Source organism: Salmo salar, chromosome ssa25 (assembly GCF_905237065.1).
Source record: "Salmo salar chromosome ssa25, Ssal_v3.1, whole genome shotgun sequence".
Lineage (NCBI taxonomy): Eukaryota > Metazoa > Chordata > Actinopteri > Salmoniformes > Salmonidae > Salmo > Salmo salar.
In genome coordinates, this window is record NC_059466.1 from 15,573,267 (window position 1) to 15,702,878 (window position 129,612).

The window sequence follows — 129,612 nt, forward strand, 5'->3', positions numbered from 1 at the left end:
GTTGGCACAAAGGAATATAGCCTACGATGTGGCACTCTGGCTTTCCAAGTAAAGTTCTGTGATACACTTCGACTCTAATTGTTTGCAGTCAGTGCATTACAGAACTTTGTTTTGGGAGTTAATGCTCCGGCCTGCGGGAAACAAACCTACCAGCTGGAGAGTGGAACCATTATTTCACATGCCACTTGCAGACTGCAAAAGGGAGAATAAAGTTTTTCTTTTGACAATGACTCATGAGTTTTCACCAACTTGTGTAGTATGTATCTGCTTATAAGTAAACACGCACTTGGTCTATTGGTATCAGAGTGAAATGTCTGAACTATTAATGAAAAATGGACTCCCAGAAAGCCATGGTAGTGTCACATAATTTCCAATAGGACGACACAGTGGGCCATATGGAGACTCCAGTCATACATCACTATCACTTGGTCATGTGACTCAATGGATGTGAGAAGGCAAGAAAAACAACAGCAGTTGAAATGTTTAAACTTCCTTTTCACTGTCCTGGGTCATACAATGTAGTGGTCAAACATCTCATAACCATATCAAACCCATAAACATGAATGTCTCAATTTTGGTACTTTTTTCTTGATCATTTTCTGTTGAGCATTGACATTGTGTCATGCGAATGCTGGATAATTGTCTGTTGTATCATTCATTGTTGGAATGTAAGTCTGAATAAAACTATTTCAGAGATGTACATTGAGTGGACAAAACATTATGAACACCTGCACTTTTTATGACATAGACAGACCATGTGAATCCAGGTGAAAGCTATGATCCCTTACTCATGTCACATGTTGAATCCACTTAAATCAGTGTAGATGAAGGGCAGGAGCCAGGTTAAAGATGGGGTTTTAAGCCTTGAGACAATTGAGTGTAGTTGGGTGTAGTAGTAGTAGTAGTATGTATCACGGTTCTTTCAATTAAAATCAAAGCTTTCAATACATCAACAAATAGAAGACAGAGAAGAAAATATTAAAATACCTTAAAGTGCAATAAAATCAATGGCTCCTTCAAAGGGCACATATTTGTTAGTCTTAAAGACACATGCATAGATTTAAACACTACACCAACATGGCATATTTGGGTTCCCATTAAATTAGATCACTGTCGTAAAATAAAACCAATTTCTTTCTGTGTTTTTAAAGTTTATTCATGGTCTAATATTTAGCGAGCTGGGGTGTATTCAATACGTCTTGCAACGGAAACAGTTTACCGTTTAAGAACCAAATGGAAGCGAATAGAGAAAACAGGGAGTGACCTACTTGAATTTGTCCAATAAAAACTAATTTTTGTTGCAATATGTTTTCAGTTTGGACTAAATGGTTCCTGTTGCAAAACTTTTTGCGACAGACAAAACATTTTGCAACAGAATCGGGGTAATGAATACACCCCTGGATTCTGTGGTAAACTATAAAGTCAAATCTGTTAAACAGAAAGGCATACATTTTCCATTAATTAAAGGCTCACTCTGTAATTTCTGTATCCAGCAACAGTCTGACCCTGCAACTTTGTAAGGCTGATGGGGCTGGGGAAATGTAACTACAGTCAAATTCATACCAGACTATGAATTCAACTGACAGTCCAGATCAATATGATTCTTTTTAACATATTTTGATTGTCGGTATATGCTACAATACTTACCATGGAGTAATACATTGCAACCTGGGAGGAGTTTGAATGTATTATTCCAATACAATTTGTTGGAATGACCGTTGCACAGCATTAAATCACAGATTGTGCCTTTCAAAAACACATTATTCTACACAACAGTGACTGTAGCTTTATAAGTAGCAATTCCATTGGTTACACTAACAGCATGAACTTTACAAAAATCATGTGATCAAAGGTCATGCAGTTTTGAGGAAGTCGCCTTCAGGTCGCTGCAGTTGCTTCTCTCCAGCTATCACCTGCATTGTGGGAGGCACTATTTGTCTACCAATCATTTGGGTGTTTTGTTTGACCCAAGTAAACGTGGCCAAATACCTGACTGAAACAGCAACCAACTTTGTGCAATTCTAAAGCTACAGGGGAAACAAATGAAAAGTGATATTTGACACCCCACTCGAACCAATGAATTGTACACACATTTTTCCAGTTGCGAGTGTCTGATATGGGGATATAGAAAAGTCTAGACAACAGACAAACTATTATAAACAATAGCAGCTATGTTGACACTGCATGTCGATCTGAGCCTTGCTATTGCAAAACCATTAAAGTGTCCGACTTGTGGCTGTTACAGATGCCCCTCCCCCGACTTCACTCTACAGTCGCCTTCGTTAGGCTTACCGCTCGAACACACCCATTCTTTCCCTGTGCTGACCTCTGACAGCTGCCTCTCCCTGCACAAACACGGAAGCAGCATGGCGTCAAACAGCAACAGCTCCGAGAGCCAACGAATTGCACAGCAAAGATTGAGGATAATTGCCGGGCATTTACAGAAACAGAAGGACGATGACTCGGGAATTATCGCAACTGAATGCAAAGCTGAAGCGAATAAAGGGACGGTGCCGAGAAAGAGGTAGGACTTGGCGGTGGTGATGCGATAGCAGTGGATGGAGGATGGCTATGCTGAAATGCTAGCTGGTAGCTAAAAGTGATTGTCATACAGTATGAAACAGCTGTCATACATTTCCTTGTTATTAAAACACAGCATTGGTGTCTTTTACAAACGGAGATGACCCCCTTGGCATATTATTATTCAGACATATCTGATTTCATTTAACTAAGGAAATTAGCCAGCTATATGTGCGCCAACGTTAATGGTCCTCAAACAAAGTGTTCATTCATCGAATAAGTGGGTGCGGCGGGACTGTATTCTATCCAACTCTTTTTTTACATTTTTATTGTAGGCTGCTTAGAATGTGTTAGGAATGTTTGATATTGAGTTGAGGTCAATCCTACATCATTTCCTGTACCATTTTGTCATAACTTGCCAACGTTATGTGACCACCACTAGCCACTCGCAGTGACAGTGGGCAGCTGGTGTTTATGTAAAACTACAAGATCAGCTTGCCAACATTTCAAACTATTTCAAGGTAGTCTATTCCATTTCACGTCTAATATTGTTAGCTATAGCTTAATAGGCTCCTGGCATTGTTTTGATACTGACACTATTCTGAACAACTAGGGAAATCTCAGCTCTGTTTGACTGACATGACCAGAATTAGACGCTACATTATTGGACAGAAAAAAAGTGGTCATTATAATGGTGAAAGTTATATATGTTGTCTTATAATCTATTTTTATCTAGAGGTTGTTTTTAGAGATTTTGTTGGGATTTCGGTGTGGGACACCCTCTCCCAGTCAAAATATTTGACAGAAGTCAGAATGGGATAAAGTTCACCAGTAAAACTTTCCGCCTAAAACTTGGATCTGATTGGCCAAGACCTGTGGTGGTCTGACTCTCAATTCCTTATGAGGCGAGTGGGCTGTTCAGCTTTCACAATCATGCTGTAGTGACATCTAGTGTCAGATATGTTTAAGCAACAAGGATGACTAGAGGACACTTTCATATTTATACAGAACAAAAATATAAACTCAACATGTAAAGTGTTGGTACCATGTTTCATGAGCTGAAATAAAAGATCCCAGAAATGTTCCATATGCACAAAACCTTATTTCTCTCAAATTCTTTGAACAAATTTGTTAGTGAGCATTTCTCCTTTGCCAAGGGTGCTGAGGAGTATTTCTGTCTGTAATAAAGCCCTTATGACGGGAAAAAAAACTCATTCTAATTGGCTGGACCTGACTCTACAATGGGTGCGCCTGTAGCTGCACCCCTGCCCAGTCATGTGAAATCCATAGATTAGGGCCTAATGCATTTATTTCAATTGACTGATTTCCTTCTATGAACTGTAACTCAGTCAAATCTTTGAAATTGTTGCATTTTATATTTTTGTTCAGTTTAAATTTCTAAGGCTGGGTTCACACAGGCAGCCCAATTCTGACCTTTTTTCTAGAGGTCGACCGATTATGATTTTTCAACGCCAATACCGACTATTGGAGGACCCAACATTTTTTCTTTGTAATAATGACAATTACAACAATACTGAATTAACACTTATTTTAACTTAATATAATACATTAATAAAATCAATTTAGCCTCAAATAAATAATGAAACATGTTCAATATGTGCCATGTAAAAAAGCTACGTTTAAGTTCCTTGCTCAGAACATGAGAACATATGAAAGCTGGTGGTTCCTTTTAACATGAGTATTCAATATTCCCAGGTAAGAAGTTTTAGTTTGTAGTTATTATAGGAATTATAGGACTATTTCTCTCTATACGATTTGTATTGCATATACCTTTGACTATTGGATTTTCTTATAGGCACTTTAGTATTGCCAGTGTAACAGTATAGCTTCCGTCCCTCTCCTCGCTCCTACCTGGGCTCGAACCAGGAACACATCGACAACAGCCACCCTCGAAGCAGCGTTACCCATGTAGAGCAAGGGGAAAAACTACTCCAAGTCTCAGAGCGAGTGACGTTTGAAACGCTATTAGCGCGCACCCGGCTAACTAGCTAGCCATTTCACATCGGTTACACCAGCCTAATCTTGGGAGTTGACAGGCTTGATGTCATAAACAGCGCAATGCATTGCGAAGGGCTGCTGGAAAATGCACGAAAGTGCTGTTTGAATGAACGCTTACAAGCCTGCTGCTGCCTACCATCGCTCAGTCAGACTGCTCTATCAAATCAAAGACTTAATTATAACATAATAACACACAGAAATACGAGCCTTAGGTCATTAATATGGTCGAATCCGGAAACTATCATCTCGAAAACAAAACGTTTTTCCTGTCAGTGAAATACGGAACCGTTACGTATTTTATCTAACGGGTGGCATCTCTAAGTCTAAATATTCCTGTTACATTGAAAGTTGTGCAATGTTATGTCATAATTACCTAAAATTCTGGCAAATTAGTTCGCAACGAGCCAGGCGGCCCAAACTGTTGCATATACCCTGACTCTGCGTGCAATGAACGCAAAATGACACAATTTCACCTGGTTAATATTGCCTGCTAACCTTGATTTCTTTTAGCTAAATACGCAGGTTTAAAAATCTATACTTCTGTGTATTGATTTTAAGAAAGGCATTGATGTTTATGGTTAGGTACAGTCGTGCAACGATTGTGCTTTTTTCGCAAATGCGCTTTTGTTAAATCATCCCCCATTTGGCGAAGTCGGCTGTCTTTGTTAGGAAGAAGTAGTCTTTACAGTTTGCAACGAGCCAGGCGGCCCAAACTGCTGCATATACCCTGACTCTGTTTGCAAGAGAAGTGACACATTTTCCCTAGTTAAAAGAAATTCATGTTAGCAGGCAATATTAACTAAATATGCAGGTTTAAAAATATATACTTGTGTATTGATTTTAAGAAAGGCATTGATGTTTATGGTTGGAGCAACGTGTACCTAAGCGATTATATGCAACGCAGGACAGGCTAGATAAACTAGTAATATCATCAACCATGTGTAGTTAACTAGTGATTATGATTGATTGATTGTTTTTTATAAGATAAGTTTAATGCTAGCTAGCAACTTACCGTGGCTTCTTACTGCATTCGCGTAACAGGCAGGCTTCTCGTGGAGTGCAATGTAAAGCAGGTGGTTAGAGCGTTGGACTAGTTAACCGTAAGGTTGCAAGATTGAATCCCCGAGCTGACAAGGTAAAAATCTGTCGTTCTGCCCCATTCAACCCACCGTTCCTAAGCCGCCATTGAAAATAAGAATGTGTTCTTAACTGACTTGCCTAGTTAAATAAAGGTCTAAAAAATAATACAAAAATTGGCCAAATCCGCATCCAAAAATACCGATTTCCGATTGTTATGAAAACTTGAAATCGGCCCTAATTAATCGGCTATTCCGATTAATCGGTCGACCTCTACTTTTTCCCACTAGCCTATTTGATTTTTTTGACCAATCATGTCAGATATTTTCACATCAGATCTTTTTCAGAGCTGATCTGATTGATCGAAAGAAAAAAATCTAAATTGGGTTGCCTGTCGAAACGCAGCCAAACAGACTGTTTTGTAAGAACCCGCCTATGTAACAATTTGTGCAATAGGGGAAGATTTCCAATGTGAGGAAATGCTCCTATGTTTCTACCACAAGAATTTTAAACTATTTGTTTTTGCATTATGTATGGCCCTTCATTATGTCATTGGAACATATTTGATTGAAATTAGTTATCCTATAGGAAGTGTTTGAGGCAGAGAAGTGCTGAGGTTTTTTTCAGATCAACCCTAACTGTAGGCCAGGTCAGTTATGCTACTGTTTTTGCATGGTGAGTTTGTCCCTCGGGAGTCAGATTTTCAGGTTTGGTGGAATCTTTCTCTCTATTACCCAATGGATGGTCATTTTAGTGCTGGTTTATGGACACTATTGTTTGAACTATGACAATAAATAAGACATAAGCTATGCCTATTTCCCTCGTTTGAGTGCCCCCCTTCCACCATTATCCAAATTAGAAATAATATTGTGGACCAGTTGCATTATTATCAGTACACAAATGTAACCTCAATAAATGTCCATACATTTTCTGAAATTGCACTTGGGTCGTTCCATGTCATTTCAGCAAGTAATTACACCCACCATCTCAGATTGTTTTGAAATGGTTTCTGCAGTTAGAAACATATAAAGATAAGCATTCCTGTAACATTACTATGTTGAAATATAATTTGACCTCTGGTAAATTTAAGCTAGATGGCCCTTTTTTAATTTATAGGATTCAGACAATATGCAATAAATATGGCTGTATACGGCCATATCGTAGGAATGGCGTGGGAGGGGATGTATGCCGTTTTACAGGCTCCTAACCAATTGTTCTATTTTGTGTTTTTTCCGCATTGTTTGTTACTTAGTTTGTACATAATGTTGATACTACTGTCTCTTATGACCGAAAAGAGCTTCTATTAGAACAGCGGTTACTGACCTTGAACTGGACGAAGACTTTTTCTTTAATGAGTCAGACTCAAAGGATATAATGTTGCTCCCAGATAAGGCCCAAATCCCCGTCATTCACATAAAGAAAAGAAGGAAATACAGGGGGCGGAGATCAAGGTGCGTTGTTTGAATTTGTTGGCAAGTGGGTAACCCGCCTCTACCATCCGTTCTATTAGCCAACGTGCATTCACTGGAGAATAAACTGGATGAGCTCGGTTCAAGACAATCCTACCAACGACACGGATTATATACAGTTGGCTGAGTTTTCTGTGCATCGACAGAACAGCTACATCCGGTAAGACGAGGGGTGGGGGTGTGTATCTATTTGTCAATAATAGATGGTGCGTGATGTCTAATATTAAGGTATTCTCGAGGTATTGCTTGCCTGAGGTAGAGTAGCTCATGATAAGCTGCAGACCACATTATCTACCAAGAGAGATCTCATCTATATTTTTCGTAGCCATCTATTTACCACTACAAACCGACGCTGGCACTAAGACCGCACTCAACAAGCTGTATAAGGCCATAAGTAAACAAGAAAATGCTCATCTAGAAGTGGCACTCCTAGTGGCCAGGGAATTTAATGCAGGCAAACTTAAATCCGTTTTTCCTCATTTCTACCAGAATGTCACGTGCAACCAGGGGGGGGGGACTCTAGACTACCTTTACTCCACACACAGAGACGTGTACGAAGCTCTCCCTCGCCCTCCATTTGGAAAATCTTGACGATAACTCTATCCTCCTGATTACAAGCAGGAAGTACAACTGACTAGCTCAATACAGAAGTGGTCAGATGATGTAGATGCTATGCTACAGGACTGTTTTGCTAGCACAGACTGGAATAGGTTCTGGGATTCATACAAATGCCATTGAGGAGTATACCACCTCAGTCACCTGCTTCATCAATAAGTGCATCAATGACATTGTCCCCACAGTGACTGTACGTACATATCCCAACTAGAAGCCATGGATTACTGGTGACATCCACACCAAGCTAAAGGCTAGAGCTGCCGCTTTTAAGGAGCGGGACACTAATCCGGACGCTTATAAGAAATAACGCTATGCCCTCAGATGAACAATCAAACAGGTAAAGTGTCAATACAGGACTGAGATTGAATCCTACCACACCGGCTCTGACACTCGTCGGATGTGTCAGGGCTTGCAAACTATTACAGACTACAAAGAGAAACCCAGCTGTGAGCTGCTCAGTGATCACGCTCTCCTTAGCCGATGTGAGCAAGACCTTTAAACAGGTCAACATTCACATAGCCGCGGGGCCAGACGGATTACCAGGATGTGTACTCAGAGCATGCGCGGACCAACTGGCAAGTGTAATTTTCAACCTCTCCCTGATCGGATTTGTAATACCTACATGTTTCAAGCAGACAACCATAGTCCCTGTGACAAGAAAACAAAGGTAACCTGCCTAAATGACTACCGCCCCATAGCACTCACGTCAGTAGCCATGAAGTGCTTTGAAAGTCTGCTCATGGCTCACAACACTATCATCCCGGAAACCCTAGACCCACTCCAATTCACATACCACCCCAACAGATCCACAGATGACACAATCTCAATTGCACTCCACACTGCCCTTTGCCACCTGGACAAAAGGAACACCTATGTGAGAATGCTGTTCATTCACTACAGCTCAGCATTCAACACCATAGTGCCCACAAAGCTCATCACTAAACTAAGGACCCTGGAACTAAACACCTCCCTCTGTAACTGGATCATGGGACGCCACCAGGTATTGTTGCGTACCCTTACCCCATCTGCCACACTGATCCTCAACACAGGGGCCCCTCAGGGGTGTGTGCTTAGTCCCCTCCTGTACACCCTGTTCACCTCACGACTGCGTGGCCAAGCACGGCTCCAACACCATCATTAAGTTTGCTGATGACACAACAGTGGTAGGCCTAATCACGGACAACAATGAGACAGCCTATAGGGAGGAGGTCAGAGACCTGGCAGTGTGCTGCCAGGATAACAACCTCTCCCTCAACATGAGCAAGACAAAGATGATCATGGATGACAGGAAAAGGAGGGCCGAACACTCTCCCATTCACATCAACGGGACTGTAGTGGAGCTGGTCGAGAGTTTCAAGTTCATTGGTGTCCACATCACCAACAAACTCATGGTCCAAACACACCAAGAAAGTCCTGAAGAGGGCCACGACAACGCCTTTTCCCCCTCAGGAGACTGAAAAGATTTGGCATGGGTCCCCAGATCTTTAAAAAGTTCTACAGCTGCACCATCGAGAGCATCCTGCCCGGTTGCATCACCGTCTGGTATGGCAACTGCTCGGCATCTGACCTTAAGGCACTACAGAGGGTAGTGCGTACAGCCCAGTACATCACTGGGGTCAAGCTTCCTGCCATTCAGGACCTATATACTAGGCGGTGTCAAAGGAAGGCCCAAAAAATGGTTAGACTCCAGTCCCCCAAGTCACTGTTCTCTCTGCTACTGCACGGCAAGCGGTACCAGAGTGCCAAGTCTAGGTCCAAAAAGCTCATTATCAGCTTCTACCCCCAAGCCTGTATATTGCCTCATTATTGTTATTTTATTGTTACTTTATTTTTGTATTTAAAAAAAAAAAACTATTAAAATATTTATTAAATTAACGAGACTGAGAATTTTCAACAAATAGCAGAAACAGCACCACCTTGTGGTCATAACCTAGTAATATCAACCAAACAACTTAAATAAAGAACAAATTCAGAACAGGGCAAAATAACCATCACCAAATTCACTGAGAATCCATTACATGGTGTGAAGAAACAATACTCCTAGCTGCAGCTTCATAGTACTTGTCAGACATAGAGAACTGATACTGTATACTGGCCGTTGGGGTGTGCTTGGTTTGTGTGGTCCGTGGGTGTCGTTTGACTTCACATCTTAATCCTTGTTAAGAGGTTTGGTCCAAACTGGATATTGGTTACTAAATTTATAGAATTTTATATGAATCCTATAAATTGAAATTGCCAATTTGGGTGCAATCAATTAGCGTAGTTCCTTAGAGTTCAAATAGTTTTTCAACAAAACAATGTTGCAGGAATGCAATCTGAGATGGTGGGTGTCATTTCTCTTTCTTGTGCTTTTCACTGGAGTGTAGGAATGTTGGACACTTCAAAGCGGGGCTACTGGTTTTTGTACTGCTGGAATGTCATTCTGGAGTTGACTTACAACATATACCTTTGGGCACATTGTTTCAAAAGGCATTTTAAGACCAGTCCTTTTAAATAACAGTCAGACATTTTTGTCTCTTTCTGTTGCAATAACTTGAGTGCAGACACAAAATGAAGCTACCAATTTAATAAGGTGTTGAACTAGCCTAATATTTTCGGTGATCAGCATTTTCTTATGCTGTGTGTAATATTTATTACAGTACTTTCAAAAGATTCCCCCAGCTCTCTTAGGATTAATGTTAGCTAAGGGACAGAGACCAGACCACTGTTGCTTCCATTTAATTGCACAATAAATTCATTAACCTCTGGACAGCCGTATTCGGCTGCTTGTTGATGCGTGGAGTTGTGTCATCGTCCAGTGTGATGACAGGAGATCACACAGGCTGGCATGGAGAGTATGTCTGTCTCATTTCTCAGGCTCCTCATAATTTACACCGCCTGGCTGTTTTGGCAGGCATTCATCATGGTTTTACTCCACTACGTTAGCATCCCATCACGTGTACCAACGTGATTCATGGGTCCCTTCTAGGAGTAGTGGGCCTATTTCATCTGTCTGCTGGAGGAAATCTTGAATCATGTCGTATTATAACTTAGTGATTTCTGAAAAGCATTCCCTTAGGATGAGCATAGTGATTTAACACAGATGAAGAAGCACATTACTGAACTGTCAGAGCTCAATTATGTTGTAGATATTGAGATACAATTCTGCCTGATGTTTGAGTTCAGTGCTCAACCCTGTTTCTTGTGTCCTCTTCCATGATTATCATTAGGCCTATGCCGACAATGTTCTTTTCCTTAGAAAATCATTTTAGGAGAATATCCGGTTGTTGGACACGCCTTTTTTTGGTAATGCCCTTCTATGATATGCTTCTCCATGGAGTAGTACTTAACGACCTGAGATCTAAGCCACACCCTGTCTGGTTTCTGTTGATCATAGTGATAGAGATGAATAGGTTTTCTTCCCCAAATGTACTTTGCCACCGGCTTTTCACTGTTACCCCTATATGCATTTAGTAGTGGCGCACCACCGCTGCTAAATTATGGCTGTCACCCACCCACCGCTAACTCTGCCACCGCTGCTGATAAAACAAATCCTAGGGGGAAACACTGCCTGTGGTTGGCTGTGTGCAGTACACATGGGAAGGTCATCTGTCAGGGGTTACGCCTAGGTGTGACTGCAGCCTCCCGTACTGCAAATATGCTTTCTGATAGGCATGTGGAAAGCCCATTGAATAACTGATAGCAAAATGAGAGAACTACAACATTTCCCCATTGCAACAGTTTGATAAGTGGCAAATAAACCACTTTTTCAACTACTACTGTTTGCAACAGGATGTCGCGTATGGACTTTCTGACGTTTTCATGAGGTGCAAGGCCATGGCCTTCTAAAAGTGCTTCCTTGTATTGTCTTTCTGCCTTGAGATGTTTGTTCTGTGTCCTCCTTTGACCTCAGACAGCATTAGTACAGTATTAGCTGCTGCTACTATAACAATGAAACTTACTTCAACTGTTTGTTTCCCAAGGCAGGAGATTATGAAGTGGAATGGCTGGGGGTACAGTGACTCCAAATTCCTCTTCAATAAGAAGGGGCATGCAGAATTCACAGGCAAAAGGTACAGTATACGGTCCCAACATTTTCAACCAATTTTTTTTATTCTCATGAAGAACATTATGTATTATGATCTGTAAATACGAATGTATCCATTATTCAGTGATAGAATTCTCAATCTGGATTGTACACATTCTCAATCTGGATTGTACACATTCTCAATCTGGATTGCACTCTCCACTCCACTACATACCACCTACAGTTAAAGTCAGAAGTTTACATACATTTAGGATGGAGTCATTAAAACTTGTTTTTCTACCACTCCACAAATTTCTTGTTAACAAACTATAGTTTTGGCAAGTCGGTTAGGACATCTACTTTGTGCATGACACAAGTAATTTTCCAACAATTGTTTACAGACAGATTATTTCACTGTATCACAATTCCAGTGGGTCAGAAGTTTACATACACTAAGTTGACTGTGCCTTTAAACAGCTTGGAAAATTCCAGAAAATTATGTCATGGCTTTAGAAGCTTCAGATAGGCTAATTGACATCATTTGAGTCAATTGGAGGTGTAGCTGTGGATGTATTTCAAGGCCTACCTTCAATCTCAGTATCTCTTTGCTTGACATCATGGGAAAATCAAACAAAATCAGCCAAGACCTCAGAAAAAAAGATTGTAGACCTCCACAAGTCTGGTTCATCCTTGGGATCTAGTGCCAACAATAGTACGCAAGTATAAACACCATGGGACCACGCAGCCGTCATACTGCTCAGGAAGGAGACACGTTCTGTCTCCTAGAGATGAACGTACTTTGGTGCGAAAAGTGCAAATCAATCCCAGAACAACAGCAAAGGACCTTGTGAAGATGCTGGAGGAAACAGGAACAAAAGTATCTATATCCACAGTAAAACAAGTCCAATATCGGCAAAACCTGAAAGGCCGCTCAGCAAGGAAGAAGCCACTGCTCCAAAACTGCCATAAAAAAGCCAGACTACGGTTTGCAACTGCACATGGGGACAAAGATCGTACTTTTTGGAGAAATGTCCTCTGGTCTGATGAAACAAAAATAGAACTGTTTGGCCATAAGGACCATCGTTATGTTTAGAGGAAAAAGGGGGATGCTTGCAAGCTGAAGAACACCATCGCAACCGTGAAGTAAATAAATAAAGTGGTGATCCTAACTGGCCTAAGACAAGGAATTTTTACTAGGATTAAATATCAGAAATTGTGAAAAACTGAGTTTAAATGTATTTGCCTAGGCTGTATGTAAACTTCCGACTTCAACTGTAAAACCTCCCCCTCTTGGGTCGTCACTAGTTGCCACAAATTCATAAACCCTGCCTATTTCTACAATTTCTCTTCTGAAAATGATTTTTAACCCTAACATTAACCACACTGCTAACCTTATGCCTAACCTTAAATTAAGACCCAAAAGTACATTTGTGTGGTCATGAATTTTTACGATATAGACAAGTTTGATTTTGTGGCTGTGCTATCTAGTGGAAACCCCCTCTCGATCCTAATTTAGAGTGGGGTGCTAGTGCCATCTTGTGGATGGTATCTGTATCCTGCAGATCTTCCCTCAATTCAGTCCCAGACATAAGAGGTGAATTAGTGTGATTATCGGTGGTTTGAAATTCCCCATTGGAAACTCAGATCATTACCTTGCATGGAATGTTTATACTTCTTCCCAACGACCGTTGATAGGCTAACTGGGATTTTTTTTGTTCTGTGTATGCCAACAGTTCTCGTGGTTGAATGTGTGCAATATAACATTTGAGGAAATATGCTGAGTGCTGTCGGAAATGATTACTTTGAATCTCAGTGGATGTAGAGAAGCCTTTGATCGCCACTCTGTCTCCTGCGACTGAGGATGTGTTCAGTACACACCGACAGCAGAATGGATCGCTCTTTTCTTTGGCATTTTTTTTAACATCTTTTATCTATCGCATTATAGAGGCAGAGATGGGCCATATTGTTTTGTACTTGTGATGTATAGTTTTAAGAACAAAGCCTTGCCTGTCAGACTCTCAAATCAAAGGGATCTTGTGGACTGCGTGCTGTACTGTATGTGAAGCTGTGTTTGTGTAGGGGGGGGGAATTATACAGGATGCTGTGCAGGAAATGGTTCCCCTGTTATTCTAGGTTCTAAATTGTCAACTACCTCTTTCCATTCCGTGCATTCTCTTTTGAATTATTTCTGGGTGCTACATATGCGTGGCAGGGTGGAAGAAATGAAAGTCAAAAGAGAGATTTCTCCTCTCCTCCTCCAGAGAGAATTCTCCTCGGTGACAGAGGCTTTTTCATTAAGGAGTGTGTTTTCACGGTCTGCTGGACAAAGGCAGACTACAGTCCCCTGACGTGCTGGCCTCTGCTGTGCCAGCGGTTCAATTATGCAGCGGCTGGCGTGACAGGGACTGCACGGACAGCGCTGTCATTGGTCTCGCCTAATAACTTCATTCGGCTCCAACCACCACACACTGACGTCACATCAATGACGGTCGGACAGGGTTTTCTGTGTATATTTCACCAGTTCCCAGCATGACGCCTAGGTCTGAGGGGTTATGTTTACAGATTGGGTCAGAGGTCAATTGCGAGGTAACTTCCTTTCTCCTAAGCCTGTGTGTTTCTGTTCATTGCAGGTATAGGCTAAGCGGGATGGTCCTGCCCAGTTTGCAGGACTGGTTTGAAAACACCTTTGGCGCCAGTGTGAACCATAAAAGCCCCGCGACAGTAAGTGTCGTTGTTTTCAACCCTCGTCACCTGTTGGTTTAAATTCCAATGACCGCAGCAGTCCGTTAATGGCTCCTCCTCCCATGTCTTTGTCCCAGCCCACTCTGAATGCCAGCGCTGTACCACCGGCCAGTCTGAACGAGGCGTTCGTTGAGGACCTGAAGACCACGGGCATCCCCTTCTCCCATGAGGCTGAGGACAGGGTGTTCCGTGCCCACGGTGAGGCATGCTGGGAAGGCTGTGGTCCTCCAGGGCGACGGGAGTAGTGTGGAGGGGTCTCACACAGACACTGAATGTTGTGATCATAACGTCACATTTGGTTTTTATGTAGGACAAAAGCAGCCTGACTCAGACGAAGCTGTCAATATCACAGTAATTATACTGATCCTACAACCATAATTGCTTTTTTCCGTAGTATACTAAGTATATAACATGTTTTTTTCTCTCTCTTATGTTAACAGGTCATTGCTTACATGAAATCTTTGCTCTCAGAGAAGGGAAGAAATTTGAGCGTGTTCCGGACATGGTGGTGTGGCCAAGTGAGTTTTTGCGACACTACTATTGTCAACGCTCCTTGTTTTCGTTCTTCTTCTTTCCCTCCCACATTGCATTGCTTCTTTCCATCCTGGCTTAGATGATTTAAAGGGTTAATCTCTGCAGAGGCGTAGGGATATTAATATGTATGAGCGGAGGCTTAAGAAGCGTCAGGGGGAGGGAGTTTGATATCCAATACACCACGGCTGGGCCCAGCACAGTACCCGCATGAATTACGTCACTGAGATTGGTTCACTGCAGGTATGGCCGGCACTATTTTATAATGTAAATGAGTGTTGACTTATGGCTGCAACTTGATTAGCCCGGCTCCCAAATGGCCAGCAAATCACAAAGCTCCTGTAGCAGCATTCAAATTGGAACATCCCCTGAATTTTAAACTCTCCAAATCCACACAAAATTGCACTCCCTCTAGCCTCAGTGATGTAAAACATGAATTCCAGTGTAGTTACTTTAGTATGGTTGTATATTTAAGTGGAACGTTGTTAGTCTTGTGAACTCTTATACCCACACCAAAGCCCTTTGTTTAATTGGGCGGCAGAGTGTGTCGGAGCGGAGACATTTCTCATTGGCCAGCGAGGGAGGGCTTGAGCCCAGTGAAGCTGATCCATATAGGTGGATTTTTCTGCTCTGTCTCCTCACCCTCAGTCGCTCAGCCAGGGGACCAGTGGGATTGGACGTGGGATTGGCCAGAGCACCTTGTCCGCATTGATCCCCCACACCCCACCCCAGAGACCCGGGCTTCATGCTCTCTGGCTCCATCTCAGGAATGCCCCTAGCCAAATCAGAGACATCTTTCCCCGGAAGCCCCCCCCTGCCTATCCCTGGCCTATCCCTGTCTCACCCTGTCTCTCTGCTCTAATAGCCCAGGGCTTATGTGAATGTTTGTTTTCCAGAGGCTGATGGTTTATGTGGCATTTCTTAGTCCCTTTGCCACATGAGTACTCTTGTTATCGCCCTAACACTAATTTATGGCTGTGTGTTATATAATGACATGGGATAAAATGTCCATCCAAATATTGTTTTGGTGTTCTTTGCCTCCGCAGACTGCCACAACGACGTGGTGAAAATTGTGGAGCTGGCATGCAAGCACAATGTTTGTCTGATACCGTACGGCGGTGAGTATTTTAAAATATTTGTGAACTCAATAGTACAATTCATTCTAATTATATCTGCTTTTTTAAAAATCTTTCCCATATGTAATAACTGATTTTTAGACCAGATTGATTATGATACAGTTATGCCATGCCTTCAATCATATGACCTGAACAGGAAAAGGTCTGCTCCGGGCCCTAACCCCTCTCCTGTCCTCCTCCAGGAGGGACCAGTGTGACCAGTGCTCTAGAGTGCCCCCCGGAGGAGACTCGCTGCATCGTCTCTCTGGATACTTCACAGATGGTGGGGAATCAGAGCTCCATACAGCAGCAATCTGCTCAGCTCAGCATTTTGTCTCAACACAACTTACAGTTTGACTCATTTTATATGACAGTATAATGTCTTGCATAGTAAGATCAACCGACTATTTATTTTAGTAGGGACAGTAAGCCAGGGTTTCTTTCTTTTGGATGTTAGAAGCTCCTACTGCTGTGAATGTTGGAGTCTAGAACTAACTAGGTGTGCAGACAGGAAAGGTAGCAGTCAGCAGAGGATGTTCCTATATCCACATCAAAGCTCATTCAGACTTCCAGCCGAGACTCACTCTCTCATTATCCAGCTTTGGGAGAATCCTGTAGCAATAATTTGCCAAGCTATTCTCAGAGAAATTACTGTTAGTGAAGGATACCCAGTAGGAAACAGCATTTAATAGCAGTACTGTATCATGGCGCTGTTGGACAACTCTCTGCCCAGGTGATATATTGGCAGTCTGGACAGCGCTAGTCCAGCAGTCACTGAGGGGGTGACGTAAATACTAGTGGCCAGTGCGCTGGGTCAAGGGTCACGGGGCGTTGCGGGTCTGAGGGGAGGCACATGAAAGGCTGTGTATGACAGCAGCAGACACTTTTACTACCACTGGAGAATGATTGATGGCACTGGGAGGGGAGCTCAAGCTGGGCAAGGAGGTTCCTGGAGAGGCTGAAACGAGAGGGGGATTTGCTGGATTGAATGTTTTAAAAGGAGGTTAACCTTTTGGAATCTGTCTGACTGATGCTGTCTACTCCCCACGGGCCAGTCCTCTGGTCATGCCAGCCACATGTGTGCTTCACCTCGCTGTTGGGAATTGCTACTGAAATACTCCCCCCGCATCTTCAACAAGCGACAAGAGGTTGGCGGTTATTGCCTTTCTCATTGGTAGATGTTGTGGTCACCACAGAATCTGTCTTCTTCTCACAGTCGTTACAAAATGCTGCACGCCGACCTGTTTGGGCTTTAGAAGTAAGACATCGACAAGTGGAATGTATTTTAAGGCAATGATTCAATGGGTGAAGGCAGACTTGGGAGTACAGTGAGGACAGCCATGAGTATTTGCTGTCAATGCAACTGCATTTGAATTAAAATCCTCTCTCTAACATGTATCAGATACAGAGCCTGCTTTTCCTTTGGGCTCAACTCATAAGGCATTGAACCAAGAGCTTATTTTGGTTGTTCTAGTGGTATAAGCAGTGACATTTTCTGACCTCCTGAGTTTTTGTCTTTGCATCTGCAGAACCGCATTTTGTGGATCGACGAGAAGAATTTAGTCGCCCACGTTGAAGCTGGCATCATCGGTCAGGATTTGGAGAGATTAGTAAGTGTTTTGCCTTTGTCAGAGCTCAAGTTTCTAAACCATTTCATACCCAATCATTTCCCATGAAAGGCTCATGTCACTAAGATGGTAAGATGGCCACGAAATAAACTCCCATCCTTTCACCTGTAGGAAGCCATGCCACTTCACCCTGGGTTAGTTGTTTACTGGGAGTACAGAGAGACCATGCTAGGCAGGTCTGAATGGGAGAAGAAGGGGTAACTATGTTCCACAGCGGAGCAGTGAAGGGTAGAGGCTCGGGCGATGAGCAGATGGCACCATGAAGCTAATTCAGAAGAAAAAAAATTGGAGAAGGAGCCAGTGTTTGATGTGGAGGAATGCGTGTGCTGCATCTCAAACAGGCGCCACTTTTGCATATAGAGAGAGGCCATTTTGACTGAGCAGATGGCTCAGTATTGAAAGCTGCCTGTCGGGGAGAGCAGTGCCATAAAACACACAGGGCCTGACTCTCCTCACGTCACCCGGAAGAGAGGAGCCATTAGAGCAGACCAGGGGCATGCCTGCCTGCCGCAGGGGCCCAGCACTCAGACAGGGCTCTACAGCTTTATTACCTCAAATATCTTTCATTGTGCTCCTAAATGGCTTTGTGTGAGCACACGTGCTCCTTTTTAAAAAAAGGTCAGCATAGAGCCTTGTCAGACCAGGGGCCCCAGCCCACCATCCAAAACTATCTTTTTACTACTTTTCTTTATTTTTCTGCTCCTCCACTTTATTTTGGTCGGTTTATTTTAGACCGTTGTAAAAATGTATGTCGCCAAGCCAAGAATTTGAACACAAAAAGCCCCATAACGATCCCACGATTTGAATCCAACAACGGAAGAGGAGTTTTGTTTGTTTCATGCTGTTTTGGTTTCATAACCAAATCCTTGTGGTTTTAGTGGTTTGAGTTTGTTTAACCAGCTACGGTATGTGCTCCTATGAATCCGGATGAGTGTACCTCTCTGTTGTGTTTCCTCCGCAGCTCAACGAGAGCGGCTACTGTACGGGGCATGAGCCCGACTCCATGGAGTTCAGTTCTCTAGGAGGCTGGGTGGCCACGAGGGCATCGGGCATGAAGAAGAACGTATACGGCAACATCGAGGACCTGGTACGTGCCCGCCCTCTTCTCTCTAACGAGCTCTGATCTTACTAGGAGACTGAACAGGCAGCAGGTTTTAAAGCGAGAGGCACTAATTAGCGACTTGCACGGGAAGTTGCTGGTGCGGGCCATCAAAAACCATCTGTATAGGAACCATTCTATTTGTTTTTCCTGGGAAGAAGCCTGCTTGCTTTGGTTAAGGTCTGTCAATGGTTGACAGAATGTAGCCTTGAATATGACCTCAGCAGCCCAGGTAGCTCTTGTTTTTTAACATTTTAACCTGGATATTCCACTCCTCTCTGCGGCTATTAAAGTCAAACGTAGTGACTTGAGCTGCCATCTTGTTTGTCCTGTGTGCAGGTGATCCACATAAAGGTGGTGACCCCTCGAGGGGTGATAGAGAAGAGCTGCCAGGGGCCACGCATGTCCACTGGGCCAGACATCCACCACTTCATCCTGGGCTCAGAAGGTAAGACTCGCCTCTCCTCTCATGGCGCATGACTGCAACATGGTAAAAGTTCACCGTGTGTGTGTATAATGTGATGGGGGTGTAGTAGTAACGCGGTACTTCTCACATAGCGGCTCAGGTTAACCTGAACCACAGCGGGAGAAGAGATCTAGCCATGAGAGAGGGCTATTGGTTTCGGGGCCTCTGTGCTTCATGCCTGCCCCCACCCCTTCTGCCCCCCTGTCCTTGTGAGAGAGCCCAGTGAGAATAGTGCCATATGCCAGCCCCCCCCCCCACACACACACTCACACATAAAGAGGAGGTGCAGGGACTCCTGGCACTGCAGTGTTCAACAGCTGTGGGTACACACGCCCAACAAAGCACTGCAAGCTGCTCACTGACTACACACTGGGGCTGGGCAGACATCTCCATTTGTACTCATTAGAATGGGTTTTTGTGGATACTTAACGCACATCTGCGAATGAAAGCCTAACAACATGTATTTCATTTAGTCCAATCATCTCTTTTTAAATTACCTTCTATTCAGGGACGCAGAGTTTGAAATAAAGACTATCGGGATTGTTGAAAGGGGAGAATGGGTTGGCTCAGATGTGCCTCGTCTAAATGGTATTAGGCTTGAGTTTTGGGTCCTTTTTTTTTGTTGTTGATCCTGCTGCCTACTGTGAAGCCAGCCCCTGTTAGGTAGGAGAGGAGACAGGACCACCTTGTCCCCAGTCTCAGACACCGTGTGGGCTCCTGGCTGGGCGGCCGGCTCTGCTGCTGGAGCTGAGAGGGAGAGAGAGGGAGAGAGGTCATACCTCTGCTTGGTCTCATTACAATATCTCCCCTTACACACGCATCCCACACGCTGACACCTGGTCACACAACAGAGCCCCTAGCACTGGAATCCAAACACTGCTCTGCATGTTAAGTGGCCAGGCGTCCATTTCATTAAAAATGACTAAGAACCCTCTTCCTCTTCTCATTCAACACACAGTATCTTGCCTCTCGCTAATCTCCCTGACCTTGAAGTGGCCTGAATACCAAAGTATTTCCCTCTGTCCTTCTCTAAGCAGCGTAAAAAGGGATTGATTGGAATAATCAATAATAATCAGCTTTCTGTTTCTAAGCCATTGCCAACGTTATGCAGGTGTGTGAAGCAGACCATCACTAATCTCATGTTGTGTGGAATTAATGTGATGTGAAACTGCCTCCTTTGACTCCTAACGAGTGGCCTCAGGTTTCAGCTGCATGGCATCTCCCACGTCAGGCTTGTTCACTGCCGCTTTTGACAGGAAGTGCTTTTTTCCCCTCACTGTGGGATAACAGAACATAGGAACTGGATACTGCATGTTGCTGACTCCTCTGTTGGAAGGGACATCTCCTCTAAACAACCCTGGTTATAGCAAGGTTAGAGAGGGCATGTTTACAGAGAGGATTGCCGTAAAATGGCTCCTGCTGTCCCACTCGCATGCGATACAGTCTCCCCCTCTGCACTCAGTGTGTTAGTTGACCTTGCTGAGCGCGTTCTGCTGGTCCAACCCTGCCTCCTCTTTCTCGCGCTCTCTCTCTGTCTCGCGCGCTCTCTCTCTGTCTCGCGCGCTCTCTCTCTGTCTCGCGCGCTCTCTCTCTGTCTCGCGCGCTCTCTCTCTGTCTCGCGCGCTCTCTCTCTCTGTCTCGCGCGCTCTCTCTCTCTCTGTCTCGCGCGCTCTCTCTCTCTCTGTCTCGCGCGCTCTCTCTCTCTCTGTCTCGCGCGCTCTCTCTCTCTCTGTCTCGCGCGCTCTCTCTCTCTCTGTCTCGCGCTCTCTCTGTCTCGCGCGCTCTCTCTGTCTCGCGCGCTCTCTCTCTCTCTGTCTCGCGCGCTCTCTCTCTCTCTGTCTCGCGCGCTCTCTCTCTCTCTGTCTCGCGCTCTCTCTCTCTCTGTCTCGCGCGCTCTCTCTCTCTCTGTCTCGCGCGCTCTCTCTCTCTCTGTCTCGCGCGCTCTCTCTGTCTCGCGCGCTCTCTCTCTGTCTCGCGCACTCTCTCTCTGTCTCGCGCACTCTCTCTCTGTCTCGCGCGCTCTCTGTCTCGCACGCTCTCTCTCTCTGGGGCTCGCTCGCTCTCTCTCTCTGGGGCTCGCTCGCTCTCTCTCTCTGGGGCTCGCTCGCTCTCTCTCTCTGGGGCTCGCTCGCTCTCTCTCTCTGGGGCTCGCTCGCTCTCTCTCTCTGGGGCTCGCTCGCTCTCTCTCTCTGGGGCTCGCTCTCTCTGGGGCTCGCTCTCTCTCTGGGGCTCGCTCGCTCGCTCTCTCTCTGGGGCTCGCTCGCTCGCTCTCTCTGGGGCTCGCTCGCTCTCTCTGGGGCTCGCTCGCTCGCTCTCTCTGGGGCTCGCTCGCTCGCTCTCTCTGGGGCTCGCTCGCTCGCTCTCTCTGGGGCTCGCTCGCTCGCTCTCTCTGGGGCTCGCTCGCTCGCTCGCTCTCTCTGGGGCTCGCTCGCTCTCTCTGGGGCTCGCTCTCTCTCTGTCTGTCGCTCTCTCTGTCTGTCTGTCGCTCGCTCTGTCTCTCTGGGGCTCGCTCTCTCTGTCTCTCTCTCTCTCTCTCTGTCGCTCTCGCGCTCTCTCTGTCTGGCTCGCTCTCTGTCTGGCTCGCTTGCTCGCTCTCTCTGTCTGGCTCGCTTGCTCGCTCTCTCTGTCTGGCTCGCTTGCTCGCTCTCTCTGTCTGGCTCGCTCGCTCTCTGTCTGTCTGGCTTGCTCTCTGTCTGGCTCGCTCTCTGTCTGGCTCGCTTGCTCGCTCTCTCTCTCTGTCTGGCTCGCTTGCTCGCTCTCTCTCTGTCTGGCTCGCTCGCTCGCTCTCTCTGTCTGGCTCGCTCTCTCTCTGTCTCGCTCGCTCGCTCTCTCTCTGTCTCGCTCGCTCGCTCTCTCTCTGTCTCGCTCGCTCGCTCTCTCTCTGTCTCGCTCGCTCGCCGCTCTCTCTCTGTCTCGCTCGCTCGCTCTCTCTCTGTCTCGCTCGCTCGCTCTCTCTCTGTCTGGCTCGCTCGCTCTCTCTCTGTCTGGCTCGCTCGCTCTCTCTCTGTCTGGCTCGCTCGCTCTCTCTCTGTCTGGCTCGCTCGCTCTCTCTCTGTCTGGCTCGCTCGCTCGCTCTCTCTCTCTCTCTCTGTCTGGCTCGCTCGCTCGCTCTCTCTCTCTCTCTGTCTGGCTCGCTCGCTCGCTTCTCTCTCTCTGTCTGGCTCGCTCGCTTCTCTCTTGTCTGGCTCGCTCGCTCTCTCTCTGTCTGGCTCGCTCGCTCTCTCTCTGTCTGGCTCGCCTCGCTCTCTCTCTGTCTCGCTCGCTCGCTCGCTCGCTCTCTCTCTGTCTCGCTCGCTCGCTCGCTCTCTCTCTGTCTAGCTCGCTCGCTCGCTCTCTCTCTGTCTCGCTCGCTCGCTCGCTCTCTCTCTGTCTGGCTCTTCGCTCGCTCGCTCGCTTCTCTCTGTCTGGCTCGCTCGCTCGCTTTCTCTCTGTCTGGCTCGCTCGCTCGCTCTCTGTCTGTCTGGCTCGCTCGCTCGCTCTCTGTCTGGCTCTCTCTCTCTCTCTCTCTCTCTGTCTGGCTCGCTCGCTCGCTCTCTCTCTCTGTCTGGCTCGCTCTCTCTGTCTGGCTCGCTCGCTCTCTCTGTCTGGCTCGCTCGCTCTCTCTCTGTCTGGCTCGCTCGCTCGCTGTCTGTCTGGCTCGCTCGCTCGCTCTCTGTCTGTCTGGCTCGCTCGCTCTCTGTCTGGCTCGTTCGCTCTCTGTCTGTCTGGCTCGCTCGCTCTCTGTCTGTCTGGCTCGCTCGCTCGCTCGCTCTCTGTCTGTCTGGCTCGCTGTCTGTCTGGCTCGCTCGCTCTCTGTCTGTCTGTCTGGCTCGCTCGCTCGCTCTCTGTCTGTCTGTCTGGCTCGCTCTCTGTCTGGCTCTCTCGCTCGCTCTCTGTCTGGCTCTCTCGCTCGCTCTCTGTCTGTCTGGCTCGCTCGCTCTCTCTCTGTCTGGCTCGCTCGCTCTCTCTCTGTCTGTCTGGCTCGCTCGCTCGCTCTCTCTCTCTCTCTCTCTGTCTGGCTCGCTCGCTCGCTCTCTCTCTCTCTCTGTCTGGCTCGCTCGCTCGCTCTCTCTCTCTCTCTGTCTGGCTCGCTCGCTCTCTCTCTGTCTGGCTCGCTCGCTCTCTCTCTGTCTGGCTCGCTCTCTCTCTGTCTGGCTCGCTCGCTCGCTCTCTCTCTGTCTGGCTCGCTTCGCTCGCTCGCTCTCTGTCTGGCTCGCCGCTTTCGCTCGCTTCTCTCTGTCTGGCTCGCTCGCTCGCTCTCTCTCTGTCTGTCTCGCTCGCTCGCTCTCTCTCTGTCTGGCTCGCTCGCTCTCTCTCTGTCTGGCTCTCTCTCTCTCTCTCTCTCTCTGTCTGGCTCGCTCGCTCTCTCTCTCTCTGTCTGGCTCGCTCTCTCTGTCTGGCTCGCTCGCTCTCTCTGTCTGGCTCGCTCGCTCTCTCTCTGTCTGGCTCGCTCGCTCGCTCGCTGTCTGTCTGGCTCGCTCGCTCTCTGTCTGTCTGGCTCGCTCGCTCGCTCTCTGTCTGGCTCGCTCGCTCTCTGTCTGTCTGGCTCGCTCGCTCTCTGTCTGTCTGGCTCGCTCGCTCGCTCTCTGTCTGTCTGGCTCGCTGTCTGTCTGGCTCGCTCGCTCTCTGTCTGTCTGTCTGGCTCGCTCGCTCGCTCTCTGTCTGTCTGTCTGGCTCGCTCTCTGTCTGGCTCTCTCGCTCGCTCTCTGTCTGGCTCTCTCGCTCGCTCTCTGTCTGTCTGGCTCGCTCGCTCTCTGTCTGTCTGGCTCCCTCGCTCTCTGGCTCGCTCTCTGTCTGGCTCGCTCGCTCTCTGTCTGGCTCGCTCGCTCTCTGTCTGTCTGTCTGGCTCGCTCGCTCGCTCGCTCTCTGTCTGGCTCCCTCGCTCTCTGTCTGTCTGGCTCGCTCGCTCGCTCTCTGTCTGTCTGTCTGGCTCGCTCGCTCTCTGTCTGTCTGGCTCGCTCGCTCGCTCTCTGTCTGTCTGTCTGTCTGTCTGGCTCGCTCGCTCGCTCTCTGTCTGTCTGTCTGTCTGGCTCGCTCTCTGTCTGTCTGTCTGTCTGGCTCGCTCGCTCGCTCTCTCGCTCGCTCTCTGTCTGTCTGGCTCCCTCGCTCTCTGGCTCGCTCTCTGTCTGGCTCGCTCGCTCGCTCTCTGTCTGGCTCGCTCTCTGTCTGTCTGTCTGGCTCGCTCGCTCGCTCTCTGTCTGGCTCGCTCGCTCTCTGTCTGGCTCGCTCGCTCTCTGTCTGGCTCGCTCGCTCTCTGTCTGGCTCGCTCGCTCTCTGTCTGGCTCGCTCGCTCGCTCTCTGTCTGGCTCGCTCTCTGTCTGTCTGTCTGGCTCGCTCGCTCGCTCTCTGTCTGGCTCGCTCGCTCTCTGTCTGGCTCGCTCGCTCTCTGTCTGGCTCGCTCTCTCTCTGTCTGGCTCGCTCGCTCGCTCTCTCTCTGTCTGGCTCTCTCTCTCTCTCTCTCTCTCTGTCTGGCTCGCTCGCTCTCTCTCTCTGTCTGGCTCCCTCGCTCTCTGTCTGTCTGGCTCCCTCGCTCTCTGTCTGTCTGGCTCCCTCGCTCTCTGTCTGTCTGGCTCTCTGTCTGTCTGGCTCCCTCGCTCTCTGTCTGTCTGGCTCCCTCGCTCTCTGTCTGTCTGGCTCGCTCTCTGTCTGGCTCGCTCGCTCTCTGGCTCGCTCGCTCTCTGTCTGGCTCGCTCGCTCTCTGTCTGGCTCGCTCGCTCTCTGTCTGGCTCGCTCGCTCTCTGTCTGGCGCGCTCGCTCTCTGTCTGGCTGGCTCGCTCGCTCTCTGGCTGGCTCGCTCGCTCTCTGGCTGGCTCGCTCGCTCTCTGGCTGGCTCGCTCGCTCTCTGGCTGGCTCGCTCGCTCTCTGGCTGGCTCTCTGGCTGGCTCGCTCGCTCTCTGTCTGGCTGGCTGGCTGGCTCGCTCGCTCTCTGTCTGGCTCTCTGGCTGGCTGGCTCGCTCGCTCTCTGGCTGGCTGGCTCGCTCGCTCTGGCTGGCTGGCTCGCTCGCTCGCTCTCTGGCTGGCTGGCTCGCTCGCTCTCTGGCTGGCTGGCTCGCTCGCTCTCTGGCTGGCTGGCTCGCTCGCTCTCTGGCTGGCTGGCTCGCTCGCTCTCTGTCTGGCTCGCTCTCTGGCTGGCTGGCTCGCTCGCTCTCTGGCTGGCTGGCTCGCTCGCTCGCTCTCTGGCTGGCTGGCTCGCTCGCTCGCTCTCTGGCTGGCTGGCTCGCTCGCTCGCTCTCTGGCTGGCTGGCTCGCTCGCTCGCTCTCTGGCTGGCTGGCTCGCTCGCTCTCTGGCTGGCTCGCTCGCTCGCTCTCTGGCTGGCTGGCTCGCTCGCTCTCTGGCTGGCTGGCTCGCTCGCTCTCTGGCTGGCTGGCTCGCTCGCTCTCTGGCTGGCTGGCTCACTCGCACTCTGTCTGGGTGGCTCGCTCGCTCGCTCCGTCTCTCGCTCGCTCGCTCCGTCTCTCGCTCGCTCGCTCCGTCTCTCGCTCGCTCGCTCCGTCTCTCGCTCGCTCTCTCGCTCGCTCCGTCTCTCGCTCGCTTGCTCCGTCACTCTCTGATGATGGAGTCACGTTCTCAGTTGGCCAACTAGAGAGCAGCATGTAGTGTCACATTAAAGGGCTCATTAACGGCCCTGGCATGCACAGGACAGCCCCTAATGGATCTGGCTGTACAGACTACATGTCATCTCAATGGGACAACACTAATGCACATTACATCAGTCAAGTACACATTTACTGAATTACAGATTCATCTGAAGGAAAAGGTTCTGTGTTTGAGATTTCTAAGATGTTATTAGAAGTGTTATTGCTGATTTTTATTTTGAGGAAACATTATTGTGTGTATTCAGAGCCCAGAATAGACCAAGACAATCTATGGTTCAACTTGACCTGACAGTATGTAATTATTGTGAATATTTTCTCAAATATGCCAACGTTCATAAACACTCATTAAGCCGTTATCAAGACATCTGTGTTTTTTTAATGGAAATAGTAATTAAAGACAATATATTAAATGAAAAATCACGTTTTGATTTCCTCCCGCAGAATTATTAACTGGTGCCTCTCTGAGGTTATCACTGTTTACGGTGTGATCTCATTAAGATAAAGTCTTTGTTACAATCCTTTCCACCGTTCAGGTTTTATAGAGCCAGTTACTGCATCTATACTCTCCATGGGATTTGTAAACAGAGCTAAGCAAAACAGGATTCCTTTATTGGTGTGTTTACCACGTAGTTTGACCCATTAGTTGTCCATAGTTTACCATTTGGGAGTCCGTTCATGTCAATAACATGCATCTGCATTCAAATTGTCATCCTTTTTCTTCAACCTCTTGTTAGTTTTTCTGAAACACGGGAAATGGCGTTGTCTGTTTTGATAGAGAACATTCCTTAAGGGACGAGTGCGTCCCAAATGGCACCCTATTCCTTCAATAGTGCACTACTTTTTTTTTACCAGAGCCCTATGGGCACTGATAAGAAATAGTGCTCTATAAAGGGAATAGGGGTCCATTTTGGACATAGACATTCTTGCGGCAGGGAAAATTCTACATGGAACGTGGAACATGACACGTAAAGCTACAGACAGTGGATACTTTGTGGGGTCAGAGGTTAGCTGGGAACCCTGTGCGACATGTCATGGGCTCCTGGTGTTGGCCTTCCTTTGATATGGACCTGTTTTATTTCCTCAATAAATCTCATTGGTCTCCTGTGAGCAGCATGAAACCAGATCACAGAGGTGAAAGGTGACACAGGTCACCACCAGTGATGTGGTGGTAAAGAAACTAGGTCGGTAAACGCTTGCGCGGAAACGGCGGGTTTACATGTGGTTACCCTCCACTACACCACTGTTCATCAACAACCCACTTATTAAACCAGGCATTAACGCTTCAATTATCAATCAAACCTAACTCCAACCAATGTCAGGCTATTGTCTTGAAATCATTAGTGTGAGAACCTCGGTTTCTATAGTATGTTCCCTTGTGTTTCCCCCTAGGAACTCTTGGCGTGGTTACCGAGGTAACGATGAAGATCCGGCCAATCCCAGAGTACCAGAAGTACGGCTCGGTGGTCTTCCCAAACTTTGAGGCGGGAGTGGCCTGCTTACGAGAGGTAGCCAAGCAGGTAAAGACCATTACCATCTTGTGTTGAGCGTTTGTACAATGTACCTATAGGTTACATTATAATAACAGTGAGAACAGTAGCTAAACTATGCAGGTATTGAACAGTGCAGATCAATGCTATATTGTAGTGTACAAAGTGGTCAGTTAATGATTGGCAGATCTCCAATTCTGGGAAGGAATTCATTTGAATGATAATGAAGACCATAATAAGGAATAAGCTACCTCTTTTCACTCTTCCTGGGTAGTGCTGATGCAACCGTTATTGATGACTACAAGCATATGATTTGTGCAGCTCCGTTGGTTACAGAAATGAGTTGAGTCGGTACACTAGTATAGCACACAATTAAGGTATCGACCGTTGAGCTGTGGATTTTCATGGACGTATCCACACACTACCAGGAATGTCTTCTCATGTCTCCAGGTTGTGTAATATGGTGTAACAAATGTTATTTCAAAGTCATTTGAAAGGTTTTTCTCTAAATTACAAAATGTAATGCAGGTTCAACTTTCACTAGGAAAATGACTAGGATAATGTGTGGGATGGGGAAATGTTTACAAAATAAAATTAAACACGCTCCTAAATTATACATATATTTTTATTTTATTTTCTCCAAGAGGTGTGCACCTGCATCTATCCGGCTCATGGATAACGAACAGTTTCAGTTCGGTAAGTCAACATCATTCAAAACCCTGCCATTTCATCTCTGCAAAGGAACCTACATTGAGTGTATAAAACATTAGAACACCTTAATATTGAGTTGACCCCAATGCTTCCCACCGTTGTGTTAAGTTGGACGGATGTCCTTTGGGTGGTGGACCATTCTCAATAACCACAGGAAACTGTTGAGCGTGAAAAACCCAGCAGCGTTGCAGTTCTTGCCTCAAACCGGTGCGCCTTGCACCTGCTACCACACCCCGTTCAAAGGCACTTCAATATTTTTTTTGTCTTGCCCATTCACCTTCTGAATGGCACACATACACAATCCACATCTCAATTGTCTCAAGGCTTAACAATTCCTTCTTTTAACCTCTGTCCTCCACTTCATCTACTCTGATTGAAGTGGATTTAACAGCAATAAGCGATCATAGCGTTCACCTGGCCAGCTGGTCATGGAAAGACCTCATAATGTTTTGTACACTCAGTGTGTCTTTGTTTAACACGGGAGCTCAAAGTGAAGTAGTAGTCCATGCTCTCTGGCTCCACACGCTGCCTGTGCTGTGTGGCTGACCTGGTTTCCATTTCTAAGTTATTCCCTCTAGTTCCCTCCACAGTTCACCCCCCTCTGTAGCCTTTCTCAGACAAGGCTGGAATCTGAGGAACGTGCTAGTACCTTCTAGTGATGGGGGGGATCGATATACATATCGGGATATTAATTTTCATGATATATTGCATCGTTTTGACAATAAAGCAATATTATTTTTGCGCTAGTTGGCTGTACCTGCACCAAAACTCCAGTATTTTCCTTCATAGCTTGTTCTCCTTCATAGCTTGTTCTCCATCTTTTTAAATAGGGAGACAGTTTGTTTTCAGCGCTTTGATTTCCATGACTGATCAAAACTCGTTTTCTCATGGCTCTCTCTGTCCCTCTGCAGCAGACATATGGTGAGGAATATGTTTGGAACATCGAATCGCAATAAAATCACAGTATCGAATCGCAATGCATGTAGAATCACAATATATATCGTATCGGCATCTAAGTATCGTGATAATATCATATCGTGAGGTCCCTGGCAATTCCCAGCTTGAGTACCTTCATATGCCACGTCTTTCTGCTCAATCATTGTATTTTGGAAAATAGTCTAATTCCTTGAATCTGACAATATTTTTAATTGCCATTTGGCCTGGTTTTGTGTGAGCCCCCCCCCCAACTGTAATCCATTTGAGAAAAGAATAAAGCATTGACAACGTTTCTTCATGTCTGCTTTTGCCTCTCTTTGCTGCGTTGCATTAAGTTAAATGTAGCGTTATTTTAGCAGAGTATCTAGCTGCACACACACACACACACACACACACACACACACACACACACACACACGACTTGTGGATTGAAGCCCAATGAAAAATGACCTTGGCAACAATTAAGCAGTTGTTATATTGAAGTTTTACATTCCACCAGAACTCAAGAAAAATATTGTTTCAGGCGTTGGTGCCAGACATCTTTGTAAAGTTCTTCAGTCTCCTGGGATCTCATTAGTCTCCCTATATTCCCACTTTTCACCGAGTGAGCACTTCTTAGCATTAAGCGGGCAAGATGAAGCGACCAGGTTTCCCACTAATAACTGAACCTCAGTCTGGACTGATAGGATACCTTCTTGGACTTATTAGTGCCTTCCCAGCAAACCGGGAACATTCCCTGGATATTAGCGAACATTCTCATTAAGTTCTAGTTAGGATTTTATCTAACATTACCATGATAACATTCAAATGTTTTTGGTTAAAAAAAAAATACAAATGTATTTTAATGTTTTAAATGAAATATTCTTGGAATGTTCTAGCATCCACTAAAATGTTGTGCACAACATCTGTAACAACCACCACATAACATTCCCCACAGGTCCCGTGTGGCTCAGTTGGTAGAGCACGGTGTTTGCAACGCCAGGGTTGTGGGTTCGATTCCCACGGGGGACCAGTACGGATAAAAAAAAAAAATATGAAATGTATGCATTCACTACTGTAAGTCGCTCTGGATAAGAGTGTCTGCTAAATGTAAAATGGTTTTTATTAGGTTTCCAGGTAATGTAACAGAATGTGTTCTGTGAATGTTCTTGCAACATCAGGCAAATGTTTTATACAAACACTGTATAATCATCAGCATACCTGGACAGTTTTGGTGTTATTAGAACTTTTGGGGCAATCTAATGAATGTTCTGGGAATGTTCGCAGAACCAATTTTTGTTTGCTGGGTTGCCTTCCCTTTTAATCACCCTGGCTGCTGAGTGAAGGGATCTGATGTATTCAATGGGCCTGCTCATTTCCAAATTGTACAAAGTAAAATATAAAATATAGTGGCCACTTATCTCAATACGCTAGTAAGATGAAAATGGCAAGTGGTATGTTAGCCATTGACATGCATTAAATGCAAATGAACAAAAGGCAGACTGGGGGAAATGACACACTGTATGTATAAAACCCCTCCTCTCTGGTCGTTGAGTATTTAATTAATGAGCGTGATGGCTGCGGGAGACCTAAAGACCCACAATCAAATTTGGAATGGAAACAATTGGGACACTAAGTGATGAAGAGACTGAGACGGAGGGGAAAGAAATGAAGTGTTAAGTCTCCACAGAGTCACCCAGGACTCTACCCCACTGTGATTGATAACCATCCCATCGGCTCCAGACCCTCATTTTAGCTTGTCCACAGGCGCTTTGTGTGTCCGATCACGAATAAATCAAAACGTGCGGTGGCTGAGGAAGACGGATATGGCCGTGTCAAGCCCACTTCCCCTCGGAAACCCACTGATTTATTGTCCCTGTCGCAGGCACTTGTAAAGTTATTCAAATGTTACCATTTATTTTCCTCCTTTTGTTTCCACACCCAAATAAATGTGACTTAGTTGCCATGTTAGTCCTGGAGGAAACAGGCAGGAGATGGGTGGGCTAAGTGTGACCAAATGTGTGAATAAACGATATCGGTAGTTCCTTTAAACTGTATTGTCCAAAAAGAGAAAAGACAGAGGTCCACTTGGCTATTGAGTTAAGGGACTTGGCCCTTCTGTTTCTACAGGTCATGCCCTGAAACCTCAAGTGTCGTCCATTTTCACAAATTTTGTGGAAGGGTTAAAGAAATTCTACATCACCAAGGTAATTCTTAATGATTTGGCAGAAATACTACTCCTCATTTCTCTCTTGTATGTCATCTGTGCTTTCTGGAAAGGGCTAAACAAATTTTACTTCCCTGTTTTTCCCAGTTCAAAGGTTTTGACCCCCACCAGTTGGTTGTTGCCACCCTGCTGTTCGAAGGGGACCGTGAGAGGGTCTTGCAGCACGAAAAACAAGTTTACGACATTGCTGCAACATTTGGGTAAGTAGCCCCCATTTCCTTCTTTCAGGTCAGTAGATGTTACCCAACATGCATCCTAAATTTGTGAGGGTTAAATTCCCCCCTTTTATTCTGGGAGACTGTCTTCAGCGCACAGGTGACATACACATGATGGTACCTGGTACACTCCTCACTGTGAGAAATCTGCCTCAGGCCTTGCTTGGAGGCATTCCATTGCCGTAGTGGAGGAGCTTGGCCCCTCAGGCTGGAGGTGGTGTCTTTGAACCAATCTAAGACCAAGTATAAAGAGCAGTGTGATGGATCACCTGTGGCTGTCCTCCTGTCAGACATACTTTGGTGATGGGGGATGGGGGGGATGGAGGGCCCTGGCTATTCTGATTGATTGTGAGGCAGATCAATAGAGGCCCTGGTGGAAATAAGTGATCTATCAGCCTGAAAGGGATGCTATCTCTCTCCATTCTGTATGTCTGCTCCTTAACTACAACAGCAACAAACCTGGGTTCCTCATAGTTCCCCTACATGTTCAATTCAACTACACTTGTGGAATTCTGGAAACATTCCTTCGCTCTTCTAACAACCCTGTATACAACTGCAAGGCCCAAAATAATCAATTATATATACAAAAGTGTGTTGTCGTGTAGTGCCATAGAGGTCAGCGAGTAGGGACTTGGTGATGAAGCCGTGCTGTAAGGCCCATGTCTGAGGTGCCTGAGGGCCTCCGCTGGGCTGGGGGTCCCACCCTGCCCGGAACCACACTGTTCCACACCATTAGAGGAATTAGAACATACTGTAGCAAATAACTCACTTCTTTATCCCCTTGAACACACCTCATCCGCTCTGCACCTAGTCATCATAAACAAACCCTTCATAAAAACACTGGCCCCGTTATTGTCTTGGTGGCCCTATGGATTGTGTATTAGTGTTGCTCCTTGGCCCAGTGCACAGCTTCCAGTCCATTCCTCAGGTCACTGGCTTTGTGCCCTCAGGTAATATCCTGACCAATTCACAAGTTTAATCATTGAAAAGGCCTCACCTACCAGGCAGAGTGTTGTGTTTTTAGTTTTTCCATCATTTCATCGCTTGTCGAGAGCCTGTGATCGATTGGGTGGGTCTGTAAGGGATGGTGTCTTCTGGTTTTAAGAAATGAGTGGAGAAAAGTACAGGTAAATCAATTTAGTGATTTCTTAATGAGTGCATCCTGATTTTAATTTGGGTTGTTGGTTGAAAATGTTATTACCCGCGGCGGGTGATGGATGTGTGGTTGACCCGCAGGGAGGCACAGAGCGGCAATCATTGATTTGAACATTGTGGCAGTGACGGGTACTGACTGGCATCACAGGCAGCTGTGGTCAGGGAGAGATGACAGGGCCAGAAAGGAACCTGTTAAATATTAACTTATCTTTTTCCAGGGGCCTGGCAGCTGGAGAGGACAATGGACAGAGAGGCTACATTCTGACCTTCGTCATCGCTTACCTCCGGGTGGGTCACTTCTCCCCCTCTTCTCCTCTATTCTGCCACGCTCTCCCAGTGTCCAGAGACAGCTCGGGGAGGGAGGAGGCACTGCTCACAGGGGCAGATAGAGACCTCTGTCAGCTGATAGGATAGAAGGAACATGCACACAAAGGCTGCAGAATGTGACCTCTGAGATATCTGGCCTCTCTGTTCAGTCAGGGATGTCATGTTGTCATTGGAGGAATCTTGGCATGAGCAAATGACAGTGAAAAGCGCAGATCTTTTCCTTACGCAAGTTGTGAAACGCTAGCTATGTTGTGTGCCTCTTTATTTGACTTCCAATAATAGTTATTTTATTTGATCAGATATTGTCCCCCTTCTCAAATCCAAGCCACGTACTGTTATGTTTTACATGAGTATGTTTCTTGCGGTTTATTAACAGGACTTGGGGATGGACTACTATGTGGTCGCGGAATCATTTGAGACGTCGGTGCCTTGGGACAGGTAAAGACAAAGATGGCAACATGTTTAACCTCTGTGTGAACGAGTGTCTCTGAACTGGTGTGACAATTCCACATCACTCTCTTCCCACACAGTCAGTTTGAAGAGCCCCAAAGACAAGTAGCTCAACCCCCACTCCCTCTCTGACATTCACCTTCATGCCTGCCTTCTCCCTCCATTAACTGTCTGTGCGTGGGAGGGAAGACTGCCTCTTCAGCCCCAGTCTGACTCTGTGCAGGGGGGAGCGAGAGGGGAAGAGAGAGACATGGCCAGTGTGATGCATTCATGTGTGCTGCTGGGTGTGAGATTGAACATGAATTTCCAACATACAGTGTTGGAAATTCAGTGTAAAAAAAACTTTCCATTATGAAACCACACAGTTCTTCCCACACAAGAACAAAAATGACTGACTCCCTTGCACCTTAAAGCGATATCTCAGGAGAGTACACCCCCCCCCCCCCACCCCCTCTTTGTCACAGACACACGGGCAGACACACACACACACACACGAACACCAACACACACGCGTGCTCAGCACCCCACTGTGTAGACTGCCTGATGGGGGTTAGCAGGCGAGCATATGTTCAGGGCTCATTACCCCTCTTCCTCCTCCATCTCTCCACACTAGGCTGCACATGCCTGGGAGTGACGGCCATTAGAGAACAGAGTGAGCCAGTCTCTCCCAGCTACAAATACCTAGCACTGCAGTCTCCATAATGGCGTGAGGTTCTCCATTTTGTCTGTCTCTCTGTCTGTGTACCCCACAGTTCAGGGCCAGAGGCCTTCTCTTCACATAACTCCCGACAGCTCAGCTCCACCTGTCGTACTAGGTTAAATCACGGGGCTGTGCACCCTATTCCCTATATAGTGCATTACTGGGTCTCAGACAGGGCTTTCATCATGTCCTAACATTCAGCTAGTCTTCAGGAGAACATGCTAGTCTTTATGTTTCTTCCTCCTGTTGTCTTTCTTCAGGGTGTTGGACCTTTGCCGGAATGTCAAAGAGCGTATTAACCGAGAGTGTAAAGAGCGAGGGGTCCAGTTTCAACCCTTGACCTCGTGCAGGTACGTTTAGGAAGAGACCTTTAGCCGTTTTGGTTCCGAGCGACAACACACTTGCTGACATTGTGGCGATCGTGTTAAAAACCTCGACATGACCTCTGCATCTCTATCTCCCTGATTCAACTTGTGTACGTATTTGACCGGTGTGGTTGATCATATCCTATGATTATATCTTCTAAAACGTGTTCCCTGCTATGAGTGAGCCAGTAGTGTGTGCGCGCGCAGGCAAGAGAGGTGTCCTGTGTGACCTTCCCTGTGTGACCTGGCCACACACGCACAGACCGCCTGCTCCTTGCTCACTGTGGACAGATTAGGGCCCAACTTGATTAGGCTTCAGCCATTTATTTCCCGCCTGCAGTCTGTCACATGATTGATTTGCCCATTTAACCTCTAGAAGCCAGCACACCCTCCGAGCGATGGGCCACGTCACAGGAACAACAGCTCTTCCCACAACTCCTCAAAGGAGACAGGGGCTAGAGAAAAACAACACAGTAAAGAGACAGGGGCTAGAGAAAAACAACACAGTAAAGAGACTGGGGCTAGAGCAAAACAACACAGTAAAGAGACGGGGGCTAGAGCAAAACAACACAGTAAAGAGACGGGGGCTAGGGAGAAAAACAACACAGTAAAGAGACTGGGGCTAGAGCAAAACAACACAGTAAAGAGACTGGGGCTAGAGCAAAACAACACAGTAAAGAGACTGGGGCTAGAGCAAAACAACACAGTAAAGAGACTGGGGCTAGGGAGAAAAACAACACAGTAAAGAGACTGGGGCTAGGGAGAAAAACAACACAGTAAAGAGACTGGGGCTAGAGCAAAACAACACAGTAAAGAGACGGGGGCTAGAGCAAAACAACACAGTAAAGAGACGGGGGCTAGAGCAAAACAACACAGTAAAGAGACGGGGGCTAGAGCAAAACAACACAGTAAAGAGACGGGGGCTAGAGCAAAACAACACAGTAAAGAGACGGGGGCTAGGGAGAAAAACAACACAGTAAAGAGACTGGGGCTAGAGCAAAACAACACAGTAAAGAGACTGGGGCTAGAGCAAAACAACACAGTAAAGAGACTGGGGCTAGAGAAAAACAACACAGTAAAGAGACTGGGGCTAGAGAAAAACAACACAGTAAAGAGACGGGGGCTAGGGAGAAAAACAACACAGTAAAGAGACTGGGGCTAGGGAGAAAAACAACACAGTAAAGAGACTGGGGCTAGGGAGAAAAACAACACAGTAAAGAGACTGGGGCTAGAGAAAAACAACACAGTAAAGAGACTGGGGCTAGAGAGAAACAACACAGTAAAGAGACTGGGGCTAGGGAGAAAAACAACACATTAAAGAGACTGGGGCTAGGGAGAAAAACAACACAGTAAAGAGACGGGGGCTAGGGAGAAACAACACAGTAAAGAGACTGGGGCTAGGGAGAAAAACAACACAGTAAAGAGACTGGGGCTAGAGAAAAACAACACAGTAAAGAGACGGGGGCTAGAGAAAAACAACACAGTAAAGAGACTGGGGCTAGAGAGAAACAACACAGTAAAGAGACGGGGGCTAGGGAGAAAAACAACACAGTAAAGAGACGGGGGCTAGGGAGAAAAACAACACAGTAAAGAGACGGGGGCTAGGGAGAAAAACAACACAGTAAAGAGACGGGGGCTAGGGAGAAAAACAACACAGTAAAGAGACGGGGGCTAGGGAGAAAAACAACACAGTAAAGAGACGGGGGCTAGGGAGAAACAACACAGTAAAGAGACGGGGGCTAGGGAGAAAAACAACACAGTAAAGAGACGGGGGCTAGGGAGAAAAACAACACAGTAAAGAGACGGGGGCTAGGGAGAAAAACAACACAGTAAAGAGACGGGGGCTAGGGAGAAAAACAACACAGCAAAGAGACGGGGGCTAGGGAGAAAAACAACACAGTAAAGAGACTGGGGCTAGGGAGAAAAACAACACAGTAAAGAGACGGGGGCTAGGGAGAAAAACAACACAGTAAAGAGACGGGGGCTAGGGAGAAACAACACAGTAAAGAGACTGGGGCTAGAGAGAAACAACACAGTAAAGAGACGGGGGCTAGAGAAAAACAACACAGTAAAGAGACGGGGGCTAGGGAGAAAAACAACACAGTAAAGAGACTGGGGCTAGAGAAAAACAACACAGTAAAGAGACGGGGGCTAGGGAGAAAAACAACACAGTAAAGAGACGGGGGCTAGGGAGAAAAACAACACAGTAAAGAGACGGGGGCTAGGGAGAAACAACACCGTAAAGAGACGGGGGCTAGGGAGAAAAACAACACCGTAAAGAGACGGGGGCTAGGGAGAAAAACAACACCGTAAAGAGACGGGGGCTAGGGAGAAACAACACCGTAAAGAGACGGGGGCTAGGGAGAAAAACAACACAGTAAAGAGACGGGGGCTAGGGAGAAAAACAACACAGTAAAGAGACGGGGGCTAGGGAGAAACAACACAGTAAAGAGACGGGGGCTAGGGAGAAAAACAACACAGTAAAGAGACGGGGCTAGGGAGAAAAACAACACAGTAAAGAGACGGGGGCTAGGGAGAAAAACAACACAGTAAAGAGACGGGGGCTAGGGAGAAAAACAACACAGTAAAGAGACTGGGGCTAGAGAAAAACAACACAGTAAAGAGACGGGGGGCTAGGGAGAAACAACACAGTAAAGAGACGGGGGCTAGGGAGAAAAACAACACAGTAAAGAGACTGGGGCTAGAGAAAAACAACACAGTAAAGAGACGGGGGCTAGGGAGAAACAACACAGTAAAGAGACGGGGGCTAGGGAGAAACAACACAGTAAAGAGACTGGGGCTAGAGAAAAACAACACAGTAAAGAGACGGGGGCTAGGGAGAAACAACACAGTAAAGAGACTGGGGCTAGAGAGAAAAACAACACAGTAAAGAGACTGGGGCTAGAGAAAAACAACACAGTAAAGAGACGGGGGGCTAGGGAGAAACAACACAGTAAAGAGACGGGGGCTAGGGAGAAAAACAACACAGTAAAGAGACTGGGGCTAGAGAAAAACAACACAGTAAAGAGACGGGGGCTAGGGAGAAACAACACAGTAAAGAGACGGGGGCTAGGGAGAAAAACAACACAGTAAAGAGACGGGGGCTAGGGAGAAAAACAACACAGTAAAGAGACGGGGGCTAGGGAGAAAAACAACACAGTAAAGAGACGGGGGCTAGGGAGAAAAACAACACAGTAAAGAGACGGGGGCTAGGGAGAAACAACACAGTAAAGAGACGGGGCTAGGGAGAAAAACAACACAGTAAAGAGACGGGGGCTAGGGAGAAACAACACAGTAAAGAGACGGGGGCTGGGGAGAAAAACAACACAGTAAAGAGACGGGGGCTAGGGAGAAAAACAACACAGTAAAGAGACGGGGGCTAGGGAGAAAAACAACACAGCAAAGAGACGGGGGCTAGGGAGAAAAACAACACAGTAAAGAGACTGGGGCTAGGGAGAAAAACAACACAGTAAAGAGACGGGGGCTAGAGAGAAAAACAACACAGTAAAGAGACGGGGGCTAGGGAGAAACAACACAGTAAAGAGACTGGGGCTAGAGAGAAACAACACAGTAAAGAGACGGGGGCTAGAGAAAAACAACACAGTAAAGAGACGGGGGCTAGGGAGAAAAACAACACAGTAAAGAGACTGGGGCTAGAGAAAAACAACACAGTAAAGAGACGGGGGCTAGGGAGAAAAACAACACAGTAAAGAGACGGGGGCTAGGGAGAAAAACAACACAGTAAAGAGACGGGGGCTAGGGAGAAAAACAACACCGTAAAGAGACGGGGGCTAGGGAGAAAAACAACACCGTAAAGAGACGGGGGCTAGGGAGAAACAACACCGTAAAGAGACGGGGGCTAGGGAGAAAAACAACACAGTAAAGAGACGGGGGCTAGGGAGAAAAACAACACAGTAAAGAGACGGGGGCTAGGGAGAAACAACACAGTAAAGAGACGGGGGCTAGGGAGAAAAACAACACAGTAAAGAGACGGGGGCTAGGGAGAAAAACAACACAGTAAAGAGACGGGGGCTAGGGAGAAAAACAACACAGTAAAGAGACTGGGGCTAGAGAAAAACAACACAGTAAAGAGACGGGGGGCTAGGGAGAAACAACACAGTAAAGAGACGGGGGCTAGGGAGAAAAACAACACAGTAAAGAGACTGGGGCTAGAGAAAAACAACACAGTAAAGAGACGGGGGCTAGGGAGAAACAACACAGTAAAGAGACGGGGGCTAGGGAGAAACAACACAGTAAAGAGACTGGGGCTAGAGAAAAACAACACAGTAAAGAGACGGGGGCTAGGGAGAAACAACACAGTAAAGAGACTGGGGCTAGAGAGAAAAACAACACAGTAAAGAGACTGGGGCTAGAGAAAAACAACACAGTAAAGAGACGGGGGGCTAGGGAGAAACAACACAGTAAAGAGACGGGGGCTAGGGAGAAAAACAACACAGTAAAGAGACTGGGGCTAGAGAAAAACAACACAGTAAAGAGACGGGGGCTAGGGAGAAACAACACAGTAAAGAGACGGGGGCTAGGGAGAAAAACAACACAGCAAAGAGACGGGGGCTAGGGAGAAAAACAACACAGCAAAGAGACGGGGGCTAGGGAGAAAAACAACACAGTAAAGAGACTGGGGCTAGGGAGAAAAACAACACAGTAAAGAGACGGGGGCTAGAGAGAAAAACAACACAGTAAAGAGACGGGGGCTAGGGAGAAACAACACAGTAAAGAGACTGGGGCTAGGGAGAAACAACACAGTAAAGAGACGGGGGCTAGGGAGAAACAACACAGTAAAGAGACTGGGGCTAGAGAAAAACAACACAGTAAAGAGACTGGGGCTAGAGCAAAACAACACAGTAAAGAGACTGGGGCTAGAGAGAAACAACACAGTAAAGAGACGGGGGCTAGAGAAAAACAACACAGTAAAGAGACGGGGGCTAGGGAGAAAAACAACACAGTAAAGAGACGGGGGCTAGGGAGAAAAACAACACAGTAAAGAGACGGGGGCTAGGGAGAAAAACAACACAGTAAAGAGACGGGGGCTAGGGAGAAAAACAACACAGTAAAGAGACGGGGGCTAGGGAGAAAAACAACACAGTAAAGAGACGGGGGCTAGGGAGAAAAACAACACAGTAAAGAGACGGGGGCTAGGGAGAAAAACAACACAGCAAAGAGACGGGGGCTAGGGAGAAAAACAACACAGTAAAGAGACTGGGGCTAGGGAGAAAAACAACACAGTAAAGAGACGGGGCTAGAGAGAAAAACAACACAGTAAAGAGACGGGGGCTAGGGAGAAACAACACAGTAAAGAGACTGGGGCTAGGGAGAAACAACACAGTAAAGAGACGGGGGCTAGGGAGAAACAACACAGTAAAGAGACTGGGGCTAGAGAAAAACAACACAGTAAAGAGACTGGGGCTAGAGCAAAACAACACAGTAAAGAGACTGGGGCTAGAGAGAAACAACACAGTAAAGAGACGGGGGCTAGGGAGAAAAACAACACAGTAAAGAGACGGGGGCTAGGGAGAAAAACAACACAGTAAAGAGACGGGGGCTAGGGAGAAAAACAACACAGTAAAGAGACGGGGCTAGGGAGAAAAACAACACAGTAAAGAGACGGGGGCTAGGGAGAAAAACAACACAGTAAAGAGACGGGGGCTAGGGAGAAAAACAACACAGTAAAGAGACGGGGGCTAGGGAGAAAAACAACACAGTAAAGAGACGGGGGCTAGGGAGAAAAACAACACAGTAAAGAGACGGGGGCTAGGGAGAAAAACAACACAGTAAAGAGACGGGGGCTAGGGAGAAAAACAACACAGTAAAGAGACGGGGGCTAGGGAGAAAAACAACACAGTAAAGAGACTGGGGCTAGGGAGAAAAACAACACAGTAAAGAGACTGGGGCTAGGGAGAAAAACAACACAGTAAAGAGACGGGGGCTAGGGAGAAAAACAACACAGTAAAGAGACGGGGGCTAGGGAGAAAAACAACACAGTAAAGAGACGGGGGCTAGAGAAAAACAACACAGTAAAGAGACGGGGGCTAGGGAGAAAAACAACACAGTAAAGAGACTGGGGCTAGGGAGAAAAACAACACAGTAAAGAGACTGGGGCTAGAGAAAAACAACACAGTAAAGAGACGGGGGCTAGAGAAAAACAACACAGTAAAGAGACTGGGGCTAGGGAGAAACAACACAGTAAAGAGACTGGGGCTAGGGAGAAACAACACAGTAAAGAGACGGGGCTAGAGAAAAACAACACAGTAAAGAGACGGGGGCTAGGGAGAAACAACACAGTAAAGAGACGGGGCTAGAGAAAAACAACACAGTAAAGAGACGGGGGCTAGGGAGAAAAACAACACAGTAAAGAGACTGGGGCTAGAGAAAAACAACACAGTAAAGAGACGGGGGGCTAGGGAGAAACAACACAGTAAAGAGACGGGGGCTAGGGAGAAAAACAACACAGTAAAGAGACTGGGGCTAGAGAAAAACAACACAGTAAAGAGACGGGGGCTAGGGAGAAACAACACAGTAAAGAGACGGGGCTAGGGAGAAACAACACAGTAAAGAGACTGGGGCTAGAGAAAAACAACACAGTAAAGAGACGGGGGCTAGGGAGAAACAACACAGTAAAGTTACTGGGGCTAGAGAGAAAAACAACACAGTAAAGAGACTGGGGCTAGAGAAAAACAACACAGTAAAGAGACGGGGGGCTAGGGAGAAACAACACAGTAAAGAGACGGGGGCTAGGGAGAAAAACAACACAGTAAAGAGACTGGGGCTAGAGAAAAACAACACAGTAAAGAGACGGGGGCTAGGGAGAAACAACACAGTAAAGAGACGGGGGCTAGGGAGAAAAACAACACAGTAAAGAGACGGGGGCTAGGGAGAAAAACAACACAGTAAAGAGACGGGGGCTAGGGAGAAAAACAACACAGTAAAGAGACGGGGGCTAGGGAGAAACAACACAGTAAAGAGACGGGGGCTAGGGAGAAAAACAACACAGTAAAGAGACGGGGGCTAGGGAGAAACAACACAGTAAAGAGACGGGGGCTAGGGAGAAAAACAACACAGTAAAGAGACGGGGGCTAGGGAGAAAAACAACACAGTAAAGAGACGGGGGCTAGGGAGAAAAACAACACAGCAAAGAGACGGGGGCTAGGGAGAAAAACAACACAGTAAAGAGACTGGGGCTAGGGAGAAAAACAACACAGTAAAGAGACGGGGGCTAGAGAGAAAAACAACACAGTAAAGAGACGGGGGCTAGGGAGAAACAACACAGTAAAGAGACTGGGGCTAGAGAGAAACAACACAGTAAAGAGACGGGGGCTAGAGAAAAACAACACAGTAAAGAGACGGGGGCTAGGGAGAAAAACAACACAGTAAAGAGACTGGGGCTAGAGAAAAACAACACAGTAAAGAGACGGGGGCTAGGGAGAAAAACAACACAGTAAAGAGACGGGGGCTAGGGAGAAAAACAACACAGTAAAGAGACGGGGGCTAGGGAGAAACAACACCGTAAAGAGACGGGGGCTAGGGAGAAAAACAACACCGTAAAGAGACGGGGGCTAGGGAGAAAAACAACACCGTAAAGAGACGGGGGCTAGGGAGAAACAACACCGTAAAGAGACGGGGGCTAGGGAGAAAAACAACACAGTAAAGAGACGGGGGCTAGGGAGAAAAACAACACAGTAAAGAGACGGGGGCTAGGGAGAAACAACACAGTAAAGAGACGGGGGCTAGGGAGAAAAACAACACAGTAAAGAGACGGGGGCTAGGGAGAAAAACAACACAGTAAAGAGACGGGGGCTAGGGAGAAAAACAACACAGTAAAGAGACTGGGGCTAGAGAAAAACAACACAGTAAAGAGACGGGGGGCTAGGGAGAAACAACACAGTAAAGAGACGGGGGCTAGGGAGAAAAACAACACAGTAAAGAGACTGGGGCTAGAGAAAAACAACACAGTAAAGAGACGGGGGCTAGGGAGAAACAACACAGTAAAGAGACGGGGGCTAGGGAGAAACAACACAGTAAAGAGACTGGGGCTAGAGAAAAACAACACAGTAAAGAGACGGGGGCTAGGGAGAAACAACACAGTAAAGAGACTGGGGCTAGAGAGAAAAACAACACAGTAAAGAGACTGGGGCTAGAGAAAAACAACACAGTAAAGAGACGGGGGCTAGGGAGAAACAACACAGTAAAGAGACGGGGGCTAGGGAGAAAAACAACACAGTAAAGAGACTGGGGCTAGAGAAAAACAACACAGTAAAGAGACGGGGGCTAGGGAGAAACAACACAGTAAAGAGACGGGGGCTAGGGAGAAAAACAACACAGCAAAGAGACGGGGGCTAGGGAGAAAAACAACACAGCAAAGAGACGGGGGCTAGGGAGAAAAACAACACAGTAAAGAGACTGGGGCTAGGGAGAAAAACAACACAGTAAAGAGACGGGGGCTAGAGAGAAAAACAACACAGTAAAGAGACGGGGGCTAGGGAGAAACAACACAGTAAAGAGACTGGGGCTAGGGAGAAACAACACAGTAAAGAGACGGGGGCTAGGGAGAAACAACACAGTAAAGAGACTGGGGCTAGAGAAAAACAACACAGTAAAGAGACTGGGGCTAGAGCAAAACAACACAGTAAAGAGACTGGGGCTAGAGAGAAACAACACAGTAAAGAGACGGGGGCTAGAGAAAAACAACACAGTAAAGAGACGGGGGCTAGGGAGAAAAACAACACAGTAAAGAGACGGGGGCTAGGGAGAAAAACAACACAGTAAAGAGACGGGGGCTAGGGAGAAAAACAACACAGTAAAGAGACGGGGGCTAGGGAGAAAAACAACACAGTAAAGAGACGGGGCTAGGGAGAAAAACAACACAGTAAAGAGACGGGGGCTAGGGAGAAAAACAACACAGTAAAGAGACGGGGGCTAGGGAGAAAAACAACACAGTAAAGAGACGGGGCTAGGGAGAAAAACAACACAGTAAAGAGACGGGGGCTAGGGAGAAAAACAACACAGTAAAGAGACTGGGGCTAGGGAGAAAAACAACACAGTAAAGAGACGGGGGCTAGGGAGAAAAACAACACAGTAAAGAGACGGGGGCTAGGGAGAAAAACAACACAGTAAAGAGACGGGGGCTAGAGAAAAACAACACAGTAAAGAGACGGGGGCTAGGGAGAAAAACAACACAGTAAAGAGACTGGGGCTAGGGAGAAAAACAACACAGTAAAGAGACTGGGGCTAGAGAAAAACAACACAGTAAAGAGACGGGGGCTAGAGAAAAACAACACAGTAAAGAGACTGGGGCTAGGGAGAAACAACACAGTAAAGAGACTGGGGCTAGGGAGAAACAACACAGTAAAGAGACGGGGCTAGAGAAAAACAACACAGTAAAGAGACGGGGGCTAGGGAGAAACAACACAGTAAAGAGACGGGGCTAGAGAAAAACAACACAGTAAAGAGACGGGGGCTAGGGAGAAAAACAACACAGTAAAGAGACGGGGGCTAGGGAGAAACAACACAGTAAAGAGACTGGGGCTAGGGAGAAACAACACAGTAAAGAGACGGGGCTAGAGAAAAACAACACAGTAAAGAGACGGGGGCTAGAGAAAAACAACACAGTAAAGAGACGGGGGCTAGAGCAAAACAACACAGTAAAGAGACGGGGGCTAGGGAGAAAAACAACACAGTAAAGAGACGGGGGCTAGGGAGAAAAACAACACAGTAAAGAGACGGGGGCTAGAGAAAAACAACACAGTAAAGAGACGGGGGCTAGGGAGAAACAACACAGTAAAGAGACGGGGGCTAGGGCGAAAAAACAACACAGTAAAGAGACGGGGGCTAGAGAAAAACAACACAGTAAAGAGACGGGGCTAGAGAAAAACAACACAGTAAAGAGACGGGCTAGGGAAAACAACACAGTAAAGAGACTGGGGCTAGGGAGAAACAACACAGTAAAGAGACTGGGGCTAGGGAGAAACAACACAGTAAAGAGACGGGGGCTAGGGAGAAAAACAACACAGTAAAGAGACTGGGGCTAGGGAGAAAAACAACACAGTAAAGAGACTGGGGCTAGGGAGAAAAACAACACAGTAAAGAGACTGGGGCTAGGGAGAAACAACACAGTAAAGAGACGGGGCTAGAGAAAAACAACACAGTAAAGAGACGGGGCTAGGGAGAAAAACAACACAGTAAAGAGACGGGGGCTAGGGAGAAACAACACAGTAAAGAGACTGGGGCTAGGGAGAAACAACACAGTAAAGAGACGGGGCTAGAGAAAAACAACACAGTAAAGAGACGGGGGCTAGAGAAAAACAACACAGTAAAGAGACGGGGGCTAGAGCAAAACAACACAGTAAAGAGACGGGGGCTAGGGAGAAAAACAACACAGTAAAGAGACGGGGGCTAGGGAGAAAAACAACACAGTAAAGAGACGGGGGCTAGAGAAAAACAACACAGTAAAGAGACGGGGGCTAGGGAGAAAAACAACACAGTAAAGAGACTGGGGCTAGGGAGAAAAACAACACAGTAAAGAGACGGGGCTAGAGAAAAACAACACAGTAAAGAGACGGGCTAGGGAAAACAACACAGTAAAGAGACTGGGGCTAGGGAGAAACAACACAGTAAAGAGACTGGGGCTAGGGAGAAACAACACAGTAAAGAGACGGGGGCTAGGGAGAAAAACAACACAGTAAAGAGACTGGGGCTAGGGAGAAAAACAACACAGTAAAGAGACTGGGGCTAGGGAGAAAAACAACACAGTAAAGAGACTGGGGCTAGGGAGAAACAACACAGTAAAGAGACGGGGCTAGAGAAAAACAACACAGTAAAGAGACGGGGGCTAGGGAGAAAAACAACACAGTAAAGAGACGGGGGCTAGGGAGAAAAACAACACAGTAAAGAGACTGGGGCTAGGGAGAAACAACACAGTAAAGAGACGGGGCTAGAGAAAAACAACACAGTAAAGAGACGGGGGCTAGGGAGAAAAACAACACAGTAAAGAGACGGGGGCTAGGGAGAAACAACACAGTAAAGAGACTGGGGCTAGGGAGAAACAACACAGTAAAGAGACGGGGCTAGGGAGAAAAACAACACAGTAAAGAGACGGGGGCTAGAGAAAAACAACACAGTAAAGAGACGGGGGCTAGAGCAAAACAACACAGTAAAGAGACGGGGGCTAGGGAGAAAAACAACACAGTAAAGAGACGGGGGCTAGGGAGAAAAACAACACAGTAAAGAGACGGGGGCTAGAGAAAAACAACACAGTAAAGAGACGGGGGCTAGGGAGAAACAACACAGTAAAGAGACGGGGGCTAGGGCGAAAAAACAACACAGTAAAGAGACGGGGGCTAGAGAAAAACAACACAGTAAAGAGACGGGGCTAGAGAAAAACAACACAGTAAAGAGACGGGCTAGGGAAAACAACACAGTAAAGAGACTGGGGCTAGGGAGAAACAACACAGTAAAGAGACTGGGGCTAGGGAGAAACAACACAGTAAAGAGACGGGGGCTAGGGAGAAACAACACAGTAAAGAGACTGGGGCTAGAGAAAAACAACACAGTAAAGAGACGGGGGCTAGAGAAAAACAACACAGTAAAGAGACTCATGTACTGGTGTTTCCTTTCCCTGAGGCACATTGTTACATTGATAAGGGTTTAGTTTAATTTTCAATGCAGATATTTTTGCCCTGGTTAGAGAGTTATAGTATATATGCACATGCCTTCTCAGATGGTTAATATCCAATAAATGCTTAATGATCAGGGAATCAAGCATCCTTTTATCATATTAGCCCTGCGCTTCTTAAAAGGAAGCACATAAAGTTTTCAAATAGTATTCATCTTTTGAACTGTGCAAAATGTCAGTCATTATTATAATTTCGTGTTGCGTATTCATGTGAAAGCACAATCTTTTAGCCAGTTGCGGACAGCCAGTGTTGAAGCATATTGTGTCCTGAACCATTGTAAATGTAGCTCAGATAATCCAATCAAAGTGTGCTGATGGCCATTCAATGTCCTGATAATGGGATGTTATTAAAGGTGACTGATCCAGCGCATCTCCTCCGCGTCTCAGAAAACACGAGGGAGAATTGGGGTCAGAGGTTCACGAGAAAACGCCAGCCTCTCGGCTCCATCTGTCTGCTCTCCGATTCCAATGAGAGAGAGAGAGGGAAAAAAATAACAGCATTTATTGTTACAAAATGGATTTTGGTGCTACTAAACGATGCTCTCTTTGGATTCATGTGGAGATAAATTACAGTGGGACAAGTGTGGACGAAAGCATTTAAGAACATAACCCTGCCTTTATTCTCTGCTGTGAACATTATCATGTTGAAACCCTTTCCTCTTGCCTTGCAGAGTGACTCAGACCTATGACGCTGGCGCGTGTGTTTACTTCTACTTTGCCTTCAACTACAGAGGACTGGCAGATCCAGTACACACATACGAACAAGTGGAGGTAAATCTACGGCGCACTCCAAATATGCACTAGCTACCCACTCACAGACATGCATCATTTCTGACCTGAACCTCTAACCGTTACCACTCAGGAGGATGTATACCGCCATAGTTAAGGGTGATGATAGTCATTGTGGAAATGAGTTCATTGATTGATGCATTGATTGACGTGTGTCGTCTTGTCCGTTCCTAGCACGCTGCTCGAGAGGAGATCCTAGCCAATGGAGGAAGCCTCTCGCACCACCATGGAGGTACAGTCAAGTGAACATCCCTACATCTAGAAGGAGCCCTACATCTAACCATTTCAGCACGCTTTGGCACCGTTTCTTCGGCTCAAAACCCGACAAATTCGTAATACTGACCTGCCTCCTCACTTAAACCACTGCCCTGCCACCCATCTCTTTAAAGTCACATTAGGGTAGCCTGACAGGCTCTTTCGGTATGCTGCTCTATGTAAGACAGCAGGCACAGAGTCTTTTGAAAACCTCTGTTTTGGCTAGGAGGAGACCTTTCGTTGCTTCCTTGGCGCGTCCAAACTTTCCCACAGTGCAGACAAGTGAGTCTGCCATGGCTCTTTGTTCATTTCAACACAGGCCAAATGAAACGTGAGCAGGGGAGCGAGGGGGGAAAAACGACTCTGTGGTGCCCTATCAGGGCTAACCAAAATGGCTACCTTACCTTATCTATATTGCCATCCGCCTGGCTGTTTTCATACATCACTTCAGGCTATTCATCATGCCTGTCAAAAACAGCATGCAGTGAATCAGCTGCGATATTAAATCACAATTTCTCCTGAAGGCGGGGGAAGGTTAAAAATTAAAAGATTGCTAATACTAGAAGGCAATGGGCCAGGGTAAATGATGCCGGTGTTATCGCCCGGTATTTACTGACCTCCAATCGGTGGGCCAGCCGGCCACCCGGGGCTGAGCAGGGGGGCTGAGCAGGGGGGCTGAGCAGGGGGGTGTGGGGCCAGGGGGGGGGAGAGAGGGGATATTGATGCAGCTTCTCGGTGCGAGGCCCACTCTGTAATTGTGATTAATAACAGCTGGGTCTGCTATCTGAGCGAGGACAGGCCGGTTTGTCTGCCCACAATCACCGCGTGACAAATGGAGCTAGTTTCACTGGGTTTTGTGTATCAAACAAAACAGATGTAGTCTGGGAGGACGAGGTGGGAGGCCACCGCAGGAAATATACATTTTTCTAACCTGTGTTTACACCAGGTCAGGGTGCGTGGCTGCGCGTGCGCGTAGTGGCTCTGGGTGAGTGTTTTGTTTGTTGGTGTGTGTGTGTGGAACCCTCTATCTCCACTTCTCCACTATCCATCCCTGCAGCTCAATACACTCTTGCTACAACACAACTACATTTTTACACAAATATATGTGGACTGGATTTGACGGGTCGGTTTAAGTACATTTTAGAAGTAGTCACATACCATCCATTCATGACAAAATATTCTATTGTTTTGTTGTTCTATGCCCAATGTTTAGCTCTAAGGTGGTCACTGTTGCGTCCGAGTAGAATGTAAAAGGAAACGTAATGTTTTAGCAGGAACAGAGCTGTTGGCACACCAGTCAGGTTGAGGGTCATCCGTCACAGTGTAAACACAGAAACAGCCCCGGTCCTTCAGACAAGTTTACTCACTCCACTGGACTTGTCCCTGTTCATATCAGAGAGACACAGGCCCACTACACTATCCTCTCTTTCATGTCCTGGTCTCCATTTGTCAAAACAGGCCAGTACACACAGAGAGACTGAGTGGCAAGGCTCTCAGCTCAGTCCTATACTCCATATGGGAAGTGCTCCAGAAGAGGAAGGCAGCTCCTGCTGACCGTGTGACTCTATAGAATGTCGGCCTAAATGCCGCCGGTCAACTGCACTACTACACAGGTCACCGAGTAGCGCGGCTGGAAACCAAGAAAAATGAGTTGAATTAGCTTATTTTCCGTTCATTAGCCGTAGCTCTCGTTGTTGGGCCGTCTCCCAGAGGTACACAGAAATATCCGCTGTTTCTAGACCTCAGTGTTTCTCTTTCTCATTCATTTCCAAAACAAGTGCCTGCCTGCCTTCTCCTCTTTGCATGTCTCAGCTGTATGGCTAAACCCAGGGTAGATTGATTGCAATAGCAGGCGAAAAGGAGGGAAAATGACAAGATAGATGTGTAAATTATCACTGTGATGGAGGCAATGATGCAGTCCCAACACCTTCTGTTTTCTCTCCTTCCTGAGTGGAGGGAGGGATGGAGGTGGGACGAGGGAGGGGAGAAGGAGGGAGGAGGAGGAGAGCAGGCCACTTTGTTAGTTATTGGGTAGCAGCGGATTGGGTGACTGACTGGTCCCACTGTCACCATCTGGGTGTGCGTGGCGTGGCCCCCCTGTTTGTCTTGTCAGGAGACGGCCCTCTGTGGCCCCATGGCTGATTTCCATCTGTATCCCTGGCTGCTCCGCCTCGGCGTCACTGATAGCATGGCGCCCTCCCATCTCCCCAAGCCTCCCCCATGCTCCAGGTCTCAGTCACCCCCTTTCCCTCAACTCCCCCCATTTAACATGGGAGGCTGGGCTGCCTCTCTTCAATGTCAGTGACGTAGAGACGGGGTGGGTCAGTTCAGTTACGGGGGAAGGGATGGTATGTGAGCGCCCCTTTTCTATCTTGCTTTGTTAAATTTGTTGGCGTACTCTTATCTAATCTCTGATGGTTATATCCGCGCATTACCTGCAGGAGCTTGAGCTCCCAAAGCATGTACTCGTTTCAATGGCACCTGTTTAAGATCATTCCATTCTCAGGGCTGTTTTTAGACTAGTGGAAAAAAAGATAGCGGCGTGTGCTTTTCCAAGAAAGTGCGACCTTACGCTTGATGTTTACCCAGAACAAACAGACTGCCTGGTTCCCCCTCTTCAAAGACACAATGTCGCTTTCAGATTGACTCTGATCTCGGCACAGGTTCCTCAACTTTTTGTTTTGTTATTTACTTTCTAAATGAATTGTGTGTTATCAGACAAAAGGAGTGAGGTTGCTGTGACCTGTTGTCACAATTGAGGACATGTGGGAGTTTGTCATTCTAAAACTGATAGTGGATCGAACGCTTCTGTAGCAGTTTCAATGTGGAGGCAGTCCCATGAATGCTCCGGGTTTCCAGCCATGCTCTGGTCAGTGTTAGGACCTTGATGTTGACTGTGTGCCAGGGACCAGTGAGAACCTGTCCTTCTCCCAGAGGCTCCAGACTCCCTGCTGAGGTCCTGCTGCTGAGGTCCTGGCAGGACTGAGGGGACTCTGGAGTGTGTCTGGCCAGCTGGCAGAGCGCTGGTCTCGGCTCTCTGGCCAGGCCTGGCCCACGCTGTGCCAGCTCCTCAACAGGCCCCTCCCTCACAGTGGGCCTGCGGCCAGAGCCATGACAGAGGACCATTGTGTCCCCACGCCACCGGCACAGTCAGTGGCCAGGGTCAGAAGTATGGCGGTGTGTGTGTGTGGAGCGGGTGAGCATGGCACGCTGGGACTTCAGGGCTGTGCTGGTCAGCCTGAGGAGAACACCCACCCCACACACCGTGGTGGCGTGTGTGGGGGGAGGAGGAGAATGATAAGGTAGTGGAAGCCTGCTCAGGGAATGCGGGAGGGAGAGGCAGGGCGTGCATGCGGCGGCCAGCCGGCACCTCCTCAGGGAACACACAGGGCCTAATGAGTTTGATAGGCTGCTGGGCTCCATAAATCACGCCATGCAAAACATTTCTCCTCTCTGAATAAAAGCATTTATCACCTTCTGTTTATTCACTCACTCTCACAAGATTGATTGGCTCCCAGCAGCCTGCTGCGCAATCAGGCGTGCCGATTTCTCCTTTCTTTGTGTTTATTTTTTTCTTCTCTCTCTCTCCCTCTCTCCAGTTGGGAAACTTCGGAAGGAGTGGATGAAGGAGAGCATCTCCAGCTTGGGTGTCGGGATGCTCCAGTCCGTCAAGGATTATGTGGACCCAGATAACATTTTCGGCAACCGAAACCTCCTCTAATTTACTCCTTGCTTTGTTTTCCACCTTTTATCTTCACACTTTTTCTAACAGCATCTCGTGCAATTGGCTTTAACAGTTACTAAAATGTGAAATTGACTTTAAAAGAAATGAAACGTTTTTTCCCCCCCCTCCTTCTGTATGACTTGAGTTGAGCCGTCTGTGGGTGCGTGTCTGGTTCTTGAGGAAAGCAATACGCTGGTCACCTTTCACTTTCCTCGCGTTACATTCTGTTGCACGCGGCAAAAATAATCGTCTATGATTCATTTTTGAAGATCATTGCAACAAGGCCTCAGTCCTTTCCAGAGTGTATATCATACTAACTATAGTACTGTAAATGTGTACTGTTGCTCGTTTCAGTCACGTGTACAACACGGCATAGGGAATGGTCTTTCATACTGTACATGATGCGAGCTAACTTTTGGGATGCCATGTTTGCCATGTATTAATTCATGAATAGTTTCCTACGATTTATGCCATCTTCACTAACTTAATTTGTATTTGTACACATTGTTTATTCACCTGTGTTTGGCACTACTTTAACAGTAAGTTTGAGATGAACGCGCTCTCTAAATCCCTGTGCCTTTCTGAAGACGTCTCCCTTTCCTCCTCATATACTCCAGGCGCAAAGGTTACCGACTGGAAGCTTGACTGGTTTGTCTTTTTTATGGCATCCCGTTTCTTCCCTAATAATGACCATGCCCTTCATTACAGATTTCTCTGTTTCCAATTGGTCTTTGTTTCTCAACTCAAGCACTCATGCCTTTTAGTTATTACTTAGAATGATGAATTATTGCCACAGGAGATGTGTATTTTGTTTGGATCTAAACATGTACCTACCTAGGAGTATTTACATTATGCTTCAGTGGTGCCTACTGAAAATTGACCTCAGGGTTCAAATGTCCCTACCCTAAAACCTTAACTATTACGTTAAACTGTCATTGAAGAAACTATGACAAGGTTAGATGATGCATCTAACAACTCATATCATTGTTCTTTTTGTGTTGATTTTTCTGAATTAGATTTTAACCTCGCATGGTCTTTGCTTGTCATATAGACAGTTCAGTTTGTGGACAAAGCCAATATACTTGGATCGTACATGCTTTAGTGTGAACAGGTTAGAGACAACTGAATCCCAATGCCCATGTTTGTACCAAAGACTTTTCACACAACCCTCTCACCATGCAAACACATACTGGATGTATATGTTTGTACATGTTGTATAGTTAAATACATTTAGTATACATTAACATTTATATATCCTGATAATACTTTTTTTTATTATTCATATATGCAAATACCCAGACACCGTCTCTATAAATATCCAAAAATGTATAACTGTTACTGTAAGTATTACATGTACAGTACTTATTCCTGTTCATATCAGAGAGAACTTCATTAAAATGTCATTACAATTGTCACTACTTCAAAATAAGTTGCTTGTATTTAGATGTATTTACACACAAATACAACAGAATTCATTGCTAGTCTGGTGAGCGTCCCAGTATTGTGGTTTTGTTGGAAAGGATACATTCGAGTCAAACAAAATTGTACCTTTGTCACTTACCTATTATTGTGTAGCTAAGTTTGGCCTTTCTTTTGGAGGCATGTGTTGATGTTGTGGCCAATCCTGAACTCGCAGACATGGATTCTACTGTGCGGTGCTAGAGAAGGATACATGAAATGTTGTGCGACCATTTTCCTGTCACTACTGTATGACTTTGTTCCTCCTGTTCCCAAGCTAGCCTCACAGCTTTCCCACAGTGCATTGTCACCCCATGCCACCTTCCTTCCCAAGTGTCTCATCTCCAGCTCCAATGAACATTTTGCCTCAATGAAACGTCAATGAAGGAAATGGTGGGGCCCCAGCCAGTATTTTCTGATCAGTTTCATGCTTTTACTTCTTGTGATGGTATCGAAAGATAACTTTAATGAGAGCTTGAAATTTGAATGTTTGTTATTTTCCACTTGATAGTATTAACATTCAAGTACATTTTGTTAATGCTGTTTGTGCAATAAATTCACATAAAACAAGCAGTTGTCTTGTAGATTGACACATCAGTTTTCATTCAGTTTAATGGAAATACTGTATCCAATTGGCAGGAAATGTCACTGCCTGTCTCTCACATACAGGTGATGTCAGAACACACATTCTCACTCACACACACAGAGAGGGCTTGACGGTCAGCAGAGCAAAGGGCCCAGTCCTCATAAAGATACAGGCATTGTTCGGCCGCCTACTCGTCCTCTTAAGACACGCAATTGACTCTACCTTCTTCAAGCTCAAGGTAATCCAGAACGGAGGAGTTGCTGTAACACACATCCTTTCTGTGCTTCCAGTCAAAGGTATCTCCAGCAGCTCCCCTGAGATTCATCCTCCCACTCACCCACCCACACACTGCTGCTGACGTCAACATGAACACAGCATTTATCTGGGGAACAGCTATGTAGCAATCCCAATCTTTCAGAGAGATTGTAATTACAAATGATAATCCATGTTGATTTATATGCCACCACCATCACCCTGATTTTACACTGAGTGTACAAAACATTAGGAACACCTTTCCATGACAGACTGACCAGGTCAAAGCTATGATCCCTTATATCACTTGTTAAATCCACTTCAGTCATTGTACTTGCCCATCATCAAGGGGAGGAGACTGGTTGAAGAAGGATTTTTAATCCTTGAGACATGGATTGTGGATGTGTGCCATTCAGAGGGTGAATGAACAAGACAAAAGATTGAAGTGCCTTTGAACAGGGTATGGTAGTAGGTGCCTGGTGCACCGGTTTGAGTGTCAAAAACTGCAACGCTGTTGGGTTTTTCACCCTCAACAGTTTCCCATGTGTATCAAGAACGGTCCAACACCCAAAGGACATCCAGTCAACTTGACCAACTGTGGGATTCATTGGAGTCAACATGGGAAAACACTTTGTAGAGTCCATGTCCAGATGAATTGAGGCTGTCCTGAGGGCAAACGGGGTGCAACTCAATATTAGGAAGGTGTTACTAATACACACTTACTTTGGAATGTATGCCACCAGGTATGAATATTTCTCAGTTATTTCTACAGTAGGTCTTGTGCGGACACATTTCCAACTTAGTCCTGATTTTAATCACTGCTCAGCAGGTAATCAGACACTCGATAAGGAGATGGTGCTGGAATTCTCCAATGCGACTGTTCAGATTGCATCCATCCTCTTTATTCCTATATACCCATTTGTCCACATGGGGTCAGTATGGTAACAGGAAACAATTGTGCATGTGTACTCTTCACTAGAGAATGGAATCCCTAACACAGCCTTACAAAATAATGAAGGCACAGACAACTAGCAGCACATTTTTATTTCAACTTAACAAAAACATTGCACATTTTCCAGTAACATGCCTGTATAGGTCCATCAAGTTCACCTCGCTTAATGAGAAAAGAGTAGTAACCAATGACGTATATAAACCCTGAATTGCAATGCTATGTATTGGCCAATGAGAGGCTTGAAGCCGCTGGTCGGCCATATTGGCACTCCCCAGTGGGAGCAGTCCTCCATAGGAATGAATGGAATTCTACAGTATTTCAATGAAATGTTTCAAGGACAGTATTTCAATTCAAATGTTTCAAGGACAAAATTACATGTATTTGAATATTTTCTTTGTACTTAAAAATGATACTTTAAGGAAAATGTTTTTATGTTTTATTTACTTAAAATGTGTACGTTTAGCTGACATAATATACTTTAAAAGTATGCATTAAGGTGTCTGTAATAGAATAAACTTGTCTAAATCAAAGGTAAACATTAATAAATGCATTTCCATACAATCCAAAATGTCTTTTACATCGGTGGGGGAGTGCCAAGATGGAGGTGAGTTGGCTTCAAAACAGTGCCCCCTGTCAGTCTTCTAGTGTATATATAAACCATTGGTAGTAACAGAGGGAAAATATGAAGAAATACAATAAGCTGTTTCCAAATGCTAAAGAAGACAGTACCAAGTAAAAATTGGCCACATTTGAAACCAAATGTAATAAAAATATTACAGCAATGTTAATACTTCACCAAACATGATGCAATTGTATAATCCATGCAATTAAATTAAATAGTCATATGCATATTAATAATAAAGTTCAAAATACGAGGTATTTGTTGGCTCACATTTTTGTTTGCTACATCCATAGCAGTTTGATTTCAATACTGTAGTCACACCTCATGCAATTCAATTTCCCATTGTCAATTTGTTTCAACCCAAATACAGTAGCACAAAGATCCATGCCACACAATGCACACAGCTACATTTTTAAACTCCAATTAACAAAGCTACAACAATTCATACCCCAAATAAAACGTCAACATGGAACCTAATGCAGCTACCGCATGGACACGTTCTGTTCTAAAGGGATCCAAAAGTGTTCATAGTTTAGGACAATTGTACGTTTAGATTTTTTGTCTGAATAGCTAGTTCTGTTATGTACTGACATGATATTCTGAGGTACACTAGTAAGGAATGAGCTGCCATTACACTATTTGTGTGACATTCCCGATGCACCTTTCCCTCAGCTGAAATAGCTTCATCAGAATATATAGCCATTCTCTGTTGAATCAACCTGCAGCAGCCATCTAAAGGCCATAGACTAAAAACAAGCACATCGTTGAAATTAGTAAACCAATGGGATGGGAGCCTAATTGTAAACTGGCAAATTATTCATAAAATGTGAAATGATCAGAACAATTTTGCAAAGGCACATTTGTCTATGTGTGTGATTGATCCCTTTTCCTATCATGTGGCTTATAAAACAACTCTTCTGGTTCAGTAATACTTCTAATGTAACGTTACATATATGAAATACTCTCTAACTGAGACAGGGGATCAGGACCAAACGAAGAACGGTCAAATAGAATCTCTCAAACTATAGAAGAATCTCAGTGTGTGAAGACGCCATGCATTTTTCATAAGGAGTTTCAAACAAGGCACAAGGAGCGGAGTGGAGCGAACGATTTGCATTGCAAGCATAGCCACGGGCCCTGCTGGTTCCCAACATCTTGACCCTCAACCCTAGCTAACTCCAGGACTCCGAATCAGCCAAGCATCCAAATCAACAACTGCACTTGCATGTACCATCTCTTCAAATGTCATATGTACAAAATGAAAAAAAAAGAGTAACCACCCTCCCCAAGAAGAATATTCTAGCAACAGATATCGAAAGCAACGTAAGGGATGACATAATGACGGTACAGAAAACAACAGTTAGGTCCTCTCTACATACTCTCCATGCACCTTGTAGTGAGGTTGCAGCTTTCTCCTAAACCGGCCTTATCACTGGTTGCCATTCTGACACAGAGGTCTGAAGTTTCCTCACACTTGCAATGGTCAGAGGAATAACTAGCTGCGCTGCTCTGACTAACATGTCAGACACAGCTCTCTCTGTTTCCCACACAGGAAGTAGCTGTGGAAGGAGCAGGAAACACCTTGACCGTGGCGACAGTCTAAAGCCCATCTCTAGTGGCAAAAGCAAGCAGAGCCCAAGAATCTCTGCACTGCACTGCACTGCCTATTCTGCAGGCTGCATTAAAGAGTAAAGAAGCTAAGAGGCGGAGGAAATATTGCCTGGAGAGGTCAGCAGGAGCTAGCTTGCCGGTTTGGGAGGGTCACCTGCACAGCAAGGTGTGTTGCAAGGTGTGTCGCCCAAAGAACGAGTTCTTGTTTCTGTGGTGTCACTGCTGCAATGGCTTGTGGGTTTGGACTCACTCTGGCTGCGTTGTCTCTCTTTGTTCAGCTCCTCCCACTTGGCCCTGTTAGCCTGGATCAAGTCAACCATTGGCTGGAGCTTGGGGTTTATTTTCACCAATGTCTGGAGAGAGGGAGAAGAGAGAGAGAGAGGGAGAAGAGAGAGAGACAGGGTGTTATAAAGTGAGATAAATGAAGACCATCTTTCACTTAGTACATTATTCATCATACAAGAAATATGCATCTGACTGCTAAGCTACCTGCCACCCCGATATGTACAGTAGGCTACAGTAGAGCACATTGCCATGCAGTACAGTTTAGTGCAGTAGAGTACAGTAGGGTACAGTACAGTAACATACAGAACATTATACTGTACTCAACTTGTTACTAAACGTATGTGTACTGTGTGCTCTGCTTTACTGTAATGTACTGTCCTCTACTGCAGTGGTTCCCAAACTTTTTATAGTCCCGTACCCCTTCAAACATTCAACCTCCAGCTGCATACCCCCTCTAGCACCAGGGTCAGCGCACTCTCAAATGTTGTTTTTTGCCATCATTGTAAGCCTGCCACACACACACTATACGATACACTCATTCTTATGTTTAATAAATGTCCGTTTTTGTCACAACCCGTCTCGTGGGAAGTGACAAAGAACTCTTATAGGACCCAGGGCACAAATAATAATATAATAATAAATAATTTTGCTCTATTTAACCATCTTACATATAAAACCTTATTTGTTCATTGAAAATTGTGAATAACCACAGGTTAATGAGAAGAGTGTGCTTGAAAGGATGCACATAACTCTGCAATGTTGAGTTGTATTGGAGAGAGTCTCAGTCTTAAATCATTTTCCAAACACAGTCTGTGCCTGTATTTAGTTTTCATGCTAGTGAGGGCAGAGAATCCACTCTCACATAGGTACGTGGTTGCAAAGGGCATCAGTGTCTTAACAGCGTGATTTGCCAAGGCAAGAAACTCTGAGCACAGCCCAATCCAGAAATCTGTCAGTGGCTTCTGATTAAATTCAATTTTCACAGAACCGATGGTTGCAATTTCGATGAGGCTCTCTTGTTCAGATATCGGTAAGTGGACTGGAGGCAGGGCATGAAAGGGATAACGAATCCAGTTGTTTGTGTCATCCGTTTCAGAAAAGTACCTGCGTAATTGCGCACCCAACTCACTCAGGTGCTTCGCTACATCACATTTGACATTGTCCGTAAGCTTGAGTTCATTTGCACATAAAAAATCATACAATAATGGAAAGACCTGTGTGTTGTCCTTGTTAATGCAGACAGAGAAGAGCTCCAACTCCTTAATCATAGTCTCAATTTTGTCCCGCACATTGAATATAGTTGCGGAGAGTCCCTGTAATCCTAGATTCATATCATTCAGGAGAGAAAAAACATCACCCAGATAGGCCAGTCGTGTGAGAAACTCGTCATCATGCAAGCGTCATCATGCAAGCGGTCAGACAAGTGAAAATGATGGTCAGTAAAGAAAACTTTAAGCTCGTCTCTCAATTAAAATAAACGTGTCAATACTTTGCTCCTTGATAACCAGTGCACTTCTGTATGTTGTAAAAGTGTTACATGGTCGCTGCCCGTATCATTGCATAATGCAGAAAATACATGAGAGTTCAGGGGGCTTGCTTTAACAAAGTTAACCATTTTCACTGTAGTATCCAAAACGTCTTTCAGGCTGTCAGGCCTTTCCTTGGCAGCAAGAGCCTCTCGACGCCACCCAAGTGGCGTCGAGAGCAACTGCTTGCAAGCTCGTTACCACTCCACTATGTCTCCCTGTCATGGCTTTTGCGCCATCAGTACAGATACCAACACATCTTGACCACCAAAGTCCATTTGATGTCACAAAGCTGTCCAGTACTTTAAAAATATCCTCTCCTGTTGTCCTGGTTGTCAGAAGAGGATGTCTTCATTAATTGACCCCCCATAAACGTAACGGACATATACCAGGAGCTGTGCCAGGACCGCCATGTCTGTTGACTCTTCCAGTTGTAACGCATATAATTCAATGGCTTGTATGCGAAGCAGTAATTGTTTCACAACATCTCCTGCCATGTCACTGATGCGTCATGAAACAGTGTTGTTTGATGAAGTTTTTTTGGCCTTTTCCCCCAGCATTGTCCCAGCCATATCCGCAGCAACAGGAAGAATTAAGTCCTCCACAATAGTATAGGGCTTGCCTGTCCTAGCCTCTCGGTAGCTCACCATATAAGACACTTCTAGCCCCTTCTTATTAATGGTATCTGTTGCTTTCATACATGTCTTACTACTCAAAAGTCATCTTTATTTTTGCTCAGAAAACTTTAGTGGCTTATTTTTCAAATGGTCATGTTTTGTTTCTAAATGTCTGTGCAAGAGTGAAGGTTTCCCGCGAGAGACTAACGGTTAATGTGATTGGATGTTAATTATTTGACTAGGCTACCTGTATTTGACATTGTCTTGTTATTTCGCTGAACACTAGATTTTATTTTTGGCAGTGAAACGAGGCTACTCAGGCGAGAAAAAACCTCACCCAAATATATAGCCCCGTTGGAAAATATAAATGTAATTTGAAAATGTGAAGAATTTTTATTTGGCATACCCCCGACGGTATTACACGTACCCCAGTTTGGGAATACATGCTCTACTGTACTGTCAAAACTTGGACCATATCGCTTTAATTACTTGTTACTTTTATTTCTTATTCTTATTTTTTATATTACTTTTTTAACTGCATTGTTGGTTAGGGGCTGGTAAGTTAGTATTTCACTGTAAGGTCTACACCTGTTGTATTCGGCGCATGTGACTAATAACATTTCATTTGATTTGATCTGAATATAGACGTCTTTTTTTGGGGCCAAATCAAGAACGGTCCGGAACAAATCTCAACCAGTCATAGACGTCTATGTTTAGGCTGAATCAAGTCCGGTCTAGACCGGACATCTGTGGACGGACCAAATTTCAGCATCTTTTCTACGTCCATGGATGTCAGCGTTGGACGGTGCTCACTGGGTTAATATGAAGAAAAAATGACTTACTGGACTGTAATTAGTTACTAGTGTCATTCTTGCTGTGGAATTGTAAACGACAATTCAGTCACTGTGACACATTGCCTTTCATACAGCCTTTAATGAATTACCTCAGAGACGTGGGGGGTTCTCTTCTCTTTACACTGCATTTAGCCTCCTTTGAATGTTATCTAAATCACTTGGCTTTCCATTGCACACTAATTAACCCATGTTTCATATGAAAACACAAACACTTTCCACAACAGACACAAAACACAAAGCCGCCATTTAGGAAGAGATACTGTACACGTTGCCACGACAACAGGGGATCATTTAATTTATGCTATCAATTCAATTCACATAACTTTTATATCCGGATAGGGAACTTTATATGTGGTGATGGGCTGGGGCATGCAAGACACATAGCAACATAGGACACAATATACGGTATTAATATATATGAGTGGAATAACTCACAATGTTATAAAACGCTACAAGAATTGTCTATGAGTATGTGCTCAGTATCTCATCATCCCGCCAGTGTGCAGTTATGGCTGGCCCATGGAGCGTCTCCATACATGTTTTATGAGTCAAATCAGTACAATCTCATGCCAGAAAATGATCTACGGAACTGCCTGTTGCCTGAAACTGTCAAACCTGAAACTGTCAAACCTGTTACAACAGCTAGGGGGATTTGAAAAGCATGTGTATTCAGAGGGTGCACTCACTAACTCACACAACAATTGAGGTGGTACACTTAAGTTATGTTTTCTAATTGGGTGCAGTTCAGAAGTCAAGACTACATTTACATGATCAAAAGATTCCACATGGCCTCTCATTCATATGCTATGCATAATCATTTCCAGAGAGGGCTTTTAGTTTGCACTTCTAACTAGAACCTAGTGACCGTATGTCCACAACATTCCATAGTGAATATGAAATATTCCAAATGGTGCGTTTCCACTGCGAATTTTGGAGAGCTCCATGCACATTGATTCATACAGCTCTACCATTACCAGACCACTAGGGTACGTCCCAAATGGTACCTTATTCCCGATATAGTGCACTACTATTTGACCAAAGTCATATGGAATAGGGTGCCATTTGGGACTCGGCCAGAAAACACTACACAGGACCAGCTCCCTTCTAGTCGCCATGGCAGGTTGTTGTTAGAGCACTCGGTCTCCACATCCACAGATGGTGAGGGTTCAGTAAAGACTGACTCCTGTTAGGGAGTTGCCATAACACCCTGTGTGTGGTGCTGTAATAGCGACACGTTCCTTGGACGGACAAACCCACTCTGTGATCAACTTAATCTCTCTGAGTTGTACAGCTGGAGAATAGAGGAGGATTTCCAACTAGGATCCTGCCAATGTCTCTGTTCTCTTTCCTCCTTCCTTCTAAAAACCCCTCTATCTTGTTCCCGGCATCAGTATTCCAGTGCAGTAGACGGAACGAGTGGGGATAAAGACGGAGAGCCTTGGTTATCTGGTGGGCTTTGAAGACGGGAGGTTACATAACGCAGGATTAATATTCCACACAGTAGCACTAGGAGAAGGAGATCAGTGAGATGCTCTTCCTCCCACAGACACAAACCCCTGGCGCCTCTGATCTTCCTCCTGCTCCCCTCTCTCTCTCTCTCCTCTAATTGGTGGCGGTATGGTCGTGAGCTGTGTATCTGCATTCTCTAAACATTAGCATGTGCAGGCCACTGTGTGAGTCTGCGTCTAAAGACACACAGAAAGCAAATCTCTTTGTTCTAATAATGTAGTTTTCAAAGCCATAGGGGAAAAACGGCAGTCTACCATCACTTTTAACACAAGTTGCTCCTGAATTAATCCAACGTTTGAAAGCATATTTGTCCGAATCTTACAATATAGTAGGCCTATGTTTGTCAATCAAAATATATGTGTATGTGAAAACATATTTACAGTTTTTTAATCTGGCAGTGTTTATCTGGAAAAAATCATGTCTGCAACTGTATGTACTGTATGGCATTCCCTGTATTTATCACTTGTTTGCCCTGTGCTCTCGGCCTCTAACTCTCCTTGTCTTTATCAGTGGCCTTGATCTTCCCTGGAAGTCAGTCATCCAGTCTTCCTCGGTCTCCCACACACACTCACTGCCGCAGACGTCATGACCTGGCTCATCCGCACCCACCCACCCACGCACGCATGCACACAATGAGAGCACAGAGCTGACTCTCCCTATTCATTCCCTCTTTCAGTGCTGTGCAGTTGAGGCACACTATACCTGCATTAAAGGGAGTTAAGCATGTCATATACTGTATCATCATCACTAACGTCAATGCTTCCCTCATTCATTAGTTTGCTTTGCATTCTCAAGATCCGGAAACGAGGTCTCATTCTAGTGCAGTATTCTCAAATAGATAGTATACGTCCTTGGAGTTATTTCAGAGATAAAAAAAATACCTTATTTTTCTAAGAGGTATCTCTAAAGGGAAAGAATGTTTACTGCAGTGACATTTCCACTGCTGGCGTCATTAGAGACAATGGCAGGCGAAGGACGGCCTCCTCTGTAGAGGGGGCTATTCGGCTAGTGGTGCTTGGTGGTAGTGAGAGCAGTAGATTGAGTCCCTTAGGGTTTGGGGAGGCTGTGGAGGCATTACGGAGGATTACCTCATAAAGCGGAGCACAGATCCCATCGATCCACTCCAGCTGCAGCCCCGGCAACTCGTCCTTCCGGTTTCGATCAAAAATGGCCTGGAACACAAACATACGCTTTAGCCTCATGATTCCTTCACTGTCTGTTCCACTTCCTTCCTACACACACACAGTAGCCCTGGATCATGATTCTCAGTTCCATTACATTACACATAAGAGCCCAGATACTCGGTCTGAACATTAACACGCACCGCTTGCGGTACGCTTTTGGAAGCATAAGGACTTTATCTTTCATATCAGCAAGAAATCATTTCCAAAAAAGAAAAGGTTAAATTGCTACACCTTTATAGGGTTAGTGTTCCCAAACGGCCATATCTTCATGTTACAGCGAGTGTTTCCGGAAGAGAGATAGAAGATCGAGGGACCACCTGTCCTAACTAGCTATCTAGCATGCTCCAGTAAATGTATATTTTGGATTTGTGAATTTATTTTAATGTGATATAAAAGTAAAGGGCTTTATGTTTATAGAACCGTATTGCAATTGAGAATCGATTCACGTTTAGACTTATTTTTTGTCTGTTTAGGCTGCCAGAGCCAGTCTACCTTTGAGAATAACATATATGACTCTATTTCTGGCGTTAAGGCGGCGCTAGTGTCAAATGCACGTTAGTTTCCAATTTCATCATGTAAAAACTGTCGCACTGGCATTTTCCAGCCCTAACGCCAGGTTCGGCAATTTACCTGTCTAACATCAGCATGCTTGCACTCAGAAGAGAGGGGTGGATATATTTAAGGTGTGTCCTTAAAAACATGATCCAAAATGCTAATTTCAGGCAGCGCTGACAGGGATATTTAAGACCAACCAAAAGCTGGTTTTAGCGGTAACGCAGTTGGTTATGGCATGAATTTTGACAGCGGAAACGCAGCCTATCCAGCCGTGACACACAATGCCCATATGCACATGGGACAAGATGTGCTTTTGGTGCCTGTGTGCTGTATATTTTATTAAAAACCAAGCATACCCTCTCCTCCTCTTAATGAGAGGGGGAGTGTATGCTGGGGGGCTCCCGAGTGGCGCAGTGGTATAAGACACTGCATCTCAGTGCAAGAGGTGTCATTGCAGTACTGCAGTGGTTCAAATCCAGACTGTATCACATCCGGCCGTGATTGGGAGTCCCATTGGGCCCAGCGTCGTCCGGGTTTGGCCGTCATTGTAAATAAGAATTTGTTCTTAACTGACTTGCCTAGGTTAAATAATTTTAAAAAATGAAGGCTGTTTTCTTTTTGTCCTGCCCAATTTAATCAAGTAGGCTAGTCAAGACCATTGATATAGTGTTTGGCTCGTGAGACCGGTTGGAAATCATTCTTAATCAACTTAAAACATTACGTTTGCGAGGAGTAAAACAGTGAGCTGACATTCCCTTTTTATCTATGTATTGTAGGCAGACCTACATTATTTTAGCCGTGCTTTGGACGTGTGTAAAACCCCCTCCATGATGTAGGCTACATGTGTCCATGCCCATGAAACGAGAGATGAAAGCCTCTGTGACTACCAGTGACCCTCCTATTTGTTTGTTTTCCGTTTCCTATTTTTTAAACCCAAGCCCTCCGTAGGCTACCCTTACCCTAGACCTACTACAGCGAAGGCTGGTTCAACAGCAATGTGTTGTTCCTTTTTTTATGCTAGCGATTTTAGAATGCATTTATTGTTGTTGAAAAAATAAAACGGATTGCTTGTTTTTCGTAGAATTGTATTAAAACCAAATTTATTACAAAGATTCACTGTCCTGGTTTTATGGTGAGAACGTCCATGGCATGCAACTTCTGGAGAAGTGTGAATGCGATCTGTAAGATGGTTCCAATATGTCTATAAAACATTATGTTTGGGAGCAGTACAACGGTGAGTGGACATTCTCCCTTTCACTTTATATTGGATCGTTGTCCAGCTATTATAAAAGGGTTAGATGTGTGTAAAACTCTCCACAGTCTGTGTTGTTTTAATATTATATGGGTATGGGAAGCAATTATGGAGCCTGTAAGTGTACTTGGATATAGCCTAAAAACAAGTTGTTTTGTTTTGTTAAGAATTTAATTCAAATCTATTTTTAGGCCTTATCAATAATGAATTTAATCTTACTTATTGAAAACCTTTGGCATGTCCATGCTCAGCCATAATGTAATTTACAGCAGGCCTAGCCTCTATATCACTATATTTCTACATTGAAGCTATGCAATTTCTTAGAACAATGTGGTCTCCAAACAGGTTCACGTTAACATATTTAGAATAGATGGGATAGGTCTACATTTTGTTATTTTGTTTCTGTAAGCTGTTTAACTTCTTTGGGAACGGGGGGCAGTATTGAGTAGCTTGGATGAATAAGGTGCCCAGCGTAAACTGCCTGCTACTCAGGCCCAGAAGCTAGAATATGCATATAATTAGTAGATTTTGATAAAAAAAAACACTTTAAAGTTTCCAAAACTGTTAAAATAACGTTTGTGAGTATAACAGAACTCATATGGCAAGCAAAAACCTGAAAAAAATCTAACCAGGAAGTGGGAAATCTGAGGTTTGTAGTTTTTTTAAGTGATTGCCTATCCAGTATACTGTGTCTATGGGGTCAGATTGCACTTCCTAAGGCTTTCACTAGATGTCAGCAGTCTTTAGAACGTTGTTTCAGGCTTCTACTGTGAAAGGGGAACGAATAAGAGCTGTTTGAACCAGGGGTCTGGCTGAAAGCCTTGAGCTATTTATCACGCACGGCCGTGAGCACGAGCTCCGTTCCCTTTCCTTTCTAAAGACAAAGGAATTGTCCAGTTGGAATATTATTAAAGATTTATGATAAAAACATCCTAAAGATTGATTCTATACATCGTTTGACATGTTTCTACAAACTGTAATGGAACTTTTTAGACTTTTCGTCTGGACTTAGTGCCCGCGCCTTGTGCATTCGGATTAGTGAACTAAACGCGCAAACAAAAAGGAGGTATTTGGACATAAAGATTAACTTTATCGAACAAAACAAACATTTATTGTGGAACTGGGATTCCTGGGAGTGCATTCTGATGAAGATCATCAAAGGTAAGTGAATATTTATAACACTATTTCTGACTTTTGTTGACTCCACAACATGGCGGGTATTTGTATGGCTTGTTTTGGTGACTGAGCGCTGTACTCAGATTATCGCATCGTGTGCTTTCACCGTAAAGCTTTTTTGAAATCTGACACAGCGGTTGTATTAAGGAGAAGTTTATCTATAATCCTATCTATCCATAACACTTGTATCTTTCATCAAAGTTTATGATGAGTATTTCTGTAAATTGATGTGGCTCTTTGCAAACTCACCGGATGTTTTGTAGGCAAAACATTACTGAACATAACGCGCCAATGTAAACAGATTTTTGGATATAAATATGAACTTTATTGAACAAAACATACATGTATTGTGTAACATGAAGTCCTATGAGTGCCATCTGATGAAGATCATCAAAGGTTAGTGATTCATTTTATCTCTATTTCTGCTTTTTGTGACTCCTCTCTTTGGCTGGAAAATGGCTGTATGTTTTTTTTGTGACTAGGCGCTGACCTAAAATAAAAGGAATAAAAGTATGAGAAAAAGGGCGAATGGCTCCTAGTCCTAGAACACAAATGTACACTTCAGTACTGCAATAGAACTGTTGTAGAACTGAATGTATAAAATGCACCCTTTACCATTATGCCAAACAAGTTAATTCCAGTTCCTATTTTCCATTCTGCCTCAGTCTCCTCTCTTGCTGCATGAACTTCTGAGGCTCCAGAGAGAGAGAGAGAGAAGCTGCACTTCACAGATAGTTACTGGGCTAGGCTTGAATATTGAGTTGAATATTTAATTCACAACACCCACACACACGCTCAGCGCTAAAGGGTTTGACACAGGCTGCAAAGCAACCTGAGGCTAGTGCATTAGCTAGCTACTTCAGAGGGGAACCAATGTGGCCGGGCGTGATTAGTCAACCGGCAGTAATTACAGACGGACGCTACTCTGCTCTCCTCCCTAAGAACCTGCAGCACCGTTTGGACTTCAAAGCTCCAAAATAAAACACCAGCAATTCTTCTATTTTAGTGCATTGGCTTTGAATACAGTACTTATACATGTAGAATATACACTGAGTGTACAAAACATTAAGAACACCTGCTCTTTCCATGACATAGGCTGACCAGGTGAATCCAGGTGAAATCTATGATCCGTTATTGATGTCACCTGTTAAATCCACTTCAATCAGTGTAGATGAAGGGTTTTTAAGCCTTGAGACAATTGAGACATGGATTGTGTATGTGTGCCATTCGGAGGGTGAATGGGCCAGACAAAATATTACAGTGCCTTTGAACAGGGTATGGTAGTAGGTGCCAGGCGCACCAGTTTGAGTATGTCAACAACTGCAACGCCGCTGGGTTTTTCACTGTCAACAGTTTCCTGTGTGTATCAAGAATGGTCCACCATCCTCCAGTTGTGTCAAACTTGACACAACTGTGGGAAGCATTGGAGTCAACATTGAGGCTGTTCTGAGGGCAAAAAGGGATGCAACTCAATATTGGGAAGGTGTTCCTAATGTTTTGTACACTCAATGTAGAACGATGAGTTGCCTCATGTCAAGGCTGACTAAAGTAAGACACTGAATCTATATTTATCTAGGATTATCTTGCAGGATTTAAAAAAAATCCTTCATAGAAGAATTCTGATACATTTTATGGCCCCTGTTGTCTACAGGTTAGAAGGACACAGCAGCCAATGGGATTAGAGGAAGGTGTGCAAGAGTGCAAGAGCATTATTCACAGAGCATTATTCACAGGCTTGTGCAAGAGCATTATTCTAGGACATACAGAGCCACCTGATTAAAAACCTAGTCCAAATACTGCTTAAGGTACTGTAGAGCTGGGATCATCAACTAGATTATTTTTCTTGAGCGGATGGTCAGGGGGACGGAATATAATTACAAATAATTTTAGACCATAAGAAGCTCAAACAGATATAATATTTGATTAAAACATAATCATTTCAAACCTTGCCTACATTTGTTTACGATCACATACAGTATATCTCTCTATTATGCGTGGGAATACTTTGGAACAGTATTCAAATCACTTGGAGCTGATTTGCTGGTGTTTTTTGACAGTCTTTTATGTCCAACAATTAAACAATTTTGCTCCGAAAACTTGGTGGGCCGCCAGTTAGGGAACCCTACTGTGTACGAGCTGACAACTCTCCTCTCTCACACAGTGTGATGCAAGCTCTATGTAACAAGTGAACCATGTCTGGACTATAAATCCTATGGCCAGGGGTGAGAGTAGATTGAATTTCTTTCCCGGTGCAGAACCTCTTATGTGTGCACAAGCTTCTTGTCGAACCACATCGCATTTTGGAGCATAAGGCTATACCACCGGTTTTCAAGGCCATGCGTTCATTTTTCATGCCTCTGGCATGCAGTAATGATAAATAATGGTGTAAAAGCCTACAGTTTTCTTGATATTTTTTGTATTTATTATTGTGATAGCCCAAGTCCCCCTCCGCTTCTCCATCACCCAAATCCAGACAGCTGAGGTTCTGAAAGAGCTGCAAAATCTGGACCCCTACAAATCAGCTGGGCTAGACAATCTGGACCCTCTCTTCCTAAAATGATCCGCCGCCATTGTTGCAACCCTTATTACCAGCCTGTTCAACCTCTCTTTCGTATCGTCTGAGATTCCTAAAGATTTGAAAGCGGCCGAGGTCATCCCCCTCTTCAAAGGGGGAGACACTCTAGACCCAAACTGTTACAGACCTATATCCATCCTGTTCTGCCTTTCTAAAGTCTTCGAAAGCCAAGTGAACAAACAGATCACTGACCATTTCGAATCCCACCGTACCTTCTCCGCTGTGCAATCTGGTTTCCGAGCTGGTCACGGGTGCACCTCAGCCACGCTCAAGGTCCTAAACGATATCATAACCGCCATTGATAAAAGACAGTACTGTGCAGCCGTTTTCATCGACCTGGCCAAGGCTTTCGACTCTGTCAATCACCACGTTCTTATAGGAAGCCGTCGTTTCTCTAATGACTGCCTCGCCTGGTTCACTAACTACTTCTGAGATAGAGTTCAGTGTGTCAAATCGGAGGGCCTGTTGTCCAGACCTCTGGCAGTCTCTATGGGGGTGCCACAGGGTTCAATTCTCTGGCTGACACTTTTCTCTGTATATATCAATGATGTCGCTCTTGCTGCGGGTGATTCTCTGATCCACCTCTACGCAGATGACACCATTCTGTATACATCTGGCCCTTCTTTGGACACGGTGTTAACAAACCTCCAAACGAGCTTCAACGCCATACAACACTCCTTCTGTGGCCTTCAGCTGTTCTTAAATGCTATTAAAACTAAATGCATGCTCTTCTACCGATCGCTGCCCGCACCCGGTGGGCCCCGTCCAGGATCACTACTCTGGACGGTTCTGACTTCGAATATGTGGACAACTATAAATACCTAGGTGTCTGGCTAGACTGTAAACTCTCCTTCCAGACTCATATTAAGCATCTCCAATCCAAAGTGAAATCTAGAATCGGCTTCCTATTTCGCAACAAAGCCTCCCTCACTCATGCTGCCAAACATACCCTCCTAAAACTGACCATCCTACTGATCCTCGACTTCGGCGATGTCATTTACAAAATAGCCTCCAACACTCTACTCAACAAACTGGATGCAGTCTATCACAGTGCCATCTGTTTTGTCACCAAAGCCCCATATACTACCCACCACTGCGACCTGTATGCTCTCGTTGGCTGGTCCTCGCTACATATTCGTCGTCAAACCCACTGGCTCAGGTCATCTATAAGTCTTTGCTAGGTAAAGCTCCGCCTTATGTCAGCTCACTGGTCACCATAGCAACAACCACCCGAAGCACGCGCTCCAGCAGGTATATTTCACTGGTCATCCCCAAAGCCAACACCTACTTTGGCCGCCTTTCCTTCCAGTTCTCTGCTGCCAATGACTGGAACGAATTGCAAAAATCACTGAAGTTCGAGACTTGTATCTCCCTCACTAAGTTTAAGCGTCAGCTGTCAGAGCAGCTTACCGATCACTGCAGCTGTACACAGCCCATCTGTAAATAGCCCATCCAACCAACTACCTACCTCATCCCCATATTTGTTTTAGTTTTTCTGCTCTTTTGCACACCTTTATTTCTACTTGCACATCCTCATCTGCACATATATCACTCCAGTGTAAATTGCTAAATTGTAATTACTTTGCCACTATTGGCCTATTTACTGCCTTACCTCCTTACTTCATTTGCAGACACTGTATACAGATTTTTCTATCGTGTTATTGACTGTACATTTGTTTATCCCATGTGTAACTCTGTGTTGTTGTTTTTGTCGCACTGCTTTGCTTTATCTTGGCCAGGTCGCAGTTGTAAATGAGAACTTGTTCTCAACTGGCCTACCTGGTTAAATAAAGGTGAAATATATATAGAATATTTTTTTATTAGACTCATGTTTTACCTGTACAGTGTACCCCCACTATTCATTTTGCCGGGACGCCGTACCGGACCGTACAGCCTTACTTTCACCACTGCCTATGTCATAGGCTTTATATAGCCCAAAAACAACAGTGAGATTTGCTCATATGATGATGTACTCACAGATGGGGTGAGCTTCAGTTCAGATCTCTCTCTGTCCCCCTGCTCAAAAAACTCACTGGTGACCAGTTCTGCCACCTAACAGGAAAACATCAGAACAACTATTAGCATGAGAGAACACAAGGATTTTTACAGGAATACAGTGAAATGCCAGGCCTGAGAGTATTCACAATATCCTAATATACACTTTTCCGGTGTGCGTGAATGAAAAAGCCTGTCCTTTTTACCTTGCGTGATATTTCCCAGGGTTTGGTGACGGCCCCCAAGTCACACGCTGTCATCAACATGGACCTGTGAAAGTTCAGTCAGACATTCGTAATCTCAGTTGAAACACCCACAATGCCCTCAAAAAAATAAAAAAGCAGTTTTCTACATCACTATGATTTACTTACCTACACATGTCTCTGTGGCCTTTCACGTTCCAGTTGTATTCGCCTTTGTTGACCAGCTCAAAAAATGTGTTTCTGTTCCTAAAAGAGAGGAAGGATGAATTCTAGGCCATTTTGTTCACTCTAGTGTGAGTGATATACAATCCACAAGGAGGCAGTACAGACTAGAATATTTGTTATCTAACCAAGAGCTGTGAGCATGAGAATACAAACAATGCATTCTTACCTGTACATCAAGTTGGTATGTAAAAAAATAATAAGATAGACAAAACAACTAAACTGACTGCACTACGCTTTATGCTGTATGAGACGATATCGTCAAATATGTTTATTTCAAATCCCATCTGCCGGATACAATAAAGTACATACTCGAAGTATAGAGTGAGGTCAGTGGCCAGGATGGACTGTTTCAACAGCTGCATGAGGTCACCGTACTCTCTGGACGACAGGTTGGAGAAGATGTTGTGTCCCTGCACACACAGAAGAAGAGGCTCAGAAAACATTTCATCAATCACTGTCTAATTCAGCCTGAGTGCCAGTCTGTTTGTGCTATTATGCTCCCTGCAACTCCCTGTCACTCTTGGCTCAACAACGACAGCATTTACGTTGGCAAGAGCACAACCCGATCTGGTACCAGGCTTTGTCTACTTCATCAACGTGAACACAATAGTTCTTATGGATTTCTTTAACCCGGTACAGGTGAATAAATAACCTAAACAGTGTTTTGTGGCAAAATCTAGTCCAATCTGTACATGAGCAAAATAAAGGTGTCATGATCTGACTAGCAACTCCAGCATGACGTTGTGGCTGTCAGCACATTCAGTCTGTATCTTGAGAGGGATTCCTCAAGTGTCACATCTTTATGTGTAGTGCTGATAAAGGGGATGGTGTGAGCGTGACACTCACTGTGTGTGTGTGTGCGTGTGCGTGTGTGTGTGTGTGTGTGTGTGTGTGTGCCTGGAGTCAAAGGCAATCCTGCCAGAGGCAGGAAGACGAACCATCAGGGATCAGTGGGAAAGCTCTTAAGAAGTAAGTGCCACTTCTCACTCTCTCTCCTTTTCATATCATTCCAACAGATCTCTCTCCATCATATATATATAATATATCCCAGTCCCACTTAGAGTGCCCATCACCAGGGGAATGCCCAAGAAGAGAGAGATGGTGAGATATGGGGAAGGAGAGAGGGGCTTCTTGAACCGGGTGACCCCTGATTCTCTCTGTTCACGCTCGAGCTGAGACTGAGGTTTTCTCCAGCACTGCAAGACCAGCCTCTATCCTCAGTTCATTGGTTCCCATGAAATATTGAATACCATAACGTCAGAGACGTAGAGTTCTTTTTTCCTTCACTCTATCTTAATGAGAGGAAAAGAGAGAGCGAGAGAGAGAGAAAGGGAAAGACTGATAGCGGAGGGAGTGGCGTTCGTTCGTCGAGACGTTCCGTTTTAATGAATGGTTCCTGCTGGTTGGTGGACTGAATCCGTGCGCTCGTTCTTTTCCCCTTCAATTAGACGCACTGCTCAATGATATGCTAATGACCATGGCAGTAATTCAGCCACTGTATCAACAGAAACCATTATGCTAGTCACAGCAAACATTTGTCAGCTTACTGTGTCGTCAGCGTCGTGATAACGAGTCTATTGGAGCCCTGCTGGCTAGCTCTTGTTTCAGCAGACACCATGAAAACACAGCTAATTACCGACTGTCTGTCTGACCACACAAAACCAGTCGCTTGCTTAAAACATCTCTCTCAACCAATCATTGTTTTTGTAATGACATTGATTTTTTTTTGGGGGGGCGAGGAGTAGCGTGATGTTTGTCTATTCTGATCGCTTCTCGCGCTGAGAACGTGGCTTTTTGTAATCCTGCACAAAATGATGTTTGTAGTCTGTCAGTAGCGACACAGTGATGTACCTCACCTCACTCTGCAGGATCATAACAGCGTGGTTGAAGTGGTGATGCTCGAGAGTAGCTGAGGTTCCATACAACAGAGACAGGGCTGAACCTGTCCTGTGAAAGTCAAAGAGAGAACGACAAAGAGAGAAAGGGGGATACATGGAGAGAGAGAGAGAGAGAGAGAGAGAGAGAGAGAGAGAGAGACGTTAAACAGGCAAAGCACAACACAAACACTGGAAGAGAGAGGATCCTCCATTGAGACCTCGCTAAGTCTCTTCACTAAATCACTCCACAGTCCACTGTCAACATGTTCTCACAGCTCAATATTGCAGCAAGTGAAGCTAATATCAGAGTCTGTGGAGGGAAAACCTTCAGTGTTCACCATCTGGAATCATTCTGGGCCAATGGGTCAAAATGACACATGGGCTCCTGATGGTGACTGCGGCGTGTGGGCAGATCCACTAGATTCAACAGTTGTTTTTCCTGCGGCTCTAATTGTGCTCTCCACCCCAGCCGCGTTTAAACTCTCTCTCTCTCCTCTCTCTCTCTCTCTCTCCCTCAAACAGACTCCTATGTACATCTTATGCAATTTGTTTCTCCACTCTAGTTGAGCTGGGCTGGATTATAACAGATTGTTGCAGGTGGGCTAGCAGTGCACAGAGTGTGTGTGTGTTAGTGATGGGTGGGTTGACTCATAGAGAGAAAACAATGCATAAAAGATCCATGAATGTATAATTATTGTGCAATTAATACTGATAGACTACATTGAGTTTTTTTCTTTCATTATTTTTATCTGGCGTTAGTGCGTAAGCCTAAGCTTTAAGGTCTAACTGTACGCACGCCAAATACACAACAATTACCAAATGCTTTTGGAAACTTGGGTAGAAAAGTTAACGCCGATCCACTGAGGCAAAAAGGTTGGAGATGAATTCAGTTTGAGAAAAGTTGCGAAATGGAGAGTTGAAAATAAAGACAAGGGAGGGCCAGAACAGTAGCCTAATGTTTGAGAAAGATCTTATGTGCGATGACTGTGAGGCGCTGTACAAATTTGACAGTCACAAAACTGGGACTTCAACTATTGAACGTCAAGGGAACTGTACTGTCTATAACAGTGGAGGCTCCTCAGAGGAGGAGGAGGAAAGGGACCATCCTCCTCAGTGAATTTCATAAACATTTTAATAGTGAAACACTTAAAAAGTTAGATAATAACTATACAAAATATATTCACGTCACCAAATAATTGATTAAAACACACTGTTTTGTAATGAAGATCTACAGTAGCCTCAACAGCACTCTGTAGGGTAGCACCATGGTGTAGCTGGAGGACAGCTAGCTTCTGTCCTCCTCTGGGTACATTGACTTCAATACAAAACCTCGGAGGCTCATGGTTCTCACCCCCTTCCATAGACTTACACTGTAATTATGACAACTTCCAGGGGACATCCTCCAACCTATCAGTGCTCTTGCAGCATGAACTGAGATGTTGTCCACCCAATCAAAGGATCAGAGAATGAATCTAGTACTGAAAGCATAAGCTACAGCCAGCTAGCACTGCAGTGCATAAAATGTGGAGAGAGATTTCGTATTTTATTTTCACTTTCACTTACTAAGCTATCAAATGCAGCTAGCTAGTTTAGCCTACTCAAATACCCAGCTGAAACAGAGGGATGCTATGTTAGCTAGCTGGCTATGACTATCCAACACTGGAACTCTTCCGTCAAGGTAATTTATTGCCACTGGAGCCCGCCGGTGTAACTACTAAACTGCATGCTGGCTGTATACTGTACTGCATGATTGAAGAAGGTGTACTAACATGTTAGTTCTACTAGCTATGTTGACAATGACGCTACTTTAGCTAATATGGTGACAACGATGTAGGCTGTGTGTAAAGTTTTTTTTGCCTGGTCACCGACAGCTGCGTTGTGCACTGAAGTCCACAAGCGAGGGGAAAAGGTGAGAGGAGGAGAGAGCATAGATGAGAGAAGGAATACAACGTTTGCGTGTGATCAGGGATGTATTCATTCCGCCAATTCTGTTGAAAAAACGTTTCTAAACGGAAGCAAACAGAACGAAACTGGGATAAACATACCTGAATTTGTCCAATATAAACTCTTGTTTGCAACTGTTGGACTAATGATTACACCCTAGATCAGCTAGATGCAGGCAAGAGTGTGCAACAGCACCGACCTCCAATGGTCTATAACCTCTCACATAGCCTAACATAATATAAACTCCTGCTGAATTAAGCAGTTTTTACATTCAAATTATACACCAAATATACATTTTTACTAGGGAACAGGAGTGGAGAAATATGATTTATTTCTTTCAGCATCTTGAGATAATGAATACGTGGTTAGGGACCGTCTGTAAAGGTGCTATCTTTATCAGCGTCATAAACTCTGATAGTATTTACACCACATAAAATATGCATCCAAGCCGAACTGAAATCGTATCAGAAACATGTTGGGTTGGTTTCACAGCTTGTAATTCCCTTTAAACCGGTAAAACTGATGTCATTTGGAAATGTAGTCTTCTTCTAGGGCAACAAGTAATGACAGAAGAGATGTATCTAATTATAGACAAGTTGACTACCAAATGTCAGAAAATATAGGCAGAAATATAAGCCGATGTAAATTAAGCTTAAAAAAAGAAATCCTACAGCCCACGTAACAAAAACATTCTGGCATCTCTGACTGCACAGCGCTTTTTCTGTTTTTGTGGGTTATATATATAGCTTGCCGGTTGCGGATGGATTATTAGCAATTACGGGTGGGGTGAATAAACAACTGACCCACGCATCACTAGTGTGCATGTGTGCCTGCAAGCGTGCGTGTGTCTACGGACAGGGTCACCCACTTGGCCTGGAAGGCGTTGTTGGTTCCTCTGTGGTCCAGGTCGTGACAGACACAGCCCACTATAAGAGCCAGGATCTCAATCTCCGTCAGGGTCTCTTGGAAGCCTGCCGTCTATAGGGACACAGCAGGGACAGGATGTCACTCAGGGGCCACACACACAAGTAAACATAAACCCACACACACACAAACATAAACTAAAACACACACACTGTAGGTAGGATGAGCATGGCGATGAAGTAAACAACATGTGTAAATTGGAGTTAGGTCGCTATGGGGTTAACAGTTAGTAGTAGTGTACTGTAGGTCTGGGTTACTTATTAAAACACAGCACTCCTGGGCTCTAAACGGCTTACACACAACTATTTCATCTCCCTCTTGGCATAATCAATTCAGATGGGACATGCATAAATGCTGTGCTTGATGACATAAAAAAAGATTGAGAAGGAGCGGGAGGAAGATGGAGAACAATGGACAGAAGATGAAGCAGTTGGTGCGCATTAGTCAGTGTCCACATGTGTTGGGGCACGTGTGGTGTATTTGAACGGTCTCTGTTTAGGCTAATGATAGGCTAATGCTAGACTCCCTGTGTGTTCTCCATATTCACCGTTAGAATGGCGAACATGCACTGGCAGACGTTGAAGGCGTGCCTCCAGTTGTGGTACAGCACCATGCGGTAGTTCTTCCTGACCGTCAGCAGCCATCTGCACAGAGTCTGTAGAGAGTCAGGGGCACAAGAGGGATGGACAGAACAGGGTCCGTCAGCAGACAGTAGGCTGGTGCGTCAGCTCTCACACTCAGGCCGGGATTCAATCCGATCGCCCTTTGTCCGCAATGTACGTTTTAAGGACATCATTTACGCTGCATATGTAGGCTCAATCGGAAATGTCTTTAATGGTGCATTGTCCAAATCCGCAATCGTATTGAATCCCGGCCTCAATCTAACCTGCCATAGCAGTGTTTCCACCGCTGTTGTTAACAAACACACACTTCCTATTGTGAAGCTACAGGTAACTGCCAAAATAATGGAAACACTTGAGTAAATGAGGGATACAAAGTGTATTGAAAGCAGGTGCTTCCACACATCCCATCATGCTTAGGGTCATGTATAAAAATGCTGGGCACGCTATTATTTTGGCTACCATGGCTATGCCCCCATAGAATGACAATGCCCCCATCCACGGGGCACTAGTGGTCACTGAGTGATTAGATGAGCATGAAAACGATGTAATCCGTATGCCATGGCCGTCTCAGTCACCAGATCTCAACCCAATTGAACAGATTCTGGGGCGGCGCCTGAGACAGCGTTTTCTACCACCATCAACAAAACACCAAATTATGGAATTTCTCGTGGAAGAATGGTGTCGCATTCCTCCAATAGAGTTCCAGACACTTGTAGAATCTATGCCAACCAAAGTGCATTTGTTTCCTTTATTTTGTCAGTTACCTGTGTGTGGCAGCAGTAGCAGTAGTAGTAGTAGTAGTAGTAGTAGTAGGTCTTTCCTGTTGAAAACCATTCAGTAATTGTACTTTACCATGTGGAAAAAGCTACTGTGTAAATACCACACTGCATATTTGATTGAATAGCGGGCTCTGTCAGAGCATTGGGTCAGAGCCGCTCTCACCTCGTAGTCGATCTTGAACTTCTGCACCATGCCCAGCTCCATAAACATCCTGAGGGCTGCGGTTATCATGGCGTCCACATCCAGAGAGAAATCATCAAAGGAAAGCTTATCGATGCCAAGCTCGCAAACAAGGGGGATGTTAGCAGCCTGGGTTATGGAAAGAAGAGAGAGAGAGGTCGTGCCATTTTGAGACACTGAAAATTCAACATATGGAGAGTTGCTAATGAAGACTCTGAGAGCTCGTGTTTAGAAAGGGTTGAAAATTAATGAGAAAGTATCACCAGTGGAATTCATTGTTGTTAACTTCCTGTGAGCTCATTAACAAATCGTGGTAGTATTCTATATTTAACCTATAATACTAACACAGAAACACCACTAAACCAATTTAATCATCCCAAGACTTCAATCCACAGAGAGCTCTCTAATGAAAACCAAAGCATAATTGTTCAGAAAGACTGAGAATTTAAGTTGTTGTCTTATTGGATTACATGTGCCATTGGTCTTTCTTTCTAAGGGGGATTTGGTAACATCTCAGAATATGAATGCTTTGCTGTTCTCCTTCCCCAATCCCTGGGGCTGCGGGTAGAGGATACAGCAGAAGTACCATCCAGCCTCACTTCCACCAAGAGAAAACAGCAGAGCAGAGCAGCCAGGAAAGCCCACCTTTTCTAGGAACCGTTTGTCTTTCAGGTCAGCAGGTGCGTCGGGCTAATTCAACGCCTTAGGTTATGAATTGTAGCCAAGTTTTTATTTGCCGGTGACATTTACAATTCTCTGGAATCTGGGGTAGAGTGTGTTTACTGAGGTTCTGTATGTAGGCCAGTTATGAAACGGGTAAAGGCAGGGTGGGTGCTGCTGAGCACTGTGCTGTGCCTGCATGTGGTGAGGGGGCTGGAGATCTGACAGATGTCACATTGCACGGCTGATGCTCAGTGCTAATGGCCACCGGGACAAGCCCCATATCAAAGAGCAAGAAAGACATTTAAGACATCACACAGGTCTGAGAATGTTTTTTTTCTCGGATTGGTTCCAGAAGCACGCTCTATTATTGTCTAAATAATGCAATGAAAGTGATTGGCTATTGATTGACTAATTCATTCCAAATACCACAATTAGTTGTTTTCATGTGGGACTTGAAGGAGTACTGCCCCGACCTGTATAAACAGTACGCTGCCTTGCACCACACTGCAGTCCAGGGAAGCAATTGGAAAATGAGTCAGGAGAAGCCATCAATCTAGTCCTATCATGTAGTACCATTAACGATTTCTCATTTTACCTTGGAAGGTAATGCGTGCCAAAGCTTCATTCCGAAAGTTATCTCTTAATTGAAAAAAACATATTACTCTGGGTGATGATCTACAAATGGGGTTTTCCCCACAATTCATGTTCTTTTGTTCAGTATATATACTATTATTATTATTCTGCAAAATATATGTATTTAGCCTCAGTATAGGCCAGAAATGAAGAATGTTTGTTTGCTTTACTTAAGCTTTAATAGATAATGCATCACAAACATCTCAACCAGCCGGTTGAGTTGCCCAATTATAGTCAAATAATTCAAGCAATAGCAACACACAAAGTTTTTTTGTATTATAACTGGATTATAGCTCCTGTACCATTGTTGTGAATGATATATATATATTTGACTGGTGTTGACTGGTGACTTTGACATGAATATATATTCATGTCAAAGTCACCAGTCAACTCCATTACACTCAAAAGTTACTTCAACCAGTGAATGCTAGCGATGGCTATAGCGATGCTAGCTATTCTACCAGTCTGTCTCAATGAGTGTTAGCACGCTAATAGCACACCATGCACACAAAAACCTCTATTTTTAAGGGGTATGCAGTAGGTTTATGATGATATCACCAAAGTATGTTGTATTAGACATTTCAAACAACATTCCCAGTTAATGAGAAAACAGTCATGGTATTTAAGAGAATGAACAAGATTTAACAAGGCAACCTTGGGCTAATTTGAATAGGCGCTAACAGCGGATTTTGAGGAAATTTTACATCCGTAGCCCAGTACGGCCCACGTGATCGCAGTGAAACGTCACTCCGTGAGGGGCTATAATGTTCTAGGGACCAAACAATGCTCTCTCTCGCTATCTCTCTCTCTCTCTCTCTCTCTCTCTCTCTCTCACACACACACGCACGCATGCATGCATGCACGCACACACACACACACGCACACACGCACACTTTCTCTCTCATATAAGAATAAGACCTAATACCTTGAATTTGTCGACCTCCGTCTTGGAACAGGTTGCATGGTATGACAGAACCTGCAAAAGAATACAGAACACAGTGGTGAAAAAAGTACCCGATTGTCATACTTGAGTAAAAGTAAAGATACCTTAATAGAAAATGACTCGAGTAAAAGTGAAAGTCACCTAGTAAAATATTACTTGAGTAAAAGTCTAAAAGTATTTAGTTTTAGTATCAAGTCAATTTAATTGCTAAAATATACTTAAGTATCAAAAGTAAAAGTATTCATAATTTCTAATTACTTAAATTAAGCAAACCAGACAACACAATTTTCTTATTTGTATTTATTTATTGATAGCCAGGGGCACACTCCAACACATCATTTATGAACGAAACATTTGTGTTTAGTGAGTCCAGATCAGAGGCAGTAGGGATGCCCAGGGATGTTCCCTTGATACGTGCATGAATTGGACCACTTTCCTGTCCTGCTAAGCATTCAAAATGTAAGTACTTTTGGGTGCCATGGAAAATGTATGGAGTAAAAAGTACAGTTCTTTAGGAATGTAGGAAAGTAAAAGTTGTCAAAAATATAAATAGTAAAGATACCACAAAAAAAAAGACTTAAGTAGTACTTTACACCACTGGAAGCACATACAGTATATTTTACATACAGTATTTCATTTTCATAACACTGGCTAGAGATATCAAGTCATGCTCACTACACTTAGGACAGTCATAGTCAGTAATACTTAATAGGTCTTAAAAGGACTTTAACAACAGTTATTTATGGAACCCTACTGCTAAACTATGCCTGTGGACCAAATAAGAAAAACCTTTGGTGTCAGTGACCGACCACCTCAATCTGCTCTAAAGGTTATGTGAGGGAAAATGTTATTGTCTGATGAGCTAAGTCTTGAATTGTAAACAGCATCTCCTCTCACTCTATCTTGGTTTGTGCAGGTGACTGTTACTTCCTCCTCAGACCAATTGGCAGCACGCCCAGAACACTGTTCTGGGAACCAAAAAGAGTATCTCAGTTTCAAGTTCCCAGCATTGAGAGAAGAAGCCTTGTGAGGTGTCAGTCAGTCACGTGCAGGAACCAACGTTAATGATGAATAATGAATAATGTAAATCATGCTTATATGACTTGTTTGTGTAGCAGTAGAAGAGGACTGAAAGGGAACGGCCTCTTCAGAGTTTTGATCAATCTTGGATTGAGTTTGTATTATAACTGGATTATAGCTCTCCGGCCGTGATACTAAAGATTGATTCATTTACATTGAGTTTGAGTCCTTAGTGGGGAATTTCCACAACAGTTACTACAAGCTTCACGCCGTGGATCTATGTGCCTGCGTGCGAGTGGGTGGAGTGGGATTTTTGGAGTAGCAGACACCTTTTGGTAACATGATATCCTCGCCGGTCCCACTCCCATTCACAAAGGGGTGATAGCAAAATATTTTATTTTTGTCTTTTCATTTTGTGAAAACAACGAAGAGTCGCCTTCCATTGCTACTAGTAGCATAGATAGAACAATGAAGCAGATGTTTCACCGGAAGAATAAACCTGAAGCATCCAGTTGGCATTTCCACTCACCACCAAATATGGTGATGAGAGGAAGCCCAGTGGCTGGAAGTGGGAGAAGACGAAGGGTGATGGATTTTGGTCAACATTCTGCTAAGTTTCTCATCGATGAAACATTTGACAAAGAGGCACTGGAGATAGGTGTGAGAACAGGTGGGTCTGGGCAGGTGTGATGTCATTGATGATTTGATTGTGTTCGTCTGTATGTTGTCTTTTGTATGTTTTGTATTGTTTAAAACACCCACAAAATATCACAAAAAAAGAAACATTTGATCCCAATATCGTTTTCTGTTCCCTCAACTAGAATCAGTTATGAACATAGTGGACTACGTTTTGTAGACTTCACAGAGTAGGGATTCCCTAACAGAAATATGCAAATACATGCTAGAACGCGCCAGTAGGATCTCGGCTCTGCCCACCTCCTTGCTTGTTCTGCCCACTATGATTAATTTGCTCCCATTGGAAACAACAGGCTGTGGTCAATCTTGGGTTAGTTATTAAAAATATTAGATAGTAGCTAGCTGGCAGCCTGGCTAGTGGGCGTTAGCCTGTTAGCCAGCCTTTTTAGCTTCCGACATCTCCATGTGAAATAATCAAATGTACTGTATAATAATAAAAAATATGCCTTCATGTTTTGGTCAGGGAGAAAAAAAGCACATGGCAAGCTAGTTGGCTCCAGCAGGTGCTACCATTTCACAAAGCCTATAGATCAGATCAGGAACCAAGTGACAACACTGCCCCCACGACTGTCTCAGGTTTCAGCTATTACAAGGAGCCGCCCCTTGTGTGACGAAAAAGGACATTGCAACACTCTGTCTTGTGTCTAGCTAGCGCTTGTGGTAAGCTTTATCGGACAGTTCTACACTTACATGTTGCACCACCGCAACATGCAATATTTTACCGCAAACACTGCAGAAGAAGCTGGTCTTTCGTCCGGGTGAGGCTACAATACATAGAGTTTCCCGAGAAAGCTGTGAAGGACAGGGAAGCTGTGAAGCACAGGGGAAGCTGTGAAGTGAGCTGTAGCCTATTGCGTGATTCTGTTCATGAGTCTGTTATTAAATAACGTCAAAGAATGTTTACTGCTTTTCATTAAATTATGAATGGCTATAAATATTGTATAGCCTATAAGGTACATTCGTTCATATGGGCAGGCACTGCATGTTTACTGCTATTCATTAAATCACATATGGCTGAAAATATTGTATATACATTCATTCATATGGGCAGAATATTATATATATAGCCTACGTAAATTGGTTCAGGTATGGCCTACAATTAATTGTTCCTATGGGCAGAATATTGTAGGCTAGGCCTATATACATTAGTTCATATGGGCAGAATATTGTATATAAATTCGTTCATATGGTTACATAAAGGCTGAAAGCCTGTATCTAGTTTCTACAATGTATTTTTGTTTCAAAGAATGGATTTAGTTTTATCTTGTTTTTACACCATCCATTAGCACCAACCATTCACTATAAAACATTTAGTTATCAACAAAAAAGGCTTTGCAAAATACAAAAAACAAGTAGGCCTAAAACATTTATTTCAAGTTACCCAAAAGTAAGAGTAGGTTACATAACAATGCTCTTCCGTAAAAACAAGTTCATGAACAAATCATCCAAGAATGTGCTTTGTGTTCTGGTCTGATAAGGATTTTGGAGTTGTTGAAAGGGTTGAAATTGATAAGTGTCACGAACAAGTGTCCAAGTAGGCTAGGTGCTAATTTTTCTCTTCGGGTAAGACTCCAGCTATCGAGTCGTATACTTCTCAACCAGGGACTTCAGATCCTTCTATTGCTTGCAGTAGTGGGGTCTTTGCCATGGCGGTGGAACGCCAGCAAGTTGCTGCTCCATTCTCATTTCACCTCTTTGCTCCTGTCGTTGCAATGCCTCTATGAACTTCCAAATGGTGGGGTGGGTTGCGCCAAGATTTGCCTACATTTTACGATGCCAGCCCTCCACTCTGTTGTTGGTCTCCACCAAGTCTTGCAGGACAGCATCAGAGCACTTCCATAATTCTGAAAATAAAAAAGATAGAAGATTAGCAACCATGTTATTGGCCTTGGGCGTGCTGTAATCATAAGAAGAAGATGGCCATTATTATGTTAAACAACAAACAAGACATACCTATGGGAAACATTGTCTTTCTTGTGTTCTTCAGATAACTTGGAGATAACCCCATCAGTGAGGGTTATGTGACCTCAGCATTCGAAAACATCATATTCAGTGCACTTCCAGGAGGACTTAATTCGCAGTCTGTCGTTCCCGCCTGTAGGTGTATCCATGCGCCAGAATATTTTTTCCACACACAGAAAGGATAAATTTGGTTTCCATTGCTTGTTCTGACCTCCTATAAGAATAGTGAATGCTGAGGGTAGCAGTGCAATATCTTTTTAAGCAGAATATTTGGATTATTAGCATATGAATGACTTGTAATTCGATTGCTGGACTATCGAAGCCATCCATCCAACCCATTTATTCAGATCCCCCCACAGTAAATTGTGATCTGTCCCTAAAGCTCTGAACCCTCCACGCTGAGGAATGCTGGGGGAACAGAGATGTCAGCCCCAATGTCATTCCCTTTGCTTCCCCCATCTCCTAGGAGAAATACCTTGCGCAGCAGCCTTGCAGTTCCTTATTTGATCAAGAGAGCTCATGTTTATTCATTGCTGCCAGAGGCAATGCATATCCACGCTCGTATTTTCCCCATAGCCATTCCTTCCTATGCCGCTCTTCACTAGCCTCTATCCCAGGCTTCCTTCCTGCCGCCCTGTACCCAACCACGTGGCAACCTGCATAGCCCACTTGAGAGCACTGTCCTCTCTCTCACAAAAAGCATAGAAGAAGCTGATCAGTGTTGCATGCCAAATTATTGATCAGATAAGGGATTGCTTTTCACGATCTCTCTTTAAAAATCAATATGGCCCTTTGTGGAGTGCAGACTACAAACAGGGATCCATTGATGCTCACTGATGTAGAAATATGATGTAGAACTATGACACTAAAAGCTCCTGAGTGGTGCAGCGGTCTAAGGCACTGCATCGCAGTGCTAGAGGCGTCACTACAGTCCCTGGATCAATCCCGAGCTGTATCACAACCGGCCGTGATCGTGAGTCCTATAGGGCGGCGCACAATTGGCCCAGCGTTGTCCGGGTTAGAGGAGGGTTTGGGATAGGCCATCATTGTAAAATAAGAACTTGTTCTTAACTGACTTGCCTAGTTAAATAAAGGTTAAAATAAATGAAATAAAGGAGGCACTGAGTCCACTATAACAGAAGAGAGAAAAAGAGAGTGGGAGAGAGGAAACCAGGACAGAGAGGAAAGAGAAGAAGGGAAGAAAAGAGAAAAGGAGAGTGGCACAGTAGCCAGCGTGGGAGAGCTTTCCTGATGGTGTCAGACCCCACTCTCAGCCACAGTCTAGTCACCAGAGCCCTGCAGTACAGTCCATTTTAGAAGGCCAACTGCCCACCCAAATGTGTTGCCACACTAAAACAACAGCACAGTATCCCATATCCATACTGGACATTTACTACTGGAACCAACTTGGATAAACTAAACGCAGACCAAATTCATTCATTCAAATATCAATCCTGCTGTAATTTTGGTCATTATACACAATAAAATATGATTTGATGAGAAACCGTGGGAGCCCGACGAGCCGGCTGAGGCGTGGGAGCCTGCCGAGCCGGTTGAGGCGTGATGTGGGATGGGAGCCTGCCGAGCCCGCTAAGGCATGGGAGCCTGACGAGCCGGCTGAAGCATGACGTGGGATGGGAGCCTGCCGAGCCAACCAAGGCAAGAAAACGTCTTGAGCCAGCTAAGGCATGGAAGCCCGATGAGCCAGTGACATTAATGCTGACACATGGATTAAACTGAGGAACAGACAAATATAGAGGGGGCATTCAAGAAAGTGAAGGGGTCCAGGTGAGTCCAATGACGTGCTGATGTGTGTAATGATGGTGACAGGTGTGCGTAATGATGGGCAGCCTGGCACCCTCGAGCGCCAGAGAGGGGGAGTGGGAGCAGGCGTGACACACACTACCGTTCCAAAGTTTGGGGTCACTTTTTGTCCATTAAAATAACATCAAATTGATCAGAAATACAGTATAGACATTGTCAATGTCGTAAATGACTATTGTAGCTGGAAATGGCTGGTTTTTAATGGAATATCTACATAGGAGTACAGAGGCCCATTATCAGCAACCAATGGCACATTGTGTTAGCTAATCCAAGTTTTAAAAGTAAAATCCATTTTAAAAGGCAAATTGATCATTAGAAAACCCTTTTGCAATTATGTTAGCACAGCTGAAAACTGTTGTCCTGATTAAAGAAGCAATAAAACTGGCCTTCCTTAGACTAGTTGACTATCTGGAGCATCAGCATTTGTGGGTTTGATTACAGGCACGAAATGGCCAGAAACAAAGACCTTTCTTCTGAAACTCATCAGTCTATTCTTGTTCTGAGAAATGAAGGCTATTCCATGCGATAACCTTTTTCTGATTTAGCTAAACTAGCCTGCCTGCCTAATGTGCCTGCTAGCTACTACTAGCTAGCTTCATTGACAAACACAGAGATGGAAATTAGCTAGCTAGCTAGTGATTTTCGGGACTGATAAACAGTGCTTTATTTAAAATAGTTTGACAGATTGCTGCTGATGAAGTTGTAGACATGTTCTCAGAAATCAGTCCTGAGCGCAACCAGCAGCAGCTGGCTTGATTTACTCTCTAAAGCGCACTGACTAGTTTTTCATGCAAATGTTTTAACTTGAGAAATACTGCACCAAACATCTTAGCTTGATGTACAATTGGGTGACTAAGACCTCCTCTGCAAAAACCTCAAAATTAATTACAGATTTTTTGATTTATCTTAAATTAGTTCTGACTATTTTGAGGAAGTGGTGGTAGCTGTGTGGTTGCTATGGTGTCTCAAGAGTGACAAACAACAGTACCAGGGTACGATAAGCGAATATAACACAGGCACATCAAACCACACCCCCAAGATCCAAATCGTATTTTTCTTAAGGAGCAGCTGAAAAACACATGCAGAATTGGTGCGTTCAGCCCCCCTTTAAGTGCTATAAAAAGGAATGAACATTGGTGCTTACGTCGAGAGCCACGGACTGTTTGGCCCAGGACTTCTTCACCTGGTCGTACATGATGGTGTTGTTGATGCCAAGGCCACAGAAGATCACAAAGGCCTGAAACACACCACACTGCTGTTACACTCCCAAGGTCACGGCACAGCGAAACAGGGAGACATGTTAGACGTCATGACACACAAACGACTTGCTCGCACACACATGCAGCACCTACGCACACCACGCAAAACAAAAGTCTTACCTCGAACAGTCTCTGGTCTGCATCATCAAACTGGTTACCATCCAGCCTGTTGAGCACCTGAGCCACACCTGCAACAACAGACATCAGGATCACTGACACTACCACAGACGCAGACCAGGCTAAAGCCCTCCTCTTTCTGAGACAACGGCCATTCCTGAGAGCCATCATTTTATCTGACACTAGTTCATTAGGGCTGGGCTACCATTGACTGGGCTGTCGTACACACACTAGTTCCGCTCCCACAACCCCAATTAGCAGGAGGAAATCACACCCACACATTCATTAAAGTCATTGATAAAACAAGGCATTTTCTACTATCACTTTTCAGTGCAATATGCAATGCTTCTACACTGTTGTTTTTGCATAGACGCATGTCGCTGTATTTCCTAGAAGAAGGAGTAAGAAACAGGAAACAGTAGTGTTGTTGACCTGAGTAATTAAAGTGTCTAAGCCTGTTGTAATGTAAGGTTGGAGGTCATGTCGATGGCAACAATAGAGCACTGTGTATCCTTTGATCTTTTATTTCAAATACAAGTCCCCTGGTTTGGAGGCACGCCAGCAAGCTCTCCTCAGTTTATCTACTAATTAAAAAACCCAGGACTTTGCTGATAAGGCTAATTGTTAGTTGACAGAGAATCGTCTTCTATCACCCGAGAGAAATTATGCTAACAAGCAGATATTCAAGTTAGCATTGAGTCCCTGGAGAGGTCCTTGTACTTTCTACAGTATGTCTCTATGGGTTGTACCGTAGGTTACTGGGGTGCTGTCAATATCACTGAAGATGGAATCATATTTTTACAACCTATATAGAAGAGCATTGCGATAACAGTGATGTAACAATCTAGCCCAAGGCTTTTTTCCTCTATACTGTTATATCATAACCTCGGTACGTGGCAGGAGGATATCTACCTTCTGAATAAACAGATCTTTGACTTGATCATTTCTCTGCTGCTGTTGTGCTTTATAATGGCTTTATAATGGCTTTCAGTCCAGATTCTGATAGTTTCCTCCCACACACACATTATTCTCTCTCCTGCTCACTCTCTCTCTCTTATCCCCCTCCCAACCTCCGCATGCACGCACGCACGCACGCACACACGCACACACACACACACACACACACACACACACACACACACACACACACACACACACACACACACACACAATGCTTGCACGCATGCACACACCCACCCCTCTCTCCTGCTCCCTCTGTCTCTCATTCTTCCATCCCCCTCCCAACCTCCACAAGCCCACACACACGCATGTACACGCATACACACACACACACAATGCTTGCACGCACGCACGCACGCACGCACGCACGCACACATACCCACCCACAATGATCTGTGGTCGCGACTGACCATCTGTAGCAGTGCTTTCCCTGGCAGCCATGCTGCTGATCACTTTGCACAGAAACAAAACTAATGACTTCCCAAGTCAGATCTCTGTGGGCCTGAGTCTAGCTGCTAGCGTTGCCTCTCCTTGCAATATCCAGCACCAACACCAGACTGTAGATCAATGATGTATCAGAGTGTCAGAGTGGTGAGGACCTTGGGGTGGTTGAGGAGCACAGAGCACTGCATGGTGGAGCAGCCAGGACTAGGGAGGGAACTCCTCCTCTGTGAGAACTGACAGATATGAAGGCTTTAATCAGGCTACACTGCTTTAAAAGGGCAATCTGGGAATCACAAAACCACAAAGCGTCACCTTTCCACTTTTTTGGTAAACAGCTGAGAGATGGGGCAGGAGAAATGTAACCACAGTCAAATTCATAAGACGGAGCTATGGATGCAAGGACTGACCATCCACGGAATTAAAATGACAGTTTTAACCATGTTTTGAAGCTATACAGTGTTTGTTTGCAATTACGGTGTTCACAAGCAATGGAGTAAAACAAGCTTTGGGTTGCGATGGAGTTAAACAGTTGAACTAAGGGTAATAGACATTAATGCATTATATTCTTCAAGAGTCAATGGCTATATATCATTAATTTAAAAGTCCAGAAATGGATGTATCAATCCCAGATCGCCCCTTTAATTGAGCATCTAAATGCTACCTAGGAGAGCAATACAGGCGGAGTATCCTCTCTAGATTCTCCAAACCAGACACGGTGACATCTGAGGTTATCGGAGGTTTGGTACATCATGTACGTTGGTTTGTTGATGTTCCTCTCTCATTATTAAAATCACTTTAAGCTTGAATGCTGGATTATGTCTTAGTTTTGACATCTGTCCACATAGATTTATCAACGGACATGTAACGGCACATCTGACTATCAAAAGAAGTCAGTGAAAAAAGGACAATTTGAGAATTTACCAATGATTTGATGGTTGCTGTTCCAAATAGGTACACAAAGCACTGAACGAATGTGGAAGCCGGAGAACTGATCTGCCTAAACGAAAGAGAAAAGAGACTGGAGCTGAAACTGGGCTGTTATCATTTATTACACATGTAACCTGTATCCTAAAGAGACATACAGTGCCTTCAGAAAGTATTCATACCCCTTAATCTACATTTTGTTTTGTTACAAAATGGATTATATATTTTTTTTAAATCTCACCCATCTACACACAATACCTCATCATGACAAAGTGAGAACATGTTTTTAGAAATGTTTGCAAATTTATTCAAAATTAAATACAGAATTATCTAATTTACATAAGTATTCACACCCCAAAGTCAATACATTGTAGAAGCACCTTTGGCAGCGATTACAGCTGTGAGTCATTCTGGGTAAGTCTCTAAGAGCTTTCCACACCTGGATTTAACAACATCTGCCCATTATTCTTCTCAAAATTCTTCAAGCTCTGTCAAATTGGTTGTTGATCATTGCTAGACAACTATTTTCAGGTCTTGCCCTAGATTTTCAAACCGATTTAAGTCTAAACTGTAACTCGGCCACTCATGATCATTCACGGTCTTCTTGTAAGCAACTCCAGTGTAGATTTGCATTGTGTTTTAGGTTATTTTCCGGCTGAAAGGTGAATTAATCTCCCAGTGTCTGGTAGAAAACAGACTGAACCAGGTTTTCCTCTAGGTACTTTGCCTGTGCTTAGCGCCATTCTGTTTCTTTTTTTTTTTATCCTGAAAAACATCCTAGTCCTTAAAGATTACAAGCATAGCCATAACATGATGCAGCCATCACTATGCTTGAAAATATCGGGAGTGGTACTCAGCATTGTGTTGTAATGGATTTGCCACAAACATAACACTTTGTATTGAGGACAAAAAGCGAATTGCTATGCCACATGTTTTGCAGTATTACTTTAGTGCAAACAGAAAGCATGCTTTGGAATACTTGTATTCTGTACAGGCTTCCTTCTTTTCACTCTGTCAGTTAGGTTAGAATTGTGGAGTAACTACAATGTTCTTGATTCATCCTCAGTTATCTCCTATCAAAGCCATTATACTCTGTAACTGTATTAAAGTGACCATTGGTCTCATGGTGAAATCCCTGAGTGGTTTTCTTCCTCTCCGGCAACTGAGTTAGGAAGGACACCTTTATCTTTGTATTGACTGGGTGTATAGATACATCATCTTATTTTTTTATCTACCAATAGGTACCCTTCTTTGCAAGGTATTGGAAAACATCCCTGATGTTTGTGGTTGCATCTGTGTTTAAAATTCACTGCTCGACTAAGAGACCTTACCGATAATTGTATGTGTGGGGTAAAGAGATGAGGTAGTCATTCAAAAATCATGTTAAACACTATTATTGCACACAGAGTGAGTCCACGCAACTTATTATGTTACTTGTTAAGCACATATTTACTCCTAAACCTATTTAGGCTTGCCATACCAAAGGGGTGGAATACTTGACTCAAGATATTTCAGCTTTAAATGTTGTATTAATTTGTAAAAATGTTGAAAAACATAATTACACTTTCACATTATGTGGTATTGTGTGTAGGCTGTAACACAACAAGTGGAAAAAGTCAAGGGGTGTGAATACTTTCTGAAGGCACTGTAGAGAATGTAACGCATGCATTATGTCAGCAGTATTTCAACTCTGCATAGGTACAAGGTTCACTATTGTTCGGCTATAATCATTTTCAATACAATTACAAAAACAGGGGCATCGTTGGTTGTATTTTAATAACCATTATTATCACGTGAAGACCAACAGTTGAGATCGGAACTCAAACATCAGATAGAAAAACCTCGGAGCCATATCAAACGAATATTATCATATATAATTCATAATCATGTGACAACATTCCAATGATCAAAGCTGTAATATTGTTTGAGTCTTTTATGAGGCTTGCTTCTCCGATTTTAACCAATAAAAATAGCTGCTGAATGGTTTCGGTTATCATTCAAATACATACAATAAATGTATATACTGTACAGTAAGCACCTAAACCCGGTATATACAGTGCCTTCGGAAAGTATTCAGACCCCTTCACTTATTCCACATTTTGTTACGTTACAGCCTTATTCTAAAATGGATTAAATGGAGAAAAAAATCCTCGGCAATCTACACACAAATACCCAATAATGATAAAGCAAAAACAGGTTTACATTTTTTTGGCACATTTATTAAAAATAAAAAACAGAAATACCTTATTTATTACATAGGTATTCAGACCCTTTGCTATGAGACTAGAAATTGAGCTCGGGTGCATTCTGTTTCCATTGATCATCCTTGAGATGTTTCTACAACTTGATTGGAGTCCACCTGTGGTAAATTAAATTGAAAAGGCCACACCTGTCTATATAAGGTCCCACAGTTGACAGTGCATGTCAGAGCAAAAACCATGGCATGAGGTAGAAGGAATTGACCGTAGAGAAATCCGAGACAGGATTGTGTCAAGGCACAGATCTGGGGAAGAGTACCAAAATATTTCTGCAGCATTGAAGGTCCCCAAAAACACAGTGGCCTACATCATTCTTAAATGGAAGAAGTTTGGATTCACCAAGACCCTTCCTAGAGCTGGCTGCCAGGCCAAACTTAGCAATCAGGGGAGAAGGGCCTTTGTGAGGGAGGTGACCAAGAACCCGATGGTCACTCTGACAGAGCTCTAGAGTTTGGCTGTAGAGATGGGAGAACCTTCCAGAAGGACAACCATCTCTGCAGCACTCCACCAATCAGGCCTTTATGGTAGAGTGGCCAGACGAAAGCCACTCCTCAGTAAAAGGCACATGACAGCCCGCTTGGAGTTTGCCAAAAGGCACCTAAAGGACTCTCAGACCACAAGAAACAAGATTCTCTGGCCTGAATGCCAAGCGTCACATCTGGAGGAAACCAAGCACAATCCCTACGGTGAAGCATGGTGGTGGAAGCATCATGCTGTGGGGATGTTTTTAGCGGCAGGGACTGGGAGACTAGTTAGGATCGAGGCAAAGATGAACGGAGCAAAGTACAGAGAGATCCTTAATGATAACCTGCTCCAGAGCGCTCAGGACCTCAGACTGGGGCGAAGGTTCACTTTCCAATAGAACAACGACCCTAATCACACAGCCAAGACAACGCAGGAGTGGCTTCGGGACAAGTCTCTGAATGTCCTTGAGTGGCTCAGCCAGAGCCCGGACTTGAACCCGATCGAAGATCTCTGGAGAGACCTGAAAATAGCTGTGCAGCAACGCTCCCCATCCAACCTGACAGAGCTTGAGAGGATCTGCAGAGAAGAATGGGAGAAACTCCCCAAATACAGGTGTTCCAAGCTTGTAGCGTCATGCCCAAGAAGACTCAAGGCTGTAATCGCTGCCAAAGGTCCTTCAATAAAGCACTGAATAAAGGGTCTGAATACTTATGTAAATGTGATATTTTTGATTTATTTTTACATAAATTTGCAAAACATTTCTAAAAAACTATTTTTGCTTTATCATTATGGGGCATTGTGTGTAGATTGATGAGGGGAAAAAACAATGTAATCACTTTCAGAATAAGGCTGTAACCTAACAAAATGTGGAAAAAGTCAAAGGTCTGAATACTTTCTGAAGGTACTGTATACAGTACAGTTGAAGTCGGAAGTTTACATACACCTTTGACAAGTACATTTAAACTCAGTTTTTCACAATTCCTGACATTTAATTCTAGTACAAATTCACTGTCTTAGGTCAGTTAGGATCACCACTTTATTTTAAGAATGAAAAATGTCAGAATAATAGTAGAGAGAATGATTTATTTCAGCTTTTATTTCTTTCATCACATTCCCAGTGTGTCAGAGGTTTACATACACTCGATTAGTATTTGGTAGCATTGCCTTTAAATTGTTTAACTTGGGTCAAACGTTTTGGGTAGCCTTCCACAAGCTTCCCACAATAAGTTGAGTGAATTTTGGCCCATTCCTCCTGACAGAGCTGGTGTAACTGAGTCAGGTTTGTAGGCCTCCTTGCTCGCACACGCTATACCTTGACTTTGTTGTCCTTAAGCCATGACCCCAAACTTTGGAAGTATGCTTGAGGTCATTGTCCATTTGGAAGACCCATTTGTGACCAAGCTTTAACTTCCTGACTGATGTCTTGAGATCTTGCTTCAATATATCCACATAATTTTCCAGCCTCATGATGCCATCTATTTTGTGAAGTGCACCAGTCCCTCCTGCAGCAAAGCACCCCCACAACATGATGCTGCCACCACCGTGCTTCAAGGTTAGGATGCTGTTCTTTGGCTTGCAAGCCTCCCCTTTCTTTCCTCCAAACATAACGATGGTCATTATGGCCAAACAGTTCTATTTTTGTTTCATGAGACCAGAGGACATTTCTCCAAAAAGTACGATCTTTGTCCCCATGTGCAGTTGCAAACTGTAGTCTGGCTTTTTTATGGCGGTTCTGGAGCAGTGGCTTCTTCCTTGCTGAGCGGCCTTTCAGGTTATGTCGATATGGGACTCGTTTTACTGTGGATATAGATACTTTTGTACCTTTCCTCCAGCATCTTCACAAGGTCCTTTGCTGTTGTTCTGGGATTGATTTGCACTTTTCGCACCAAAGTACGTTAATCTCTAGGAGACAGAACGCGTCTCCTTCCTAAGCGGTATGATGGCTGCGTGGTCCCATGGTGTTTATACCTGCGTACTATTGTTTGTACAGATGAACATGGTACCTTCAGGCGTTTGGAAATTGCTCCCAAGGATGAACCAGACTTGTGGAGGTCTACAATATTTTTTCTGAGGTCTTGGCTGATTTCTTTTCATTTTCCCATGATGTCAAGCAAAGAGGCACTGAATTTGAAGGTAGGCCTTGAAATATATCCACAGGTACACCTCCAATTGACTCAAATGATGTCAATTAGCCTATCAGAATCTTCTAAAGCCATGACATCATTTTCTGGAATTTTCCAAGCTGTTCAAAGACACAGTCAACTTAGTGTATGTAAACTTCTGACCCACTGGAATTATGATACAGTGAATTATAAGTGAAATAATCTGTCTGTAAACAATTGTTGGAAAAATTACTTGTGTCATGCACAAAGTAGATGTCCTAACCGACTTGCCAAAACGATAGTTTGTTAACAACAAATTTGTGGAGTGGTTGAAAAACGAGTTTTAATGACTCCAACCTAAGTGTATGTAAACTTCCGACTTCAACTGTATGTAGTAATGTAGTTCCAGAGGAGATTATGTTACCTCTGCGTCAAACCGAGGATCCTGGTAGGCATCACTGATGTTGACGGGCAGACCAGTGGACGCTACCAACTCTGCTATACTGTTGTTGATGAGCCAATCAGAGTAGGAGGACTTCTCCATGCTGTCTTTAAAACTACAGGGACACCCGGACGTGGAGGGAAGGGAAGAGAGAAAGTGAAATATTTGGGTCGTTGTAGTTATTGACATGCAGTGGAGAAGAGGAGGAGAAGGACCATAGTCACATGCATGTTCACTGAGAGGACAAATCTTCCATTGTGGGTCGGATCATTTTGTTCAACTGTTTGTTTGGTTTGTTTGGTCTTTGACCATTAACAACCGTCATCATTATCATCTTAGAAAAGGGATTCTTTTTCCCATCTCAAACTCAGGCACATGCACGTCCGCTGTTGTTGTTTCCCTTTCTGCCATGATTTATATTTAATGAATGTCTCATGGATATCAATAAGGCTCTCCAGCACCTTCTGAAGTAATGAAAAGTTAATTGTGTGATTGTCTTCCTCCCCAGTAGACGCCCACACTGCGGGAGAATTGACTCCTTCCTCGACACAGGCTTCCCATTCAGGTTAGGGTGCATCCTTAGCATACTTCTCAGCTAGCGCCTCCTGTGCCTTTCCCCTAACAACACCATACTGTACATACTTGTTTGTTGACAAGGAACTTTAAAGATACATATAGAGACACTGTGTCCTCTGAAATCTCTCTGATATCTCCCCCATGTAGATGTAAAACCCACACAGACGCAGTGGGGAGTAAACCTCTGTAGTGTGATCGCTTCTGCCTCCTGTTAGGTGCAGCCAGAGAACCAGCAATGGAAGCACACAGTACCTCAACATTATTCTCCCCAAGGGTATAGAATTTCCCAGGTGCTTTAAAAAGCCTATGCCTTTGACATCAGATTTATTCACTTAATTAAACACATAAATCTTGCACAATCCCCTACGCAAAAATAACCTTTTGGAATGGCATCATAAACACATATTCCTTTGAACTTGGTGATCATTTCTGTTTACTTTATAACTTGGAATCAGGCTATGGTCATTTGTCTGCCATTATGGGAGAGCAGTGTGCACTTCACATGATAAGAGCAACACAAATCAAAGGTGATGCGTCTCCTGTCAGAAAAGGCTGAACTGGCCAGCCATGCAGCCTGACATTTCACTGATTACTATATTATTATGCTAAGATGCTTTTTTTAATTACTGCAGTAGTTATCATTGCAGCCTTGAAGTGGGCATGTCTGTTGTAGCCTGCACCGGACTGGAGGATAATTTGTCATCCTTTTGGTGAGGTTTTTCATCCATAAACAACCCACATTGTTTCCAGCCCCTCCACTTCCAGCCCCTCCCCTGCCTCGCGGGGGAGAGAATCTCGAAACCCCAATTAAGGAGGACTTCTACAACATGGCCTTCCCCATTTACAATCCCCATATTACTTCAGCCATATTTAATCTCCACATTTTCTTCCCTTTTTCGAAGAAGTTCCACAGAGAAAATAAACAAACCGTTTTCACTGTTTGAGCTTAGAACTAGTCAGATGAGGCTTTGCGCAGACTTCGCAGGTCCGCCGGCGGTGTATGTCTGCAAAGGCGGAGCTGCGATTCTTTGGCGAGAGCCTTGACATCAGGAGCAGAGGGAAATGGGAATATTTGTGTGACAGAATACGAGCTGCACTCACTACGCAGAAGCATGCATGCAGCTCATGTGGAAAGAACTCCTGCTTTCAAAGGGCTGTAAACTGGAGAGATTTTAATCTTTAAATCCATAAATGTCACAAACTCATTTGTCAAATGTGCATTTAAGTTGGCCAATTAAGCCACGGGTCTTTTGATGAATCTGATAAATATGAAGAGATTTTTTACAGAGGAGATTCCGTATAGAGTATGAGGTGGTGAAGTGTTCATATGTTAATCAGTAAATCCAGACTGGACAGTGGATTCTTCCATGGAAACGAGTGGACTGTTGGGATGGACAACTGTGCACCAACATTACCTGCTTTCTATGTCTGCACTGCATTTGGGGGACAGCAGTTCGAACGACTTGGTGAATTTCACCACCTGCGGGATGAAAAGAGAAAACATCACTGGTAGAATTGTTTCAAATGGAAATGTCCCTCCAGCATTTCCTCAGGTGCTGGAGTCACAAACAATTTGTCAAGTACAAAGCACAATACATCAGAAAGATATTAATTCTGTATAGAAATCTAACCCTTGTCAGTGAGGAAAGATAGAGACGGAGAGGGAGAGAGAGAGAAGAGCCTACCGGTGACTCAATGTCCTCCAACAGTTGGACAGAGCAGCGCTCACACTTGAGCAGAGTCTGGGCGCGGTACATAATCTTCCTCACGATCTTCTCCAGGTCTGTCTGCTCCTCAAACAGGTCGTTGACCACCTCCAGGAGCGACTGCAGGTCAAACGTCACAGCACAGACACACGGACATTACTGCTGCTATTAGTCAATGCACGTCTGGTCAACTAGCCACTGCGCAACACATAAGATAACTTTTCAGACGCAAATAATAAATACTCAAAGCCATTTCAATGGTTTCACCTCACAGAGCTAGAATTATAATGGTTTCTAATACATAAGGGAACAGGATAATATCATATGCCACCGTTCCACAATAAAGTAGATCAGACACTTTATCTAAAGCACTACCAACTCAATAAGACACAGCAGAGAGCATAAACCCGTGAGTAATGATGGAGGATCTCTGTATCTCTCTCCCCTCTTCTCGCTGGTCTCTGTTCTCATTATGTTCTCCCCCATCAGAGATCAATGTGGGACAAGCATTAGAGCATCTCTAGACGCCTCCTGTGAGATTTACACCCTGGACCCTCTCGGCACACTGCTGGTCCCTTCCACCTCCTCCCACCCCCTCCTTCAACAGAGAGGTCCAGGCAGGGCTGTACATGGCTCCCTGATCCCCACTGCAGTGGCAGCAAGTGGGCTCATAAAGATCAATACCCAGCCTCACTAGTGTCAGCAATGGGGAGGAGGTGGGCTGCTCAATGGGGATGTATAGACACCATACTCGGATACTAGTGCACTCTACAACCCCAACCCTGCCTTGGCTTGTCCCTGCCTGCTTCCCTTACCCGACTCCTGTCATACTCTTTTCTGGAGGCAGCAAAGAGCTGTGCGTTGGTGATGGCAATCCCACAAAAGGGCAGGTACATCTGCAGCACCTGTGGAGACATCACATCAGACAGACAGTCAATAGGTTGGACATACAGACGCTGAGCTCAACACAGGAAGGAAGGGTTCACTGTTCAAAGGATGCCCGGCCTGACACTCAGTGACCAGCCAATAGATTCAGAGGAACAGTTACTGTTCAATAGACCAAGGTCAGGGGGGAAATGTTAGTTGAAGGTAGGACAGTCAATGTGAGAGCAATAAGCCATATGGTTGGTGAGTTCAAAGTCTTCCAAGTCAGAATAATGATTGCCAGCTGCCTTGTTAGGCTATGGCCACACAGAGACGCATGAACACAAATTAAATTGTATATTTATTCAGCTATTTTTTTAATTTTTTAATTTCACCTTTATTTAACCAGGTAGGCAAGTTGAGAACAAGTTCTCATTTACAATTGCGACCTGGCCAAGATAAAGCAAAGCAGCTTGACACATACAACAACACAGAGTTACACATGGAGTAAAACAAACAAACAGTCAATAATACAGTAGAAAAATAAGTCTATATACAATTTGAGCAAATGAGGTGAGATAAGGGAGGTAAAGGCAATAAAAGGCCATGGTGGTGAAGTACATACAATATAGCAAGTAAAACACTGGAATGGTAGATTTGCAGTGGAAGAAAATGCAATGTAGAAATAATGGGGTGCAAAGGAGCATAATAAATAAATAAATAAATAAATACAGTAGGGGAAGAGGTAGTTGTTTGGGCTAAATTATAGATGGGCTATGTACAGGTGCAGTAATCTGTGAGCTGCTCTGACAGCTGGTGCTTAAAGCTAGTGAGGGAGATAAGTGTTTCCAGTTTCAGAGATTTTTGTAGTTCGTTCCAGTCATTGGCAGCAGAGAACTGGAAGGAGAGGCAGCCGAAGGAGGAATTGGCTTTGGGGGTGACCAGTAAGATATACCTGCTGGAGCGCGTGCTACAGGTGGGTGCTGCTATGGTGACCAGCGAGCTGAGATAAGGGGGGACTTTACCTAGCAGGGTCTTGTAGATGACCTGGAGCCAGTGGGTATGGCGACGAGTATGAAGCGAGGGCCAGACAACGAGAGCGTACAGGTCGCAGTGGTGGGTAGTATATGGGGCTTTGGTGACAAAACGGATGGCACTGTGATAAACTGCATCCAATTGATTGAGTTGGGTATTGGAGGCTATTTTGTAAATGACATCGCCGAAGTCGAGGATCGGTAGGATAGTCAGTTTTACGAGGGTATGTTTGGCAGCATGAGTGAAGGATGCTTTGTTGCGAAATAGGAAGCCAATTCTAGATTTAATTTTGGATTGGAGATGCTTAATGTGAGTCTGGAAGGAGAGTTTACAGTCTAACCAGACACCTAGGTATTTGTAGTTGTCCACATATTCTAAGTCAGAACCGTCCAGAGTAGTGATGCTGGACAAGCAGGCGGGTGCAGGCAGCGATCGGTTGAAGAGCATGCATTTAGTTTTACTTGTATTTAAGAGCAGTTGGAGGCCACGGAAGGAGAGTTGTATGGCATTGAAGCTCGTCTGGAGGGTTGTTAACACAGTGTCCAAAGAAGGGCCAGAAGTTGTCCGTATTGGCCAATCATCTCTGTTGTCCATTATCCGTCAACATATGACTACCATTGAAAAATAATTGGCTTAATCTGTCATTTTCTGACCAAAAGATATTGCCTTTATTAAAATTGAGGCCAGTTTTACTCTACAGGGGAATGAAAATACGACATAGCTGTGTGCCCGGTTATATTCTCATACCATGCCCGGGGGGAAAAGCACACCTTTAAAATGGACCTAATATAGAATGGCCTTTCATCAGTGTCATTTAATTGCCAAGACAAATAAATCAATCCAGTTTACATTTCCCTGTTTGACTGAATGGTTTGACCCTTTGCCTCAAGGTGATAACATGAATTGCATAACAGATTTCATGTTCCACTCCACCTTTTCTTTCTTTCTGTATCACAAAACATGGGTCCACCTGCTTACAGGGCAGGCTAGATGATGTATGACTCTTGATGGCTGGGGTTCATTAGCGTGTTATGAAAATCTAATCAACTCTTCGCTGGCAGAAATCGAACGGCATTCCTTCTGTTGCTGCCAATCCAATATTCTCGACAATGCTCTGAGGCACATGCATGCACGCATAGCCAGGGACTGAGAAGGGGTGTGTGGTACTTTACAGTGTGCTGTGGAGATCGCCGTACTAATCAGACCTACGGTATCTGGGACGGAGTACAGGGCAGGTCTATCTCACAGACCATGGGGCCTTACCTGAGAGACACTTACACCACTGCCCTTTGACAAAGGATCAAGAGCATTTAGAGTCCTTTGCTTCACATTGTTTAGTCAAATCACCTCTGTTTTTGGCTGCTGCTTTATACCACGTCAACCAACAACGTCCAACGGATGCACTGAGGTTTCAGACCCTTAAGAACAATGGGGAGTTACTCAGCTGTTACCGGTGATTCATCAGATACTGTAACACAGATCATCTCGTTCACCAGCTCTCTTGAGCCTGCGTCAAGGTTACACTGAAGAAAGCTGATGTTTCCCTGTCGGAAACGGTCGGTGCTATTCGAGATGTTTGGGATGTCCCTACCCTAAAACCCTAACCTTAAACCCTGCCCTTACCCATAATCCTTACCTAACCCTAACCTTAACCATTTTAAATGTCAATTTCAACGTCCCAAGGAGCACGGACCATCATGAGATCCGTGGGCATATCAGAAGATCATCAGAGGGAGTAATCGTGGCACTTCTCACGACCGACAACTACAGACAGCCTACTGTAAGACAGACAACCCATTTCCAAGTTTGGGACTTTATTTGTGTCAGACGTACAACTATGTCTATGTATAATGCTGGCTATGGTTTATTGTACACATTTCCCTTTAGGACTAAAGCAGCTTACCATCTCTATCAATCACCTCACCTCTGTATCTCCCGCCGGTCACTACCTTACCACATACGCTCAAGTAAAAGGACACACACGCTCAAGTAAAGCATAGGTTGCAGCGGGTCCATTATAGTACAAGGCTGCATTACAAATAAGACGCTTCAGCACATAGAGGCCAGAGGGTTGACCAGTAAAGATGTGGTTTAATAATGAAACTGACTAAGGCCTTGGGGACTCGCTACTAATGTAGGAGAAGCCAAGAGGACGCGACGGCGTTCCAGTAGGCTACTGTACACCTACGCCTGGCTCTTAATTATTTTGTTAGCTACACAAGCTGTTTACAGTAGCTAGTTGAGCTAGCTAAGGATCGTAGTCATTCTATTCAGAGATGTTATGCCATTGAGCCCACTGTTGCTGTGCCAAGAGTCTTGCCGTGTTGCGTCTATTCTCCCCCTGCGTACAGCAGTCGGTCTCCTGTTTCCCTCTGATGTCACTAGGGTTCTCTCTAACTTGCGTCAGCAGTGCATGTAGCACTTTCCAAATGCATTTAGCTGTGATTGCTCTTTATGAAGGTGGCATCAATTATTGATGTAAGAGGAATCCACACTGAGACAAATTCTCACCATGCAGCTGGCTCTTATTATTCAATTTGACCATGAATAATTCCAGACACTTCACAGATCAGGTGAAGATGAATGATCTCGTATCCTGGGGGTCTTATGCGTGGCTCTGGAAGCTATCAGGGCGGGTTCACAACCCTTTATATGCCTTTATTGACTGTGGAGCTACGTTTTCACAGAACACTTTAACAGCACTGAGTGGCTCTAACTTCATGCAGATCACTACTGATTGGGTAAAACAGGTCTTCTAATGCCACCACATGATGTCGAATGGTGCTGATTAACTGAAGACGATGTAGGGCGAGGAAACAACTGAAGACATTCCTTTTCAATGGAAGACAAGCGAAATGGGCGGGGGACCGTTGGTCGCACTGTATATAATGACAAGATGGTCTAGTCTCCGGCCTAACAATGGGAGTTGTTGTCGCAAAGGCTGGAAGGCAGCCGATCTGCTTATCGGTCTGCTTAACGCTGTATTCACATTTTGACGGGAGTGGACCCTCTCGCTTCACCTCTTCCTCTCTCAGCTTTCCCCAACTTAGCTACCATGCACTGGCAAGACAAATATGTTTGAATTCTGTTTCAAGTATGAAGATCTTTTATATTGACTAGTACCTAATTACTAATTCAGAAATACAATCAAATTCTACCACTTACATGGTTGTAAACAATTCAAGATTAACCAATGTTGTAGAGAGTACATAAAAAAAGAAAAAGCCATTAAAAAAACCATTGAAACAACAGTAAGTGTTGCATCAGCACAGTAATGTCAAGATAGGTTATGTGTGAAAAGACATTGAACTACAATATATTGCTCCTGCGACATATTCTCCAGAAGTGCTTTGGCTATAAAGTGCTCTGGTTCTTTATGGAGCTTAATTCCAGTAGAGGATTGAGAGCCTTTAAATCGTGGTGACTATTATGGTGTCCTTGTGTTCTGCAGACTACAGTTCCATCTGCAAGCTGAGAAATGGTGCGGACTAAAAGAAAATTGGAGGACAGGGGTATGTGGACTAAAAACACAACTTTATCAATGGTACGGCATGTCGTGTGACTTTACATGATCAAATACACAGACATATTTTGTCACATTAATACCTGACAGTCATTGTAGTGTATGCCCTGTATCATCCACCTCTAGATCAATATCAACACACTGTGTTACTACAGTATTACCACAAAAAATATTTCTCCCAAATTCACATTTGAGATTTTAATGAGACCTTCAACATTTGTAGAGTTTTTACAAACCTCATGCCAAACAGCTACCCTTGAAGATCACACTGCAGTGATCCCTGAATCAGGGAAAATCCCCCCATGGGTAACAGGGTGAATCAACAGCAGAGAAAGAGGGCATTTGATGAAAGGTTACAGGCCCAGTCCTCCATAATGATCATCACTTCAAGCCCAAATTGGCACTAATTACTCTGATTTGCTCCAGGGGTCTGGCCTTCTCGGGAGCAAGCTACACTACATCATTTCAACATCAGTTCAACATGAGTGCAGCCAATCAAAAGAGCCAAGCACCATTTCCTGCTCTGTGTCACTGAGGGCTGTCCAACGAAGCATGGTCGGTCGAGGTCATAGAGAATGAGAGAGGCCTCTAGTGGCCAAAAGGCTGTTTTAGCATGGACAGCGCCATTAAGAGTTTCCACCATGCCTCCGACATTTTAAATTAGTCAAAGTAGACAACTGGGGGGGGGGTTCCTATGGGTGGTAGCCTCACTGGCGATGCCCATGCTGTCACTGACACTATAATAGCAAAGATAGAAAGATGAGTCTTCTATCTATCTCTATGGTCGAGCTGCACCGCCCAGCCCTCTTGACAGCTGTCAGCCAGGGGAACGAGTCAGCACTGCGCACCTCACATGATGCTAGCCCATTTTCAATCTCTCTCTAGCTCATACTGCTATCCCCATTTGCTTCAAGATATCCACTATCATCCCTGTGCCCAAGAAAGGGAAAGTGAACTGAATTACTACTGACCTGTAGCACTCATTTCCATCATCATCAAATGCTTTGAGAGGCTAGTCATAGACCACATCACCTCCTCCCAACGTACCATTGGGTGCACACTGCCTGCCCTCCAGGACACCTACAACACCAGGTGTCGCAGGAAGGCCAAGAAGATCATCAGGGACCTCCGCCACATCATGCTGAATAGCCACTACCAGTTGAGGCAGATAAACTCCTCGGTATAACATTGGATGGTCAATTATCATGGTCAAGTCATATGGACAAAGTTGTTGTGAAGATGGGGAGGGGTATATCTGTTCCAAAAAGATGTTCTGTGTTTTTGTCACAAAAAAACAAATGTACTAGTTGTTCAGGCTCTGGTCTTGTCCCATCTTGATTACTGTCTGGCTCAAAACAGAGCAGCACACCTTGCCCTTAACTGCACATACAGAACTAACATCAACAACATGCATGCCAGTGTTTCCTGGTTGAGGGTTGACGAGAGAGTAACTGCTTCTCGTAGTTTTTATGAGAAGCATTACTGTGACCAAAAATCCAGATTGTCAGCATAATCATATAACATTCAGCTCAGACACCCATACATACCCTACAAGACATGCCACCAGGGGTCTCTTCACAGTCCCCAAGTTCAAAACAAATTCACGGCGACGCACAGTTTTATACAGAGCCATGATCACATGGAACTCCCTTCCATCTCCAATTACTCAAGCAAACAGTAGAATGACCTTTAAAATCAACTAATGGAATGGACACACACACACACACACACACACACACACACACACACACACACTCTAACACACACATCATTTTTTTGGTTGTATTGTTTCTTTATTTTTTAGTTGCATTGTTTGTATATCGTTGTATTTTCAATTTGCGTGTCTGTCCTCGTGTATCAGTGTTTTGTTAATTGTGGTATTTTGTGTTTTTTATGGACCCCAGGAAGAGTAGCTACTGCTTCTGCAAAAGCTAATGGGGATACAGGTAAAGAAATAAACAAATGGCTCAGCATCATTCTATTAGGCCATGTCTCAACGCCCAAACACTAGCCATATCCTGGCAAGACTGATGACACGGTTACCAGACAGCCTCAATCATTTCATTGGGGTCTTTAATTTAAATGTCCTTTAGCCAGGGCAAGGGGCAGGGGACAGGAGAGGAGAAGGTGTATGGTGACAGTACAGGCATGCAGCCCATCCCCCAACAATGTACACCCTCCCCACTGTGGTACACCCATGGTAAACTATCAGCTGTATTGGTCAGCGATAGAGGACTTTATTGTCTGATTTACTGTCTTATTATCGCCTCACTTAATCTCAGTTATCATACAGGCCGGGACTCTATTACAGCAATGTGTAAGGTATGATTATAGTTAATTGTACTTGAATACCAAATTGAAATGGTCTAATCATCGGCCATACAGGTTGGTCTTTCCCTCCAGAAAGAGAGAAAGAGACAATGCTGGTAACCTCAGTCCAGGATTGTATTTATTTACATTTTTCAAATGTTAATTTTGGAACATTTCAGATGGGACCTTGGCTCCAATGAGAAATGGTGTTCCCTCATCCTTCTCTACAAATGTACAGTGGTGAAATTGGGCGAAAGTGGTTATTACAGTATTACAGTAACTCAATTGCACAGGGAACGTGGCAGAGCCATGCCAAAAACTTGAGAATGTGGGAAGAGACGTTGTTTGGCTGCCAATACCATTTCAATTGTTGCAGCTCAGTCACCTGACAGGTGTATAAACAGGTATAGAGACAGCACACTTTTCGACAGACAGGGGAGCGCAATCCAGCAGTGTTCAATTAGCTCATTTTACACAATAACATTTGAAATGATCTTTGAAACAGTAATATTATAGTATAGTATCATGCAAAACGAAATAATAACGCAAGGGCCAGACACTGCACCGTGGGGTCAAGTTATTTGCGTCTGAGAAATTCTATTGGTGTATTTATCCAATAAAGATAATGAGAAAATACAATTAAGCATAAATTATCCAAGCTACCCAAAGTACTCTAATCCTGTAGGGTATCAACATAACACAATTTACAGAGCGTGGCATTTGAAAACAAAGACATATAATATGTTTATCTATAGTAATATATTAAATGAGTGTGCAGTATGTTGGTGATAAGCACTTATTTACAACAACAGATGGGGGTGGGGGGGGGGGGGGGTCTACACAAAATTAAACATTTGCAGCAAAAATTAATAGTCTGTTTGAAAGGGTGCACTTCATACATTTAATTCTACAAGGTCTTTCAATTATAGCATTACTGCATTGTAGCATGCAGCTTCCGCCGTCCTCAAATGCCAACATAGGATTTCATTACTAATTCAGTTGTAACCATCCCGTGCATTGGTGTGATGCTAATGCAATGTGAAACGTGCTGAAAACACAGTGAAGAGACTGTGTTAGTCCCTCCACCCATTATACACAGTGGGACAACTCTAAACCTTTAATAAGTGCATTCTACCTACCATAACACATCTGAAAGACAAAACCTACAACAACAAAAATTGTGCTGGGTTTCATTTTTATTTTCAAAGAGTCCTCTGCGTTTAGCTTTATGCCGTTGTTGTTTTTCTGAAGCTAGCAAGGCTAAGAGATGCACTGATGAAGGAAGACAACATGTGCCTTGGAAATCTACCCTGCACAACTGTGAGCCACGTCACAGGGCTGCCTGCCTCTGCCTGGCCGTGGAAGGGTTTGAAGTGCGTAAGTACAGAGCGCCAGTGCAGGCTCGTTATGCCTCTAGCTGAGACTGGCTAGCGAGCTAAATGAATAACTGTGCCAAATAACAGCTCATTAGAAATCAGCAGATCCCATCAGGAAGATCAATGTGAGACGCCAGCCCCTTCCTACCGCACTGGATCTACCTTATTCTTTTTTTCCTTCATGCAGAGACGGTTGTGTCTTTGTCTTGGGTGCAAATGTCAACTCAGCTCATCTGCTTACAGCGTGAGTCAATTCAGAATGTAAGACATGTCAGTAAAACTCACTAACACTTGTGTGTATCCACTAACAGCCTACTACTTACTGTATAACCCCAGTGTTTAGTCACTTTGGCTAATACGTACCTATTAATGTGGTGGCAAGGAGTCAAAGTTTCTTGTATTTCCATTGTAAATGTCATCTAGTACTAGAAAACAGTGTAGTTGCAAGCGCCTCTGTGAACATTTCAATTCTACACTGAATGTCATTGGTATTTGGATTAATTCACTGTGACAGAGTCACTAAATACTACAAACTGGGTGTCTTCTATTTATAAACAACTTCCATAAATGTGTCTTACGGCGGTCCAAGATAATGAAAGACACTTTTTCGACCTTTGAGTAGAAGCATGGCAGGCTAAGCCCCCGTTGCTGGGGGTTTATTGTTAGAAAGATAAATGATGGGGAAAGCCAATTAGTTTTGCTCACAGACATTAATGCTTAGGTAATTATAAAGTACATGGCCAATCAGTCTCCACTGCTTTACAACGTGGACAGACAGCCATAAGGAAGACACCGCTGGCCCTGCACCTTTGCAAGCCTTGCAAACCCCACAGCTATAGACCGTATCACTGAAAAAAATGTGCCACTTGTGCTCTAATGCAGGACAATGATAATGTTACCTAACCGATGTGAACATCTGTTTGGACTACAAAACTCTTATCTCTGCCTGAAATGCACAGGTCAGTATTTTGTAAACGCATAATAATGGTATATATTCCCCCTGGCCTTACCTCTCATTTAGTCGTTACCAACGGAATGAGAGCAGCTTAATTAAGAATGGCTTAGATGGATTTCATGTATTTTTTTCTATCCATTTCATGTGATTCACAGACGAGAAATCGTCAATGGTCTCGATAAGTGGTCTTAATAATACGGTCCACATATCACTCTGTGTTCTGCCTCAGTGACTTAATTGTTTCTGGGATCCTATAAAAAAAGGATGTGGGCTGTTCCAGAGACGATGGAGGCATGTCTTTTTACACATGAGATAAAACAGAAGTCTATATCTGACATGTCAGGAGCATTACATGTGTGGACTCTCTCAGAACGAGGGGACAATGGAAGGCTGGAACGTGCGACAGATGAAAGGGGAGAAACAGAGACCTACACTGAGAAATTCAGCACAAGCAATTGGCATTCGTCTAACACTCATGTTAAAGTAGTTCAAAACTGAATATTTTGAGTTGTTCAATGGTAATGAAATAGTTGAGTGTTGTTACTAGTGTAATAACAGTGTTACTACAGAGGTATAACATGTTATAAAGTATTCCCTATCAAACAATCAAACTGCAAAAAATGTATTGCCTTGAAATGGTAATTGGTAGTTGTATCCCACTGGAGAAAATGACTTACTGGTTGAGGAAGTCAGAGACATTTTATAGAATTTGGCAACCCTTTATTGATTTTATGGAGAATCTTCCCTGACAACACATTGATTCCATCTAATCCACAGGTAATTTTGCACACTCAATGCACAATATGTAGCCTACATATGATCTAATTAAGGAGGTGTGGTATATATATGGCCAACATACCACAGCTAAGAGCTGTTCTTCAACACGACGCAATGTGGAGTGCCTGGATACAGAACTTAGCCGTGGTATATTGGCCATATACCACAAACCCCTGAGGTACCTAATTGCTTTTATAAACTGGTTACCAATGTAACTAGAACAGTAAAAATAAATGTTTTGTCATATTTATTTATTATTTAACCTAGGCAAGTCAGTTAAGAACAAATTCTTATTTACAATGAAGGCCTACCCTGGCCAAACCCGGACGACACTGGGCCAATTGTGCGCCGCCCTATGGGACTCCCAATCACAGCCGGATGTGATACAGCCTGGATTCGAACCAGGGACTGTAGGTACGCCTCTTGCACTGAGATGCAGTGCCTTAGACCGTTGCACCACTCGGGAGCCCATATCCCTGGTATACGGTCTGATATACAACGGCTTTCAACCAATCAGCATTCAGGGCTTGAACCACCCAGTTTATAATGTTCCTAATCATTTTTTATTTAATTGATTTTTTTGTCTGTTAGTTGTCTTGTAAGGAGGCTATTGTCACTTTGTTATATTGTTGTCTAATGTCTTTTCATTTCTGTTTTGAATGTTGTTCTTGACTGGAAAATTAAAGAAAAAAATAACAGTCAAATTGCAGTTACCTTCTCATCGTCTTCAGTGAAGAGAGCCCCTCCTGGACTCTTGTTGATGGCCTGGGCTACTCCAATGATCTCCCCATCACTGTTGTGAATGGGCATACAGAGGAGGGACTTGGTCTTGTATCCTGACAGCTTGTCAATCTCATCACTGAAACGACGGTCCTACAATCCATGGAAGATGGAAGGACATAAGCACACATAGCAAGTATGAGTAAATTTATGTTTTAAGGCAGATAAAAAGTGTACGACTCAACATCATCACTTCCTGTGAGATCCCGTGATCAGGCACTAACTCATTGTGGAGTGTTGACATTTTACATTTACGTAATTTAGCAGACGCTCTTATCCAGAGCGACTTACAGTAGTGAATGCATACATTTCATACATTTCATACATTTTTTATCTGTGCTGGCCCCCCGTGGGAATCGAACCCACAACCCTGGTGTTGCAAACACCATGCTCTACCAACTGAGCTACAGGGAAGGCTGACATTGTGTTGCCTGCAAAAATACTGTGGGAAAAACTGGTCTTCAACCATGAATGGATATGTCAACCTAAGCACCCTGCCTGACTATACCTTTAATATGGTTTTGTGTTTGATTTGCAAATCTTCAAGTGCGAATGAAAGCAAGATAGTTTGTCTTGGCACACACCACACTAACTTCAGGAATATATTTGCATGAGTTGTGCATTCAATGTCTGCAGACTGGATTGTAAATCAATGGATCAAGACTACTTCAAATAAAATCAGCGTTAGGTCCTAGGGCCACTGGGGAGTCAGCTTGGCAATAGTCCACATCATCCCTGGTGGCTGGTGCAACATCACATCACCACTGAAGTATAAACATGCACTTCTCCATTTCATTTCATTACAGTAGGCTTTCTTTACTTCATGTGGTGAGATCAATTTTCTGTTGATTAATCAAGAGTCATCGGTCATCGTAGGCTTGTGTGTATGTATGGTGTATGGTGATAGATGAGGTAAGGATGCAAATTAATCAATTATCATTCTGATGCAAATGCGAAGCTGTGTGTTGATGTGCCATGTGATCTCATCTGTTGCACACAGACAAACAAACACAAAGGTGGGAGTGCTCTCTCTCTCTCACACACACAGGCATACACACACACACACAACCACACAAACACACCTGATAGGCATCTGGGATATTGACAGTCTCTCCATGCTCAGCAACATATCCAATGATTCCCTTTCCCCAAGGAACCTGAACTTCATCCGAGTTGCTCATGGAGGGTAAAACTGTGATACCTGCATGAACATCAAAGAATTTGGATACCAATGTCTTCTTATTTGCTGAGCCTTCCACTAAGAATAAGGAACAGCGGTCTGCATCGACCATAATACACACAAACACCAGGATTTTGTAGCTGAGGCTAGTTAAATCCAAGTCGTTAGATATGTCTTTTACCAATTCCAGGAAAAACTCTCTTTCGTTGTGTTCTTTAAGGTAATATTTGAAATCGACAGCTGTGGATGGATACTGAGGTATGTTCACTCGCGACTCCAGGAGCGCGCTCAGGATGTGGGCAGTGGTTGGAGGCAACGAGCTGGCTTTTCTCAGCAGAGCTCTCCTCCTCATACTTGTCAGTGGCTCCTGAGCCCTGTAGTTGACTTGCTCATCATATGTCCTGTTGCAATTCATAGCTTTTGACCTGGCGAAAGTTTTCCGCAGTTCCTTCTGCGATGCTCGTCTATGCGGGCCCCCATCACCTTTGCAGCTCGCCCAACTGTCTTTACAGGCGCTGACGCTTGTTTTCTCCGACTCGGCGACTGCGGTTGTACTTACTGAAGTTTTGCTTGCCTGGTGATTCTTGAGCCATTTCTCCACCATACTATGTTTCCCTTTTCTGTTTAGATAGTCCTCAAACAACTCAGGATGCGTATCCAGAAAACTTTCCACGTCAGAGAATACCATATTGGACACTGCCATGTCGGTTGTGTTGATGGTCCTGGCTGAACCAAATCCATAAAATTGCACAATAAATTTTCATTTATAATATTTTACAGAGTATCAAAAATAAAGAAACCTCGACACTTCTGTAACACGACTTCCCTTAATTAATCCATTCATAACGAAACTATCTTTGAGGTCTAGACTACATATCTTGTTGCCTTCTGTACAAAATATGATGGAGAAATTATGAGGAATATACCACTTCAACTCAATAACATTTTAACTCTCAATTGCAATTAATAAAAGCCACCTCTCATGGATGAAAGACTGGATGCAAAAAGACTCACGGACTTCGACTGTTCTTTATTCAGAGAGCAACTGCTGCCGCGCACTGGCCGTGCATCACCGGAGTGGAGAGTGCGCAAATGACGTTGGCTATTGCCGCGTTCAAAACAACTGGGAACTCGAAAATCTCCGACTTCCGTCGATTCAAGATAACTGGCAACGAGCTCCGATTGAGAAAAATCTTTTAACAATTCATTCAATTTGGAAACTCGGGTATCTTTCTAGAGCGCGGACTTTCCGACCTGAAGATCGCTAACGTCATGATTTTACCTCGTTTTTTCCCGGAGTTCCCAGCTGTCTTGAAAGGACAATATGGAGCTGCTACCGAAGCTCAACTTCGGAGCTCTACCAAATCTATTATGTACAGAAATATTTAGAGCAGTGTTTTCAACTTTTTCCAATTGTATTTCATTTTAGAGTTTATAATGAGTAATTACATGATTGTTTAAAATAAACTGTTCATTATTGAATTTAGTTAGGCCTTAATATAGCCCGTGTCTAGGTGTATGTGACAATAAAAACATATATTTATTTATTTAGGCATATGCAAACATTTTTTTTAAACAAGAGCCTTAATCGCATCATGTAGGAAGTGTGATAACAGCGGCCTCTAGTGGAAAGTTACGCTGTCACGTTCCAGAACACACGCACACTTTTCTTGTTGTTCTTTTACCATAATTAAGCTGTGCAGTGCACAACTGTTCACTTTACCATTGTGTTTATGGCTATCCACAACACCAATTCCTTGATCTCATTATGTTTCCACCAAGGACCATATCTCTTGTTTCACCTGTTACAAAATGTCTGTGATGTGTAACTGCATTCTCCTCTAGAGGGAGCTGTACGCCACAATGTGGAATACGATCAATGGTCTTTCACGTTTGCACCATAGAGATAGATAAAGGACTCATCTTTGTATCTGTGTCATTATAGCGTCTGTGACAGCATGGGCAGCACCATTGAGGTTTTCTTCTTCAGGATTGGCTGATCGCTCCTGATGACCTGGTTGGACATGACTCCAACAGGGTCACCAGGAGGGATCAGCCAATGGTGGAAGAGTTTGGCCAGAGGATGAGTCTGAGTTGTTTTCAACTGTCGATTCAGTCTATATATCCGGGTTGCATCTGGTTTATACAGACCAACATCACATGCACACTAGCACTCAGTGCACACAGGGTGCAGCGACGACGTCATCACCTACTCCAACAACATGGCAGACACTGGATAAACATAAAATGTTAATATCTTCGGCTGTGAGTGATGTAAAAAATGGGATGTTTTGTGTGCAAAGGTGATGACTAAAGTGTCTTATTAGGAATTTTCAAATCTGACTTGTATGGAAATGTTCTTTCTGGGCCGGGCGACAGTTAAACTGCAGTACCAAAGAAAAACTGTAGGAGCAATTTAAAAAATGCTTCAAATGACCCCTGGCCCCTTGGGAAGCCCTCAATGGCGCTGCCAATGCTAAAATACCTTTTGGCCACTAGAGGCCTCCTTTATTCTCTATGGTATGCACTTTGCAGCATGTTTTATTCTGTGTTCAAAACAACTGGGAACTTGGAAATCTCTGACTTCCGAGCGTTCAAAACAACTGGGATCTCGAAAAAAACTATCTCTGATTGGGAAAACGCAATCATCCAACTCGAAATTCCAGGTCAGAAACTTTCTAGAGCTGACTTTCTGACCTGAAGTTCACTGACATTTGACCTCGTTTTTTCCCCGAGTTCCCAGTTGTCTTGAAAGCACCATTAGCCCTCATTCATCCTATTCACACTTCTGTGTTAAGCTTATGAGATAAAATGATTAAACATTCCCAAAATTACATTAAAATTGGGGCATATTGATTATACAAGTGATGCAAGGTGTTCACACACCATTTTAAATGGTGATTGATAAAGTCAACTTTCATATGTTCACTAACCAAAACATTACTGTACTGGCTCTCTCCAAGAATGACCAACATTATGTGTAACATGCATCTGTAGGTTGCCTAAGTCCATCACATGCAACTTGACCTGCCGTACACAACACAACTCTCATGACTGTCCACGAGAATCCAAATAGGTCAGATCAGGTTTGCAATGAATAACTTCAATCAGACCCCCACTCACCTGTAGAGGGGGAAGGAAAGAACTAGTGGGGATTAACAACTCACGTCCTGTTGTAAATCAAGGGAGAAGATCCAGGCCTGCGCTCTCCAAATTCACCAAAGGAATGTGCTTTGTCTCAACAGACATTTTCCCCGCTGAAACTCTAACACGTTCAAAAGCAAATACTGGAACAATATTTGTAGTATATAACATTAAAAATGTTATAAAGGAAATACTGTAATTTGGAAAGTATAACCACTTTTGACATTTCCATACTGTGTTGTGCATGTAATATGAACAATTCTGAGTGTTTTTGTTAAGAGAGGGATGTGATTTGAGAAGTTATAAGAGATAATTGTTTTCCATAACTTTGCACAGTGAGTAATCACTGCCCCGGAGTGGGGTCAGGGAGCGAGCCAGCCTGTCGGAACTGCCCCTTTCGAGCAAAAGGTATAAATGACGGGTTATGAAACACATTGGACGAGAAAAAGCGTGAAGCGGCAGCTACACGTTGTAAAATGATTTGAACTTTGAATCTCAACATGAGGTGGAGACGATAAACTCACCTCCCGGACAATCACTGGTATGGCTGATTAGCTGTCCTAAGTAAAGTATCTTCGAAAGTGAATTTAAGTAGGACCCTCCTGTTACTCTGCTCAAACCATCGTATTACGCTACTCTCATCATCCCATTGGGGAACCATCGATACGGTTGGCTAGCCTATCTTCAAAGAAGCATCTTCAAAAGCGAATGGAGGGATAATCAACTCTGTAGCTCTGTTCAGGACTACACGACAAGTCACCGGATACCGGACAACTACGATGAATGACAATAGACGAGTTGTTGGAACCATTTTGGACAATCAGAGCCTTACAAGCGTGTCGCGAAAAGTCCCAACCCCCTTTCCAAGGCGGCCCTGTTCACCGAGAGATCCGCGGCGAACCCAGGCATTTCACGTAAATACATTCATGATTTCTTGCTCAAAGCCGACGGCGGTTTGTGTGGAAAATATATGGTTATTGTAGATGAGAGTAGTTTCTGAATGTGGCAATGTTAAGCGTCTCTGTCCCTCTCTCCCTCTCCATCTCTTCTTTAACAAGTATCAACGTTGTCATTCTGCTAGGGACCTGTTTTCAGCTAATTACGTCTCCAGTCAATAAGTGTTTATCCTGTGTTCCCATTTAATTAGCTAGTAAATAAATAATTAAACCAATTTGTGTAGTTCTGAATCATAAGGCTCAGGTTTTTGCAGATGCAAGGTTTAGGACTTCAGAATGGTGATATGATACAAGGTTATGATTAATAAGTTGACTGTTTATAGATGTGATAGGTAAATAGGTGAATTTAATTTGTGAGATGGTAACTCTAAAGAACCGCTCTCATGGTGCCCCAGATCCTAATGAGTTAATTATTACATTATTCATTTAATCGGGTAACAATTAAACATAGTTTGTTATTTATATAATTGTCTTCAGATGAATGTTAAGGTCAAATCACAACACAGCTGATTAGTAGAATCAGGTGTTAGTGCAGGGCTGGAACAAAATGCTGTACTCCAGGAGTAGGTTTCACCATTCAATTCAGGGTTGACCTCCCATGTAACAACCAACAGACAGAGGATTGAGAAACACTAATAGGCACTTGAAAGGCGCTGCATGGTCAATCTAACATTGATTTGGCAGTGCAGCATTTAGGGTGATAAGGCCTCTGCAGGAGTCAGGGCATTCATACTTTTGAGTAGAGCTGTTGTCAAGGAAGTGAGCTTGTGTTTATACAGGACCTCCCGTCAACCAATCATGTCAATGCGGAGCTATACAGAGCCTTCCGCATTGTTACAAAATTTGATATCTGGGTCCCTCCGGAGTCACCACTATTGCATCACACCCTCCATATGACGCCTGCGACCATATTTTCAGATCAAGCATAAATTGGGTAGGGGCCTCCCGGGTGGCGCAGTGCCACCAGAAATTCTGGGTTCGAGTCCAGGCTCTGTCGCAGCCGGCCGCGACCGAGAAGTCCATGAGGCATCACAGACTAGCGACTCCTGCGGCTTGCCGGGCGCAGTGCACACTGACCAAGTCGCCAGGTGTACGGTGTTTCCTCCGACACATTGGTGCAGCTGGCTTCCGGGTTGGATGGGCATTGTGTCAAGAAGCAGTGCGGCTTGGTTGAGTTGCGTTTCGGAGGACGCATGGCTCTCGACCTTCACCTCTCGAGTCCATACGGGAGTTGCAGCGATGAGACAAGACTAACTACTACCAATTGGATACAACGAAATTGGGGAGAAAAAATAAAGCATAAATTGGGTCTTAGTCTCACATCCTGTAATGGTGAGACATGGTCATTGAAGTGTCCTTCAAACTCTGCCATTTTGATATATACAAAAATAAACTTACATTGTGCCTTATATTGTGTGCTCCTGCCTTTAATCACAACTGCTGAATAAAACCTGTCTACTACTTGTACCGGGATCTCAGCCCGTGGGGCCAATTCCCTGAAAACCGCATTTGGGAACTCCGCTCAAGCGTCTTTTACACCTGCAACGTTAGGTCACTGAACTCAAGATGCATTTCGGGCCTTAAATCAGGGTTTTTGCTCAATTCATGCACCTTGGTTGGAGAGGGAGGTAGTGTTGCCTTCCTGATACTTGAACCAGACCAGATAAAAAAAAAAATCAATAGTTGGGATAATTGTTTAGCATGTAATTTATTCAATTCAACTCAATTAGAACCATATGAGGTATTGGATACATAAGACATGACCATGGTCTGTAGTAGACGTTACTTTCAAGACGACCCTTTGAAATTAGAGACTATTCCAAATCTGATTGAGCGTTTGCATTAGCGAGTATTAAAACCACTACCCATACAATTAATTGAAACTTTTCGTGAAACAAATATTACACAGCATTGACCCAATAAATTATGGAATACTTACAGTCTATGGATCAATAATTTATTATGTATACTAGAGCCTGTTAAACCAAGGGATATAATTTACACCATCAAAATGGAGGTACAGCTGTGAAATATGGCAACTGATAATGCAAACACCATTCAGAGTACCAGCTGGTATGTCAAGCAGGCTATTCAAAAAAAATTGTTAAAATGCTAAGAATTAGAGTCTTAGCTCCTTGAAAGAGCCATCACCCTTCTCTGAACACTTGATATTTATATAAGATACAGAAAGGGAAGTCTATACATTGAACAAAGCGTAGACAGTGGTCTACGAAGTTGCCGACTTCAAATATGCTATAAGATCTGCACGCTCGCCCTTCTTCTTGATGCCAGCAAATATCATCTTTGTTCCAGGAATGTATTTCTTGGGGTTCTCCAAGTACGTCATGAGTGTATCGGTTTCCCAGATAATGCCTGAAATCACATGTGAAATGCACAAGTTAGAATGAGAATGCAATATGTCAGTCAGATTCCCCCTTTCATTTCCTGTAGGATGGTGAGAGAATCTCAGACCTTTGGATTTGTTGGCATCTGTGTAGGAATAGCCTTCAGCTTGTCCAGTCTTGCGTCCAAACAGACCCCAGAGGTTTGGACCGACCTTGTGCTTTCCTCCATTTTCAACAGTATGACACTGGGCACACTTCTGGACAAATGCCTTCTTTCCCTTAGCAATATCACCCATGCTTCCTTCCTATTGGACAAAATACAAAGAGGTAACTTAAAAAACAGAAGACCATCTCTTTAGTAGTACCCAAAAATACAGAAATGGAGGGAGGTCTCCACCATTTCAAATGACACGTTGCTGACAATCCCAAGGGAAGATTATTTGTTAGGGTGGTTCAACGTGCTGACTGGAATTTCATAATTGGAAAAGTCTAAAGGGTATGCCTGGGACTTCCCAACTCTGACGTCACCCTATTGAAGTTGACATTTTAGCCGGGTTAAGGGTTAGGTAAAGATTAAGGTGGGGCGGCAGGTATAGTAGCCTAGCGGTTAAGAAAGTATTTTAGAATCCGAGAGTGATGTACTTAGTCTCATCTAACATGTAGGCTCAGAATTCCCGTACAAGCTTCATCTCAAGTTGCTTTACCTGTTGTCTGCTGATTTTGGCCCCGTCAGAGGTAATCTAAGACAAAATATCTTCAGGGAAGCGTTGTCAACCCAACCTTCCGTACGATGGCCTGTATATCGGTTTTACGGACGCGACACACTTGAACAATATGGCCAAGCCTAACCGAACGTTGACCCACGCAGTCAGCGGGCAAATTTCACAAAAACTTCTAGCTGATTGCGAGGAAACGCACCGCAGTCGATTACGTCCGGCTATTGTTTACATAGTGATTCACATGTAATGGCTCTGGATTTAAGCGATAGACTCTTCCGACGTCACACCAAAATAAAATATTAAATATAAAATTCCGGTAAACACTTTCCTATGGATACCCAATCCCCCCACCGCCAAAAGCACTGACAACCGGTAAAGAGCACACATCATTTTATTCAACGTTCTGGCTTGTAGAGACTCCTGCATTTTTAGGCAGACTTCTTTCAGACTGACAAGCCGAAGTGTAACCATGGTAAGAGTGATGTTTCGGCAAAGCTGTAAAGAGCGTTGGGCCAGTAACAGGAAGGTTGCTGGTTAGAATCTCCGAGCCGACTACGTGAAAATGTCAATGTGCCCTTGAGCAAGGCACTAAACGTTCCTGTAAATCGCTCTGGATAAGAGCGTCTACTAAATAACTAAAATGTAAAAGTTGGGGTTTAGCCTGAGGACGTCGTAAGGATCCCACATTGTAATAACGTTTCATAATTTGCCCTGCAGAATATTCACTCGCCACGAGAGGCGTTAGTACTGCATTGGTTGCGCAACTGTCTATGTAACACTCGCTGGGAGTAGTGGAATGACAACGTGCCGGCATTTGGGTGTAAAGTTGTGTAACTTAGCTAGGTTACAACTAGCTATTTAGCCAAATAAGAGGGCGTTAGTATTAACGATAGGTCGTTGAGGTGGCCACGTTAGTTAACTAATAGTAGCAAGAGAAGCTAACTAGCCAAGTTACAAAACGGCTAACGTAACTTACCTAGCAAGCTACGTTAATGAACTTGTTCTCTCAAAAGACGAACACAGACTACACATGTTGGCTGATATGTTTCTTCACAGCCATGGCTTGTTTCAGTTGTTCTAAGATATTCAGTTGTGTTGACTTTAGACGCGTTAACCGGCTAAAAAGCTTGTAAAGTTACCACCGCACGTGTAATCGGCGGATAACTACATTCAGAATCAGACAAACGTTGCTTATTTTTCTTATTTCGAAAGAAATGTTCACAATAAAAGAAACACTGACTACAGTAAAACGTATTTACTCATTCTTACCTGTTCAATGTATCTATATTCCTTAAAAACTTAGTTCACCTTGAGCTGTCTCCGCGCCGGTAGCCTACTGTAACAAATCCAAGGAAGTCCCTTTTCTTCCCTGAAAAAAGATGTACTCCAGTTTAAAACGTCAGTCCCATATTGGCCAGTCACATGCTCTGCGTCATCACTCTCATGACGAACACAGCTGTTTTACGTTCAAGCCCTAGATGGAGTTGAGGAAAAAGTGACCTGCTGTACTACACAATGGAGAGAGAAATAGTAATGGCGTCTTTTTGTAGGCACTAACTATTTTATTTTTTATTTTTTTATTAACAGTAACATGCAAAACATAAACATAACAGCCAGAGGGATTCCACAAAGAAATTAGAATTTTAAAAAATAATAAAACTTAATCCACATTATATCAATTCAAATACAGACATATAGCGGATACATTTTTTGACATTTTGTTTTGTATACGTTTTAAAGACTCTAAATAGTTTTCCAAATCAGATTTTTTTTAAATGAAGAAAATTGACTTTTTCTTCATACATTTTTATTTGTGTATGACATTTTTTCCTAATAAAATAGATTTATGACATACTCACGTTCAATTGTGGAATCAGTGTAGTAAAATAATATGTCAAACTTAGAACTTGCAATGGTTGTATGCAATTTGAGGCCAAGATATAGTCTACTAAATAACTAAAATGTAAAGGTTGGGGTTTAGCCTGAGGACGGCGTAAGGATCCCACATTGTAATAACGTTTCATAATTTGCCCTGCAGAATATTCACTCGCCACGAGAGGCGTTAGACAGTTGCGCAACCAATGCAGTACTATGTAACACTCGCTGGGAGTAGTGGAATGACAACGTGCCGGCATTTGGGTGTAAAGTTGTGTAATTTAGCTAGGTTACAACTAGCTATTTAGCCAAATAAGAGGGCGTTAGTATTAACGATAGGTCGTTGAGGTGGCCACGTTAGTTAACTAATAGTAGCAAGAGAAGCTAACTAGCCAAGTTACAAAACGGCTAACGTAACTTACCTAGCAAACTACGTTAATGAACTTGTTCTCTCAAAAGACGAACACAGACTACACATGTTGGCTGATATGTTTCTTCACAGCCATGGCTTGTTTCAGTTGTTCTAAGATATTCAGTTGTGTTGACTTTAGACGCGTTAACCGGCTAAAAAGCTTGTAAAGTTACCACCGCACGTGTAATCGGCGGATAACTACATTCAGAATCAGACAAACTTTGCTTATTTTTCTTATTTCGAAAGAAATGTTCCCAATAAAAGAAACACTGACTACAGTAAAACGTATTTACTCATTCTTACCTGTTCAATGTATCTATATTCTTTTTCTTCATAAATTTTGATTTGTGTATGACATTTTTTCCTAATAAAATAGATTTATGACATACTCACGTTCAATTGTGGAATCAGTGTAGTAAAATAATATGTCAAACTTAGAAATTGCAATGGTTGTATGCAATTTGAGGCCAAGACATAGTTTTACATCAGTCCAGAACACTTCACTATATAAACACTGACAGAATAAGTGTTAAATAGATTCAGTTTCTAGTTCACAAAAACTGCATTCACTGGTAACATCAGGTATATATTTAGAAATCAAGCTATTACACGGATAGAATCTATGGATAATCTTAAAGGAGATCTCCTTTACTTTATTGGTCACCATAAATTTGTGTGGAGTGAGCCAAGCACGGCGGCAGTTTACATCAAACGATGAAGCCAAACAAAATATCGCAGAGGGAATAGACTTCCTGTAGAAAATATCCCTTAATAAACGATTGTTGAATTTCGTATCTAGTAGACCAATGCCATTCACCTGGATATCGCTTACAATCGGAGATATTCCAAAATATGCATTATTCTGAAGTAAAGTTTTTATCCCACTAGGTATAGCTTTAATAACAGTGTCATATTCCTTGCTTGAAACCTCAAAGTTGTATCTTTCCATAAATTCTCTCCGTGTAAATAGATTCACACTAATATTAACTAATTATGTGACAAGGACAATGTTTTTCGAGAACCATTTATGGTTAAATAACTTCTTGTTTCTATGTAATATCGACCCATTGTTTCATATAAAACATTTATGAGGTGAAAAGTTGTGTTTATACAACAAAGCCCAGGACATTAAAGGCTGCTTGGGAAAAGCTGCCAGTTTCACAGGAAGTTTACCCACAATAAATGGACATTGTAGTAAAAAAAAAAATTAAGCCCTCCGAACTTCTGAAAAACAAAATGAGGTATAATATTCCAGAAACTATGAGGACTTTTTATGTACCTTTTAATCCAGTTGACCTTTGATATCTGATTGAAGAGAGTGAAGTCTAAGACATTTAGACCGCCATCACAAACCCTGTTGGTGATAACATCTCTTTTTATCTTATGTGGCTTGTTTTTCCATATGAAGTTGTACAAAAACCTATCTAAGGTAGAGCAAGTGGATTTGGGAATGTCAATAGATGAAAAAAGATAGGATGCACGAGATAGCCCCTCACCTTTGGATAAAAGCACCCTTCCTTGAAGACTTAAATCCCTCCCTAACCATGAGGATATTTTTTGTTGTTGACAGATTCAGTTACAGGGTTCAAATTAAGATCATTCACAGCCTTAAGATTTTTGGTGATCTTTACACCGAGGTAGGTTACAGTATCTTTTTTAGAGATGTTACAATCTGCTGGATTGACAGCTCCTTTCAAAACAAACATCTTACATTTGGAAAGATTTAATGCCAAACCTGAGATTTTGGAGAACTGCTTCACGATATCCAATGCTAATCTAGCTTGTGACACATTTATCAATAGGCACTAACTCTGCCATGGTTTGTTGGACAAAGCCTATGTGGAAATTAATGATGTTTATATAGGGTTAATCACGCCGAAAATAAGGTCTATGGTAAACACCGGCTTAGGATATATTATACATTTTGTTCTATGAGATCATCTTCATCAGGTAACGTAATTTCTTGTGAATTTTTAAACAATGTCATTTTAAAAGCACATGAATACTTCATAATTCATAAGGGTCATACTAACTGACTGCAGAGGATGCTTTTGGGAGGAGCTATAGGATTGTAAAGTCTGGAATGAAATCCATGGAATGGAGTCAAACATGTGGTTTCCGTATGTTTGATGTGTTTGATACCATTCCATAAATTCCATTCCAGACATTACAATGAGCCGTTCCTCCTATAGTTCCTCCCACCAGCCTCCTCTAACTGACTGATATTATCTCATAGAACAAAACCTATAAAGTCTCCTAAACTTGAATTGACCTCAGACCTTATTTTCGGCGTTTATCCCAAAACCCTATTATTCCCCCATTAATTGTTTGCCATAGGAATGGCTGAATGAACCAGATATAACTTATTTCCAGGTTTTAGGACTACATGCTGGCGAGCTCTATTCTCAAAACCCATTGAATGAGAAAGACATTCTCCTCCAATTGGTATTGATAAGGAGACGAGGAGAGAGGACGTGAGGAGTATGCAATTGAGATCTTCCCTATGTTATGGAAATACAATGTAAAAATGTTATACAAAATTTCAGCGAAATGGCCTTTTTGTATTCACACTACACCACAACATATATTCTGTATTCCTCTCTGACTACATTCATTTTTACAGTCAATCATCATTGGAAAGATAAGACAAAAGTTGGAACTTTCGAGATTGACAGAACATTCAATGACAGAACAACCTCGAAAGTTCCAACTGTTGTCTTATCTTTCCAATCATGATTGGTGTGGTTTACACTCTATCCAAGTAACTAATGCCGTAGAGAAAGAGATAGTTTAACTTCACCTATCCCGGTTAACAGATGGTTACTTAAGGCAAAAACGAAAGTAGGGTGGGTGGGTGGTTGTGATGTGGACGTACTAGCAACGCAAAGATTGTGAGTTTGAATCTCATCACGGACAACTTTAGAATTATAGCTAATTAGCAACTTTTCAACCACTTGCTATTTTTTAGCTACTTTGCAACTACTTAGCACGTTAGCTAACCCTTCCCCTAATCTTAACCCTTTTAGCTAACCCTTAACCTAACCCTAACCTTAACCCTTTAACCTAACACCTAAACTTAAAGGAATGTTTTGCCCATTTTGAGTTATATTGTTTTTGTGCATCTCTGAGTGATGTTCTGTCGATTCCCTGGGTCATTTCAGGTTTTCAAGTGTATCGGCGTTCAAGCAGGCAGAAATCCAGCCAGTATGACACAGCACTGCAATAAAGTCGCTCTCACTACACTGGAAGTTAATAGGAATACAACTTTTAGATCATAAAAATGCCTATTATACATGTCAGATTTCAATATTGGCCCATGTCATAACTCGGGTGTCACACCCTGATCTGTTTCATCTGTCTTTGTGCTTGTCTCCACCCCCTCCAGGTGTCGCCCATATTCCCCATTATCCCCAGTGTATTTATATCTGTGTTCTTAGTTTGTCTGTTGCCAGTTTGTTTGTTCGTCAAGCCTACCAGCGTTTTCCCCCTTGCCCCTGTCTGTTTCTAGTTCCTGTTTTCTAGTTTTCCAGGTTTTGTCCATTCTGCCTGCTCTCACCCTGAGTCTGCCTGCTGTTCTGTACCTTGTCACACCACACTGGATTATTGACCCCTGCCTGCCCTGACCCTGAGACTGCCTGCTGTTCTGTACCTTTTGGACTCTTATCTGGATTACTGACCTCTGCCTGCCCTTGACCTGTCATTTTGCCTGCCCCCTGTTCTAGTAATAAACCTTTGTTATTTCGAAACTTTCTGCATCTGGTTCTTCCCTAAAACGTGATATCGGGAGGATATCTTCTCTCGAATGAGACGTTGACAATATTTTTGCGATATTCCTACCTCGAGAAATGTGTAATTTAACGGAGAATCTAGCATATTTTTACTATTTGTCTGCCTCTTTATTCCAAGGAGCATTGCATGGTACCATTGCCAGAGATATTATAGAAAGCAGATAGGAATCCAATGAATGAAGGAACGTACTGTATAACGCCCCACCAAGAAGACTGTCGACCAATTGCATTCACGTTGTCATGCTGCATCATGAGATTGCTAAGCTAATCATCATACAATTCCTTCTAAAAGTCAGTGTATACAGTGCATTCAGAAAGTATTCAGACCCCTTCCCTTTTTCCACATTTTGTTACGTTACAGCCTTATTCTAAAATTGACCAAATTAATGTTTCTCCTTATGAATCTACACACAATACCCCATAATGACAAAGCTAAAAAAGCTTTTTGGATTTTTTTTTGCAAATGTATTAAAAATGTAAAACAGAAATACCTTATTTACATAAGTATTCAGACCCTTTGCTATGAAACTCGAAATGTAGCTCAGGTGCATCCTGTTTCCATTGATCATCCTTGAGATGTTTCTGCAACTTGACTGGAGTCCACCTGTGGTAAATTCAATTGATTGGACATGATTTGGAAAGGCACACACCTGTCTATATAAGGCCCATAGTTGACAGTGCGTGTCAGAGAGAGATGGTGGCGAATAGTGTGGACGAAAAGAGAGAAGCAACAGCTGTGCTGGAGTGCGATCAATATGGGTGACCGCTCTGATGATATGGAGCGGGAGGATGAGGTTCAAGGATCTGAATGGTCTGTAGTGGAAAGACATAGGAAGAAGAGAGATCGTGATACTGTAAGCAGTGGAGCGTCTAGTGTATAAAGCAAAAAGAGATTCAAGGTAGGAGGCAAGAGCAATAATGTGTCTGAGTGGAAAGATGTCATGGCGTTTGAGACCATAGGGCCTCATTTACACTCTATACAAATAACTAATGCCGTAGAGAAAGAGATAGTTTAACTTCACCTATCCCGGTTAATTGGAAATGGTAGATTGCTAATATTTTGTGGTAGCCAGGCTCAGCAAGGGAAGATTCTGCAAATGGAAAAGCTTAATGGGAAGAAGATTAAAAGCCATGTCCCTGGTGCTTATGCTAGGTTGAGGGGAGTCATCACTGGGGTCCCAATATCTATGTCCACAGATGATATTGAAGAAAATGTGAAGGGAGGCAGAGTGATTGAGGCCAAAGGGTTGATCAGTAGGAAAGAGGGTCAAATGAGTGAAAGCTTGTCAGTGATGCTGAGGTTTGAGAAAGTCTTGCCAGGAAAGTACAGATAGGATTCCTTAGTTTCAATGTTTGAGAATTTGTCTCATATGCACAACTGTGTTTTAAATGCCTAAGAATGAGACATGTAGCTGTTCAGTGTAAGGAAACAAAAGATGTGCCAAGTGTGGAGGGGAACATGATTACAGTGAATGTGGAAGCAATGTGAAGGTTAAGCGTTGTAATTGTGGGGGAGAACACAGTGCAGCATTGGTAGATTCCAGGTGCAGAGAGAAGCTAGAGAAGCTCAGAGATATAGAATTAGTCATGATGTATCATATGCAGAAGCTGCAATACAGACTAGTAGAACAGTGCGGACTAATGGGGCTTACATGGATGTACCTGTAGCAGGTGGACCTACTGTCAGACTGATGGATCTTACATGGATGTATCTGTAGTAAGTGGACCTACTGTCAGACTGATGGATCTTACATGGATGTACTTGTAGTAAGTGGACCTACTGTCAGACTGATGGATCTGACATGGATGTACCTGTAGTAAGTGGACCTACTGTCAGACTGATGGATCTGACATGGATGTACCTGTAGTAAGGACCTACTGTCAGACTGATGGATCTTACATGGATGTACCTGTAGCAGGTGGACCTACTGTCAGACTGATGGATCTGACATGGATGTACCTGTAGTAAGGACCTACTGTCAGACTAATGGGGCTTACATGGATGTACCTGTAGCAGGTGGACCTACTGTCAGACTGATGGATCTTACATGGATGTACCTGTAGTAAGTGTACCTACTGTCAGACTGATGGATCTTACATGGATGTACCTGTAGTAAGTGGACCTACTGTCAGACTGATGGATCTGACATGGATGTACCTGTAGCAAGTGGACCTACTGTCAGACTGATGGCTCTTACATGGATGTACCTGTAGTAAGTGGACCTACTGTCAGACTGATGGATCTTACATGGATGTACCTGTAGTAAGTGGACCTACTGTCAGACTGATGGATCTTACATGGATGTACCTGTAGTAAGTGGACCTACTGTCAGGGCTGGTGCTTCTGATGGTCCTGGGATGGAATTCATAGCTTTTATTGGTAAGGTTATCAATACAACTTGGGTTGTGGAAAGCAGAAGGAAGGAAATATTGGGGGTAACATAGGTTACTGTGGAAATAGTTGTTGACATGCTGAACAATCTTAAGGGTGGAGTGTTTCAGCATGATATAACGTTGAATGGGGTTGGAGAGGGTTTTTTGGGGGGAGAAGGGAGGCATAATAGGGATTTATTTGGTTTTGAATTGTATTTTCATGGTAGTACAGAATTGGGCAGATCATGATTGATCGTACATTCCAGCACAGTAGGTGGCGGCATGCACTTTAAACATTTGTTTGTGGACTGCCATAATATAGAAGAAGAAGAAGCGCATGTCAGAGCAAAAACCAAGCCATGAGGTTGAAGGAATTGTCCGTAGAGTTTGAGACAGGATTGTGTCGAGCGCAGATCTGTGGAAGGGTACTGAAAAATGTCTGCAGCATTGTCGGTCCCCAAGAACACAGTGGCCTCCATCATTCTTAAATGTAAGAAGTTTGGAAGCACCAAGACTCGTCCTAGAGCTAGCTGCCTGGCCAAACTGAGAAATCGGGGGAGAAGGGCCTTGGTCATGGAGGTGACCAAGAACCGATGGTCACTCTGACAGAGATCCAGAGTTCCTCTGTGGAGATGGGAGAACCTTCCAGAAGGACAACCATCTCTGCACCACTCCACCAGTCAGGCCTTTATGGTAGAGTGGCCAGACCGAAGCAACTCCTCAGTAAAAGGCACGTGACAGCCCGCTTGGAGTTTGCCAAAAGGCACCTAAAGGACTCTCAGACCATGAGAAACAAGATTATGTGGTCTGATGAAACCAAGATTGAACTCTTTGGCCTGAATGCCAAGCGTCATGTCTGGAGGAAACTTGGCACCATCCCTACGGTGAAGCATGGTGGTGTGGGGATGTTTTTCAGCGACAGGCACTGGGAGACTAGTCAGGATCGAGGGAAAGATGCACGGAGCAAAGTACAGAGAGATCCTTGATGAAAACCTGCTGCAGAGCGCTCAGGACCTCAGACTGGGGCGAAGGTTCACCTTCCAACAGGACAACGATCCTAAGTACACAGTTCTCCAAAGTAACTCTCACTTCTGTAGTCCTGTAATGTGTCTGTAAGGGCACCTACTAGATCCACAGCCCTTGCTAGGTCAAGAGAGCTTGATTGGAGCATGTCAGAAAGACATTTGGCATCACCATCCACCTTACAAAAGGTAACCAAAGCCTTATGAAATGTAAATCTATTTGAGAAAGAAGGCCCCTTGCCTCCACTGATCTATCACCACTATTTTCAAGGGTGACATCCTGTAGCACTCTCAGAACTGCTGGAAGCCTGTCCCTCAGATTACAGCATGCCGTGTATATGCATGCCCGCCTTACATCCATACGTCTCTGTAGTTCCCTGGGCTGCTGCTGTGGATACAGCTCTTTCTGAACTGCAAGCCACTTGAGATGAACGTACAAGCCAGATACAAAGTTATAAAGCTTCTGCAGGAGAGGAAAAAAATGTACTGCCTCAGGCACTGATTTTACAGCATCGACAAGAACCAAATTAAAACAATGTGCATTACAGTGCACATAAAATACAAATGTTTTTAATCCGTGCAGACACACCAGAATGCTTTCCGCTCATGACGGATGCACCTTCATAGCCTTGCCCCACAAGATTATTCCTGTAGTCCAGACCATATTTTTTAAGGCAATCAATTATCATTTTTGTGAGACCTGCTGCATCTAAGCTTTCAGCTGACTGAAAGTGTAAAAAGCTTTTGTGGATGGCCCTGTTGTAATAGTACCTCACAACTAAAGACATGTGTTCTTTTTTCTCTAAATCTTTGGTTTCATCTGCAATTACACTAAAAACTTCACTATTTCACTTTGTACCATCTCAGCTAAGCCCTCAAGAACTTTGTTCTGGATTTGGTGGCTTGTGTATTTAGCATTGCCACATGCATTCATCCTTTTCTCTATGAGAGGGTCATGCTTTGCTATTTCTTCTAACATTGTCAAAAAATGATCCTTGTTGTGAGAGTCATCAGACTCTCGATGACCTCTCTGCGCTAAATTTTGAGTGGCAGTTAATCGGAGCTAATGTAAGTACTGCTGTTGAAAGCCCTTTTCCTAGTACCATGCTGAGTTAAGTAGTAATTTAAAGTATTTTTACTTAAGTACTTTACACCACTGATAAGTTTATACAAAAAAACGTATAGTTTAAAGTTTTCCTTAATGTTTTGTAATGTCTTTGGTTACTGATTAACTTTTTAAATTCGGCTGGAGGAATAGTTGCCAACTTGTGTTTGTGTTGAAAATAACTCTGGGATAAAGCAATGGACAGTGACCTCTGTACTTTGATGTTGTTTTATTTTACTAACACTGTTAAAAAAAGTTATTTTTGGTGTCTCATTTTCTCTTAAAATGGATATGTTTATGTTACAGTAACAGACAAGTGAAAATCTCACATTTAAATGTGCAATATACAGAAATCGCAACGCCATTTCCTGGTTGCTAAAATTTGCCTACCATCTAAACTGCTGTGAACTATCTTTTCCATAACCAAATATATTTTATTTTGAGCTGTTTGAAGCTGGTGTACAAAACCAAAAGTAAAAGACGCAAAAATGAAAGTTAAGAACGGGAAGCCACTTCTTAGACATGCTTTCAATGAGAATGACAGATCTAGTACTCACCATTCTATGTGAATTTGGTCGGGTCAGCCAAAAAGTTTCATAATGCAGCTTTAAAAGTTCATATTTTGTTAACTCGTATCCAAATAATGTTGTTGACTCGTTCTATACTCATATTTGTGACAATCAGCAGTCTAATTGCATCAGAGTAGGATTATATTGCATTGACACGCACAATTCAGCATGCACTCTACACAGACCGGTGCGGCAAAAACAATCAGAGCTGCAGTAGGCCTACAGTATATGCAAATAGACCATTGCCGTATATGGATCTGTGCCATTTACTTTGAACTGGACTGTGTTTACAGCATGAGCGGTCGTGAGTAGATGCACTTGTTTTGAAATCAAAGCGAGAGCTGCATGTAGTCGCGTGTGTAAAAAATCTTCATATCCTTTGCTAGTTTGTGAGTTATTAGCCCAGTTATAGATCATTAATAGTCAGCAATAGAGGAGTGATTGCTTCCTTCAAAAGCACAAAACGTGTACATGTCTAGACATCTTTGAAAAGCGAGTCAGATAAAGAGCTTTTTTTTGTCTTAGGGTCAGTGTTGTATCTTGATACAGGCTTGAATAAGCTAAGGAGTCTCTGGGGGTACCACAGGGTTCAATTCTCGGGCCGACTCTTTTCTCGGTATATCTCAATGATGTCGCTCTTGCTGCGGGTGATTCCCTGATCCATCACTATGCAGACGACACCATTCTGTATACATCTGGCCCTTCTTTGGACACTGTGTTAACAAACCTCCAAACAAGCTTCAATGCCATACAACACTCCTTCCGTGGCCTCCAACTGCTCTTAAACGCTCAGAAAACCAAATGCATGCTTTTCAACATTTCGCTGCCCGCACCTGCCCGCCCTACTAGCATCACTACTCTGGATGGTTCTGACTTAGAATATGTGGACAACTACAAATACCTAGGTGTCTGGCTAGACTGTAAACTCTCCTTCCAGACTCATATTAAACATCTCCAATCCAAAATTAAATCTAGAATCGGCTTCCTATTTCGCAACAAAGTCTCCTTCACTCACGCCGCCAAACATACCCTCGTAAAACTAAAAATTTGTCCCAAATACAATGCTTTTAGTTTTGGAAATATTTAGGACTAACTTATTCCTTGCTACCCATTCTGAAACTAACTGCAGCTCTTTGTTAAGTGTTGCAGTCATTCCAGTTGCTGTAGTAGCTGACGTGTTATAGTGTTGAGTCATCCGCATACATAGACACACTGGGACATAAATTAAGTTACTTGCATTGTGTCTGCCAACGCCCCTAGGATAATGCACATTTGATGCAGCATTATGACAACTTATTGTCACAACGGTAGGGATTAACTGAACTGGTCTTGGGTCATTGGTAAGTCATTGTTTCAACGCAGCCTTTAAACGCATGGAGAGATTTTGAAGGACTCCGTAGTGTAGTCATAGCTATGTTTAGGGTGGGGTAGTCTGACATTTGGCAAGAGTTATGGTTGGAACAAAGGCATGTGCCAGGTTGAAGAAGGAAGCAAAGAATAAATTAAGGGCCAGTGAGGGTTAGGTGGGATATAAAATAGGATAAGTAAAGCAAGGGTCAGACTAGAGATATAAAATGGATATCCTTTGAGTTTGACTTCAAGTGAACTGTGATGGTGAGGTGTGAAAGCTCTGTATGTACCATGCCAGAGTCAAATATATAGAGCTGAGTTAGCACACTGATAACAACTATCTATTGAGTCTCACTCATGGTGCTAATATCCAATACTACAGTGTCACGTACTGTAATCGAGAAAGCGTTGAATATTGGCAAAGTACCAACATTTTCAGCTGTGGGTGTGTTCAGCCTTCAATGAAATGCACCTGGTGTAATGTGAGCTATGGGGAGTGGCTAAGAATGTTGAGACTGCAGACAGTGTGACACCTCCAATGACAGATACAAAATATGATCATTGCTACTGGTACAGCACTGGTAGTAAATATACACAACTCATTTACTCAACAATATCTAACTTGCTTGTCACTAAAATTACACCAAATTGTCTCTGAGTTGAGGGCTTTGGTTAAATTACAACCACTAGATGGCAGTCTAACTCTTGGGAGAGACTGTTGCATTGCTTGATACTCCAAGAGAGGGGGCATGAGATGACTCAAATTCATCCTAGACGAATGGCTGGTTTAAACTTTTACCAACTGGGAGATCAGATTTATCCCCCACTGATAAATATAACAAAGTTTCTACCCTGATTTCAATCTTTATTAGTAATAATTAAGGGGGAATGCAGAGAGTTGGGCTCAAACCAGAAACCACAGTGTTGTAAACAGTACCACCTGAGTCATGAAGATCCAGACCTTTTGGCTTAGGCCGTAGTATGCACACATACAGATCCAGACCTTTTGGATGAGGCCGTAGTATGCACACATACAGATCCAGACCTTTTGGATGAGGCCGTAGTATGCACACATAGAGATCCAGACCTTTTGGCTGAGGCTGTAGTATGCACACATACAGATCCAGACCTTTTGGCTGAGGCCGTAGTATGCACACATAGAGATCCAGACCTTTTGGATGAGGCCGTAGTATGCACACATAGAGATCCAGACCTTTTGGATGAGGCCGTAGTATGCACACATAGAGATCCAGACCTTTTGGCTGAGGCCGTAGTATGCACACATACAGATCCAGACCTTTTGGATGAGGCCGTCGTATGCACACATACAGATCCAGACCTTTTGGATGAGGCCGTAGTATGCACACATGAAGATCCAGAACTATTCCACCTCGCAAAAGACCCCAGACACAAACCACAATGTGACATGGGAACACTTCTAACAGGTAAGAGACCACAGGTTGGTTATCCCACACTGCCACCAATTTGCAGTTATGGAGCGAACACACTTCTACACGTGCCAGCTT

At 44.0% G+C, this 129,612-nt stretch overlaps 3 protein-coding genes and 1 long non-coding RNA gene across 6 annotated transcripts in view; 2 read left to right on the top strand and 2 right to left on the bottom strand.

Moving 5' to 3' along the window:
- The window catches only part of LOC106586248 (uncharacterized), a 2,172-nt gene extending 1,472 nt beyond the window's left edge, over positions 1-700 (top strand). Inside the window, exon 2 of the long non-coding RNA XR_001324160.2 lies at positions 1-700. This exon is cut by the window's left edge and continues 20 nt beyond it. This is a non-coding gene — a long non-coding RNA (uncharacterized lncRNA).
- Positions 701-2,275: 1,575 nt separating this feature from the next.
- On the top strand, positions 2,276-52,897 carry agps (alkylglycerone phosphate synthase). The gene is made up of 20 exons (XM_014173313.2): positions 2,276-2,524; positions 11,663-11,752; positions 14,337-14,427; positions 14,526-14,646; positions 14,889-14,966; positions 16,026-16,097; positions 16,298-16,377; positions 17,624-17,704; positions 18,684-18,809; positions 19,161-19,269; positions 27,253-27,380; positions 27,995-28,046; positions 31,107-31,183; positions 31,291-31,403; positions 32,792-32,861; positions 33,277-33,338; positions 34,311-34,400; positions 46,773-46,872; positions 47,065-47,122; positions 50,745-52,897. The coding sequence occupies exons 1-20, from the start codon at positions 2,367-2,369 to the stop codon at positions 50,864-50,866; spliced, it is 1,878 nt and encodes a 625-aa protein (XP_014028788.1). The 5' UTR covers positions 2,276-2,366; the 3' UTR covers positions 50,867-52,897.
- Positions 52,898-54,194: 1,297 nt separating this feature from the next.
- pde11a (phosphodiesterase 11a) lies at positions 54,195-109,641 on the bottom strand. The gene is made up of 20 exons (XM_045707785.1): positions 108,331-109,641; positions 107,183-107,341; positions 96,444-96,533; positions 95,608-95,748; positions 95,338-95,402; positions 93,329-93,461; positions 88,077-88,152; positions 85,755-85,822; positions 85,520-85,612; positions 78,856-78,906; positions 76,617-76,763; positions 75,599-75,706; positions 74,996-75,105; positions 72,163-72,253; positions 70,616-70,716; positions 70,250-70,327; positions 70,085-70,148; positions 69,861-69,935; positions 62,230-62,313; positions 54,195-56,703 (listed from the first exon to the last, which is right to left on the bottom strand). The coding sequence occupies exons 1-20, from the start codon at positions 109,129-109,131 to the stop codon at positions 56,479-56,481; spliced, it is 2,760 nt and encodes a 919-aa protein (XP_045563741.1). The 5' UTR covers positions 109,132-109,641; the 3' UTR covers positions 54,195-56,478.
- Positions 109,642-114,217: 4,576 nt separating this feature from the next.
- LOC106586251 (cytochrome c) lies at positions 114,218-118,200 on the bottom strand. 3 transcript variants are annotated; one of them, XM_014173316.2, is made up of 3 exons: positions 118,183-118,200; positions 115,001-115,178; positions 114,218-114,901 (listed from the first exon to the last, which is right to left on the bottom strand). In XM_014173316.2, exons 2-3 carry the CDS (start codon positions 115,167-115,169, stop codon positions 114,756-114,758), a joined length of 315 nt encoding a protein of 104 aa, XP_014028791.1. In that variant the 5' UTR covers positions 115,170-115,178; positions 118,183-118,200; the 3' UTR covers positions 114,218-114,755. The 3 variants fall into 3 exon arrangements, with proteins under 3 accessions (XP_014028791.1, XP_014028790.1, XP_045563587.1); XM_014173315.2 differs by lacking the exon at positions 118,183-118,200 and adding an exon at positions 116,862-117,082; XM_045707631.1 differs by lacking the exon at positions 118,183-118,200 and adding an exon at positions 115,578-115,809.
- Positions 118,201-129,612: the final 11,412 nt, after the last annotated feature.

Excerpts from the sequence above, each read along its gene's own strand:
- agps (XM_014173313.2), top strand. The coding sequence starts at position 2,367 with ATGGCGTCAAACAGCAACAGCTCCGAGAGCCAACGAATTGCACAGCAA. Across the intron at positions 16,378-17,623 it reads CTCTGGATACTTCACAGATG|AACCGCATTTTGTGGATCGA; the intron begins GTGGGGAATCAG and ends TTGCATCTGCAG. Across the intron at positions 34,401-46,772 it reads CAACCCTTGACCTCGTGCAG|AGTGACTCAGACCTATGACG; the intron begins GTACGTTTAGGA and ends CTTGCCTTGCAG.
- pde11a (XM_045707785.1), bottom strand. The coding sequence starts at position 109,131 with ATGGCAGTGTCCAATATGGTATTCTCTGACGTGGAAAGTTTTCTGGAT. Across the intron at positions 85,823-88,076 it reads CAGCAACCATCAAATCATTG|GTGTGGCTCAGGTGCTCAAC; the intron begins GTAAATTCTCAA and ends CTGTTGTTGCAG. Across the intron at positions 76,764-78,855 it reads CGGAGGTCGACAAATTCAAG|GCTGCTAACATCCCCCTTGT; the intron begins GTATTAGGTCTT and ends TCCATAACCCAG.
- LOC106586251 (XM_014173316.2), bottom strand. The coding sequence starts at position 115,169 with ATGGGTGATATTGCTAAGGGAAAGAAGGCATTTGTCCAGAAGTGTGCC. Across the intron at positions 114,902-115,000 it reads AGATGCCAACAAATCCAAAG|GCATTATCTGGGAAACCGAT; the intron begins GTCTGAGATTCT and ends ATGTGATTTCAG.